General features: G+C 43.5%; 3 protein-coding genes across 3 annotated transcripts; 2 read left to right on the forward strand and 1 right to left on the reverse strand.

Moving 5' to 3' along the window:
* Positions 1-373: 373 nt before the first annotated feature.
* On the reverse strand, positions 374-30,406 carry STYXL2 (serine/threonine/tyrosine interacting like 2). The gene is made up of 6 exons (XM_047784014.1): positions 30,274-30,406; positions 29,475-29,600; positions 14,270-14,364; positions 10,974-11,205; positions 9,117-9,334; positions 374-3,711 (listed from the first exon to the last, which is right to left on the reverse strand). Exons 2-6 carry the CDS (start codon positions 29,582-29,584, stop codon positions 905-907), a joined length of 3,462 nt encoding a protein of 1,153 aa, XP_047639970.1. The 5' UTR covers positions 29,585-29,600; positions 30,274-30,406; the 3' UTR covers positions 374-904.
* A 2,579-nt stretch (positions 30,407-32,985) lies between these two features.
* On the forward strand, positions 32,986-68,228 carry GPA33 (glycoprotein A33). Its single transcript, XM_047784015.1, has 7 exons — positions 32,986-33,123; positions 45,177-45,331; positions 51,041-51,257; positions 59,488-59,643; positions 65,986-66,105; positions 67,062-67,194; positions 67,655-68,228. The coding sequence occupies exons 1-7, from the start codon at positions 33,081-33,083 to the stop codon at positions 67,791-67,793; spliced, it is 963 nt and encodes a 320-aa protein (XP_047639971.1). The 5' UTR covers positions 32,986-33,080; the 3' UTR covers positions 67,794-68,228.
* A 15,700-nt stretch (positions 68,229-83,928) lies between these two features.
* Positions 83,929-86,667, forward strand: LOC125128691 (elongation factor 1-alpha 1-like). The gene is given in 3 exon segments (XM_047782871.1): positions 83,929-83,971; positions 86,044-86,395; positions 86,397-86,667. Coding segments are annotated over 3 exon segments (666 nt in total).
* The last annotated feature ends 31,077 nt before the right edge of the window (positions 86,668-117,744 follow it).

Below are 117,744 nucleotides of genomic sequence, written 5' to 3' on the forward strand. Positions count from 1 at the left end.
ATGATTTCCTAAAAATATATCTCCACCTCCTTGTACTGGGCTTCTTTTCTTCTCTCCCTCATGGCTTGCTTTTTCTGCCATTCCAGAGAGCCTCGCTACCATTATCTCACCACTCTGACCGCAACAAAACCCATTCTCTCTTTCTCCAGTTCCTTCTGTTACTCTCCAGGGTCCCCCTAGTGTCTTCCCACTGCAATGTATCCTAGACTAAGTACTTGGTTATTATTTTTATAATAAGATGATAGTGGTACTCTCTAGAGACACAGCTTTTGTGGAACATGGCAAGGCTGGCTCATGGTAACCCATTTGTACCTCTTAAAGTGGATTTCCCTTAATAACCAAAGAGTTAAAAGTGACCAGAATGAAGAAGAAATGTTTGGCACCATATCAATTTAATGAGATCCAAAACATTATAAAGAAACAACCAGAACTCAGCATTTCTGGGAGTGGTGAGACTTGGCACAGGATAGAGTTCCTGGGTCTCATTACAAAACCTCTACATATAGAACTACATCCTGCATTCACAGCCTTCCTGGATATAAGCTGGAGTCACTGACAAAACATAGTGCCTCTGCAAGCTCATCTCTCTAGTCTATGATGAACATGATCAAATGCATAAGTGAAGCACCAAAGCTTAGAGGACACTGTGTGACAGAAATGGTGTCAATTGGTCCCTCATTCGGACCTCACATTTATGGCTCGTCTCCTCCTATATGCCTCCTCCCTGCCCCACCTCCAATGTCCTTCTTCCTGCAACCTCTCATTTCACCTCCACCCCCCTGTGTCATAATCTCCACATCCTTGTCCCCTGATGGGCTGTTGGCAATGTGTGCCTTGAGCCATGTGCTAAGCTGTATGGCTTCTCCCTGTGTTCTCATTCTCTCCCAGATACATGTGGCTCAGCTTAATCTTCCCTCCTTCTCTGCAGCTTAGTCCTGGTTTCTTCTTGCCGGCGTCTCCAGGCAGCAATGATGGCTTCATCGTCCATTTCCTCCTCCTCCTCCCTGTCAGTGCTTCTCCGATACTGGGACCGCCTTCCTGAAGCAAACCTCCCCTCTTCTCTCTTTTCCATCCTCTCTTTCTCTCCCTCCTCTTCAGACCTCATGAAGCTCTGGGTGAATTTCCTCTTGGCTCCAAATTCAGAAAAGTCCGACTTGGATGACTCTTCCACATCTTCCCAGTCCCTGGGTCTGGCCCAATTCGGACGCCGTGGTTCTGGGGACTCTTCCCCTTCAGAGGGCTCAGGGGTCCGGCGGAAGAAGTAGGGCTCTGGGCTTTCCTCTCGAGAACTTGAGGTCTCACTGAACGTCGACCTGGAGAACGTGTGCATCTCTCTGCCCTCCCTGGTGGAGGAAGCAGAGAACTTCGAAGTGCTTCTTACAGAGTTGCCATTGGCCTCATGGTAGGAGGAGGTGTCCTGTTCCTTTGACTGGGATTTGGAGAACTTGTAACTGGAGGACTTAGACTCTGTCTCCCGGAGCAGGGAAGATCTGGTGCACTTCCCCCTGGAGCTTCCAGACCAATCACTTTGGGGAGGAGATTTTTCCTCTGTCCTGAGGCCACTGAGCCACTTATTAATACTGCTATCCATCTCTTTGCCAGCTCTGCTGCCACTTCCATAGCTATCAGAAACAGCCAGGGAGGAGGCGGTGTCTGTTTCGGGTTTCTGAGAATTACTGCGGGAAGAATAGCGGAAGCTCCCTATGGCACTGTCAGTGTCCTCATCCCAGTCACCCACGTCATCATCTTCATCTCCCTTGCCCTTCTTCTTCTTGAAAAGGGAGCTGCGTTTGTTGTCGGAGGCCAGCTTCTCCATTTTGTACTCAGACATCTTCTCCTTGAGCTCCATTTGCATCTCCTTCTCCTTCCGGCCAAGCTCCCTTAGGTCGACATTGTCAGCAAAGAGGCTATAGATAGGCTTACTGGTCCCCCTCACTTTGCTCCCAGTACCTTCGGCCCTCGAGCTCTGTGTGGTATGGGAGGACAGAACAGACTGTGTGTCAGAGCTGGGTCTTGCCTGACTCTGAGGCAGCAGGGATCCACCCAGGGAGGAGCTGCTCTGTCCACTAAGCATGGAGACTTGGTCATCCCCCAGGCAGCTGGCGGCTGGTGCCACCTTCATGCTTGCAACAGATGGTGAGCGGGACAACAGCAGTATTTCATTTTGTTTCTGGGCCAGGGTTTCACTGACTACATTGGCAATCCAGTTTTGGATGCTGGCGATGGAAATAGTATCTCCAGGCCCCACTGGCAGGTTAGGTAGAGGTGTGGTGGGGGCAGAGGCCAAGCATCCCCCTACGTTTCTTTGGGCCTGAGATGGGTGGGAGCTGTGGCTCTGTGTGCTAAGCACGGATGCTGCGTCCCCATCAGCACTGACTGAGGGGGCCGCTGACCAGAATGCAGACAGAGGGATGCTCCCGCTGGCAGCTGAGCTGTCCGCCTCCCAGCTTCCCATGGACTGGCTCTCCTGCAGCGTCTGCCTGCTCCTCTCCAGCAGCTCCAGCCTCCGTTGCCTCTTCTTGGCCAAGGCCGAGTCCTCTCCCTTGCTGAGCTCCACCACCTCCTCCTTATTCTCACTGCCCACCTTCTTCTGGTGTTTCAGCTTCCAGGCCTGGTAGGCTGACAGGTTGACGTCAGAGGGGTTCTTCTTCTCCCCCTCGACCTCCTCTGCATCCTGCTCACTGCTGCCGTCTCCTGCCTCTGAGTCTTTCTTGTGAAATCCAAATTGAATTCTCTTGATCTTCCACCTTTCCAGGGCAGTGAGTTTGTCCTTGTTCCTGCTGCAGAAGTTATAGAAGGAGCTGGCCTCAGAGGACACACTCTGCTCATCATCCTCCCGCATCCCACTCCCCACCTCGGAGCTGGAGTCCACCTCCTCTCTCTTGCTCCTGGAGTGGTACCTCCGTGAAGCTTCCTTCTCAATCTCCAGAAGCCTCTGGTTCCACATGTCCCAGGTGCTCTCCGTGGACACAGAGTCCGAGCGGTGTCTCCCACCTCGGTTCTGGATGCTCATTTCCAGCTGCTGCTTCAGGACTCGGATGTCCCGGCTGCTAACACTCTCCGAGGTGCTGCTCTCACTCAGCGTGTGCTTCCGTCTTCTCCTCACGAAGGAGCCGGTGTCACTCTCCTCCTCCTCTGCCTCCTCCTCCCTGTCCCACCTCCGGTGCCCTTCTGCCTGGTACCTCTCATTTCGGCTTTGCCATTCCCGGATGATTTGCTCCACATCCTCATCCTCGGCCTCCTCCTCTCCCCTGCCGTCCCTGCCCTGGGGAACCTTGCCTGTGGGGAGGCCCCGCCCCTTCTTCCACGCCTCATAGAGTTTCTCCTCTTCCTCTTCGTCAATGAGGGTGGGGGGCTTGGAGGCCCTGCTGGCCTTCCCTAAGGAGGAGCCACTCAGGTGACTGGTGACATCATCCTCCTCCTCCACGGTGAGGGCGTACACTCTGGCCCCGACTGTGCTCCCGGCGTCCTCACCCTCCTCTGCCTCCTCCGCTCCCCCTGCCCCGCCGAAGTCTTCTTCTCGCTCCTCCATCAGCTTCTCGTTAAGCTCCCGGAGCTGCTTCAGGAAGCCGTCATTGGGGTAGATGGGCCGCTTCTTGCGCACAGTCATCAGGGCCTCCAGGATGGCCATGTTGTGGAAGATCATTAGGTAGGCAACCACCAGCACTGCCGAGCGGCTGATGCCCATTTCACTGCTGACCAGGACTTTCCCTGAGGGGAAAACACAGGAGATAGTGTAATGACGTAAGGGCGGTGGCTTCGTTGAAGTTTATTTTTTTAAGAACTGTTTTGATGTGCTGGATTGATATGTTTTCTGTGCTTCTGCTGTTCATCCATGCTCAGGTCGCATGAGAGACAGATACCATTGTCCCCATATTACAGATGTCAGAGCAGTGGGGCTGCCCTGTACTTACAGAAACATCTTCTGCCTTTTCTGAACACAGGCAAGGAGACGGGAGTGGGGAAAGAAAAAAGGAGCTAATCACTGTCCCCACTTTTGAAACACTGGAGTACATTTCTGCTTTTTCTCCGCCAAACTGAACATCAGATGGAGGAAAAAAATAAATGAATAAGAAGAAAGGGGAAGAAAATAGAAAAGGAAGGAGGCTAAGATGAATGAATTGCAGAGAAATATAATCTCAGTGTTGGAAAGGACCAGAAGTCATAGTTGAAATCTGAGAATTCCCTTTACAACATCCTTTTTTTTTTTTTTTTTTGCAGTCCCAAGGTTTTGTTTTTTTTGCTTTTTAGGGCCGCACTCACAGCATATGGAAGTTCCCAGGCTAAGGGTGGAATCACAGCTGCTGGTCATAACCACAGCCATGCCAGATCCCAGCCACATCTGAGACCTACACCACAGCTCACTACAACACCAGATCCTTAACCCTCTGATCAGGCCAGGGATCAAACCCACACCTTCATGGATACCAGTCAGCTTCCTTTCTGCTGAGCTACAACAGGAACTCCTACAACATCCTTGATACTGGATAATCCATCATCCAGACGCTTCCAGTGGCAGGGAGGTCAGTATCTCAGACTGACGAACACATACACACACCTCTCCATATTTAGATCCTTCTAATTTTTTGAAAATTCCTTCACATATTAGGGCAAAGGATAACTTTCTGTAACAGGCATCCAGTGTTCCTACTCTGACATTCTGGGGTGAATAATTCATGTATCTGTATGAATCAGGTCTTTAACACAAAAATCTTTAAGAAAATCACTGTCATATTCTTTTCTAAGGTTTTTTTTTTTTCTTTTTCTTTTTCTGACTATTCTGGGTCTTTCAATCATTAGTCAGACATGTTTTCATGTTCCATTGCTATACTAGCCACTCTCCTCAGGTTAAACTTGAACTTATCAGTTTTTTTCCGAAGAGATTTGTGTCAAAATGGAGCAATATATTTGAGGTTTGGACTGACCCATACAGAGTAGAGTGGGCCCCTCATCACTCCTGTTCACTGATAACATCTGAGCTTGCAATGTGAGTGGATATATCACACAGCGAACTCAAATTATTTTTTATACCAACCAAACCCTATAAAGCTTTCTAAAAAACTGCTATTGAGTCATATCTCTCTTATCTTATAGCATTCTTAAAACACACAGACAACTTTACAAATGCCTATTAATATTTTGGGTAGATATAGCTTGTTCTTATAGCTTAACAGAAGCTTTTGCAAGTCTTGGCTTTACCATTTAATAGATCAGTTATTCCCTAGCCTCCCTCCTGCTTTTCGTCATTCATAAACATGACAAACATACCTTCTACACCTTCATTCTAACAACCGTTTAAAATGCACACTGGGGAGTTCCCATTGTGGCTCAGCAGGTTAAGAACCCAGCTAGAATCCTTGAGGATGCGGGCTTGATCCCTTGCCTCCCTCAGTGGGTTAAGGATCCAGCATTGCTGTGAGCTGTGGTGTAGACCACAGAGATGGCTCAGATCCTGGGTTGCTATGGCTGTGGTGTAGACTGGCAGCTGCAGCTCCAATTTGACCCCGAGCCTGGGAACTTCCATATGCTCCAATTTGACCCCTAGCCTGGGAACTTCCATATGCTGGGAACTTCCATATTTATTTTAAATAAATAAATAAATAAATAAAATGCACACTGGGACCAGTGGAGATCTTCCTCCAGGCTGTCATCAGTCTATTTGTCAACAGTCTTTGAGGATATTTGTTAAATTAATTAAGAGTCCTATCTTGCAATATGGGATGGGGGTGACTTTTATTATTATATCTTCACACCAGTTAAGACCATAGGTTTTTCACACAAGAGGTCAGAGGCTAAGGCAAGACTTTAGGGCCCTGGAGGTCCAATAATGCTGAAGGGCCTCATTGCCAGGGGCCAGCAGCCACTAGGGGGAGGTAAGCAAGCAGAATTAAAGCCACTAAAAGACCATCTACAGATTTAATTCCCTCCCTCCTCCAGCTCAGGGCTTAGCTGTCCCTCACCAAGGACCCCCTTTACCCAGCTGACCCAGCCACAATTTACTGCTTTTTATACCAAAGTCTCACTTGCTTCCTTTGGAGGATGTTACTAGGCCAGCTCACTTTAGGACACTTCAGGACACAAGCAGCCACACTTCCTAATAAGGACATCAAATACACTTAGACCCAGTCTGGTGGGTTGGGGTGTCATGCTTTTCTGTGCTGTGTTCCTTGCACTTGGGATACCTCCAAGGGCCTCAGGGGCAGCCCAACGGATAGAGGAGAGGCTGGGTGGGTCAGACTTGGGGGCCCCACCCAATTCACCCAGAGCAGCAAAAGGATTTTCTATTTTCTCTGTTAGACACAGGACCACACTAATGTATAGCTTGTGTTTAACACAACTCCAGGGGAGGCTTTTCACATCAAAATCAAAGTAGATTTGTTTGGTCATGATGAAAAACCTCCAGTGGTAAAATGGTTTGAGGAAGGTGGTCTTTTTCTAATTTGCAGTCATCATTTTCAATTAGCAGCAGAGCTAATTTGGACAGGAGGTGCAGGGGTTGGGTCCATCTAGATGTGGTCCCTCTGCTTAAAAATTTGAAAAGTACAGCTAGCGGCCAGAACCCTGGACTTGAGTAAGACGGGTCTCAAGTTCTCTCACAGTCTCAGTTGCCTTTGTATGGCAGGCATTTGTGTTCTGTCCTCCCAGTTCATAATTCTCCTTTCTCCCCGAACTTTCCCCTTCTCAGCACCCCAGGAAAATAAGAAGTTCTTGCCCAGAAGCCACCTCGCTTGCCACTGTGAATAGAATTCAGGGTAGGCAAAGGACCGGAGGGTGACAAAACAATGTTTTTCTCCAGAGAATGTGGAAATAGAACTGAGGCAGGAGTTAGTGCTTATTGTCAGGTCTAGGGAGAGCCATACTCTCCGAGGTAGAAAGAGAGAAAAAGGAACCAAGAGGTTTGAGGTTGTCCAGTCCTTGTTCCAGACCATCCTGGGGCCACATTCCTGTCTTTAGATTTCTCCTTAGATTGCTATAATTAATGCCTTTTCTGCTTGTTAAATAGTTGGAGATAGTTTCTTCTTACTGGCAACCAAGGGGATCTTAATTATTACCTGGTGGCCGTTACTTATCCTTTCTGGAGTGGGGATTTCCCGATTTGCAAAATGTAACTAACACCTTCTCAAGGGGTTGTTGTGATTAGTATGTAAAATGCCCAGCACCAGGTGTACGTGTTGTCTTCCTCCTTGTTAAAAACTGACTCAGAAACATCCTAGGAGTTCCCATTATGGCTCAGTGGTTAATGAACCCAACTAGCAACCTTGAGGACACAGGTTCAATCCCTGGCCTCAGTGGGTTGAGGCTCTGGCGTTGCTGTGGCTGTGGTATAGGCCAGTGGCTGCAGCTCCGAGTCAACCCCTAGCCTGGGAACCTCCATATGCTGCAGGTGCGGCCCTAAAAAGACAAAGACACCAAAAAAAAAAAAAAGGAATTTTGGAGTTCCCATTATGGCACAGTGGAAATCAATCCGACTAGGAACCATGAGGTTGTGGGTTCGATCCCTGGCCTTGCTCAGTGGGTTAGAGATCCGGCATTGCCATGAGCTGTGGTGTAGGTTGCAGATGCGGCTTGGATCTGGTGTTGCTGTGGGGCTCTGGCGTAGGCCGGTGGCTACAGCTCCAATTGGACCCCTAGCCTGGGAACCTCAATATACCGTGGGTGTAGCCCTAAAAAGATAAAAAAAAAAAAAGAAGCATCCTAGAGTGGATAAAAACCACAGAAACTAAGGCTCAGGGGGTTAATACCAGGAGTGGTGACAACTGTTTGCCCTGGGGTAGGAACTATGCATAAAGGCAAAAACCACAGTAAGAATACTGTCCTTTCCCTGCCTCACAGAGGTATGGAGACAAGAAAGGGTGAAATTGAAGAGTGTTGATCACTGCAGAGAGAGAGGAGATGGTCTGTGAGACTTATCGGCCAGGAGATGGGGACCTCCCATCCAACCCAAGGTCTGGGCCCCAGTGAGACTTTATATATTTGTCCTTTTCCACTAGAGGTTACTCTTCCTGGCCATTAATGATGACAGGAAGTGTCCTTCCCAGGAATCATTAATGATATTCATCATTGTAATGGCTATAACTTTTTAAACATTTATTATCTGCCAGGTGCTGTACTAAACTCTTATGGGCATTTTTATAGTTTTAATCCTCACAGCAGTTTTAGGAGGATTAGATCTTTTTATCGCTGTTCTTTAGGTAAGGAAACAGGTTCCCTGGGATAAAGAAAATGGCCCAAGGTCTCATGGTATAGAGAGAGCACAGCAGATATGGACTTCAAGCCTGGGTTTGGGGAACTCGTGAACTCCTATCAGCTCCCACTGCATGACCTACAGTCTCTTGTCATTGAGATGGATGTCCCAGCAACTCTGTAGACAGTCTCCTATCAACCCACTTGGACAACAGCAACAACTTCAGCATAGCTGAGCTCACTCCCATTCTCACCTCCCCAAATGGTCTGTCTCTAAAGCCCAGGGAGTCAATTTTCCATAACGCGGTTCAGACCAAATTACCTTTCAGCTCCCATACCTTGGTCCTCAACTTCCTGCCAATGGGCTCCTGCCACCCTCAGCCGCTGTGCTAAACCACACTCACCTTGTGTTTCCTGAACACACCAAGCTTATTCCATCGTAGGATCTTGGCACCAGTACTTCCCTTGGCCAGGAATGGTCTCCTTCCAATTCTTCCATGGCTAGTACCTTCTCATCACTCACTTTCAATGCCCCTTTCTTAGAAAGGCCTTCTCAACCAGCCTCTTGAAGGAGCTGGCCAGCCATTCCAACACATCATCCCAATTATCATCTCTGATACTATCACCAATCAGTATCTGACATTTCTCTTTCTCTTTTCTTTTAATTTTTTTTTCTTCCTTCACTACAATGTAAGTATCAAAGGCCAGAAGCTTTGTCTGTATCTTTCACCACAATGCCTGGAATAGTACCTGGTCCATGCCCAGCCCATGATAATTGCTTATTGAATGAATGATGATGTTTTCCTTTCCCCTCCTCTTAGAATAAGATAACCTTCAGCCACAGCAGGTAATCCGGAGGTTTTCATAACATTCCTTATGTCACTCCTCCCCCTGTGGAATTCCAGCAGCCAGGAGCAGGCAGACCCCCTCACCTCTGTAGGTCAGCAGGGCTTCGTCCAGGAATTCTGCCGCCTTCCGGAAATGCTGGGAGATGTTCACCTCAGGGAAGTCATCAACTTCCACACCCAGGTACTGGATCTCCAGGCCAGTATAGAATTCAGGCCCAGTGTAGACACCGGCGCCATGAGCAGCATTCAGGATATGGGTAATTCCCAGCCTCTTCAGCCTCCCCTTGTTCACAGCCACACTCCTGAGGGGAAAGAGGCAGGGATGATTTTTTTTTTTCCTCCAGAGTCAGAACCAGGAAGGTGCCTCACCACTTAGATTGGGAGCCTGCCTCAGCTGGGTCAGGAGGCCACACCTGGGTGAATGCCACCTTTTCTGCTTCCTGATACGTCTGGGGCTCACTACAAATATTGCCATGAAAAGGGACAGTGAATTAACCCCGGCAAGAGAGAGAAGGGACAGGGAGCTGGGCACGGGAGGGCAGGAGAAAGAGGAGAACAAGATTGATATGTAAGGAAATCTTTGAATGGTCCAGAGATCTCTAGCCTAAAATCCCATGCCTTAGGGATGGATATTCATTAAGACATAAAAGTGGCAGACAAAAATAATAATAAAAGTAGTGCTTCACATTAATATGTCAATGTGCTTTCACAGGTGTTATTTTATTTTATCCTAATAATAAACTTAAGAGGACGACTATTTTTATTCCCATTTGAAGATTGTAGAAATGGATCAGAGAGCTTTTATGACTAGTTCAGAGAAAAAGATTGAACAAGAACTGGGGCATGGGGTTTCTAGTTCAGAGCTCTTTTCACTGCAATGGAATAACCAGAGTTTAGTTTGAATAGGCTGTAAGGATAAGGTTGCCCAAGAAAGAGCAGAGGCCTTGAGCTGGGGATATCTGGGGACCCCTGTTGATCACAATGTGAATGTTTCTGGGTCTACAGAGATAATTAGAGATCACTCAGGACCTGGTGCTCAGCTCTGGGAATCAGGTTCTGATTATACCACTGTGGAGTACAAGGCCCAATATCTAAAGTTATTTTCCATACTGCCTGCTCTGGGGGCCCCAAATTCCCTCCTTTGCAGCTGCATATATGGGTAAAGGATCTCATTAAGTAGCCAATAGATCAGCAAAAATGAGTTTCACAAACCAGCTTGTTGGTACCAATTATCCACTGGGAAGACCATGACGAGGGAACAGGATATGAATTAGTTGTTTTGTTGTTTTGTTCTGGAAACCACTTTTGAAAAATACTACTTTTTTTCTGATTATAAAAACAATAAATTGTAGGAAATCTGTACAATTCAAAAGATACCCAAAGAAGAAAATGCAAATGACTTAGAGAAGTTCCTCCTAGAGAGAAGTAGTATAAACTTTTGATTACATCTGTATCTAATTTGTTATCTATACAAAAGCACAGACACACACATGTACACTCTACGTTACTCAATTAGCATCATATATTGTTTTGTAACTTATTTATCCTCTTAATATCTTGTGGACATTTTCATAAGTTGGTAAATACATATAAAATCAAAATGGCTCTGAAGGTCCCATATAAGGTTGTTATGGATGTTAGGGGATGATGGTGACAGTAGGGTCTGTGTTGGCAAGGCTCTGGGCAGAAGGGGCAAGGCTATGACAGAGAGCCCTGGCAGGAAGGTGGATTCAGGCTGGCTTTTTTTGACTGGGAATGTCTGCGTGCAGGTGGGTGGATAAAGCCTTTCTCCAAGGTAGGGGCTGGGAGTGTGGTCAGGCAGCATCAATTTGCAGGATGGAGCTCTTGGAGCCTTGGTGAAAGTTGGAGGAGTTTCATCTCTCTCTGGCACTACCCAGGGGGGTAGGACAAAAGGTCATGACTCTCAGCCATCACACTCACTTCTCTGCTATGAAGACGTTGGGCCAGACCTCATCCACCTCATTCCAGGGGGCCTCTTGGCGGTCTTGGACCAAGGCCCGCTGCAGGTCCATGATGCAGGGGGTGTTGTACAGGCTGGTGTCATCCATCTTCTCCCTGACACGGTTGTACAGGTCCTCCACCAGCAGCTGCTCGGCAGACTCCAGCATGCCTGGACACTCTGCCTCGGCTTTGATGCCCCGAGGCTTGAGTTCTAGGGGGACGGCAGCATTCTCATTAGCGTTCGGAACATCATCACCTTCCCTTCTCCTAGGGAGAACCCACCCTTGGGCTGTTTGGGCCTGGGCTGAATGCCAGCAGGATCTGATCTGCCAGGTTGGACTTAATGGGGGCCCAAGGGGAGCCTGCATTGGCATAGACATTTGTGGTCAGGATGGGCAGTAGCACATGTGTACTGGTGTAGGAGAAGGATATCGGTGTCCCTTATTCCCTCCCATATTTCTCTAAAGCTGGCTGGTACTTAGACTGGGGTCCTTAGGTATCTAGTGTAAGTCTGATTCATACTTGTAAATCCCACAGTGAAACACAAAACAGATGTTTAGAACACATGCTATTCTCTCCTAACATAATTCATTCTATTTGACTCCTTTACATATGGAATGCAAATAATTCTTGGAAAAGTAAAACTTTCAGCAGTCATTTATGCTAGGCCCCCTTCTAATACACATTTAATTTACTTATTTCATTTATTGTCTGCTTTCCCCCACCAGAGTGTAGGCGCCTGTGATCTTCAGCCCCCACCTCTCTGACAGGTGACAGAAGTTTGCCAAGAACTCTGATAGCAGTCACAAACCGGCACTCAGGGTCTTTCTGACTCCAGCCCAGAAAAACTCAAATTCCAAATGAATTCAAATTCTATTCACCTGCTTCTCCCATGAACCTTTATCTTCTCCTCCTAATGTATTTGCTTCTAAGTTCTCAAATTTGGAGGAAAGTAAGATCTTTCCTTTCTCTAAGAAGGTAGAGAAGAAAGCCTTTCCCTCCACTTAGTAGCCAAGAAGTACTGATTCGAGAGAAGGAAAAAAGAAGTTAAGTAGGAAGGGAGTGTCCTCTGTTGATGTTGGCCATAACCTCTTGCCGGCACCACCCCTTTCCCTGGCGGGTGAAGAGCACAGCATGTTTGGCAAATAGACCCCGTTCTTTGTGGAATGCCAGATGTCTATAAGCTGGATTTGCTGCTCAAGGTGTGCAGATCCTGGAGTCCTGGGTTCTGCCCAGGCTGGGGGCTTCATTTTCCTAAAGCACCCCTTCTTCTCCTCTCTCCTCCAAACCACCTGATGGGCCCCCACATCCCTGCACAGGTCTCAGCTCTAGATGTTTTTTGATCTCCATTTCAAAAGCAGCAAGAAGAAAACCTCTGCAATCCCAGTCCTCTATTTTGTTTAAAAATAGATGAAGCGTTCCTATTTTCTTTACCAGTCCTGACTCTCCTGGGGTCTTACACGGCAAATGAAGAAGCTCCTCTCTGTCCCTCCCCTACTTAGATATCTTTTCTCTACTACATGGAAAAAATAAAATAAAACTCCCGCTGCCTCATTAAAATGTGCAGACAGCATTGTCTTCCTCAGCTCTTTATATAGCAGGTTGTTCTGATTTCCTCCCCTTCTATTTTAAAAACAAATGTCCCAGCCCCTCATGCCCACTGGGAGCTCCTTACTTTCCCTAGGTCTCTGGTCCACACCTCAGCCACATCAATTCCTTCCATTTATTTCTGCTCCCTGGGGTTTCTTCAGAAGAGAGTGAAGCCCAGTTATTGCTCCCATGCACGTTCTCAGATGTGGGGCACACGCAGACTTTCCTGAAACTGGAGGGTTCTTCAACATCCACTTTTAACCCTCTGATAACAGGGAGTAGTTTTAAAGTATCAGCTGGAACATTTTCCTTTTTCTATAATTTATTGTTTTTCTTCTCTCTCCGCCCCCCCCACCCCGCCCCTTCACCACCTTTCAGCCACTCAGACTGATGAAAATGCCTAGAGACAAGGAGAGTAGATACAACCTAGGTTTAAAAAAGGCATTGCTCAGCTTCAGGTCTGTCTAAATGCTGAATGTCCCTAGCACCCTATAGACCTCAAAGTGAAGCTTTCAAAGAGAGAACATGGTTTTCTCTTAACCCCTAAAGCTTGACTCTTATTTATCAAGAACCAGAGCCTGAAGAGTGGTCCAGAGAGGGAAACACAAAGCAAGGATGATGTAGGATGGAAGGTTAGGGAAATTCCCAACCACACAGGAGGAAAAAGAACTCCCAGAGCTAGGGTGGTACTGGGAGCAGTTTAGAAAGAATTAGATGGGGTCCAGACTCCATGGCTTGGCTTGGAGCAAGGTAACAGAGACCCCAGGTAGGACAGTAAAAGAAAACAGAAAAAAAAAGTTCTTTGAGAATTGAGGCCTCCTAGGGTTTCCAGATCAGATAGAATTTCTGATTCCTCATGAGGTGTACAGGATCCAGATGTCCTCAGGGAGCCCGATGGGCAACCTGGGGTTACATGGAGAAGGAGTAGCACCCACGGTTCTCATCATTAGGGAAGGGATCATGCCCACTAGCAGTGGATGCCAGATTAAGCCCAAAAGCCAGGTAGTCTCTGTGTCATTAGCAGGACTGCATTATCCTGCCCCACCCACCAGAATGAGAGAGACACCCGCGGCAAAGGGAGCAGAAAGGAGAGGAATGAAACCATGAAAGATTATTTGCCCAATATTGATGAGAAAAAAAAAATCTATCCAGTCAGGATGAGTATCCTTTAATGAAATATAGTTATGTTTTCTGCTATAAATTTTTCTGCGTAAATATTAACATCTTTCATCTCACCTTTCCTTACTTCCTTCCCATGAACTTCTGTTTGAAAACCGTCTTTGGGCACTAGCGGAAATGAAGTTTAAATCTAGACATCCCTTTGAACTGAACTCTCTGGATGCTCCTAGCCATTTCTTGGGCTTTCAAGTCTGCATCTCTAGTGTAACCCACATCAGGACCACTGTGATTAACTGAAAAACTGAATGAAGCTTTGGGGCAGATTGGAACTGTCTTCCTGGCTTTTGACTAGAGAATTGTTCACATTGATACATAATTTTCACCTCTGACCCAGGAAGGTTGATGAGGAGTTGGAGGAACTGTCTTCTTTGGATCTAATCCTCTTACTGTGATGGGAAGCACATGAGAAGCACATCAACACCTTCCAATGGGCCACCCACTTTCCAAGGGTCTCCAGATGACCCATGGACTCTCCTTCCTCCCACTTGGCCTCTAATGGGCATTACCTTCATTGATGATCTGTTTAGCTGCAACAGCTGAGGAGAGGTGAATGGGATCCATGAAAATGCTTTCTGTTTCCGCGTCTGAGACAATTGAGTATCTAAAAGAAAAGGATGTTTAGGTGAGATGACTCTGGTCAGCATCTGTTTAGACAAGAAACTTGGATCTCATTGTAGCCAGATATGGAAAACAATGAGGAATAAAGGGAATGCCTTCCTAAATTGAGGGAACCTGAGAATGCAGAGTGCTGGGTATGCTATGGCTTGGTCACCCATCTATTTTTAGACCAGAGTTGGCACCTGTGTGAGTTGCTGTTTAATGACATGGTAGTCATTAAACCATGTAGTCTGGGTTGTGGAGGGAAGAGACAGGGGAGAACTCATGCTGATGTGGTGTCACTTTCTCTGCTGTGTTTCTACCCTTGCATGTACTGCTGCTCCTTTTTTTTCTCTCTCTCTCTCCTTTTTTTAGAGCTGCACCTGTAGCATATGGAAACTCCTGGGCTAGGGATCGAATCAGAGCTGCAGCTGCAGCCACAATCACAGCAACACCAGATCTGAGCCACATCAGTGAGCTACACTGCAGCTTACGGCAAAGCTGGATCCTTAATCCATTGAGCGAGGCCTGAGGTTGAACCCGACCCGCATCCTCATGGACACATGTTGGGTTCTTAATCCACTGAGGCACAACAGGAACTTCTCTTTCCACTCTGTGCTGGGTCGGTGAGGTGGGTAGGCTGCCATCATTCCTTCTGTGCCCCATGTTTTCTTCCTGCTTAATGGGTATGGACTAACAATGACAGGCTGGCACAGCACGGAGGGAAATGTGAAGATGTGCTCAGCTGCAATGGGCCACCCACTTTCCAAGGGTCTCCAGATGACCCATGGACTCTCCTTCCTCCCACTTGGCCTCTAATGGGCCAAGGCTGTTGCTGCCATCACTGTCCCACTGCCTTGAGTCAAGACTAGGTACTTCAGAGGAAAAAAATGATACACACACTGCTGATTGGGTGGTACTTTGGATTGTGTTCCTGATTCTGAACACAAGAAAGCTTGAGCCCAGGGATGCAACAGAGTGGCTGAGGCAAATATCAGTTTCCCAGAAAGAATTCAGCAGAGGTGTCCAGAGGGATCTTGGAGGAACAATGGTGAATCAAGGGCAGCAACAAGGGTTAGGACCATGCTATGGTGGTGAGTGTTCTCTTCTCTAGGGGGTTCTCCTCTTTTCCAAGTGTTGTGGTGAGTTGTTGGGTCTTTTTTGATTAGTCTTTCTTTTATGTCCAGAGAGGATTGAAAAAAAAGGTGAGAGGACTTATGCATATCATTTTTTTCCCCTCATGCCTCATTCCTTTCATAGGCAAAACTTCCCTGAATCTTCCCCCAGCGGTCACTGATCTGTTTTCTGTCCCTAGAGCATGGCTTTCGCCAGAAGTTTGGATAAATGGAATAATACCATAATCTTTTGGATATGGCTTATTTCACTTAGCAAAATGCATCTAAGAGTCATCTATTGTATTGCATGAATCAATAATTTGTTTCTTCTTATTGTTGAGTCATATTTCATTTTTTAGGCACCTTAGGCTATTGCTGCCATCACTGTCCCACTGCCTTGAGTCAAGACTAGGTACTTCAGAGGAAAAAAATGATACACACACTGCTGATTGGGTGGTACTTTGGATTCTGGTTTTCTTCCTCAATCTGCTTGCAGCTCTTTACTCAAACAGCTGCCGTATCCTTCTATCCAGGTTTTATAGGGGCAATCCATGTCTAGGTGGAGGGTGTGTTTGCCACCTTACCCAGAACTGGAAACTTGTCCATTTCTTTTTTGCCTTTAAAATTCTGAAGTTGGTGTATTTCCTTATCTTTATAATAAACTTATTTTATCTCTGTGGAAATCCGTAGAATATTTCTTGGTGTGCAGTGTTTGGAAATTTCCCAGTGACTTTTCTTGGCCTATGTTCATCCACTGTTTTGGGTATGGATACCATTTTTGAGTACCTTCTATGAATTTGGTTGTGACAAAACTTCCACAAAGTAGGTATTATTATTCTTGATTTAAGATAAAGAAACTGGAGTTCCCGTCGTGGCACAGTGGTTAACGATTCTGACTAGGAATCATGAGGTTGCGGCTTCGATCCCTGGTCTTGCTCAGTGGGTTAAGGATCTGGCATTGCCGTGTTGTGGTATAGGTCGCAGACGCCGCTCGGATCCCACATTGCTGTGGCTCTGGCATAGGCCAGCAGCAACAGCTCCGATTAGACCTCTAGCCTGGGAACCTCCATATGCCGCAGGAAGTGGCCCTAGAAAAGGCAAAAAGACAAAAAAAAAAAAAGAGGAAACTATGGCTCAGAAAAGTTAGCAAAATTGCCCAAGGTGGTAAATAAGTGGCAGGGCTAAGTTGCAAACATAGGGCAGTCCTGCTCTGAGGTTAGTCTTCTCTCCACCTCAATACACTGATAACCATTTTGACTGGAAAGGGGAAGTGAGCAGGTTGGTAGAAGCAACCACAGCTGGACCCCCAGGCCCATTAAAGGCTTGGACACAGAAAAGTACTTGAAGAATACTTGTTGAAAGCATGGATGGATGTAAGGAAGGATGGATGGGTGGGTGGGTGTGTGGGTGAATGGGATGAATTGAGCCAAGTCCAGTTGAACTGAATAGAACTAACTTGAGCTAAGATAAGTTTAGTTGAGTTGATTAGCAGAACAATTCCCTTGTAGTCGACATCCACATCAGAGTCTTCCCCTGAGGGACCTGATGGGAATGGACCTAGCAAGGCTATAGAGAAAGAAATGTCTTTGGCAGAAGGAAAGAGCAGCCTATGACTCTACCCAGGACATAGCTAGACCTGTCCATGTAGCAGAAGGGACAGTACAATGTGGCCTCATCACTGGTAGTTCCTGAGGGATTTCCAAGAGCAGTTGTGTCAGATCATTCTCAGTCTAGCACCAAGTACTCCTGTGACCAGAAGATGCATTTTCAAATAAGCATGACTAGGGAGTAGGGGTGAGTTAAGGATGAGGTTTGTGAGCTATTATCCTTGGATGCTAGAACAAGAGAGGTGTTTACAGATCTCATTGCTTGGTAAAGGTAATAAAAAATAGAACACCTGGTGGGAGTGGGCATGAGCTCTGTAAAGGTAAAGGTACAGATTAGGTAGTTTGATTTATCCCTGTACCTCCTGCACATGGAAAGCCAGTGACCAGGCAGGTTTTGATGACTGAGTGGATGTTGGGTGGACAGATGGGCAGAAAGATGAACAAGTGGATGGCCTAGAAGGGATAGAATTCTAGGCACCATATACCACTTTGGGGATAAAACCTGAGAGTACCCAAGACCCTGCAGTCTCTGGCCCCTTTCTCCTCTCCAGCCTCAGCTTGCCCTGGCTTCCCTTGAGCTCATTCCTTTCCAGCACACTGGTCTTCTTTGGCTTCCCATCCTCACCAAGTTTCCTTCTGTCCAGGCACTTTGTAGAAGCCCATTTCTGCTGCATGAATGATCAGTCCTCCCCCTCCTCACCAGTTTCTCAGGTCCTAGTTCAATCATCATTTCTTTGGGGAAGTCTTCCTCAGATCTCTACCTCTCGTTGCACTACATACCTTTCAGTTACGGCACTTCTACTCAATGTAACTTTGCATTTATTTATGAAATCATTTGATAAATTGTCTTCTTATATAACCATACCCTCTATGAGGCAGAGGCCACACCATCTTTGTTAGGCTGAGTAAACTGCATCTGTGTCAAAATAGTCTTAGGACTATTAGGTTATTTTGTGAGATGTTGGGTTCCTAGCTTAACAGATACATTCTGATTCACTGACTGACTGAATTTATCCTCAGTACGGTACCATATTTAAGGGAATGTGGCAGGTACAACAATTACAATGGAAGAGTGTTTATCAAGTATTTGCTACTGGCTCATTATTTTCCTGGGATGCCAGTAGCAAGCCTGGGAGCAAAGCCAGGGTCCTGGCTGTGTTCTGTTTATGCTCACTCTCTGCCCTTCTGAGGCTAAGATGTGTACAATCTCCGAGGTCTATATTGGCAATTAGCAATTTTTCCTTATGGTGGATTAAAAGTGGCTCCAGATCTATGGCACTCCTTGCCAAGAGAGTTGTCTGAGTGGTCTCTGTGACTGCTCTCACAATAGATGTGGTGGGAGGGACACTGTGCTAGTGTCTGAGCCTGAGTCTTGAGGGCAGCTCCCTGCTCTTGGCTCTCAGTGCTATCTCTCTAGAAGCCCTGAGCTGCTGTGTAAGAAGTCAGATGACTCCAACCACCCCAAGATCGTCAAGCTGGAAAGGCTATTTATCAACAGTCCCTGCCAAGCTCCCAGCCAACAGTTAGCCATATGGGTGAGCCTCTTAGAGGGGCATCCTTCATCCCTTGGGTGACAGCATGTGAAACACAGACAAGTTGCCTGGTCCTGTCCAAATTCCCATCCACAAAAACAGGAGAAAAATAAAATAATTATCTTAAGTCATTACATTTTAGAGGAATTTGTTAGGCAGCAGTAGATAACAACAACAGCAACAACTTTATTCCAAGGGCTAAGAGGTGAATTTTAAATAGACGCTAAGGCACTCATTTTCCCTAACAATAGTACAGGACCTAGTAAATATCAGTGACTGACCTCAATTTGTTGCAGTTGGGGGGTAACAACAAAAGAATAGCAATATGAGAGTAACCCCTGACACTATGCCAGGCTCTGGGGACATTCTGGGCCCAGGATTCAGGACAGTCTTAGTTATAAAATATCAATGTTTCATGAAATTAGAGTCAGTGCCTGAAATTTTGTATAAATGTGAGTCACATTTCCATTTCAACAATATTTATTAAGGGAGTTTTATTCTTTTCTTTATTAACAATATTATTCATATATTGTTAACAATTTTTTTTTTGTTTATTAGGGGTCAGTATTATGTAAAAATGAGGAGAGGGAGTGGGAATCAGGACAAAATCCTGACAGTGTAATTAGCCAAGGTGTTACTATAGGGATGACAAGGGCTTGCTCCCGACAGCGCCCCTCAGTTCTCCTAGAGGTCAGTTTTCTTTGTTCCTCTACAGGCCTCTAGGGCTCTGCATTCCAGGGAGATTACAGGTACAAATTAAAAAGAGACACAGGAGGAGTCTTCACCTGTCAGGTGTGTAGAAAGCCTGGGGCCAGGAACTCAGTAGCCGTTTCTTGGGGACCCCCTGTCTGGTACTGTCTATGAGCCTTTGATCATGCCATTTTCCTTTAAATGATGTTGCCTTCAGATTGTGTGGGTTTGGTTTCATGTGACAAATACTGAGAACTGACAACCAGTCCTGAATATACCTAAACTCTGGGGCTATAGGTTTGATAGTAGAGGAATTTGAAATTAAAATTTGAAAATAGAAATGATGGAGAAACATCCTTCCTTCTTGCTGATGCTAAAGAATGATTCATGAGTCAGTAAATCTGAGAAATCACCTTTGAAGACTACTTAGTACACTTTGATGAAGTCGGAGGTTTTATGATGGAGAAGAGAGGAATTAGGGTCAGATTCCCTCCCTGGCCCCACAGGTCATCTGTTTTGGCTGCTGATGCAAAAATGTGAGCAAGAGTAAACTCAGTGCAGTGTATCCTCCAGTGCTGAAGGTAGGATTTAAATTCTGAGCACTTTTATGGGTTAACATGTTATGAGAGAAGGAGATGTAAACTTAATAGTCCTAAGACTGTTTTGCCACAGACACCGTTTAATGAGTATAATAAAGAAGGTGTGGGGGTGGAGTTCCCATTGTGGTGCAGCGGAAATGAATCCAACAAGGAACCATGAGGTTGTGGGTTCGATCCCTGACTTTGCTTAGTGGGTTAAGGATCCGACATTGCCCTGAGCTGTGGTGAAGTTTGCAGACCCGGCTTGGATCCTGTGCTGCTGTGACTGTGGCGTAGGCTGGTGGCTGTAGTTCCAATTCAACCCCCTAGCCTAGGAACCTCCATATGCCATGGGTGCATCCCCAAAATAGTAAAAAAAAAAAAAAAATGTGAGGGTTGGGCCAGAAAGGACCCAAATGGAGAGCAAAGTTCTGATGTTGAGAAGCTGCTCTTGTTTTCCACTGAGAAGCAATATTGCAGAGAAAGATGGGAAGAAGGAGGGTAAGATCTGGACAAGTGGCCCTGTTTATATTTGCAAGGTCAGTGAGACAGCGGCCCTAGAGGTTTTGATTTATGGCTGTGTCTGTGCCTCTACCCGCATGCTTGAGATGGAGTGTGATGACACTCACACCGTGATTGGAAAGCAGCAAGGGCTGGCTGTTCAAAAAAGACCAGCAGGGAAAGAGAGGCTCCAGGATCGATATACACCTCATCATAGGATCAGGAAGCAGCAGCTAAAAAGCCTTGAGGGTGAATTGAAAGAGAAACAATAAAGCAGAGTTTGATGGACTTCCTAACCAAGAGCAGAGACGGAGGCGGCTTTCTTTAAACCTGTGTTTTTCAAAATTGCAGACTGTGACCCATTAGTGTATCATAAAATCAATGGGTCGTGCCTAACATCTGGAAGCAAAAGAAAGAAAAAGAATAGAATGGAGAATATCACCTTGTAAAAATAGGTATAATTTTGTGAAAACTTTTAAAAATGTACACATATCTATACGTGTATACAGTGAGTAAATGGTATGCCCTACTGCAGATTAGAGGTAGCAAAGTTTGAACGCCACTTCTTTAAACCAGTTGCCAGGTTTTCAAGTCCCTGAAAAGAGTGGAACTGTTGGGGTCCTCCTACCTGTACCCCCTGACAGCTGATCTCTTCCTTTCAGTGAGTCCCTTGGAAATGAAGTGGAGGTAGAGGCCCAGGAGGCAGTGTCTTTCTTGGCTTGGCTTTTGCAAAAATGGAACAGGTTTCTGAGCTTCAGTGAAAGTGACCACACAGGCAAAGTTCAAGCTCCAAGGAAGAAAAGAAGGCAATAAATCCAATCGATTTTTAGCAAGCTGCTTGCAGCAGGCTTCGTGAAAGAACCAAGGCAGAAAGTTTTTTTCACAGAAAAAGAAATATAAAAGAGAATGAGTAGACAGGCGGAGCCACTTCCCAAGGACGTGTGATGAGGACACACAGACCTGACACTCCATGCCCCCATCTCCTGCCTCACTGCCACCACCTGACACGCAGACCGCACAGCAGGAAAGGCAAGCAGAGCACAGCTAAGGATCTTTCCTGAGGGTGGAGGGGAAGATGCTGCCCAGGAAGATGGCCTGACCCATCATCAAGGAGTTCGAATATGCTGTGAAGGCTTGAAAAATTCAGATCTGAAGCCAAAGCAAGAAATGGATTTTGACTTGGAAAGAAATAAAAGAAAACAGAAAAACATTCTTCAGATCAGATCAAGAGAAGGATAAAAAGAGGTTTGATTCTTTATTTGGAAAGGAAGAGGAACCTGGTCATAGCTAAGGAGGAACAGAAGAGGCAGAGGTAGGCTCCAGATGACCTGCATGGGAGGGCAGGGCCTGTCTTGAGGTTGGTGCATCACAAGCACACTGATATTTTAGACTGTGCTCATTGGGGTGACTGGGGAGGTCTGATGGAGATTATGGATATAGGCAAAAGCTCTACCATGTTGTCCCACTGGACAGGGGTTTTACATTTTAGCATTTGCCTCGCTGGGAGATGGATGAACCTGTAGCTGCAGGTTTTCCTCCAGAGACAGTAACTCGCAGAGGCTAGGTTTGAATTTAAGGCATTTGAGGTCAGTGCCTAAGTCAGGCAAAAATGAAGACTTTACACCTCTATCCACTGACTACACCCCTTTCTCAGGTCCTTAATTCACCTTAATTCTCTAGGTTGAGATTTACAGATGAGGCTGGAAATGTTAAGACTCCCTTCCAGGGCAGTCCCTTCATCCCTTAACTAACTCTGATTGATTGGCAGTGAATGTTTGCAGCATTTTTTTGTAAGGTCCTATCCCGGTTCTACTAAAAAAAGTACAGTTGTATCGGCCAGGGGCTGGATCTAAAGTTGCAGTGGGTTGAAAGCTGGCCCTGACAAAGATATGTCTCCCAGAACCTGTGAATGAAAGCTTATTTGGGTGAAAGGATCTTTGCAGATGTAATTAAGTCAAGAATCTTGAGAAGAGATGGGAGTGGATTAGGGTAGACCATAAATCCAGTGCAAATGTCACAAAAAGGAGATAGAGAAGAGATGGCCATGTGACTAAAGAGGCAGAGGTTGGAATTATACTGCCACAAGTCAAGAAACTCCTAGAGCCAACGGAAGCTAGAAAGCCACAAGAAAGGAATTTTCTCTGGAGCTTTTGGAAGGAGGATGTCCTTCCTAACACCTGGATTTCAGACTTCTGGCCTGCAAAACTGCAAGAGAATATGTTTGTGTTGTTTGTAAGCCACTCAATTTTTGGTAATTTGTTGCAGCAGCCTTAGGAAACTAGGACTGAGAGTCTGCTGGTGGGATATTTGCTGACTCAGTACATAATTTAATTTTTAGAAGTCTCAAGACTTTAGCTAAAGAGATAAAACAAGAATGGTGGAATTTCAGGCCCTTATTAAGTACAGGGAGGACCGTTCAGACTTGGGTGATGATTGGTGACTTAAAATGCAGTATTTATTTGTAGCAGAATCAGAGAACCATGATGTTTTAATTACATTGTGTGGGAGTCTGGTGAAAGAAAAATTTCTTCATATCACGAGTTACTGAAAAGAATGGGTTGTCTGATATCTTTCTCTGGAAGGAAAATGGAAGAGGACCACCATTTATCAAATACCTAATATGCCTATATATATGTATATGTGTGTATGTGTTAGAGTAATATATGTTATATATTATATGTAATATGTGTTACAAAGAATATATGTTATATTGCTTAATTTCTACCACTGGGTAAAACTGGTATTCCAATTTTATGACTAATTTATGTAAGCTCTCATGACTAGTAAGTGAAGAGCAGAAGCTGACCTTAATTTTGGCCTCAATTACACTAAGGTGTTCCAATATCACCATACTGCCTCCTAGAAGAGAGTTTTATTTCCCTTTTCATAGCTTTAAAAAAAACCCCACAGCTTTATTTGAGGTATATTGTTACACATACAGCACACATTTTAAATGTACAGACTGGTAAGCTTTGACATACATATACACCCTGAAACAATCACCACAGTCAAGACAGGGATACCCATCATTTCCCCAAAGTTTCCTCATGTCCCTTTGTAAGCCCTCCCTCTACCCCTCACTGCCCTGTACTCCCTAAGCAAGCACTGATCTACTTACTGTCACTACAGAGATTCATTTGCATTTTCTAGAATTTTCTGTAAATGGAATCATATGATATGTACTCTTTTTTGTCTGATTGCTTTCCTTGAGCATAATTATATTGAGATACATCCATGTTATTGTATGAATCAATAATTCATCCCTTTTTGCTGCTGAATAGTATTTCCTTGAATAAATATACCACAACATTTTTATCCATTCACTTGTTGATGGACTTTTGGGTTGTTTCTAGGTATTACAAATAAAGCCACTATGAGCATGCATATATAAGTCTTTGTATGGACATAGGCTTTAATTTCTCTTGGGTTAAATACCTAGAAGTAGAATGACTGGATTATATAGAGATATATATTTAGGTAGCTGTATTTTAAGAAATTGACTAACAGTTTATAAAATGGTTGTAACATTTTAAGAAACTGTATTTTAAGAAACTGACTAACAGTTTATAAAATGGTTGTAATATTTTACATTCCAGCTGGCAGTGGGATTGTTATAGATCCTCCATGTTCTCACCAACTTTTGGTATGGTCAGTCTTTTTAATTTTAGATATTGTAATAGGTATGTAATGGTATCTTCTGGTGATTGTAATTTGCATTTCCCTAATGACTGAAGATTTTGAGCATCTTTTCATGTGCTTATTTGCCTTCCACATATCTTCTTTAGTGAAGTATCTATTCAAATCTCTTGTCCATTTTTAAATTGAATTGTTTCTTTTTTATTGGGTTTTGAGAGTTTTTTAAATGTATATATTTGGGTGCAAGTTCTTTATCAGATATGTGTCTTGCAATTTTCTTCTCTCAGTCTGTGCTTTGTCTTTTCATTTTTAAAGGTACTGTAGACTCATTCATCTGGGCTGGTTTAAGCCTGATCCTGTGCAATGCAGTGAGATTGATTGGGTGATGACTCAAAAACCAATACAGCTGTAGCAGTTTATACCTCAGATTTTAGGATGATAATTGCAGGAAGGGATAGCCCATGAAGTGTTACCATGTGTTTGCCTTCCTTGAAATTTTCTGAAAAGGGGTAGCCAATTTGGGACCAGCTTCTAAAAACCAGTTGCTAAGGAGTATAACGTACACAAACCAAGAAGGGCATCAAAACCAACAGGATTCAAGAAGAGTCACTGAGAACACAGAGAATTTGATTTGTATGTGGGGTCATGCTTTTAGGGAGCTCAGCCCATTCCATGTGAAGCTTTCAGGCTAAGCCTGTTTTTGTCTAGGAGGAGGCCTGGCACCTGGCAGGGCCAAGGATTGAATGCTATTGGAACGTCTCTATTAATAAAAGCTTTTGTCCTGTGGTAAACTCACTCCATGTGTAACTCTGAAACCAGCAGAACTGGTCTTCCTTGCAGTGACCCACCTTCCACCTTTGCGGCCAGCTCTCCCTGATTGCCTTTCCCAACCAATAATCTGAGAAGCTCAATCACTCCAAAGTGGTAGGCACTTAATAAAATGCCTATTCGTTAGGGCAATATACACACACAGATGCACACACCACACAGAACTTTAGCCTACTGTCAATTGAACAGTTCATCATGCTGTTTAAACATTCCATGTTCTTAATGACTGTTAGCTGCTAAAATATTCTAGTATTGGTGCTTCTTCTCTGGTGCACGTATGTATTTATATTAAGTATGTATTCGCAGTGAGCCTGCTGGGTCATAGGACAAGCATATGGTTAGAAACTATAAAATAGCTTCCCAAATGGTTATACTGATTTACCCTCTTACCAGAAGTGAGCAGGAGAGTCCTGAGTGTTTTGCATCCTCATTCATATTCGCTATTGTTGATTTTTAATTTTAGGTAGTCTGGTGAGTATGTAGTACTATTGAATTGTGGCTTTAATTTAAATTTTTATTATCCATATATTTCAATATATTCCATCCCACTTGCTCTCTTTATAGTGTGACCTTGATACTCCTTCAACGCAGTGGTGAAGCCTATGCTGCCTCCTATTGAACCTTTGTGGTCCTTTATGTGACTTCTATCCTGTTCCCTTGCTCTCCTGCAGTTGTTGGGTACATGTTCTATAAGTGCTGATTAGCTTATTTTGTTTATTATTTTGTTTATATTTCTTTCATATTTTTTGGCTGTGCCTGTGGCATGTGGAAGTTCCCAAGACCAGGGATTGAACCCATGCCACAGCAGTGACCTGGCCTGCTGCAGTGCCATCACTGGATACTTAACCCCCTGTACCACAAGGAAACTCCCACATTTCCTATACTCTTGATGATTTTTCCTCATTCTATCAGTTGCTGAGGTTGTGTTTTTAAAAATGTACACTTGTCCGAGATTGTGGATTTTCCTTTTTTCTTCAGTTCTGTCAATTTTTTGCTTTATATATTTGAGGCTATGTTATTAGATCATAGAAATTTAAAATGAATCTATCTATTATATGGTGAATCGAATCTTTGCTTATTATGAAACATCCTTCTTTGTCCCCAGTAATGCTTATCTTAAAGTTTTCTTTGTCTGATGTTGATAAATCACTTCACTGGCTTGCTTTCAATTAGCGTTCACGATTGTGGCAATTTGTACTTTCCAAAGATGGTCACACTATAGGCCATCCCACTTGCTCTCTTTGCAGTGTGACCTTGATACTCCTTCAATGGAGTGGTAGAGGCTATGCTGCCTCCTTTTGAACCTTTGTGGTCCTTTATGTGACTTCTGAGGCTAGATCATGAAAATCAATGCACTTCTGTAGTGTGCTCTTGGAATTTAGCTCGCAGGCTATGAGAAAGCCCACACTGGCCCACATGGAGAGATCATACAAAAAGACCATGTTAGGTGTTCAGGCCAGTCGCCCAGCTGATGTCCCAACATGAAGTGCCAAATGTGAAGATGCCTCCATGACAGCAGCCCCCAGCTGTCGAGTCACCCCCAGCCTTAAAGTCATCCCCAGTACTCAAGCTTATCCAGCTGAGGCCCCAGACATCGTGAAGCAAAGACAAGCCACACCACTGTGCCTTGTCCAGGTTCTGGTTTGTGAACATAATAAAAGGGTTGTTTTATGCCACTAAGTTTTGAAGTTATGAACAATAGTAACTGGAACAGTATAATATACATTTTCTATCCTTTGTTAACCTTTGTCCATCTTTATTTTTTGAGTTGTGTCTCTTGTGCAAAGTATGTAGGCTTGTAAAGAAAAGTGAGTGTGACAATTTTTGTCTTTTAATTGGAGTCTCTAGTCTACTTATGTTTAATGTAACTGCTTCTATATTTGGGTTTAAATCTTTCACCCCCTATTTTCTTACTATTCGTTATACTTTTTATATATTCTTTTCTCTTGTCTTTCTTGCCTTATTTTGGATTATGTTTTTATTATTGCATCCTCCCCCATTAGCTTGTTAGTTACACATTCTAAATAACTTTTAATAAGTGCACCATAAATTACAAAATGCACCTGAACTTGCCACTCAAATTTAAAGTTTCAGATAATCTCTTCAGATAACTGTCATTAAGCTGAGGGAGTGAAGCATGTAGACAAGGAGGCAAAGAAATACATTAAGATTGAAAATTCTATCTAAGAAAGAACTTCAGGTATGGTTTCTGACACATGGAATTGTCTGGTCTCTGCAGATCAGAAACCAATTAAGTTTTTGAAGGGATTATATTTTCCAAGAAATCATGAGCCTTAAAAAGGCTTTGGGTGATGTAAGCCTTTAAACAGCCCTTGGACCCCCACGTTTCCATAAACAGGACAAGTCTACAAAAGCTATACGGCCTTCAAGGATGATACCTTCTCCAACCTCACTTAAGATGTAGTTATGGAGGATAACAGACAAGGAAAAAGACCCAGGGGCTGAAGCTAGAGGCCACAGAGAACAATAGATAAAGGAATGCCACCCTGAGAGCCACATCAGGGAGATCTCCCCTCTTCTGGGACAAAGATGCTTAGCAGGTCAGCAGGTGTGCTAATTATATGAATCAAGGACTGCTGTAGCTCCCAACTCCTCTTTTACCAAGTGGGGTTTTTTTGTTTGTTTGTTTTTGTTTTTGTTTTTGCAGTTATCATGGCTAGACCCCGAGGAACTACATTCGGCCTTGAGGGAGAGGATTCATACCCTCCAGAGAACCTAGCTTTTGAACTTTGCAGCAGTTGGTAAATGGGATTTGGGGCTGTCTTCCTTGGGAGGCAGTAAGTAGCTCTATGAGTGGGAGAAAAGGAAACATGAACACTAATTAACTGCTGAGAGGGGTTACTGTGACTGAGACTGCTGTGTGTCAACAAACCCACTTCTTTTTCTCGAGTGCCTGGACCTCATTTTCCATCCTCCCTTGCAAGAAAGCATGGCCTGGCTGAGTTCCAGCTAATGGAGCATGAGTGGAAGCAAAATGGCCATTTTCAGGCCTGGTCCATAAAAACCTTCTGAGAGAGTCTCCATGCTTTTTTAAGGTCACACCCACAGCATATGAAAGTCCCCGGTCCAGGGGATGAATCCGAGCTGCATCTGCCGACCACAGCCACAGCCCCAGCAATGTGGGAACTGAGCCACACCTGCAACCTACACCAAAGCTCACAGCAACGCTGGATCTTTAACCCACTAAGTAAGGCCAGGGATCAAACCCGTGTCCTCACTGTTATCAGTTGGGTTCAAAACCCACTGAGCCACAGTGGGAACTCCCCCATTTTGTCTTGATGCTGATGAACATTGTGACTTTGGAAGCCAGGCCTTAAAATGGGGGACCTCCAACACAGAACAGCCTCAGTTCCTGAATCACAGCTCAGTACCTGTTCTGAAATGTATTTTGAATGAGGAAGAAATGTCCCTTTGCTATAACAGCTGGCATTACCCTATTCCATGAAGCCATCACCTATTGCAGCCATACCGCTTCAATGTCTGGGAGTGTCGAGAGGGTAGGTCTACATTTTAACTCTCAATCCTGACAGTTTTTCTAAGTGGGAAGATGAGACAATTTTACAGGAAAAGTCCCCAAGCTCCCTTTGGACAAAGTGCCCTGGCCTGTGGTGAAGAACACCTGCCCTTGCTCCCATCTCACTGCAGAGGGAAAGCCTGTAAAGCCTTGAGAAGTGGAAGCCTAGACCCCAGGAGAAATAAGGAAAAGAGAAGTCAAGCAGAATCAGAGATACTCAGATGGAAAGTTACCGTGAGGTATCGGAGTTGGGTCTTCCTTTCCCTTTTTGTAGATATGGAGTCAAGAATTAAAGTAATTCTTCGCATAAATTTGGTGACAGAGCCAATATTAGAAGTCAAGTCCCCTACTATTATTTATGGCAGAAGAAAATGGATAGGTACACACACACTACTGCTTTAGCAGACAATTAAGCATTTCTTTGATGTCTCATGGTTTTTCTTAACATTTCATGCAAATCTTTCATTTTATATCATCATATATCCTCAATGATTTTATGTAAAAGAAACTTTAAAATTACTTATCATAAAGTAAGTAAGACCCTCCAGGAAGATGCATGTAGCTGTCAACCCCTAGATACACTGCCACTCTCCCAGTTTGAAAGACATAGCTTGATCACGGATACAGAATTGTCTTAGTACTAGGATCTGGTGTCTTCTGGGCCTCTTCCTATCCTGATGCCTTCTCTTATCTATGACCTATGGTCTACCATCCCCATTTCCAGCCTCAGTCCTAGGAAATCAAGCTCTACCCTCCAGGGAGAACTGCCAGACTCCTACTCATCCTTTGAGGTTCAAGTTCAGCCTCATCTCTTCCAGGAAGCCTCCTATGATCCTTCTAAGCCCAGGTCTTCCTTTCCCTGGCCTACCACGCACTAGATCCTCGGCATGGTAATTCTGGCACTTACCATGTGATATTTTAATGGGTCTGTTTGCATGTTTGCCTCCTCCAGAAAGTAAGACACATAAAAAGTGCTCATCAATGTTTGCTGAATGGGTGAACTTCAAGAGGAGGGTCCCACTTGTCATCATGCTCCTTATTCCACCTCTGCCATGGCTGGAGGGGTTTGGAGCTGAGCAAGTGCACACTTACTGGCTAGGGGAGGGGCTCCGGAGGTACCGAGCCTGCACAGCCCTCACGTCAGCTTCATCCTCTTCACTTGGGACCACCTGTTCCTCTTCTGGGTCCCCACTGGTCGCCATGACAATCTGTCAGCGTCTGTAGGTTTGGCATGAAAAAGACAGGAAATCTAGTTATGGAGGTTTTGTGTGTAGGGGGGTAGGGAAGGGTGTGTTCAGTGATGTCACTTCAGTGGGACAAGGACTGGGAAAGCCGCCACATGTTAGTAGGAAAGTAACCCATGAGGAAAACCCAGTCAGAGTTGGTCCAGCTACCATTATCAGGACACCAAGACTTATGCCCCGGCCATGTAAACAGCCCATCTTGGAGTCACAAGATTTAAGAAGTGACAACTTGGTGGCTTCCATAGGTGCCGGCAAGAAAGCAGCGAGGGGAAACAGAAGTTTGCCTTGAGCATAACTAAAGCTGAAAAACAGTGAATTCCCCAGACCAGAAAGATCTTTTTGTTGAACCTCCTGGGTGTACTCTCTCTTTCTCTCTTAGACACACACACACATACACACACACACACACACACACACACACACCCCTTTTGTCCTTACTGGGGGAGGTGCCTTTTTCAGCCACCTTAACCAAGTCCTGGAGCCACTTCCTGTGGCTCAGGCACCATCTCACATCCCTTTAAGGAACATGATATCCCCAGGAGCTAGTCCCAGACATGGCTGGGCCCTGACACTCAGGGCAGATCTGCTGCCCCTTTGTGTTCAGGTGCTGGGCTCACAGGAAAAAATGAAGGGAGACACACACTCACCACCGCTCTGTTGGTATCTCCACACCGAGGGGCAGTCACCCAGTGACTGAGGGACCCAGACGAAATGGCCAGAAGCTCTCACCTCCCTTCTCTCTCCCAGTGCTCCTTCTCTGAGGGGCAGGACAGCTGTTCACAGGAAACCTTAGCTACCTTCTAAATTTAGCCTCTGGCCCCACAGCCTGGCAGATCTCTGGGAGGAAGGAATGCAGGCTCAGGACCCAGACCCCAAAGCAGGCCCCACTTAACTCTTTCTCTCCAGGCTGATAATCTGGACAATGACACTGAACAGCAGGGTTGGCAAAGTTCATACTTCGTGGATGGAGAGGCCTAAAGAAATCTTCGCTTTGGGCTCACTCTCCATACTTTCCTGCCTGGGGCTGCCTATTCAGAGTGCTTCCAGAAGATAATCTAAAGCCAAGAATCTAGAAGAATGAAATAAAGGGAACTTCAGCCTAGAGGGGGATGGGGTAAAACAGCAGATATATGGAATGAGAGGGTCCTCTGATAGACGTTGGGAGAGCACCCTGGTGCAACTAAAGGGCAGTCATTGCTTGTGACCAGGGCTCCATTTCCTTGAACAGAGATGACTCTGGATAGTGAACGGGGCTGTTGTGCTCCACGACCCCTGCCCCATCCCCCTACCCCATCCCCCTACCCCACAGTGATGGTCAGTTGGCAACCCTGGGTGATATAAGCATTCCAAAAGATTCAAAAACCTCAAATGAGTGCATAACTCACCCTACTCCACCATCTTTATGATGGAAACAAAGCCCAATAACCCATTAGTTCACTCCCTTACTCCGCACATTCTATAAGGACCCCATTCCTCTGCCCATGCATTGATCCATTTGTCTACCCATTTACAAATATCTACTGATATCTACTATGTGTCAGGCTCTTTACTTGACCAAAGTTAGTAAGACACATAATTACATGTGTAAAATAATGTTTCTTCCCAGCTAGGTGGAGAAATGCCTGGCACAGAGTATCATTGATAATTGGCTGAATAAATGAATGAGCTCATAGTTTATTAGGAGGGCTGAGACATGAACCAAAAATAACTCAAGTACAAGGCAGAATGTAGTTAGTGTCCTAAGAGAGATCCAGAGTACTATGTAAGTTCAAAGGAGGGAAAGAGCCCTTTTGACTGAAGAAGTTAGGAAAGGCTTTATCAAAGAACAGATAATATATGTCTTTAAGGTACATGTTGAACTATAAGAGCAGATGTGACTGTAGGGGAAGAAATTCCAGAGGGAATGGCATGGACAAAGTTTTAGTAGCAAAAATTAGTTTTATATAGTGGTTAAATCTTTGAAGAGAGAAAACAGTGTCACGTGCCGAGACCTGGCACAGCCAGGGTAGGTGCTCCTTTGGATAGAGTGAGCCAGGAAGGCATCTCTGGGGAGGCACAGAGCACCACCACTGACCAGTTGTGAAGCCACCATCCTGGGCATCACAATAGGGGCTCAGTGAGTGACTGCTGAAGAATGGACGACTGACAACAACTGAGTAACCATGGGGGATTCAATCTTCAAAGTTCCATGAAGACAAAAGGTGGTATGAGAGAGAGGTGAGATGAAGGAGGGGAGGATGGAGATTGGGGGTGGGAATGGGATAGGAAGGGGTAGGGAAGGACTGAAGGTTGGCATCAGTTGGGCAAAGCTCAAGGTTACAGACCCCTGGCATGGGGAGGCAGAGGGTGGACGGGGGTTGGCAGTGGGAAAGATGGAGTGTCAACACAACTAAGAGAAGCAACAGATAAAGAGGGGACCACTCAGGAGGAGAGAGAACAGAGGGCCTCTGCCTTTTTTTATATCCTTAGTCACCACCCTTTCCTCACAGAGGGCGACATCTGGGTCACTAGCATAGTGGACTAGAAATCAGAAAACCGTGTATTAGCTACGTGACCTTGAAGAACCCATTTAACTTCTTTGAGACTTAGACACTTGCTTATGAGATATAGAGTTAGGATACTAATTTCCCCATTTTGTTCTGATCACCCAGTCTAAGGCAGGACCCCTTCCACTGCCTCAATTTCATTGCCTATGTCATTCCCCAGGTTATGGCCCCCATAGCACTGGCACTCTTTTAGGGGGACCAACCTTCCCAGTTTGCCTGGGATGGAGAGGTTCCTGAAACATAGGACCTTCTGTTTTAAAACTGGGACAGTTCCAAGTAAACTGAAACAAACTAGTCCCAGTATTTCCAAGACCGTCTTGTTTGTTTGTATACTATCTTCCTCTGAGCAATTATTCGCTCTCTGTGGGTAGGGACTCCTGGTTTTCATGACTGTGTCTCTAGCGTGGCGTGGGGTCGGGGGAGTAGGCAAGGAAGAGAAATAGAGGAACAGATCACATTATGCCTTGGAATATGGCAGCAGTTGTGGCCAACACCCTTCTTTTATTGGCTTTGAAACCCTTCCTCTGAGATCATTTCCCTCGACATTATGAGGTGGCAGCTTCCTGTCCCAGAGAGGAGAAGCCCACATTATAATGAGAAGCCCAGGACTTTGTACGCTTGCTAAGTGGAGAGTAAGGAAGGGGAGGTAACTGAGAAGGGAGAGAAGGTTTCTGTTGGGGCCTTTGGTAGAGGGGGTGGAGCAAGAGTCCAGTCCTACAGGTAAGCTCACTTATCAGTCCAGCTGAGGGGTGGGGTGTGGGGCCAGGCTGGTCAGAGGTAGACAGGAAGGGAGCAAAAGGCTGGGTTGGGCCAGATGCTGTTAGAGCTTTAACCAGTCGGTTCAAACTGGTTAAAGTTGCGGGCACACCAGTAGCAGGCTGGACTTGGGGCAGAGAGGAAGCAAGACAATGGAGGGGAAGATGCAACCTGTGCTGTGGATGCTCTGTGCTGGTGAGTAGTGCCCAGGGGTGGGCAAGACAAGGGCTGAATGCTGAGGGTCTTGCACAGTCCCCCCAGGGAGGGCCTGCAATGACACAGTTGCATTCCTGCTAGACAGAATGACACATTCTGTCATTCAGAAAGCAGGTTCCAGGCCAGTACCCAGAATCAGAATGGTTTTTTATTTGCTTATTAGTAAATAAAATTCTAGCCCATTTCTGGAATAAATAACTCATTATATGCTCAAGATGATATTTTTCTGATCTCAGATCAGATCAGACGTAAGATCTGACAATGAGGAACAAAATATTTAAAATCAGTGTTGTTCCAGAAAAACCAGGATGTATGGCTCCAGGACTCTGGGATTTTAATCATTGCCTTAAAACCAGAGAAAGAGGCCAGGGTAAGTGTGATAACATCTGTATCACATATAAGGAAACTGAGGCAGAGAGATGCTGCAACTTACCCAGGGTCATGGACAGAGCAAGAGAAGACTCAACCCTTCAAAAATAAATCAACTAGAAAGGCCCTTTCCAAAGACCAAGGCTCTTCAGCTCTCTTGATACTCTGGTCACTGAAAACTCAAAAGATGAGGAAATCCCACAAAATAAAAACCAGACATTCACTGGTAAAATGGTAGCCTCTAAATCAAGTGCTAAGTAGCAAAGTTGCTATGTGTGGACCCATGAAGTGTCTAAAGGTCAGCATGGAGGTCTTGGTGTTAAGGTTCTGGGCATGGGCAGGAAGCAGAATGAGCCGTGAGTTGAGAGATGAGGGTTGGGGGAATTTTAGGAGTATCACTAATTCAGTGTATTTGATCATGCTGAGAATCTCATCAGCTTGCAATTTGATTTATTTTAAAATTCAGCCATATGTTAAAACTAAAAATATTTATTTTATGAAATAGTCTTTAAATTCTATAGTGCTTTACAATTTTCAAGTTTCACATACATGATTTCATGTAATCCCACAATAACCCTTTTTCCCCCTACTGCTATATTTGCCCCTTTCCTCCTCTCTCTCCCCATGGGTAGCCACTAGTTTGTTCTCCTGAGTCTGCTACTTTTTTTGTTTTATTTTCTGCTTTGTTGTATTTTTCAGATTCCACATATAGGTGCCATTATACAGTATTTGTCTTTCTCTGTGTCACCTTGCAATTTAGAAATTGTTGTGGGCTTCAGAAATCTGGCAAGACTGGGGAGTGTTGTCAAATCTGAACTCATGTGTCCAATGCAGTGAGGCCAAATAAATGGAAATGGAGTTTGGAACAGAGAAAATTTATTGCAAGGGCCATGCAAGGAGAATGGATGGCTTGTGCTCAAAAGACCCAACTCCCCAATGGGTTTCAGAGAAGCATTTTTAAAGGCAAATTGAAGAAGGGGAGTGGCAGGGTGTGTGGTCAGCTTGTGCACGATCCTGTGATTAGTCTATGGGGCAGTTAACAGGGCAGTATGACAGGGGTCAGCATTATTAATCTTCCGGCTCCAATAGATCTAAGAACTACAAGTTCATGGTCATCAAGTACTTAACTTCTTCCATTGGTGGAAGGTTTTAGCATCTGTAAAGCCACTCAGGAAATGTACATCAGATACTATTATTGAAGTACTCCAGGAAGGAACTCAATATTCTATGGTTACCATGCGGCTGATTTACTGTTTAAATTCTCACCATTTCTCTTAGCCCACCTGCTAGTTTTGCATTAATTCTTGAGCCAGGCTTTGTGACTCAGGGGAGGCCTGGGAGACTACATCTTTTCTACAAACAAGAGGCAGGCCGAGGACATGGGGAGAGGAGGTCTGTCCTGGGAAGGATCTATAGAATCCTGCTCCGTTACAGGAGGAGGTGAAGAGTTATACCAGGAAACTTGGGAGCCCCAAGGCCTGGGAAGTAGAATGGAGGAGGGTCTGATTTAGAACTCATTTTTCAGCTCCTTCAGGTAAGCCTCAGGTCCAGCTGGCCTGCCAGTTCAGGGTCATTCTCCCAAGGTCCCAGACTCATCCTCCTCTCCTATCACTTGAAACCCAGCCTTAGGCCTCTTAGGTGGAGGGCATTCCAGTTCTAGGGAAGGGCTAGGTCAAACTCATCCCAGTTCTAGGGAGGCCCTGCCCAGAGGTCCATCTGATTGGGGCAGAGGGGCCCCTGTCTTTAGGCTAGACGGCCTCCTTCATTCATTCCTTTATCCAAACAGCTCTTTACTGAGCACACAGTATGTGCAGGCACCACAGAAGCAAAGGATCTGGAATGATTAGTCATGAGGGAAGCTGTCTCAGCCATGAGATCCAGACGGGAAGGATGTGCTTCAAACCCAGAGGGTAGGAGGCTGAAAGGATGACCACCCTCCCTGGGCTGGCCCAGCGACCTCTGATTGTCTTCTCCAAAGCCTAGAAGTCTCCCCCATGCTCTGCTTCCTCCTCCTCCTCGAGTAGACATCTCTGCATTTGTAGGCTGTCTGCAACCCCAAACGCATGCATGAATAAAAAGAAGGAGGTTGGGCTTAGAGAAAAAACCCAACCCAACGCACACACCCAGCTCAGAATGAAAATTAGCCTTGGAGTTTCACTGTGGCTCGAGGATGCAGGTGTCCACGAGGATGTAGGTTCGATCCCTGGCCTTGCTCAGAGGGTTAAGGATCCTGCATTGCTGTGAGCTATGGTGTAGGGTGCAGACACAGTTGCTGTGGCTGTGGCTGTGATGTAGGCCAGCAGCTGTAACTCCTATTTGAACCCTAGCCTGGGAACTTCCCTATGCTGCAGGTACAGCATTAAAAAAAAAAAAAAAAAAAAGACAAAAGAAAAAATGAAAAGTACCCTTAACTGTGAACTGCCTGGAGCGGTACATTTCACCTCTAACTGTGAGAAGGCATGTGACCCCTGGGTGAACTCATCTAGTAGAACCAGCTCTTGAGTTTGTGTTCAGACACACTGATCAAGTGTGCCCTCTGTCCCCACCCACTTCCCTCCACCTTCCTAGCCTGGCCGCAGGGGCTCATCACTTTCGCCTCCACACTTTACACTGAAGGAGAAGGGGTTGCAGCAGTGGAGTGAGGGAGGTTGGGCTTGGTGGCCAGCTGGGGTGTATGTTTGCCAAGTGGAAATGTTTGGGAGTGAAATAGCCATTGCCATGTGCAAGTGAGCAATGAAGGCCCTCAGAGGCCAAACCAAAAAAACACCAGAGTGGCTCTCCCCACATGGGTTGGGAAAGAACACCAGAGGAAGAGCAGGGAAATTAGGGAGGGCTTCCTGGAGGAGGTGGTAGTTAAGTTGGGTTCTAGAGGACATACTGGCCTTCATCCTTCTTCTGTTTTTCATCTGAACTTGCTCAGTAACAACTTAGATTTTGCTGATGGCCTGGGCAGGGTAACAGAGTAGATGAAACTAGGATCTGTGACTTTGGGAAATCAGAATATAATCCCATAAGGCCAAAAAAAGGGGGCACAAACAGAAGATGGTGTGTTAGAAATTTAAAAACACTACTTAAACCAACTAAAAGGCAACTGGACATTTCTACCCAATGGCAGGAACATAATACTACTCTCTCCCTGGCAGATGCTCCCACCCCCTCCTCTGCCATCACAGGCACTCGAGAGGGACAGGCCCTCTTCCCTAAATGACTTTAGCATAGGGAAAACTACTTGACCTCAATAACTCAATTTTCTCATCTCTGAAATGGAGACGGTAACCTATAATGTGTGAAAATGCACACAGTACCTTTCATAGGGTTATTAGGGATAGTAAATGAGTTTGTCAATGTAAAGATCTTAAAACAGCACCTGACACATAAAAAGCATTCAATAAATGCCTGTTCTTGTTGTGTTATTATTAGTGTGGGCAAGTGTACATTACAGGAAAGTAGCTAGACTTTGGTGATCTGAGTGCTCTGATCTGGCAGACCTCTACCAAGAGAGTAAGAGTCACTGTGGATGAGGGATTGTCACCCCTCCCGAAGGGCTGCTAGAGAAAAGGCTCTGACTTGGGTATAAGACCAAAGCGCTTCCACTCTGGGAATTTTTCAGCCACCAGAATCCATGAAAGACTTGATGTGATGGCAGGTATAGCTGCAGGAAAAGAGATTCAGGAAGAGGAACCTCCCCCCTCCCAGGGAAGGGGAGTCCCTAAAACATTCTGCCCAGAACCACTAAATCTTGGAAGACTTGATAAAAAACAAAAGCAAACAAAAGCTCCACCTTCCTAGAACTAGAAGAAAGCATGGAGTTTAAAATAGAAAAACTTAGGGAAGTACTTCTTTTTACCAAGGAATAAAGAAATCCATCATCACAAACTATACCAGATGCAAAAAAAATATCTTTTCTTTTCTCATCTAAAAAATATCAATAAGCCCATGGATGCTTAATCCATAATGGGTTTTTGAAGGGAACTGAGTTTCTAAGTTCCTGTCCTTTTGAGGCTGATCATACCATTTTTTAAAATTTCTTATTTTTTATTTTTTATTTTTATTTTTCGGCTTTTTTAGGCTCGCACTTGCAGCATACAGAGGTTCCCAGGCTAGAGGTCAAATCTGAGCTACAGCTGCTGGCCTATGCCACAGCCACAGTAACACAGGATCTGAGCCGTGTCTGCAATCTATACCACAGCTCATGGCAACACTGGATCCTTAACCCACTGAGAGAGGGCAGGGATCGAACCTGCATCCTCACGGATGCTAGTCAGATTCTTTTCCGTTGAGCCACGATGGGAACTCCTGATCATGCCATTTTATAATTCTTCCCCAGAAGCCTTTGTTAGAGCCACAATCCCCAGCAGGGATTAATGTTGCCCACTCTGAAGCGCTGTGTTCCTGTTGGCCACACAGGCTTAGAGAGCTCTCAGGGAACTTCCCTGTTGGAACATGGGGTATTCTGAGCCCAATGTCACTTGCATTCCTAAGTCCATGCAGTGACCTGAACCAGGCTGTGACGTTTACCAGGCTCAGCCTCAGATATACACATCTGATGAGAATCAGATAAGAGAGTGCCCTTATGCCTAGTTAATCCTGACCCCAAGAGGGTAGTATTCAGGCCAGAGTCAGGGTGGTGTCAGCCAGCAAGTGCGCTGCAAGATGGGCAGCCCAGCCTTTCATCTGCTCCACAGCTCTGAGCTCTGTTGCTGTTCCAATTCCCAGGGTCTGGCTCTCACCCAGAGGCAGGGCCCTACCTGTCGGTGCCTAAGAGAAGTCAGAAGCCATCACTCACAGGAAGGCTCATGTGCCTGGGGAATTACACTGTCTGCTGTCAGAGATGAAATCAGTTTGAAAACGCCCCAGCCCCAGTTCCAAGCCCAAAGAGGGAAGGATGTAATGAACGGTCAGCCTAAAGGGGTATATGTACAAAGGGGGAGGAGTGATGACTTAGGGCAGTGGCTGGCAACCCTGGATGCCCACCACAGTCACCTGGGGAGTAGAAGTACAGATGCCCAGTCTCCCCCAGACCCTCTGAATCGGAATCCTGAGGAGCGAGAATCTAAGCATTGCTCTGATTTTGAACAAGTTATCCAGGTGATTCTGATGTGAAAGTTTAGGTTCAGAGTTGCTTATTGGAACTTGAGGAAAAATAGGTTTCGTGGCCAACTGTCTCTGTGACGGGGGCTGATAGTCTGCATGTGACTTGCAGCTCAGTTTTGCACCATCTGGCCTCCTCCCTGAGTTAATGCTCAGTCTCGACGCTGGTGTCTTATCTTCTCACACTTTTGTGTGGATGGACGTCACCTGGAGGATCTTGTTCACATGCAGACTGAATCAGTAAGCCCAGGGCAGGGGCCTGAGATTCTGCATTTCTAACAAGCTCCCAACTGATGATGATGCTGCTGGTCCAGGGACTACAGATTGAGAAACAAGGCTCCAGGGAAGAACCACTCATTTCTTTCCCCATTTTCTTGTGGTTCCCTCCTGTTCATCCTCCAGTGTCAGCTCAAAAGGCCCTTCCTCAGGACAGCCTCTCCTCACCCCCAAATCCTCTGTTCAAGTCTGTCATTGAATGTGTACCACTGGTTACTAAGGCAGTTTCACATTTATTGCTGCGGTTTTTTGTTTATTATCGTTTGGCTCCCTCAGAGGATCGGACATGGTGAAAGCAGGAACTGTGTCTGTTTCTGCTTGCCATTCTACCCCCAGAGTCCAGCAGTGTGCCTGGAACATGGGCTTCCAGCAGCCGTTTGCTGGTGGGTGTTAGAATGAGTACCTACCTTTTGAACTTCACTAGGCAGCAAGCTGGTTTGCTCTCAGTATCTCCTATCCTGTCTTCCTTCCCTTCCTTCTGACACTATCCTGCTTCTCCCCAAGCCTCAATTTCCTAATCTCATTAGCTTTTATTAAAATTCATCCGTTCCAGAGTTCCTGCTATGGCTCAGTGTGTTAAGAATCTGACTGCAGTGGCTTGGGTCCCTGTGGAGCCACAGGTTTGATCCCTGCCCTGGCACAGTGGGTTAAAGAATCTGGCATTCCTGAAGCTGTGGTGTAGGTTGCAGCTGAAGCTCATATTCAGTCCATGGCCTGGGAACTTCCATATGCCATGGGTGTGGCCATTAAAAAAAAAAATTGACCCATCCAGAGTCTCCTTCTAGACGGATGGCTGAGAAGGTCTAAATGAGAAATGGATTTGCCCTGTGGGTTAAAAGAAGAGCGTCACTTGCAGTATCTTCTCTGCCTCCCAGACAGCATTGGCATTTTAATAGGTGCTTTAGCATCTTCACTCAACAGTGGGAATTTCAGTACTGAGACAGCCAGTGGAGGACATGTTTGACTTCAAGGTAAAGAGTAGTTGCTCCTCAAACCACTCCACCTTGGCAGCACTCAGTTTGCGTCCCTGTGTCCTTCCTGCCTGCTGAGCTTGTCTCTATTCCCAGATCACCCTGTCACTGGAGCAGTTCTCTCTACCCAGGGCACCAACGATCACACATGGAGCCCACCTCCTTCCTGAGGTGCCTTCCTCCTCTACCACCCAGTGACCTTTGGGCAGCTTCCTTATCCTCTGCCCTGGTGAGTCCAGGATGCCATAAACACCTGGCATGAGCAGAACATGGTGATAGACGGGCACTCCTACTTAGGATTGTCACAAAGTTCACTGGGAGAGAGGCATAAAATGTGGAGGACAGAGCTCACTGCCTCTCACCTGCCCACTGGCTTATCTCTGTCTGCATACATGGGAACAATTGTCACTTGCTGTGGGCAAGGCGAGTCTTCCACTTATGCCCTGACTCCTCTTGACCCCCTAGGCTGGGGTCTTCTCCATCTGGCTCCTCCTCTATTTTCCTTCTCTTCTTTTCTAGGAGCTCCATCCCTATAACCCACAGGCCTGCTCAAGTCTCTCCATCTTCTATCCCAGAAGGGACTCAAAAAACCTTCTCAAGATCTTTCATGGCCCTCTGGTTCCTGTCTTTCCATCTTCCCGTGATAGGTGAGCTTCTTGACAAAAGAAGCTGCCCTCACTGTCTCTATTCCCTCACTTCCTGCCTGACTTATAAAACTATAACAGGGCTTTATGGTTACAAGGGTACTGCATGTCTGTTGCAGAACAGTTGGAAAACAAAAATACACAAAGAAACCCATCATCCCAGAATCCAGAGATAACTGCTATTAATTCTGTGTTTTGCTATATTTTCTTCTAGAACTTGCTTGCTCTCTGTGATTATGTGGAAATGGGGTGCTGTTGTCTGCACAGTTTTTCATCCTGCTTGACTCCTTTACATATACAAGTTCAACATAGTGAACTGAATATCTTGGGGGCTATTTCAAATCCCACCAGTGCAATAAGCCTTTCCATTAAAATCCCTTTTACAGGTCCTAATGCAGCCCCTCCCCCTCACCCCCACTTCACTCTCTTAACACTTGCACTTAACACTTAATTAGGCTCTGTTAGGATGTAGGCTGACAGTGGCCTCTAACTGCATCCTGGGCCACTATAATAAGGTCTTATTAGCACCCAGATCTATGTAGCTACTTCCAGGAGGGAACTGGCAAGCCATGGGTGCAAGAGAAGTCTGAGACACAGACCCTGCTTGGAAGGAGATGCCATCTGATGAGGGGAGGAGGCCCACACACACAGACCCACATCGACATGAGAATGACGTGTGCATGGGATTCATGCTTCCTGAAGTGGTTCAGCCAAGCCAGTATACTATGACTGGGATGGTCCTGTTGGGTTCCCTGAGGAGGTGGGGCATGAACATGCCTCTGACTGTTTTCCCAGGGCCTTACACTAAACTAGGATCTTAGGAAAAATTCATTAAATTGACCGGAATTTATGGATTCCTGTTGAGAAATAAAAGTTCAATAAACAGCCATTGAGATCTAACTCCCCACCCCACCCCTCCATTCCTCTTCCCCCAGCTGCCAATCTGAGAGGCCACAGAGGTCACTCCCACCTGGGGGGTTGGGGACAGGACAAATCAACATGCCCATGCCTGTGTCCCTGCGGGTGGCAACCCTCATCCTAGACATCAGTACTTTCTCAACGTCAGAGCATGCATCTAGTCCTGGGGAGGGATGGGTCCCTTCTGGCCAGCCCCTCCTCCCTAACTAAGAATGTGGTTTCTCTGAGCAAATGGATTTTCCTAAGTGGAGGCATTACTGCCAGTTTCCCAAGGGTTCCCATAATGTGCTGTGGATGCCTCAAGCAGTCAGTTCCATCAAGCATTTCATTATCCTCCGTGGATGTATTGCTTTCTGGTTAGCTCTCAAGAGACCGTTTATTATCTTCTTAACAAACCTTAATTATTTACAAGCAATCCTTCAAGCTGGGTCTTCACATCCCGCCCACTTACAAAGGTTAAATGACCTTTCCTGTTTCCATCTGGGGCAACTTGCGAATTTGTCTTCCCCTTCCCGAGGCTCCTTTGGTTCTTCGTTTGATTTTTTGACATTTTCTAGCACTATGTAGAGTAAGTTCTTCAACCAGGTTTGCCTGGTTGTAAATTCTACCCATTTTTAAGTTTAAATTATTTATAACTCATGCATTTTTCTGTCAAAGAGCACTTATTTGAGTACCTCCTGTATCTTGGGCACTTTGTTGAGCATTGGGGATGTGAAAATGAAGACAACACAGTACAGAGGAGAAAGAGGTGACAATACAGAATGCTGGCATAGGTCTTGCTAATGTGCCAGGGCAAATGTTGTGCATGCTAAATGTGTTGTCATTCAAATCTCACAACAACTTTGAGTTAGATAATATTATTATCCTCAATTTATAATTGAGAAAACTGAGGCACAGAGAAGTTAAGTTGTGCAAGGTGGCACAGCTAGGGACACTAAGAATGAGAATGCCAGATGGGATAATTAAGCTCCAGCATTTGTGCTCTCGGACACTCTGCCGTACTGTAAAGTAAACTTTCATGAGAGAGAAGTTCTAGGATGAAGGTACCCATGAGTACTAGATGGCACAAAGGACAGAGTACTCAACACTCCTTAGGAGCGTTTGGACATTTTCTCTAGGACCATGTATGTGCTCAAAAGTTCTTCCTCAGCAAACTACTATAGTGCTGCAAGATTTTGATTCCTTCCTTGCAGGTAAAAGCACCTGCTCTTCCCATTCGTATACCCTTGAATAGGTTAACACATCACTGAAGTATTAGTTTTTTAACACCGTATGGTGAATTAACTTAGCAGATGGGTGATCTTTGTGAATATCAGAAGAGCTCAGCCTTGAAGAAAAAAAAAAAAAAGGAGAGCCAAGAGCAAAGGAAAGAAAGAATAGTTCTGGAGCATGAGGGACACAGCTGTCAGCAGTAACAGGATGGGAGAGCTGCAGCTGCTAGGGAGAGGGCGGGTTCTGGGCCACCGGAAGGAAGATTCCCAATGTAGACCTGTAAAGCAAGTAGAAAAGGAGGTTGTTGGAAGGCTCTAGAAATTAACTTCTCCACTTCCTAGTTTTCTGATTACGGATTAGCTGTCCCACCAGGTGCTTTTGTCTCGTCCATTGAGTAGGGATGCGAAGATCCCACAGAACAAAAACGCGAGGGCCACAGAGCTAATAAACATCAAGCCTATGGGAAGAAGTGAGAGGGACTGGGTTTATTGCAGATGAGGGTGAGAAAGCTGGTGATTACACATATCAGAAGCCTCTGAGCGTATGATGGGAAATTATTAAGAAGTTAAGCCAGATGTCTTCGTTGCCAGTAATGTCAGAACAAGAGGATATTGACCAAATCAGTGAGGAGGATTTAGATTCGCTACGGAGGATTCCCAGTGATGGCTGTTGGCATGAAGTTCTTAAACATAGGATAAATTCTCATCTAGGATTATGGAAAATGTTAAGTGTGCCTCAGGGCACAGGATCAGCCCTTAAAGATCCTCCTCAGGTTTACAAATAGCATTTAAATAGTGCTCTGTATTTGTTCAAGATTTTTTTTTCCTTTTTGAGTGCTTTCTCAACCATTCATTTCAATCTCTTTTCTCACAAGTTAACAGAAAATGACCTAAACTCACTGTAATAATGATCTCAAAAACCGATCTGTTCTTTAATTATAATCATTAGCAATTATTATTCCTTTATGATAGTTCACCCTTGGTGATTGTGGGTGCTTATCTAGTGTGATTAACTTCTAACCAAGGATGCACCTAAACAAAAGGTGAGAAAGTAGAAATTTTTAATACGAATATATATATATATATACGCACACATATATATAAAATGAAACTATCATATATTCAGCTCTGATTCTGCATCAGGAAACATTCTAAACAAAGAATACATTTCATGTCATTTAATCTTCATACAACCCATTTTTCTTTTTCGCCTATGCCTGCAGCATGGTAGTTCCTGGGCCAGGGATAGGACCCTAAGCCACAGCAGTGACAGTGCTGGGTCTTTAACCCACTGAGCCACAGAGAAACTCCCTTACAACTGATTTTTCACGCAAGGACTCTGGCACAGAGAAGTTAAGTAAACTGCTCCAGGTTATATGTTTTGTAAATAAAGGAACAGTAATTCTAGTGGAGGCATTCTAGCTCCGTAGCCTGTGCATATAAACTAAATGCTATGCTACTTCCTGAAATGACCATGGAGAAGTTGTGTATTAAGCATGGACTGGCACAGGAGCGGTCAAAGATGGCTGCATCAGAAAACCCTGAGCTCACCTCTTCCCACAGACACACGGAATCTACACATACATATAGAGCAATTCTTCCCAAGGAAGATCTGAGGGCTCATTAAACAGCTACTGCACATAGAAGGACAACATGGAACTGGGTAGGAAAGATGGAGATACTGTATCCATGGGAACCCAACCCCCCCAGCATAGCAACCTGGAATAGGAAGCAATATTGCTGATGGGCCTGGATGCAGACTTGCCCAGCCTGGGAAACAGCATGAAAATCAGCAGTTTAAAGGGCACCTAGACTATATAGGAAGGAAATCCATTTACTAGAGCTTCTGCCAAAGGGGCATCATGTACACTGTAGTCACAGACCCACCCGACTTAAAAGAGAGGAGAGTTGGTGTCACGTGGTAAGAGTATATGTGATACTGATGTGGCCACACTCTTTTTCTCACCTTTTTTCTGATAAACTTATATAAAATAAATGCCCCTAGGAGTACCCTCTCTTTACTTGACTTAATCTTATTCATCAAATTTCTTACCACATTTAAAAGCTCCATAAATAAATGTTAAATAAATGAATAAGTAATCATCATAACAAAAAAGATGGTGGGGAATATTTATTGAGAATGTTCTATGTACCAGGAGCTAAGCAAAGCACCTACACATGATATCTCATTCATCTCATTGTCTTTCAACGGCTCCAGTGAGTATTCCTTTTTGTAGATAAGAAAACCTAGGCTGAGAAAAGTTTACACAGTAGGTAAGAGATGGGGCTGACTCTCAAAACCAGGCTTTTACCCACCACAGAACACACTTAAATTTGTTGAGATGCTGCAGGATGAGGACAGGGTCTACCAAGTCCACGTGTTTGTCTTCACAGTCTTTGAGGAGAGCAGCTGGTGTGCCATGGCCAGGACCCCAGTGGTAGTGCATCTAGCTGTGGCTGGAGGAGGAAGGGCCCCACTGGGTATCCCTTCAGAGGTTGAGTGGACCATGAGTGGGTATGCCTATGTCATTTCCTTCCCACTTTCTTTCCAGTCTGGGTGACTGTCCATGCCATCTCTGTGGAAACCCCAAAGGATGTTCTTCGGGCTGCTCGGGGAGAGAGTGTCACCCTTCCGTGTACCTACCAAACTTCCTCCCTCAACCGAGAAGGATTTATCCAGTGGGACAAGCTTCTAAGGAGTCATACGGTAAGGATTTTTAAAAGCTTGGGCGCATCACAGGAAGGAGTATGACCTGATCATGACCTCTTGGAAGATAAGCACTACAAAGTCTTTCAATAAATGTTAGGTAGAATTGGAGTTGCCATTGTGGCATAGCAGAAATGAATCCGACTAGTATCCATGAGGATGCAGTTTCGACCCTGGCCTTGCTCAGTGGGTCAGAGATCTGGCATTGCTGTGGCTGTGGTACAGGCTCCAATTTGACTCCTGGCTTGGGAACTTCCATATGCCATGGGTGTGGGCCCCCGACAAAAAAAGAATAGGGGTTTCCCGTGGCTCAGTGGGTTAAGGATCTGGTGTTGTCACTGCTGTGGTTCAGGTTGCTGCTGTGGCACAGGTTCAATCCTTGGCCAAGGAATGAATATAATACACACACACACACACACATATATATATAGGGAGAGAGAGAGAGAGAGAGAGAGAGAGAATTGACTTAGTATTAACTTAGTTAGCACCCAGGCTGGGCTGGGTGGAGAGGGAGTGGTGAATGTTGTACCCAGGGAGAGCCATATGGTGCCACCTCTATATTGAAAGAGTCACCTTCCCTAAAACATCTTTCTGTTGGCCACTCTCAAAGGACCTAAACTGTATCCTTTGAATCAGTCATTTATTTTGATAAGCATAGAGCTCTCCCTGAGGCCAAATTTTTTTATAGGGTTTTTTTTTTCTCTTCCCTTTTTGGGAGTATGGAGGAGATTTTATTTTATTTTCTATTTTGGAGTAGACAATATAATCCCATGATTCAAGAATTAAAACATCATAAAAAGTATACATTGAAAAGTCTCATTCCCATCCCTGCCCTTCCCATCTGATCCACCATGTTCCCACACTTAACTCTCTACCTCCCCATCCCCCGAATAAGGCTAATTTTCACTGGTACTGATTGTTTGGGACCAGCATTTATACTGATTGATTGGTATCTCTGCTATAATCATTCAGTATCTTGAATATCACTTTGGCTGAGATAACTCATGTGGTTTCCTGTGTATCCTTGCAGAAATTCTTTATGCAATTCAGGAAAATGTATATATATTCACACATACACACATGTGTATGTATGTGTTCCTGTTTCCCCCTCTTTTTATACAAAAGGTAGCATACTGTAGGCACTGTTCTGCCCCTTGCATTTTTTACCTAGTAGTTCCTGAAAAAGCTTTCTATATCAGTTAATAAAGAGTTTCCTCATTTTGTTAGAGCTGAGGAGAAGTCCACCATGTGGATACATGATCATTATTATTATATTATTATGTGGTCTTTTTGTCTTTTAGGGCTGCACCCACGGCATATGGAGGTTCCCAGGCTAGGGTCTAATCGGAGCTGTAGCTGCCAACCTACGCCAGGATGAAGATGAGGCGGGATCTGAGCCTCATCTTCGACATACACCACAGCTCACAGCAACACTGGATCCTTAACCCGCGGGGAAAGGCCAGGGATTGAACCCACATCCTCATGGATCCTAGTTGAGTTCGCGAACTGCTGAGCCACGATGGGAACTCCATACATGGTTATTATTTAACCAGCCCCCTAATGACAGAAATTTGCTTATTTTCAACCCTCTTATACCAAGAATAACCCTTTATACATGGCATTGGGTGTGTGTGTGGATACACCTGTGGCGTATATTCCCACAAAGGGTAAATGCTTACATAATTTCTATAGGGAACACCAAACTTCCCTCCATAGGGAAACACTTTGTGTTCCCACCAGCTGTATATGAGAAGGTCTGCTCCCCTACAGCCTCATTTGTGTGGTATGCATGTGCTAAGAGACATGTGCATGTGCCTAATGATTACACAGTACAAAAGCACACAGAGTGGAAATATGTCTTTGTCCGACCCTAGAATGCCAGTCCCTTACTCCCCTCACCAAAGGCAACCATTACCAGATGCTCTACGAATATATGATGCATTTACAAACACAGACATATATGTGCATATGTTTACATGTACATATATCAATATGTATGTTTATCTAACTACACACGCCCTGTCCTACACTTGGGTTTCTTTCTTCTTAACAATATACCTTGGAGCTCTTTCCATATGCCAGCACATTTATATTTATCTCATTCTTTTTTAAACATTTGCATTAAGTATTCCATTTTATGAATGCTTTACATGTACCAATGACAGACATTTGGTTTGTTCCCTATATTTTTCTGCTACAAATGATGCTGCACTAAAGATCCTTATACGCATGTCTATAGGTATATATTTATAACAATTATAATTATTTATAAATATATACTTATATATAAAAAATATATAGGATAAATTACTTAGAATGGAACTTCTGTGTCAAAGGATATGTGAATTTAAATTTTTGATAAATAATATCAAATCATTCTCATTAGATGTCAGGTCAGTCTTCGCTTTCACCAACAACAATTCAGGTGCCTATTTTTCCAACACAGGGTATTGGAGAAACTATTTATTTGCCAATTTGATGAGTGAAAAAGTATCTCATTGTTGAGCAAATTCACATTTCTTTAACTGTAAGAAGAACATCTATTCATAAATTTAAAAAGTGTGGTCTACTTTAAAAATGCAAACATGCCTGGCATCAGGTCCCCAACCACTTAGAGTGAAAGCAGGTAGCTTTTTCCACGACAGAGAAGAAGGGTGATCCAGGACACACAAGTGCTAGAGCAGCAAGGCTGATAGGAAAGAAGAGTCTATTTTGGCCTGAGGCATCCTGTTGTCTGTTGCCCAAGGGACCCTGAAGGGCCCCGGCACGTGTCCTATCTGTTTCCAGAATTCCAGGAAAAAACCTAGAGAGGGCAGCTGTTGCCTTCAGCTTGCAGAAATTAAAGGATACCATCTTTTGCCATCACAAATATTCAGCAAACCAGATGTTAGGTCTCTGCCAGGCACTTTTCTGAGTGCTGAGATAAATACTAAAGATCTCTTGTTGATGGATGGGTCCCTAAAGGGTTGAGGCAATCCCTTTGAGAGCAAGCAAGGATGCAGAGAAAGGGATTATATCTGTGCCCTCTAGGAGATTACCGTGACAGGGTCTAGCGGGGGTGTGTGACCTGGGGGAGACCCAAGAAGGAGGAAGCCTCAGGGGACCTGTGATTTGGGGCACAAAGAGGCCCTGGCAGAGCCAGTGAGTCAGAAAAGAGCTGAACTGGGAAAGACCAGCATCCACAGACAGGTCCAGAGCCCAAGATGTGTCTTCATCTCCTGCCTTGTTGCTCCTCCCCTTCTCAACCAAGCTTCCCAAGAGTTATCTGCCCCCTACCAGGACAGTAGCATGCTTATACCCTGCACAAGCATACCCAGCCCAGGGGGCCTGCTCTCCATGAGCCTAGCATGGTGTGACTGTCCAAAGACCAGAGCGTCTTCCCTGTTTGCATAAAGAGCCTGCACAGTCATCACACCTGGCTCTGAGTTTTACTCTTTTCCCTGCCGGCATGGTTTGCCTTCCTCTCCTGACACACCACCGACGTCGCCTGCAACTTCTCTTTTGTTCAATTCAACATGCTGATTCAGTCATCTTATTTCATTTCTCCCTGGCTTTTCTGTCAACCACTTTCCCATCTTGGAATCTCCCTCCCTTGGCTTTCGGGTAGTCTTGTTTTGGTTTCCCTCTTATCTCTCTGACCTCTCCCTGACCTTTCTGAATGAAGTAACATGGGGATTTGCCATTTCTCTACCCATTTACCTGAGGTGACTTCATCCAGCCCACAGCTCAGTTAATATCAGCATGACTCCCAAAACTTCCTCCCTGGTGGCACTCAGCTGACCTATCGAGCTCCTATTGAACTCATCCACCTGGGTACCCTGTTCATGCTTCAGGCATCTCATAGGAACAGAATGCATTATTTTTTCATAAAATGTTCTCTTTCTAGGTGTTTCCTCTTTTGGAAATGACATCACCATTCACTCAAACATCCAGGTCAAGAAACTCTTACACTTGAGATTTTCTGCTCCTTAACTTTGTACATTTAATCCCTCCAATCCCATTGGTCCTGCCTCTTTACCACCCCTCAAATTCACTTCTATCTGTTCTTTCTATCTTCATTCCCATAGCCTTGTCTGAAGACCCATCATTTTTCACCTAAGCTGCTAAACTTATTTCTTAACTAGTTCTCCTCTAGTCCAGTTCATGTCCCACCCTGTATTGAGAGCTAATTTCCTAAAATACTAAAATACACAGCTGTCAGGATACAATGTAAACCATTTAGTCTCATATACAATGTCTACCATCTGGCAATGTAGAATCTCCAGAGCTCAGACTCTGAAGCCAGAATGCCCAATTCAAGTCCCAGCCCTGTCATTTACTTAACCATATAACTTGGGGAGAGATATTTAACCTCTTGGTGCCTTGGTTTGCTCATGTGTGAAACAGGTATAATAATCTCCAGGGTGCTGTGAGGATTAAATGAGATAATAAAGAGTGCTTAGCATGGTACCTTGCCCATAGCGTATCCTCAATAAAGAGCTGCTATGATCTTTATTGCTACCTCCCATTTGCTCACTCACACACTCACCTCCATTCATAACAATCACTTAGGGTTGATGAGTTTCTTCCCACTTCTAGGTCTTTCCCCATTGTTTTCCCTTTGCCTGAAATGCCGAATACACTTATCCTATTCCAACACCCACTGCCCCAATACCTCCAGCCCTTTGCCTGACTAATTCCTATTAGTCCTCCAGGATTCAAGACATTACCTTCTGGGAATGCTCCTAGGAAACCTCCCCTGACTTTCCAGTTTAGATGTAATACTTCTCTTCTGAGATCCCATAGCTAATCATAAGATGCTCTGATGTTGGTTTGCCTTCCACCTTGTTCATCTTTGAGGGCAGAAATCATGAATTGCTCATCTTTGACTGTCAGGCACCTAGCAGATGCTCACCAATAATGGCCAGCACTTACAGAAAACTTACCACACTGGGCAGTGCCCCTGTGCATATATTATCTACTGTAAGTCTCACAAAAACCCTATGTATAGGTGTTGTGATTATTTCCATTTTGTAGAAGAGGAAACACAGTCATAGAGAGGACAAGCATTTTGCTCAAGGTCATAAAATTTGTAAGTGGCAGAACTGCGATTTGAACTTAGGCAGTGTTTCAAAAGTAGTGGTCTTAGCTAGTACCAACTTCTCTTTGATAAATGATGAGTATGTCAGTGAATAAATACATTCCAAAGCCAAGAGTCAGGTAAATAAAGGATGGCTACCTAGCACAATGCCTGCACATAGTAGGTCCTCAGTAAGTATTGGTTGACTGGATGTTTGAGAACAGACAATGAGCTAAAATGGAATGGATAAGAGAGGTGCCAGAGGTTACAAGAGGTGAAAGTCTCATGATCTGAGAAAGTCTTCCTTATTCATATGTGCTCCTGTGGTATGAACTGCTACCTGCCCTAGGATTTCAATAGTTTCACTAAAAATTGGAGTTCTTTGGGGGCTTAGTGGTTAAGGAATTGGCATTGTCAGTGCTGTGGCAAGGGCTTGATCCCTGGCCCCGGGAACTTTTGTATGCTGCGGGTGTAGCCAAAGTATATATATTTTCCACAGGTGGGCACATGCACAGAGCTGTTTGTTCTGTGGGGTTGGTGTATCAGAACATCTGAGCCTGGGGTTGGGGGATGAAGGTAGGCAGGAGAGCCTGCAGCACCACACCAGGGCCTTAGGGTGAAGACCAAATGGTATTTCCTCTTCCTCCCAGGAAAGGGTAATCACCTGGATATTTACGACCAAAAACTACATCTACGGTGACCTTTACCTGAACCGTGTCAACCTGTCAGTCCAAGTCGATCGGTCAGATGCCTCCGTCACCATCGATAAGTTGACCATGGATGACAACGGTACCTACGAGTGCTCCGTCTCTCTGATGTCGGATATGGAGGGCACCTCCAAGTCCCGCGTCCGCCTCTTGGTCCTGGGTGAGTGTCTCCTTCTTCTTCCAGGCTGTGGGAAGACGCTGGGGAGAGGATGGGGTGCGAGGAGGAGGACACCCCAGTGGTCAGATAAAGCCAGCCCAGCGAGCAAGCAAACCCTGACCTAGAGCTTAGACTCCTCCCCTTGCCCGTCTGTTGGGGAGGCGGGTACTCCTCCTTCCTCTGGGGCTAAACCCTGTTCTCCCTGGGCAGACAGATCCCAGGGCAGAGGTCAAGGCTGATTTGGAGTGGTCCCTGGGGGTCCACCTTGGAGAACTTGCCCATGCTCTGTCCAGTGCTCTTTCCTTCACATCAGCTCTCCTCTTTTCCATGCTAAATTTACTAAACAGAAGAAAAAAGGAAATCCTAGATCCTCACTGCCTTACTTTGAAGCTGGGGGCCAAATCATGACTCTCTTAAAGGTCAGGCCCCTCTCCTGGCCCTGAATTCAGCTAATCAGCTAAGCCCTTCACGCCACCATCTCCCGCATCTCCTCACCTCTCGGCTCTAACACATCATCGATCAGGTTCTACTGCCTCTGAAATACCTCCCATGATCATGTTCTTTCCATACAAATGGCTTATTATTGGGATTTATAGCTTTGGAATGACTGAAACGGTCATCAACTTTTAGTATCTTCACTCTGCAGATGAGGCGCAGAGGAAGCAGGCACCTGACTCAAAGTCAAATGGTTATTGGAAAAGCTAGTGACCATGTGTGTCCACTGTATGAAATGGCCCCCACCTGGGAGTTAGTGACACTTTAAACCAAAGCAATGGACTCTGTTTGCTTCATTTTTCCTCTCTTTACATTACATAGTGGGCATCTTTTTTTTTTTTTTTCGTCTTTTTAGGGCTGTACCCATGGCATATGGATATTCCTAGGAGAGGGGTCCTATTGGAGCTACAGCTGCCAGCCTACACCACAGCTACAGCAGCACAGGATCTGAGCACACTGGCAGCCTACACCACAGCTCATAGCAACACCAGATCCTTAACCCGATGAGTGAGGCCAGGGATCGAACCTGCAACCTCATGGTTCCTAGTTAGATTATTTCCACTGTGCCACGACGAGAACTCCAGTGGGATCTTATTTTTAGTTGCATAAGGTGGCTTCCTGGGTTTTTGAAGCACTGTGGTGATTCAAATTATAAAGCCTTGTATAAGGGAATAACCATCTCCTCCTTGCACCCTACTACCAAGAAGGTGGCCAAGGGTAGCACTTGTGTGTATTCTTCCATATGCTCTTTCCATACACACAGACACACACTTTCTTTTTCTTTCTTTCTTTTCCTTTAAAAAAGAGGTCATATTATAAAGATTACTGTAACTTTTTTTTTCTTAATGTTTTATGCACATTTCTCCAGATCTATATGTACAAATCTATCTATTAACAGAACACATTCCATCGAATGAATGTACTATGATTTCTCCCAGTGTTCCATCAGTGTTCCATACAGAAAAGCATTCTCAGCCTACTTCCATATTTTTTTTTGTACAAACAACACTGATGTATACATGCATATATATATGGCCATAAATTTGGGGGAAAGTGAAAAAATAAACTCTTGAATTTTATTCTGTATATTGAAACTTATCTTTTAAGGAAGCAATTTGTATAGTACTTGCTTGTATGCCCTTTGACCTTTCTTGAGGTTTTCATAAGCATTTAATTTTTATACTGTCAATGACACATTTACATTATATATTTTAAATAACACACACAGATAGTTATAGGCGTATATATGTCTATGTATGTATATTCTTTCACTGTATTGTCTTTATTTCTATTGGATAGATTCTTAAAAGTAGGGTTTCTAGGGAGTTCCCTTATGGTGCAGCAGGTTAAGGATCCAGCATTGTCACTGCAGTGGCTTGGGTCACTGCTGTGGAGCAGTTTCGATCCCTTGCCCAGGAATTTCCATGTGCCAAGGGCATGGCCGAATAAAAAAGAGGGTTTTGGAGTTCTCCCATGGCATAGCAGGTTAAAGACGTGGTGTTGTCGCTGTAGCGACTTGGTTGACTGCTATGGTGTGGTTTGAACCCTGGCCTGGGAACTTCCACGTGCCACAAGTGTGGCAAAAAAAAAAAAAAAAAAGTAGGATTTCTAGGTCAAGGACTATGCTGTCATTAAATGTTACTCCATACTGGCAAGTAACTTTTTCTGAAGCAACTTATACTGCCTGAGCATTATGTGAGCATTACATTTTCCTATATTCCTACCAGTAGTGAATATCACCAACCTTTTAATTTACTTAAATTTTTTTTTTTTTCTTTTTAGGGCCACACCAGCAGCATATGGAAGTTCCCAGGCTAGGAGTCAAATCAGAGCTGCAGCTGCTGGGTACAGCACAGCCACAGCAACGCTGGATCCTTAACCCCCTGATCGAGGCCAGGGATAGAACCCACGCACTCATTAATACTAGTCAGATTCATTACCACCGCACCATGAGGGGAACTCCGAGAATTCTCTTTAAAGAAATCTCCCTGGAGTTCTGGGTTTTGCAGCAGGTTAAGGATCCAGAGTTGTCACTGCTGTGGCTTCCATTACTGCTGTGGCATGGGTTCAATCCCTGGCTCAGGAACTTCTGCATGGTGTGCATGCAAAGAGGGGGAAAAAAAAACAAAAGAAAAGAAAAAAAATCTCCTGGATGAAGCACTAGCTTTCTGGAGGAGGGGAATTCCTCTAGGATAGAGGCTTTGGAAGGTCACTGAGATGTTCTTCACCTCTCTCCTCAGTGTTGGGGACACTTGCCATTCAGAGCCTCAACCTGAGAATTTTAGTGGACATTCTGAGTCACAGGAGAAGTCTCCTTCCACCTCCTGCTGATGTTTTCTGTCATGGGTTTAGGGTCTCTTGTCCTGCACAGGGTCTCTCACTACTGTCTCTGGAGTTATGACAATGAACTGAATGTTCTTTTCTTATATCTGTAAGTTGTATTTTTTACCCTTAAACCTTTACTTTAGCTAGAATTTACTTAGGGGCATAGGATGCTAAGGGTTTTTGTTTTCTTCCAAATAGATAATCAGTTACATCAGCATCATTTATTAACACCAAAGAAACATTTTCCCACTGGAATGCCAACTTGGTCACATCTTAAGTTCTTACATGGCTGTTTTTTACTCATTTTGTTTATTTTCCTTTTGATTGTTCCTATGCCAATATCATATGGCTTTGATTACAGTACATCTGTAATCAGTGTTGAGATATATATATATATGTTTCGAGTTATCGGTGATTGTGTAGTTGGCTGTTAAGATCTGGCACTGTGTAATAGCTTCTCTTATTAAACTTCCAAAAATTCTTGTCAGTATTTATATATTTATTCTTTCATGTTTACTTAAAAATAACCTTGCTTAGTTAAAAAAAAAGTTGGTTGGAACCACATTCAATTTCTGAATTAATTTGCAGAGAACTGACATTTTAATCATATTATGGAAGATGGTATATCTGATTTTCCGACTTTCAGTATCAGCAAATCTCTAATGAGAGAATTACAGGCTTTCTGTGGCCAAATGAGGAGCTTTTGTGTTATTTAGTGAGGACAGGGAACTCCCTTCCCAACCTGCCACCCAACCTATGTAACCAAATACCTGGTCTCTCTAGGGCTTCCTGCTCAGCCAACCGAGGGATCCCTCTTACATGGAAGGAAAACTGCCATCAACTTGCAATGACCTTTGCCTGTATAGAGTTGTTATAGACAACACCAAATTCATAATCATAACACCTGTCATTTCTGGAGGGCCTGCGATGTGTCAGGCATCTCACTAGGTGCTCTATGGATACGATCTCATTTAATCTTTACAATTCATTCATGAAAGTGAGTGTTAACACTCATATCTAATAGAAGGGAGCACTGAGACCCAAGAGGTTAAATGACAACAAGAAAGTGTCCAAGCTTCGATAGGACCAGGGCTGCCCCAATCCAAAGCCCTTCACTTCTCTACCCTGTAAGCCTGCCATTCCCAACTGGCAATCCCTTCAATTCTGGATGATTCCCAAACTCTTCTGGGTTTACTTTTCAGCATACCCCCTCTTTCATTCTATGGCAGATGTAAGCTTGCCAATTATGTTTTATTGTGTCACAGCACCAATTATATTTCATCCTTCTTGCACCCATGCCAATGAAAGAAAGTTGGAGGGGTAGAGCAGTGCCTGCCCTGGATGTGCCCGTTGCCCTCATTTGGCCCCAGGACATGTGCATCTTGGAAATGCCACTCACTGAAAACTGAGATTCTGTAACTGCTCTTCCACACTGAAAGTCTTAGCTTAGGTCTGGGACAATGCCGCCCCCCCCACTGCCGCCCGCCATGAGTGCATGGATGTTGTTTCTGGGCTTTCCGGGGGCGGGGGGGTGGGTCTGAGTCTTAGAGCATTAGGAACCTTTCCCCTGCTCCCAATCTTATGGACAAAGCTGATACCATCACCATGCTATCCTAGAGCATTTTTAAGGCTGTGCTTTAGTTGCCTCAGACTAGGTAAAGGGCCTGATATGTTTTTCTACCAGCTCCATTGAATCACGGGCCTGCCTGTTTTTGGAAGGCTCCTTACATTAAAATCTCTAACACAGGAAAGTTGTTAGAAATTCTAGAAGCTTATTTCTGCTCTGCTCTCCTGCTCTTGTTCTTTGGCTACAGCAACACAAACACAAACAAATAGCTGTGTTGGGTGGTCCTTTACTTTTATAAAAACACTAGTTTTTTTAAAAAAGAGAGAAAAAATAAACAAACAAAAAAACGAATTCACCTATATCACTAGGTTTTATATTTCTCCACATTTTCTTTTAGCTCATCCTACATACACATGTACATAACTGAATTTGTAGTCTAGCAATTAGTATTTTTCTCCTTTCATTACATATCACGTAACATTTCCTGCTGTCTTACGACTCACTGTTCTTTAAACTTCATGCCACTCCAGCAAGTGGATGCAGAGTCCTCTGTCCCTGGACTGGACACTCAGGCTATCTCCAATTTAAGCTCTTATGATTAAGGTTGCATCAAACAGTTTTGCCTGCATAGCACTTAATTTTTATTTGTATTAGCTCCTGGGAGGGGTGTTACCCAGCCAGGAAAATGAGATTTTTTCTGCTGTTTCTCTTTTGCACACCCCCGCACCCCTCCCCTCGATCGAAGTCCCTCATTTCCCCACCTGATCCTTCTCTGGCTAATTCATGGCTTCCCTTAAACAGCACCTGTTTTCTTCTGGCAACAAGCTAGTTGAGGGAAGGTAGCAGGAGCCCACTCAGGTGTAACTGTCCCGAGTTGCCCCCCTCCCTTCTCAGGGCCAGCTGCCTTTTAGAGAGGAACTCGTTAACTTGAAGGGCAAAGGCTACAAGTTTAATCAGAGATTATGGAACTCAGTGAAAAGAATGTTTTGCTTTTTTAAAAGAAGGGATAATTTGGTACTATATGTTAAGAAATCCAATTAATTTTTTTTTTAAAAAGTTTTCTTTCCAAATGGCTTTGCTGCTAGGATATTTTTAGGCAGAAAAGCTTTAATTGCACGAGGCCACCCACTCAGGTTACATAACCTCACAGTAAACTGAGGCGAACAGCTTCCAGACAGAAAGGCATGCACCAGCCTGGTCACCACTGGAAAGCCACCTGGCTCTGGGACCCGGGACCTGGAGCCATCAGGAAGGACTGGTCGTCTTCACGGCCTCTGGCGCCCTCTGCTGTCTGTAAAGGGAGTCTCACGCTTCGGAGCGGCCTCGGAGCCCAGCGCGTGCCCCGCCCCTCCCATCACTCCGCCCTCAATAAATATTCAGGTAGCATCTACATTCTGTTTGGGAGATGGGACGCGCCAGTTGAGATCTAGATCCGCGAGAGTGCGCACAGGTCTCCAGCCCCCGCAGCAGGCGGAAGGGCAATTTGAGCTAGTTCTGTCTGATTGAAGGTTCTGTCTGCTCTTGATGGTGGGGGCTGAGGAGGGGAGCTTCAGGGAGGGATCTGGAGGGAGTGAGGGCTGGGGGTGCCTAGGATGAGGTGAGGCGAGAAGACAGTTTGGGGGCTGAGAATAAGGACCTGGGAAAAGAACCCAACACCTTTCTCCATAAGACCTGTCTACTAGGGGTGGTTGTTTCCTTATTTGCTCTTCTGAGGCCTCCAGAATGGATTAAAGATTTGCTGTCAGCAATCTTCCCTCAGCAAATGGTGGTGTAAGAAAGCTGGTCTTCGCGTTCTCTGGCTGTTCATTTGCCCCAGTCCCTCCCCTCTCCCTTTTGGCTTGTATCTCAAAGAAACTCAGTCATGGAAAGGCTGGGCTTCCAGTCATGCACACTCAGCATGACTCTGAGTCCATGTGAGACTCCGCAGGTGGTACTATATTTATGGTCAGGTCTCTTTGTGGAATAAAGGCTCAGCCTCCTGGTAAAGGCTTATCTCCAAAACAAGGGTGACAGTTTTGATTGCTGGAGAGGGATGTTCCTGGACCTCTGGACAGCTCAAGAGATAAAGCTCGGCTCAGCAACCCTGACATGGAGCCGGGCTCCTCCGAGGCAATATTCACTTTCTCTGGCCCCCAGCTACCTGCTTGCTGGGCCATCAGGGAGGACAGGAGGGCTACTTGTGAGGGTGGCCAGTGGGCAGCAGCCTCTCCCTCCCCAGGCTGCTTCAGTCCCCGGAGGTCTGGGCATGGATCCCTAAGGGCTGTCCTTGAACCTGGGGTCTTTTAGGTTTAGGGATTGTCTTACTGGGGGTGGCAGTAGGGAATGCCTCTGATTTGCCCCACACTCGCCCCATGCTTGGCTGGCTCTCACTAAGACAGCAGGATACATGGACACACAGAGCAACCACCCACCTTGTCAGAGAGGAAATACCACGGGCTAGAGGCTAGAGTGAGAGGTAGGTCCTAGCAGCTTCTCCCAGTAGCTCTGAACAGAACAGAGAATGGAATCATCCTCCATGCTCAGTGACCATGCACTTGTGCAGTCTGGATTGCAGAGTGAGCAGCATGATTTATTGGGGCAAGTAAACCATCCAAGGAAGCACATAAAGAAAGAAGCAGATGAGACAGGCCTGCTACCAGGGGCTTCTAGTAATAGCCCTCTCCTCTGGGTGTCATCCCCTTTCCACTCCCCAAACACTGCCAGCGGTCCCAGGCATACTTTATACCTCTTGCCTCAGGGCCTTTGCACATGCTGTTTCCCCTCTGTTTAGAGTGCCCTCCCCTCTCTTTCTCTGATCCCCTCCCCCTACTACTTCCGCCATTGGCTTCCTGATTGCGTCAGTGTCCCTTGTCAGGCCTTCCCTGTCCCAGCATCCTTGCCTCTTGCCTGGTTTTTGTTTGGCTGTGTGTCTTTTGCCCCCACTGGACTCCATGAATAGGAGGACTCACTTGCTGTGTCATCTCATGGCCAGAGGTGTCAAGCAAACAGTAGGTGCCCAATGAGATTTGTAGAACAAACCACTCTACACACTGGTATGTTAACAGTGCTGACGAGAGTGAAAGGGACTAACAAGGTTTTCAGGAATTCAGGGAGATCAGGTTAGGCTTGTGAGTTGATGAGGGCAGCCTGTTGATTTTTATAACCTTCTTTCTATGGACTTCCCTTTCCTTGTTCCTATCCCACCCCCATCCCCAGTCCTCACCATCGCCTTCAGTCCTCATTCTCCACCCTGCACAACCCCTGCTGCTGCCAGAGTTCTTTCTCATCACTGTGGCAATTGCATTTTTTTTTTTTTGTCTTTTTAGAGCCGCACCTGCAGCACATGGAGGTTCCCAGGCTAGGGGTTGAATCAGAGCCGCAGCTGCCGGCCTACGCCACAGCCACAGCAACACCAAATTCCGAGCTGCATCTGCGACCTTCACCACAGCTCACGGTAATGCTGGATCCCTAACCCACTGTGCGAGGCCAGGGATCAAACCCCCATATCCACGGACACTAATTGGGTCTGTTAACCACTGAGCCACGATGGGAACTCTGGCAATTGCATTTTATCAGTAAAGCACAGGAAGAGGATAATGTTTTACTGAAGGGAACATTCCTAAGAAGTTACCATGAAGGGCTTCAGAGAAAAAGGCTTTCACTGAATCCAAGGGCAGGCACATTACAAACAGCCAAATCCAGCCTGAAGACTGATTTTATATGACCTGTGAGCGAAAAATGGTTTTAACCTTTCTCTGCCCGTGAACAAACAAGGCAGTATGTATATATGTGCATGTGTTTGGGGTGAAGGGATGGCTGTCACCAAGCCCCAATTCATGGCTTCTCTTTGGCCCCTCCCCTACGTAGTGCCACCCTCCAAGCCAGACTGCGGCATCCAGGGAGAGACTGTGATTGGGAACGACATCCAGCTGACCTGCGAATCCAAGGAGGGCTCCCCAGCCCCTCAGTACAGCTGGAAGAGCTATGACGTGCTGAACCAGGAGCGTCATCAGGTCACACCAGGTAAGATCAGCGGGGAGGCGGAGTCCCCACATCATTGGTTAGTGTTGCCAGGGGAGACCTGGGGCTGACCAATCAGATTCCACTGAAAGCTGCCCCTTTCCCCAACCCCACGGTTGTCACCATGCGATATCTTGGTCCATCTCTCTAAATAGCATTTTTTTCATGAGTACCTACCTCATAGGTTGTTGTGAGAAATAATAACATAATAAACATTAACTTCTTTTCTTTATTCCCCATAACTGAATTATCTTGAGTGAGCATGCATGGATAACCACTCTGTGCTAAAAGCACAGGGTGGGATTTTAAGGCCCCAAGTCTACCTTTATGGCTCCACTTAAGGGTAGGGAATTTCCTATTCTCATCCTCATCCAGGCACGTCCATCTCAGTCTCCTCTGTCCCCCCGCCAAACACACCCCCGTTTTATGGCCCCACCAAACTGCACAACTAGGTCTGCTGTAAGAGTCCCACGTTCTCAGGGAAGGAGATGGTAGATTCTGCTCTGGTTGCCAGGAGACTGGTTTTGCACTGGGCAGCTTGGTAGTTGACCTTTTGGTCGGGAAACAAAGGCGGGGGGGGGGGGGGGCAGGAGGAAGAGCTGCATGAACATCTCACAGTCATTATCTTGGAGCCCGCTGGGGTGGGAAAACCCTGGTTAAATCCTTCCGCCCTGGTGCTCCCTGACTGCCCAGCCAGCTGCACCCACTACTCCTGAAGATCAAGGAAGACAAAGCCTGGAAGGTCCCACTGGATTAACTTCTGGGAGGACTTTCTGTCCAGTGTGGGTGGAAAGGAACCTGGAGGTGGAGAGTGGAGCAGTGAGTGTAGACTATGGTTCTGAGGAGGTGGAGTGGGAGGGGAGCCCCGAGGGGTAAATGCCCCAATCCAGGCTCTGGTCAAACCAGGGAGAACCTCATCAACATACCTTTTGTTCGTTTGGGGGTAAAACAAGAACTTCTTAAAAGCAAACAACAACAACAACAACAACAAAAAAAAAAAACAACAAAAAAGAATGAGTAGAATCCACCATATCAAATGTAAAATAGAGGTATTGTGGATTTCAACAACCTTTCAGTTTTGTTTACATATTTCTGGTTGGCAAGTTTTTGTTGTTGTTGTTGTTGTTGTTGTTGTTTTTTCTTTTTAGGGCCTCAGCCGTGGCATATGGAGGTTCCCAGGCTAGGGGTCTAGTTGGCAAATTTTTATCAAGTGTCTCTGGAATTTCTGTCAAAACTAGTTCTGAGCTGGCCTCCCCTCTCTGGCTTATAATCAACTTAGGGACTCTAGCAATGGGCTCAGTAGGCTGGCCATGGATGCTGGTTGTCTGACCTTCTACCAAAGTGTGTACAAGTGGGTCCAAAGATGGCAGTTACCAAGGTGGGAAATGCCACAATAGTTTATATCCAGTGGTGCTGGAACCCAGAGGATGTGTAATGGGTGTCAAAGAGGGTTTCTCCCAGGAGGGGGGCACTCGAGTTGGCATGGTGGTTAGGAGCACATCATGAACTTGAATGCTGGCTTTGCCACTTGTTAGCCGTGTGATCTTGGCACATTACTCAGCCTCTCTGTGCCTTCATTTATACATCTATAATATGGGCATAGCCACGGGTGTGGCCCTAAAAAGCAAAAAATTAAAAAAAAATAAAATGGGCATAATATTAGTATTTACTTTGTAGGTATGTTGTGAAGATTAAGTAAAGGCACATGTAAAGCACTGAGACCAGTGCCCAGTAGACAGCAAGCACTCAGTTAAGGCTAGGAATTATTAGCCATTATCTGAGCTGGGTCCTTAAGGATGAGTCGGCTGGTCATGAGAGCAGTGCAGGAACCACGCATACAGGAATGGCGGGAGGTACTGCTGTTAAGAAATGCAGCAATGAGAGCTGGTGCAGAGAGCATGCATGGGCTAGGGAGGCTGGCCTTTACCCTCCTTACAGCTCTCCTGACTCCATCAGGAAAGACTCTTCTGCTTTTTAGAAGTGAAAACATAGTTTTTTAGTGCTCCCAAAGGAGAGAAACCCGAGGGTGTGAAAAGACCTTAGTTACTTTGGAAAAGCTTTATCCTGCCTCAAGATTTGCCCAGTCACGGAGTTTCCGTCGCAGCTCAGTGGAAACAATCTAACTTGCATCCGTGAGGACTCAGGTTTGATCCCTGGCCTTGTTCAGTGGGTTAAGGATCCGGTGTTGCCATGAGCTGTGATGTAGGTCCCAGACTCAGCTCCAATCTGGCATTGCTGTGGCTGTGGTATAGGCCAGCGGCTACAGCTCCAATTAGACCCCTAGCCTGGGAATCTCCATATGCCACAAGTGCAGCCCTAAAAAGACATAAATAAATAAATGATTTGCTCAGTCAGTCAGAACGGGGACCTGAGAGTGACAGAAAAGAGCATTAATGGTAATAACAACATAAGCTCGCATCTGGATAGTGGGGTGGAGTGGCTCTGCTCTGCTCTGCCTCTCGGAGCTCTGTTGTGTCTTCTCCCTCTGTGGGTCAGTCCAAACCCATTTTTGAATTTTACAACAGTCCACAATGGACAATTTGGGGAGAAGTTTTCCTCCACCCTCCTACATCTGAAGACAGAACTCACACCATTAGAGATTGTTTCCTTTGTCTTAGAACAGTGGCCGCTAGCCAGCAGTAAAAATAGGGACTCTGGAATTAGCAAACAAAGGATTTGAGTCCTGGCTTTTCCACTTTGAAGCTTAAGTCACTCACAGTCTCCTTGACCCTTAGTACCTCTATCTGCAAAACTAGGATATTATACAACCTTCCCTGAAAGCTGTGAAGAGATCATAAATGTGGTAACTCCAAGCATCCTCTGTTAACCCCATCCCAGTCACCTGAGCTCCATGTGCTGAAAAAGTAGGAATCTGTTTATCAAGGAAGGAGGGAAGGGTAATTCTTGGGCTGGAGCACCTTAGGGGAGAAAGTTCTGAATCTTGTCTGTTTGGCATCAGTGTCTTTGGCAGACTAGGGCTTTTCTGGAAGAAACCTCTTCCCCTTGGAGCAGAGGGAATGTGGGAGCCCTACTGTCCTCTGCATTCCCCACTCTGACCACAAGGTGCCGCCACTGGAGTGGGATTGGGTCCTTTCCAAGAGGAAAAGGGGCTTGGAAGCACCAAATCAGAATCAAAGCTGGTCTTGTGGCAATGGGTGTGCACTGAGTAATCCAGAGTAGCTTCTAATGTCCACTTTTTGTTTGTTTGTTTGTTTGCGTTTTTGCTTTTTAGGGCCAAATTCGTGGCACCTGGAAGTTCCCAGGCTAGGAGTCAAATTGGAGCTACAGCTGCCGGCCTACACCACAGCCACAGCAACACAGGATCCGAGCTGTCTGCTACCTACACCACAGCTCAAGGAAATGCTGGATCCTTAACCCACTGAGTGAGGCCAGGGATCGAACCTGAGTCCTCATGGATACCAGTCGGGTTCCTTAACCACGGAGCCACAAAGGAAACTCCTAATGTCCACTGTTTTTGAGGAGCTGTAGAAAGATAGTGCTGACTCCCGCCTAGGATGCCACATGTTCTCCCACCTTAAACAGGGCCAGGAGCTCAAAGTTAAGCTCTGATCAGTGGGAAAGAGAGAGTCTGAGGTCTTTGGCCATCAATTTATCTGCAATGTGCTATGTATACTTAACATGTAGATGAGTTTCAGAAGCTAAAACAGTAGGATTCTGATAAGAGCTATACACCCCTGAAATGTGCCCAGGGTCGTAGAGCAGTTCTTAGAGTGTGTTCCTTCAAGAAGCCTCTTAAAAATGTAAAAATCCAGGAGTTCCCATTGTAGCTTAGCAGATTAAGAACACAACTAGTATCCATGAGGAAGTGGGTTTGTTCAATGGGTTAAGGATCCGGCATTGCCTTGAGCTGCAGTGTAGGTTGAAGATACAGTTCGAATCTGGCGTTGCTGTGGCTGTGGAAGTGGCCTGCAGCTGCAGCTCCAATTTAACCCCTAGCCTGGGAACTTCCATATGCTGTGGGTGTGGACCTTAAAAAAAAATGCACACATGCACACACACACACATCCATCCAATTGGTTTAGAAAATGAGACCATTAATACTGTAACCTCCTGTCCAGTGCCCATTAGCTCTAAACTTGGTTTGGCCATGGGCTCCTTTCTCACTTCCATGTATGAATCTCACATGTAAGCAATATTCCAGAAAAGTCACCAAGGAATTCTAGGATAGAAGGGGTAGCATTTCATAGAGAATGCGCATCCAGAGACTAGCATGCTAGGTTTTAAGGGAAGAATCTGAGAAAACTGTATACAAAAAGAGTGGAAGAAAATAACCCCAAATCAAAGTGTTATTATTTCCAACTGATGAGATCTTTATCTTACTCTCTGCTCTTCAGAGAGGCTTCCCCTGACCCTTCAGAGGAGATTAAGCTCAAATAATGCTTCCAGGTTGAACTCTAATCACCCTGAATCACCATTTTTCATGTCTATCTCCCCTTATATACTGGAAATGCCTCTTCATCTTGTTTTGAGCTATTGCCATGAGTATCTAAAGATTTTCTGGACTGGACTGAATTGAAGTAATAGTTTTATGTCATGACACAAATGTTTGTTGGAAAATCTAAGGACGTATATTTTAGGAAGTGTACTGAGTAGCATGTTCAGACAAGGAAAATCCACACTGAGCTACAGTCCTGCAACAGAGTGCAGGTGGGTCAGATCTGTAACTTCACATCCATATTAAGAAGTCTAGGAGTTCCCGTCGTGGCGCAGTGGTTGACGAATCTGACTAGGAACCATGAGGTTGTGGATTCGATCCCTGGCCTTGCTCAGTGGATTAAAGATCCGGTGTTGCTGTTAGCTGTGGTGTAGATCGAAGATGTGGCTTGGATCCCGTGTTGCCGTGGCTCTGGCATAGGCCGGTGGCTACAGCTCTGATTAGACTCCCAGCTTGGGAACCTCCATATGCCGTGGGAGCGGCCCTAGAAAAGACAAAAAAAAAAAAGAAGAAGAAGAAGTCTAGGAGCACCCATTGTGGCTCAGTGGTTAATGAACCTGACTAGGATCCATGAGGACGCGGGTTCGATCCCTGGTCTTTCTCAGTGGGTTAAGGATCCGACATTGCCATGAGCTGTGTAGGTGGCAGACATAGCTCAGATCCAGCATTGCTGTGGCTCTGGTGTAGGCTGGCAGCTACAGCTCCAATTCACCCCCTAGCCAGGGAACCTCCATATGCCTTGGCTGTGGCCCTAAAAAGACAAAAAAAAAAAAAAAGCAGGTCTGGACTTGTTATTGAACATGATGGGCTGCCTCTGAAACGTGAACAGGGCTGTGGCTGGATCCTATTTTCAATTTAGAACATCTCCTCTAGGTGGAGCATAGCTACCTAAGTGACAGCAGGGGAGGCTGGCTCTGCAGTAAATTAGGGGACAAAGCTCTCTAACTCCGCTCTGAAAATAGCAGGTATGACAGAGCTTCTCTGAGGACAGAACATATAAATATGTCTGAGCTCTCCCTTTCAAGGTGGAAAAATTCATAGGACCACAGATTTAGCAGGAAGGTTTGGCATGAAGACATTTGAACCATGGCCCTGAATTCAGGAAGATCAGGTGCTTTCCTTCCCACTTCCAGTTAAGGTTTAAGATAAACTATAGCTCACAGAAGTTAAACGGCTTACTTCAGTGGTGGAAGAAGAAGAGGAAGAGGAAACGACTAGTCTGACAGCCTGCCACCTTCCTGCCCACATTCACACACACCATGTACGTCCCCACACCCACACACTTACCGCCCCCCTCAACACATACTACACATGGCAGAGAAATGCAGAAGTCAGAGTTCTTAAATTTCTAAAGCCTCTTTCACATGAGTCCAAGTGAAGGGATTTTGTTTTTGAAGATCAAAAAAAAAAAAAAGGTTATAATCATATCATCTAACTATAAAGTGTTTCCATGTAATATATATTGTATATTATGTTTCCTGAGCATTTATACATCTGGCCTTTGGTTGTGGGCTTATACTTATTCATACCTCATTTTATGTTCACAATTACTCTGCAAAGCAGGCGCTGTTACCATGTTATTTAAATGAACAGATTCAGCGAAGCTAAGTTCTATGCCCAACGTCACAAAATTAATAAGTAGTAGAACCAGGCTTCAAACCCAGAGGGCCTGCTTGAATTCTAAGCACTTCAGAATTGTGCAGCCTGCTTGGTGTAATCATTCTGCAGTCTTAGAGGTGGATATTTTCTCCATGTCGCAGATAAGGCTCAGACAAGTTCAGTGGCAGTGCTTGCATCTACCAGGAATTCAGGCGACCACGCTCCTTCCCAGCTGTCTCTCCTCTACTGTGGTGACCTGTCTCCTCACCCTGCCTCTTCTTCCTTCCCAGTCACAGGACAGATCTTCTCTCTGAAGAACATCTCCACAGAAATGTCAGGTTACTATGTCTGCACCAGCTCCAATGAGGTGGGGATACGGTCCTGCAACATCACTCTGGCCGTCAGACCACGTAAGAGCATTGGGGATGGAGGGAGGGAGGGGGGACAAAGGCCAGAAGATGATTGGCTGGGGGTCCAAAGAGCCAGCTGAGAGGGACCACCATGGAGGTAAATTGGGCAGCTTCTTTAAGGTCTTGCCCTGGCAGGGTGGGGGAAGTGATGGCCAGATGCTCTTGTCCCAGGGTATCCTCCTCTGCAGGCCAGTCCAGTTCCCTTGGTTCTTTGGAAATAGTGCCTATGGCTGGCTTCTGGAGACCTGCTTAGTCCTGCCTGCTCTTAGGGTCACTTAGTAGGCAGGGGGAAGTGCCCAGACTTGGCTGCTGTGGTGTTTGGACCCCATCCTTTAGGGTGAGCTAGAGTAGGAGTTGGTGAGACTGATCCCGAGGACTTTTTTGTCTTTTTTTGGGTGGCACCCACAGCATATGGAGGTTTCTGGGCTAGGAGTCTAATCAGAGCTGTTGCTGCTGGCCTACACCAGAGCCACAGCAACACCAGATCCGAGCCACGTCTGCAACCTACACCTCAGCTCACTGCAATGCCAGATCCTTAACCCACTGAGTGAGGCCAGGGATCGAATCCACAATCTCATGAGTCCCAGTCAGATTCGTTTATGCTGCACCAAGACAGGAACGCCCACCGAGGACGTTTTTGGAGTCTGGGTGCCCAAATCTGTTGCCCCATCTGTCTTTGTCTACCCCTCCACCCTGAAGCATATCTCCCAGTTTTGTCTGGTTGCTTTCCCAAGAGAGGGCGCCTTTCAGGAAGTGCTACCCAAGGTCGGCAGCGCCCCCTGCCCCCGGGGGTTGGGAGGAGGACTGGGGCCCCCGGAGCCTGGGAGAGACCACCTCCCACATCCCAGACACAGACTGATGTGGTTCCTATCCACGGCGAGCTGGCCACCCAGAGCCTCGGCCTGTCCTGGGTTCTGGGATTGCGGCTCAGGACGTGTGGCGGCTGTCTCTCGCAGCCTCCATGAACGTGGCCCTGTACGCGGGCATCGCGGGGGGCGTGGCGGCGGCCCTCATCATCATCGGCGTCATCGTCTACTGCTGCTGCTGCCGGGAGACCAGCAAGGCCGAGGAGGCTGAGGTGGCGCGGCCGTGAGTGTCGGGGGAAGCCTGCTGGCAAGGGTCTGAGCCCACTGGGATGGTGCGCCCTGGCTCACTCACAACACCCCAGGGGAGAGCTGTTGTTTTTATGAGCCGCGTTTTATAGCTGACAGGAGAGTGAATGATCCTCAAGCGGCTTGACCCTAAGGTCCGAGTTCTCCAAGACTCTGATCTCAGGGTGGGGCTTCCTGTAGATTCCGGGGGCTGGATGTGGGGAGAGCCTCTGTCCCGCTCCTCCCCTGGGGAACCAGCCTGTTCCCCTAAGGCCCTCAGCTCATGAGCAAAACAAGTCTGTGCCACCCTACTTCGCTCTGAGCCCAGCCCTGCAGCCCAGGGCGCCTTTGCAGCTGATGGGTGGGGACCCCGGATCTCATGGCTGCTCCTCCCTCCCGGAGCACTCAGGCCTGACTGAACGAGGCAAACCCTTCTCCTCTGCCCTCACCGCCTGCAGGAATCGGGCAGCTTACCAGGAGCCGCCAGAGCAGATGACAGAGCTTTCCAGAGAGCGGCAAGAGGAGGGAGAGGACGGCTACAGGGATGAAGATCCGAGTGGCCCTGACCAGGAGTCCCCTGACCAAGCTGGCCAATGACCAGGGCCTGCTACAGTCTGGGGGAAGGGAGGATGGGATCATCACCCTACCTCTCCTTTCCAAACTGCGCTGTTCTGACCCTTCATCCCCATCATTGATGGGCTGCTTCTTCCCCATGATGGCTGCTGGAGGACTTGGCTTGGCCTGGCCGGGGGCATTTCAATTGTGACTGACACTGCCAGGGGCCCTCACCTGCATGGTGGCCCTCCCATTGCCACATCTGGCTCAGGACCCACCCTCACCCTGGACCAGGCCTCGGCCTCCACCTCCCCATGGTGCTACCACCCGTGAATGTTCTATAAAGGCTCCGCAGGTGGATGAGAGCTGCCCTTGGCCACCTGTATGCCCAGCACCCAAGGGAACAAACCTGGCAGAGGGTCTGCATGCAATACATTTTTGTTGAAGGAATGAAAGAATAAATGAGTACATAAAGGAGTCCCTTTCTTTATCCAACTTCAGTACAGACTCCTTGCTTTGGACCCATGCTGGCCTGGCCTCAAGCTCCCTTTCCAGCTGCATCTCCTACAACTTTCCTGAACATTCCAGAGGCTCCCTGCAAGGGCCACCCCAGCTCCCACTGCCCACTCCTTTATGGGGCTTTGCTTTCTGTTTGGCTGGGAGAGCCCACGCAGCTCTCATTTCCGCCTGTCAAATCATGCTTGGCCCTCTAGGCCCCTCTCAAATCCCAGCAGACTCTAACCCTCTCCTGAATGGCCACATGTCTAAGGACAGTCTTGTTGCTTTGTCCCACATCACAGGCTATCTGGCACAGTTAACTGAGCATGTCTCTCCCCCATGTTACAGTGTGAGTTCTGAGGGCAGGGCCTGGGCCTCACTCCTCCCCCAGAGGCCTTGTAGCCCACAGCCCTCCTAGCAGGTGCTCAGTCCAGCTTCATTTGGGAAACTACTTTGATAGGTTGGGCCTTCCCCTCTCTGGTCTCCCTGATAGGATTGTAGACCCAGAGATGACTCTCACCCAAACCCACTTGCTAGTTTTGTGAACTAAGCAGGAGACAATTTAAATGAATGCGCACCCATAGGAGCACACACAAGGGAGCTAGTTTGCAGCTGGTCCTGGGTTCTAAGGTTGTAGTGATTCCTCTCAAGCCCAGAGCAACTGACATGCCCACCTTTGCTTCCCGAAGCTTAACGCCTGTCCTGCCCTGCCTGTTCCTGGCTCTGCTTTGCTGCCTGGGCCGTCTTGCTGCCTCTCCCACAGCCTCTCCCCTGTTGGCGGATTATTTCTTGTGCTCCCAGGAGCTCAGCAAAGTCCTGGCTGTTTGGGTCTTGTGGCCTAGTGCTAGTCTCACCCAAAAGCAATTTACTAGGAAGTAAACATTGTCATTTTTTTTTTTCTGGATGATCAGAAAAGCAATTCTGTATATCTGTTGTCCATTTGTGATTTTTTAAAATATATATTTTATATCTTTTGTTAAAATTTTTTGCTTCATTCAGAATGTTGTCAGTAATAATAAAATTGTCAGTGGGAATTATTATTCCTTTTTTAGTGTGGGTTTTGTTCACACCAAGGTAGAGATTGTGTTTCATGGGTTTGTGTTGACCTACTGTGGGCCTCTTGGGCTTCCTGGGAGAGGTGAGGTGAGGTGATGGAGTGGAGTGAGGAGAGCAGAGGGTCTGATGGTGTGGGTCCCATTGCTTGTGGCCACCATAGGGTCAGGCAGTGTTGCTAATGGTGGCTGGGGACAGGACATAGTCTTGCCTAGTTGTAGAAGAATATTCTAGACACCTGCAGGGACAGGAAGACCGCACAGACTTGGGAGTCTGTGCACATGTTTCAAGAAAGATGGTGGAGAGGCTCCTGCCAGTTTTACCCTAAACGGCGCCTCTCCTGAAAGAAGAGGAGCAACCCCAGCAGCTTGCTCTGCCAACTTGCTCTGTGACTGTCTCCTGCCACACATTGCAGGTCCTCTCCTCCACGTCCTTTCCCATGGTGCCCTTTGCTCCCATCCCCCATCCCCCCCCCCAGCACCTGTCCCATGGTACTGTCATTACCATGGTCTGTTTCCACCTAGGCCTGTAAGATTCATGAGGATAGGAGCTGAATCTTACCCATGGCCTGGATGTGTTGACACAAACTCGATAAATGTTCATGGAATGAATGATGTCTGGTATCACCATATCCTGCCCAAGGCCACCTCCTAATTCTCTAAATACTCTGGGTGCCTTCCAGTCATCCTGGTGCCAGGTTCTCCAGGCACATTCTTGAGGGAGCTGTGGAAGGGAAGTGACCCCTTCCCCTAGTCCTGGCCTGGCTCACCTCTCTGCCTCTAGAAGGGCTCTGAAAGTTCATCCACCTTAGCTCCAGTCTTGGGTAAGAAAATGAAGGGGTTCTTATTGTGGCTCAATGGTAACAAACCCAACTAGGAACCACAAGGTTTTGGGTTTGATCCCTGGCCTCACTCAGTGGGTGAAGGATCCGGCATTGCGGTGAGCTGTGATGTAGGTCGCAGACGTGGCTTGGATCTGGTGTTGCTGTGGTGTAGACCGGCAGCTGCAGCTCTAATTTCACCCCTAGCCTGAGAACTTCCATATGCCATGGGTGTGGCCCTAAAAAGACAGACAGACAGAAAGAAGGGAAGAAAGAAGGGAAGAAAGGAAAAAAGAAAGAAAATGAGCGCAATCAGGATCCATGGCATTAATTCAGCAACAGATATTTTGTGAGCTTCAAAGAAGAGGTGATATAAGGGCTGCATCTTGAAGGAAAATGAGGACCTTTATGAGTGGAAAGGGGGTGCTGCTGACCCTTCTGCCCTCCCTTTCAGGGCTTTATTACTTGGGTCCCAAATCACCTCATCAGTTGATGAGACTGCACTCTCCTGTTAAATTTATTTCAATTGAGCATCCTTTCTATAGACACCTACTTATCAAAATAAACAAATGGTCCAGGCAGTTCATCTGACTGTAGAGTTGGAGAGGAGGTCTCTTAAAAATTTGACTTTCATCACATGTGTTGGTTTTTAGGTGTGGTGCTTATCTTTGTATTTGAGTTTTATTGTTAATACAGCTGACTTTGAAGAACACAGGTTTGAACTACATGGGTCCACTTCTATGAAGAGTTTTTTCAACAAATACATTGGAAAATTTGGGGGAGATTTATGATAACTTGAAAAACTTGCAGACAAACTACATAGCCTCGAAATAGCAAAAAAAAAAAAAAAAAGAAAGAAAGAAAGAAAGAAAAAGATAGGTATATCATGAATGCATAAAATATATGTAGGTACTAGTCTATTGTATTATTTACTGTCATAAAATATACACAAATAGGGAGTTCCCGTTGTGGCTCAGTGATTATGGTTAACGAACTTGACCAGTATCCATGAGGATGCAGGTCGATTCCTGGCCTTGCTCAGAGGGTCAAGGATCTGGCATTGCCATGAGCTGTGGTATAGGTCACAGACATGGCTTGGATCCCGTGTTGCTGTGGCTGTGGCTGTGTCATAGGCCAGCAGCTGCAGCTCCGATTGGACCCCTAGCCTGGGAACTTCCATATGTTTCAGGTGCAGCCCTAAAAAAGACAAAAGACAAAAAAATAGATAAATTTTAAAAAATATATACACAACTACATTATAAAAAGATTAAAATTTATCAAAACTTACACATACAAATACAGACCAAACGTGCACCACACCCAGTTGAGGGAAATATAAACAAGTGAAAAGATACAGTATTAAAGCATAACTGCATAAAGTTAACTATGGGACATACTATACTAATCATGCCATAGCCACTTCCTGTTGCTCTTGCGATGAGCTCAAGTGTTGTGAGTGTCCACTTCAAATGCTGTGTATGCTGACCAGCTAATCATCGTGTGGGCACAGCATCTCCAATAAATTTTATACCGCAGTAAAAAGTCATCTTGTGGTCCTCACATATTTTTCATTGTGTTTAGTGCACTGCCCTAGCCCTTGAATAACACCAGGGGACCCATTCAAAGTGGCACTAGTGATGCTGGAAGTGCTCCCAAGACGCAGAGAAAAGTCATGACATTACAAGGAAAAGCTGAATGGCTTGATGTGTACCATAGATTGATGTCTGCAGCTGTGGTTGCCCCACCATCTCAGGATAAATGAATCCAGCGTAAGAACTATTGTAAAAAAAGAAAAGGAAATTCGTGAAGCCATTGCTGCAGCTACTCCAGCAGGCTCTGAAAACCTTGCACTTTTTGCGAAATACCTCTTTATCTAGTGTTGAGAAGTGCAGCTTTTATGTCAGTGCAGGTTTGCTATAAGAAAGGCATACCTGTAGACTCTAATAATGATTTGAGAAAAAGTGAAGTCATTCTAGATGATAACACGGCAAAAGAAAAGTGAAGGACCTAAAGCTGGAGAATTTAATACCAGTAAAGAATGGTTTGATAAGTTTAGAAAGAGGCTTAGCTTTCAAAATGTCAAGATTACAGGGGAAGCAGCTTCTTCTGACCAAATGGCAGCAGACGGGTTCCCAGACGCCATTAAGATAATCACTGAGGAAAAAGGATATCGGCCTGAACAGGCGTTTATTATAGACGAAGTGCCTTATTCTGGAAAAAAAATTCCACAAAGGACATTCATTAGTAAGGAAGAGAAACTGTCTAACAGCCTATCATCACAGGTAAACGGTTTTTTTTTTTTTAAAGTAACAATGTTTCCAATACTCTACTATGGATTTGACTGTAATACTGTATGCCACAAATATTATATAATAATTCATTCATTACTGTATAAGCTAGGCTATCATGAAGCAATCATATTACATTAGGCTACAGAAAAGCGATCATATTGCTGCCTCATTATCAATGCATGATTCATTATACTTGTAAATAAACATGAATTTCTTTTTCACGTTATCTTTTCATTTTGGATGTCTGGTGTTAGTAACACGTACAACATCTACGGTGTTTTATATCATATGAGACTATATTGATGTAGGTACTGACAGATGATTCATCTTGTAAACAGGCAACATATAAACTTATGGTGTCAATACAGGTCAATTCTGTAAATGCATTGTCTCTTCCTTATGATTTTCCTAATAATATTTTATTTTTTCCAGCTTCCTGTATTGTAAGAATATAGGATAGAAAACGTATAACATACGAAATATGTGTTGACAGTTTATGTTATCAGTAAGGTTTCCAATTAAGAGTAAGCTATTAGTAGTTAATTTTTAGGGAGTTAAAAGTTATATGCAGACTTTTGACAGCACAGGAGTTGGACTCCTACCCCATATGGTTTAAGGGTTAACTGTTTATGGATCTATCTGCCTTTGCCAGCTGTGGGAAAGGGCCAGACTGTGTTGCAGGGTGGTATGTACCATTAGCCCATCTTTAAAGATCCTTTTTCTGGAGTTCCCATTGTGGTGCAGCGGAAATAAATCCTAGTATCCATGAGGATGTGGGTTTGATCCCTGGCCTTGCTCAGTGGGTTAGGGATAGGGTGTTGCTGGGAGCTGTGGTGTAGGTTGCAGACGCGGCTCGGATCCCACATTTCTGTGACTGTGACGTAGGCCAGCAGCTGCAGCTTTGATTAGAACCCTAGCCTGGGACCCCCCATATGCCACAGGTGTGGCCCTAAAAAGCACACACACACAAACCTCCCTTTTTTTTGTTAAATAACACAAGGAAAGCATCTTTTGTATCAGCAAACTTAAACCAAGTTATGCGTGGTAAAAACATAAAATCTCAGTGGTTCACAATAACAAAGGGTTACTTCTTGCTCATACAACAGGTTAGCTCAGCTTTGTTCCACATCTTCCCCATTCTGGGTTCCAAGCTGAAGACCAACCTGTATTCTATTACAAGTTAATCACTAAAGGGATGTTTCCAATGAGCTTTGATTATACATAACAGCCCATCTCTGGGCACCCCACCTCCCAGATAATAAGCGTTAATCTAAAATACCTTTGTTTAGCTCACAGGAAACATCCAGACCAGGTCCACCTGTCATGACTGTAGGGAGGAGGAAATTAACTTCCCCTCTGGAGGCTGAAAGGAAGCAGGAAATGTTTGACATTACCCTCTCCCCTTTTAGAATAAAGGAAACCCGGTTCTCACTCAGGCAAGATGGTTCCTTGGGATATAGGTCCACCATGTTCTTGGCCTGCTGACTTTCCAAATAAAGTCGCTGCTCCTGCCCTGACAATTTGTTTCTTCATTTACTGGCCTGTTGTGTGGTGAGCAGTACCAGCTTGGACTCAGTAAAAAACTTCAGCTCTCCAGCCAGAAGCCTTGCTACTAGTGGCTAGCTGGCCCTGGTTGGGAAATTTTTGGATAAAGCCCTAGTCGGGAGCACTAGTTTTGAGGATCTTCCCTTCAAAGTTCCTGGAAGTGGCACTGGCTGCCCCAGTGCTTGGCTGCTGAAGAAGACAATGTGGGAGCCAGTGGGCTGCACACAGTAGGGTAAGTCACTCGGTGTATACAGGCGAAAATTTTCCTCTTTGCTTGGGTTTTTTTCCTCCAGAATAAGCCAGTTTGTTTGGGGTACCCTGTTGGAGTGAGGAAATAGTTGTATTCCCTCTCTGTTTCAGGCTTTTCTCTGGAATAAGCCATTTTGTTTTGCATTTGCATATGGTACCCTGTTGGAGAGAGGAAAGAGTGGTCGGATTTTACCTGATTTGTGAGCTGATTCGTTTGTTTCTTTGGATCCTAGAGCTTGTGCGCAGTTTGTGTCTGCTTGTCTTGAATTTCTATCTTTAAAGATGGAGGGAGTTCTTGTTGTGGCTCAGCGGTAACAAACCCAACTAGCAGCCCTGAGGATGTGGGTTTGATTCCTGGCCTCGCTGAGCGGGTTAAACGATTTGGCCTTGCTGTGGCTGTGGTGTAGGTGGGCAGCTGCAGGTCTGATTCAGTGCCTAGCCTGGAACGTCCATATGCCTCCGATGTGGCCCTAAAAAGAAAATAAATAAATAAATAAAGATGGTGAATGTTTCAACTATCCCTAAGGAAAGTCCTCTGTGGCACATTTTAGAAAAGTGATCTGATTACAGCTAGGAACCCATGGGTGAAAAAAAAATATTTTATTGTAATAATTGCAGGCTATAGTACCTGATTGGATCCCCACAAGGGGAGGGACTAGTCAGGGGACCCTGTGCACCATATACTGCTCCCCTTACCTGTGCAATTATGTTCTTTATGGTCTCCTGTGTTGTTGGTATATGTAAAACCCCAAGACTAAACTTGAGCATTTGTTTAGGATTTTCTGATGGTCCTTTGGGGTTTTTGCTTGTTTGGGACTGTTACTCCATTTACAGCAAAATCAGTTTCATGATATTTAAAACTTTTACTGTATGTCAAAGGGAGAAAAGGAAAAGAAAAAAAAAAAAAGAGCTGTCTGTCCGCTCTGTTTGTATCCGAGAGCAGGACATTTCCAGGAAGAGGAGAAAAATTCCACTTGGTTCCTAAAATCAGCAAAAGCTACAAATAGTGTCTTTTCCATAAATATTGGTAAAAAGGATTTAGTGACCTAGACAGGTGACATATGCTTGTCCCAGCTGCCAGAAATGCAATTTGTATCCAACCTCTTTTGTAGCTGATGTACCTGTTGCACCTGATTCATGGATGAAATTCTGGAAAAGAGCTGAGTTCTCTGTGTTAGTTTTGGCAATGCCACACATCTATAACAATACAAACTTGTGAAAGAGCTCGATTTAATTGACTGAAAGGAAATTAAGTGCTTATCTAAATGCTAAATATAAAAGAAACTTGCCAGAATGAATTTTGAGTTCGCATGATCTAGGAAATATTCAGCTGATATTAAAGTTAGATAAGCTTGTTGGCTTGATTAACATGTCTAGAATCATCAATATTAAGTATAATACTGTTATCATACATAGGTTTACTAGAAATTAAATAAGAGCTTATTCCTGTTACAAAGTTTTGTCAGCAGGAAAAATAACAATGTGACAAATCTTTTAAGTAAATAAAATAGAGCTGAATGAGGTAAGGGTTTTAGGCAAACTCTATAGAAATAATTATGCTTTGGGAGTGTCTATATAAAATAGTATCTCCAGATTTGTGTTAACTTGAAACTAAAGTTAAATGAAGAGAATTCATTGACTATTTGGGTCATTTCAAATAGGATAAAATATTAGAACACCAATTGTGGGGCGGGTCTAAGTTATTTACTTTTGTCTTCTTAGAAAGGAAGACTAAAGCGTAAGTTGTCAATCAGGAAATGCTGGTGTGACAAGCATTTTATGGTTGCTTCTTGATTTTCACTAGAGATCAAGTTTTTAAGGTTAAGAATGGAAAGAGATCTCAAGCAATGAGATCCTGCTGTGTAGCACTGGGAACTATGTCTGGTCACTTATGATGGAGCTCAGTGTTGCCATGAGCTATGGTGTAGGTCACAGCATGCCTCAGATCCCATGTTGCTGTGGCTGTGGTTGTAGGCTGGTAGTTGCACCTCCCATTCGACCCCTAGCCTGGGAACTTCCATATGCCCTGTGTGCAGCCCTAAAAAGACAAAAATAAATAAGTAAATAAAGGTAAAGTGGTGCAAAACCTGAAATCTGGTTCTCTAAGGGGACAAAGTTTTCTTAAAATATGAACTGCTTTTGGTAATTGGAGTTTCTTTGTTTAAGTGATCTGTATTTGCCATTGATCTTTTTTTTTTTTTAATCATTGGTTAAAACTTTTTGATACTTTGACAAACTTGCTCAAAATCAAATTCTGGGTGAGATTCATTTGACCTTTAGCTAACTCTGAGGTTTTCCAAAGGATCCCTGGAGCACCTCAATTTGATTTCTCTCCATCTCAGAGAGAGGAATACTAATTGGGCTTATTCTATATGTCGAATTTGGTGGGAGGCATTGTCAAATAAGGGGTGATAAAACTTCTTGGATTGTATCATATGGGTAAACAGTGTTAATGTACACATTTTGGAAATTAAATGGAACTCCTAAAATTCTGGTATATTCTGCTAAAAGATATCAGTCCTAGTTTTAGTAATTATCTTTTTGTTTTTGTTTTTTAATTAATTTATTTTTCTGCTGTTCAGCATGGGGGCCAAGATGCACTTACATGTATGCGTTTTTTTTTTTTTTCCACCCTTCGTTCTGTTACAATATAAGTATCTAGACATAGTTCTCAATGCAACTCAGCAGGATCTCATTGTAAATCCATTCCAAGTTGTATCCGATAACCCCAAGCTCCCAATCCCTCCTACTCCCTCCCTCTTCCCCCAGGCATCCACAAGTCTATTCTCCAGGTCCATGATTTTCTTTTCTGTGGAAATGTTCATTTGTGCTGGATATTAGATTCCAGTTATAAGTGATATCATATGGCATTTGTCTTTCTCTTTCTGACTTACTTCACTCAGTATGAGAGTCTCTAGTTCCACCCATGTTGCTATAAATGGTATTATGTCGTTCTTTTTTAATGGCTGAGTAGTATTCCATTGTGTATATATACTACATCTTCTTAGTCCAATCATCTGCTGATGGACATTTAGGTTGTTTCCATGTCTTGGCTATTGTGAATAGTGCTGCAGTGAACATGAGGGTGCATGTGTCTCTTTTAAGTAGAGTTTTGTCCGGATAGATGCCTAAGAGTGGGATTGCGGGGTCATATGAAAGTTCTATGTATAGATTTCTAAGGTATCTCCAAACTGTTCTCCATAGTGGCTGTACCAGTTTACATTCCCACCAACAGTGCAAGAGGGTTCCCTTTTCTCCACACCCCCTCTAGCACTTGTTATTAGTGGACTTATTAATGATGGTCATTCTGACTGGTGTGAGATGGAATCTCATGGTAGTTTTGATTTGCATTTCTCTTATAATCAGTGATGTTGAGCATTTTTTCATGTGTTTGCTGGCCATCTGTACATCTTCCTTGGAGAAATGTCTATTCAGGTCTTTTGCCCATTTTTCCATTGGGTGATTGGCTTTTTTGCTGTTGAGTTGTATAAGTTGTTTATATATTCTAGAGGTTAAGCCCTTGTCTGTTGCATCATTTGACCCTATTTTCTCCCATTCTGAAAGTTGTCTTTTTGTTTTCTTTTGGGTTTCCTTTGCTGTGCAAAAACTTTTCAGTTGATTAGGTCCCATTGGTTTATTTTTGCTCTTATTTCTGTTGCTTTGGGAGACTGACCTGAGAAAATATTCATGAGGTTGATGTCAGAGAGTGTTTTGTCTATATTCTCTTCTAGGAGTTTGATGGTGTCTTATCTTATATTTAAGTCTTTCAGCCATTTTGAGTTTATTTTTGTGCATGGTGTGAGGGTGTGTTCTAGTTTCATTGCTTTGCGTGCAGCTGTCCAGGTTTCCCAGCAATGCTTGCTGAATAGACTTTCTTTTTCCCATTTGATGTTCTTGCCTCCCTTGTCAAAGATTAATTGACCATAGCTGTCAGGGTTTATTTCTGGATTCTCTATTCTGTTCCATTGGTCTGTCTGTCTGTTTTGATACCAGTACCACACTGTTTTGATGACTGTGGCTTTGTAGTATTTCTTGACGTCTGGGAGAGTTATGCCTCCTGCTTGTTTTTTGTTTCTCAGGATTGCTTTGGCGATTCTGGGTCTTTTGTGGTTCCATATAAATGTTTGGATTGTTTGTTCTAGTTCTGTGAAAAATGTCATGGGTAATTTGATAGGGATTGCATTGAATCTGTAGATTGCTTTGGGTAGTATGGCCGTTTTTACAATATTGTTTTTTCCAATCCATGAACATGGAATATCTTTCCATTTCTTTACATCTTCTTTAATTTCTTTGATTAAAGTTTTATAGTTCTCGGCATATAGGTCCTTTACCTCCTTGGTCAGGTGTATCCAAGGTATTTGATTTTTTGAGGTGAAATTTTATTTATTTTTATTTATTTATTTATTTTTGTCTTTTGTCTTTTTGTTGTTGTTGTTGCTATTTCTTGGGCCGCTCCCGCGGCATATGGAGGTTCCCAGGCTAGGGGTCCAATCGGAGCTGTAGCCACCGGCCTACCCCAGAGCCACAGCAACGCGGGATCCGAGCCGCGTCTGCAACCTCCACCACAGCTCACGGCAATGCCAGATCGTTAACCCACTGAGCAAGGGCAGGGACCGAACCCGCAACCTCATGGTTCCTAGTCGGATTCGTTAACCACTGCACCACGACGGGAACTCCTGAGGTGCAATTTTAAAAGGTATTATATTTTTGTATTTCTTTTCCAATATTTCATTGTTGGTATATAGAAATGCGACTGATTTCTGAATGTTAATCTTATAGCCTGCTACTTTGCTGAATTTATGAATCGGTTCAAGTAGTTTTTGGGTTGAGTCCTTAGGGTTTTCTATGTATAGTATCATGTCATCTGCATACAGTGACAGTTTTATCTCTTCTCTTCCTATATGGATGCCTTTTATTTCTTTTGTTTGTCTAATTGCTGTGGCTAGGACTTCCAAAACTATGTTGAAGAGCAGTGGTGAGAGTGGGCATCCCTGTCTTGTTCCAAATTTGAGTGAGAAGGCTTTCATTTTTTCCCCACTGAGTATTATATTTGCTGTGGGTTTGTCATAAATGGCTTTGATTATATTCAGGAATGTTCCCTCTATACCCACTGGTGAGAGTCTTGATCATGAATGGATGTTGGACTTTGTCAAATACTTTTTCTGCGTCTATTGAGATGATCATATGGTTTTTGACTTTTCTTTTGTTAATGTGGTATATGACGTTGATAGATTTGCGTATGTTGAACCATCCTTGTGAACCCGGGATGAACCCTACCTGGTCATGGTGTATGATCTTTTTGATTTGTTGGATTCGGTTGGCTAAAATTTTGTTGAGAACTTTTGTGTCTATATTCATCAAAGAAATTGGCCGATAGTTTTCTTTTTTGGTGGTATCTCTATCTGGTTTTGGAATTAGGGTGATGGTGGCATCATAGAATGTCTTGGGAGTGTTCCTTCTTCTTCAACCTTTTGAAAGAGTTTAAGGAGGATGGGCACCAGTTCCTTTTTATATGGTTGGTAGAATTCGCCTGTGAAGCCATCTGGTCCTGGACTTTTATTTGTAGGGAGTGTTTTTATGACCTCTTCAATTTCATTTCTAGTGATCGGTCTGTTCAGTTGGTCTGTTTCTTCTTGATTCAGCTTTGGCAGGCTGTAAGATTCTAGGAAACTGTCCATTTCTTCCAGATTGTCAAATTTGTTGGCATATAGTTGTTCATAGTATTCTCTTATGGTTTTTTTATTTCTGCAGTATCCATTGTGATTTCTCCTTTTTCATTTGTAATTTTGTTTATTTGGGTTCTTTCTCTCCTCTTCTTGGTGAGTCGAGCCAGGGGTTTGTCAATTTTGTATACCTTTTCAAAGAACCAGCTCTTGGTTTTATTTTCTCTATTGTTTTTTGAATCTCTATTTTATTGATTTCCTCTTTGATCTTTATAATTTCCTTCCTTCTGCTGACTTTAGGTCTTTTTTGTTCTTCTTTTTCTAATTTGTTTAGGTGGAGGGTTAAGTTATCAATTTGAGATCTTTCTTCTTTTTTGAGAAAGGCCTGCATCACTATGAATTTCCCTCTGAGCACTGCTTTCGCAGCATCCCATAGATTTTGAGAGGTTGTGTCTTCATTATCATTTGTCTCCAGGTATTTTTTAATTTCCTTCTTGATTTCCTCATTGACCCATTGGTTTCTTAGTAGCATGTTGTTTAGTCTCCATGTAGTAGGTTTTTTCTCATTTCTTTTCCTGTGGTTGATTTCTAATTTCATGGCATTGTGGTCAGAGAAGATACTTGAAATAACTTCTATGCTTCTAAATTTGTTGAGGTTAGCTTTGTGTCCCAATATGTGGTTGATTCTTGAGAATGTTCCATGTGAACTTGAGAAGAATGTGTGTTCTGATTTTTTTGGATGTAGTGTCCTGAAGATATCAATTAAGTCTAACTTTTCTATTGTTTCCTTTAGGATCTCTGTTGCTTTATTGGTTTTCTGTCTAGAGGATCTGTCCATTGATGTGAGGGGGGTATTAAAGTCTCCTACTATGATTGTATTCCCATCAATTTCTCCCTTTATGTCTGTTAATATTTGTTGTATGTATCTGGGTGCTCCTGTATTTGGGGCATATATGTTGATAGTAATATCCTCTTCTTGGATGGATCCCTTAATCATTAAATAGTGTTCTTCTTTGTCTTTCTTTATGTTTTTTGTTTTAAAGTCAATTTTGTCTGATATGAGTATTGCAACTCCTGCTTTTCTGTCATGTCTATTGGCATGAAATATTTTTTCTCACCCCTTCACTTTCAATCTATATGTGTCCTTTGTCCTTAGGTGGGTTTCTTGTAGGCAGCAGATTGAAGGTTTTTGCTTTTTTATCCACTCAGCCACTCTGTGTCTTTTGATTGGAGCATTCAGTCCATTGACATTTAAGGTGATAATTGATAGATGATTATTTATTGCCATTTTAAACTTTGTGTTCCAGTTGATTCTATGATTCTCCATTCTTCCTTTCTTTTTTTGGTTGGATGGTCTCCAAATATTTTCTGCTTTGAGTGTTCTTTTTTTTTTCATTTTTTGCAAATGCAATGTTTGGTTTTGATTTGTGGTTGCCCTGTTTTTAAAGAATGCTAACCCCTTCCTATAATTATATGTTTTAGCCTGATGGTCCTAAAGGTTCAAACACTTCATTATTATACTAAAATTAAGAAGAGAAACAAAGAAAAAAAAAGAAAGAAATAAAAGAAAAAAATTTTAAAAAGAGAATTTATTTCCTCACATCCCTTTCCCACATTTTATGATTTTGATGACTCTTTTTAATTTTATTTTGTTTTAAACATGTTCATGATTAAATCTGTATGCTGGCTTATCTGAGTGACTGCTCCCTGATTGTGGCTTCCTTAATCCTTTCTTTTTGGTTTAGAGAAGCCCTTTCAATATTTCTTTTAGCCTGGATTTTGTATTGCTGTATTCTTTTAGCTTTTGTTTATTGAAAGAAATTTTTATTTCCCCTTCTATTTTAAATGATATTCTTGCTGGATAGAGTATTCTAGGTTGCATATTTTTTTTCCTTTTAGCACTTTAAATATCTCTTGTCATTCCCTCCTGGCCTGTAGAGTTTCTGAAGAGAAATCAGCTGATAACCTTATGGGGGTTCCCTTATAGGTAACATTTTGCTTTTCCCTTGCTGCCTTTAGGATCCTCTCTTTATCATTAACTTTTGCCATTTTTATTATAATGTGTCTTGGTGTGGGTCTATTTGGGTTCAACTTGTTTGGGGCCCTCTGTGATTCCCGTATCTTGAAATCAGTATCCTTTAGATTTGAGAAGTTTCCAGTGATAATTTCTTCAAATATATTTTCCATCCCCTTATCTTTTTCTGCTCCTTCTGGAATTCCTATTATGTGTAGATTGGCCCACTTTATTTTATTCCATAGGTCTCTTATATTGCTTTCATGTTTTTTCCTTTGGTTTTCTGTCTGCTGTCCTGTTTGGGTAATTTCCATTATTCTATCTTCCACATCACTAATTTGTTCTTCTGCATTATTCATTCTGGTTTTTACTGCCCTTAGCTCAGTTTGTATCTCTGCAAGTGAATTTTCTAGTTTTTGTTGGCTCCTCCTTATATTTTCTAGTTCCTTTCTGAGGGCATCTGCATTACTGTTCATATCTTCTCTTAATTCCTTCATATCTTCTCAATTCCTTCAGTATTTTCACTATTTCCCTTTTGAACTCCAAGTCTGTCAGATTGCAGAGGTCTGTTTCATTGTTGACTGCTTTAGGTGAGATCTCCTGTTGGTTTAACTAGGGGTGGTTTCTCAGCTTCTTCATCTTGCTTGTTTTTTTTTTTTCTTGGTGGAGTTGTACTCCCCGTGGCCAGGCAGGGTTTGCCTTGGCACTGCTGTGGAATGTTTCCTGGGGGCTGGGTGTTGTTGGTTGTCTTCTTTGAGGCAGCGTGAGTTTTCTTGGGGGTGGGCGGGGCTGACAGGGTCTCTCTGAAGCAAAGGAGGACTTCCTGAGGGCAGACAGGACTGGGAGGTCCGCAATGCGATGGAAGCAGATTTCACGTGGCTGAGCAGAGCTTGCTCTGGTGTTACTGGGTGGTGGGGCTCTTCTAGGGGGCTGGCCGTGCTGGTCAGCTGTTCCATGGGAGTGCAGCACCCCCAAGGGCGGGAGCAGCCAGCTGGGCCACTGAGAATCCAAGGGGCTCTTCCCAAGGGCAGCAGGGATTGGCAGGATCACACCGCAATGGAGGCAGATTTGCACAGCCAGGCCAAGCTTGTACTAGCTTTTCTGGGCTGCGGGCTGTTTCCCCGGGGGCTGGTGGTGCTGGGTGCTTCTCTGCGGGGGTGTAGCCCCTCCAGAGGGCAGACAGGCCAGGGCAGGGAAAGCCCCTGCAGTGGTGGGCTTCCTGCAAATGGTGAGGCCAGCCCTCCAGGGTGGCAGGCAGCCTCAGGTCCAGCATGCACAGCAGGGGGAGGCAGGATGCACTGGGAAGCACAGCTTTCTGATAGCTGGTGGGCAAGTGAGCTCGCTGTGATGTGGGGAGTATTCTATGGTGGCCCATCCCTCCTCCTCTCCCCTCCCCAACACTGGTGCCTTGTCTCTCCTGCAGATCCAGGTCTTCTCCCAGGTTCCCTCTGATGTGGCTTTCCACCCCCTAGCCCTTAGCATATTGCTCCCCGCACCCGCAATGCTCAGCTTCCTAGTCTCCCAGGCAGTCTCTGCCCTGACAACTGGACAGACTGGTTCCTGGTCCCCCAAGCAGTCTCAGCACCGCCCACCGCAGCCCGTTTCCAGGGACTAAACTCCGGAGCCGAGGTCTCGGTTCCCAGCCCCCACCCAAGCGTCTTGGTTTTCGGTGACTGTGACAGTAAGTAGTTCGGATGATCTGTTCAGTTCTCACTCTGCTCTTCAGAACTCAGACTTACTTCTGTGCTCTTCTCTGCTTCTGGAGATTCCTCTGATTCGGCTGATCTTTCCGTTGAGTAGGTGACTTTCTAGGGTGTGGGATCCCTTTCTCCTCCACAGTTCTCTTTCGGGAGCACTCGTTCAACCCCAATTCCCCTTCTCTCACTCTCCTCTTTTCTCTTGTTTTACCCAGTTATGTCACGAGATTCTTGCTGTTATTGCAGTTTAGGTTCTTCTGCCAGTGATTAATTGCTGTTCTGTGCAAGTCGTTTAACCTGTAGATGTGTTTTTGTTGTTATTGTTGTGTTTGTGGGAGAGGGCGAGCATGTCCCCCTACTTTTCTACCATCTTGCCTTTCCGTCTCACCAGTAATTATCTTAAATTGTTGTATGTCACAGCAGTAACCAAGTTTCTTTTCAATTGCATTGTAATCCCAGTTGGTTGATGCCAAGCAAAATGGTTAGTGATGATCAATTGCTATTTAGTTTTAGAGTGGCTTTTGAATGACTGTATAGCTATTTTGTGAAGAAGTGGGGAAGAATGATGAATCCTTCATGTTTAAGCACTATTTTTTTTTTTTTTTTGCTTTTGGCCTTTTCTAGGGCCGCTCCCATGGCATATGGAGATTCCCAGGCCAGGGGTCTAATCGGAGCTGTAGCCGCCAGCCCACACCAGAGCCACAGCAACGCAGGATCCGAGCCTCGTCTGCAACCTGCACCACAGCTCACGGCAACACAGGATCCTTAACCCACTGAGCAAGACCTCATGGTTCCTAGTCAGATTCGTTAACCACTGTGCCACAACAGGAACTCCTGTATAAGCACTATTACATCAAGAAAAGTAAGAAAAGGAAGGAATGAAATTGAGAATATGTTGCTTCAAACTCTAACTTCTCCACCAAGCTGGCTGTCCCAGCTGCTCCAGCCGTTGTGCCAATATAATCACCCTTTCTACCACCTTCCATTCTTTTCTAGCCCTAATTGCTGACACCGGGGCTCAGGACTGCCTCTCCTTCTAGGGATCAATTAGAAAATCCTGTGGTAGGGAGTTCCCATCATGGCTCAGTGGTTAATGAACCTAAATAGCATTCATGATGACGCAGGTTCGATCCCTGGCCTTGCTCAGTGGGTTAAGGATCCAGCATTGCCATGAGCTTTGGTGTAGGTTGCAGATGTGGCTCCTATCCAGCGTTGCTGTGGCTGTGGCATATGCCGGCGGCTATAGCTCCTATAGGACCCTAGCCCGGGAACCTCCACATGCTGTGGGTGCAGCCTTAAAAAGACATAAAAGAAAAAGAAAATCCTGTGTTAGTTTCCAGGGCACAGGGGACTTGGTCTGATACTACCATCTAAGACCCAATAGGGCACCCAGTTTGGGCAGGAGCCACTCTGAGGGCAGGGCAATTTCCATTGTTATTATCTCATATAGGGGCTGAATGAAAATGGCCAGCCGGGCTTCTCAGACTTCTTAATTGGAAAGCTCACAGCCCTCCTTTATAGGGAAGATCCCCAATACCTAAAGCCCATGTGGAAGCACCTATAACTGAACCAAACTGGGACCCCAATAAGGGAGGGAGGCCAGTGTTAGAGCACTACTAATTAGTGCATCTTGGCAGGGCTTTGAAAAGGGGAACTGAAGCAAAAGAGTTTTGAACAAAATTCAAGAAATTTGGCAAAAAACAAACAAAAAACCCAAAACAAAAACAAACCCACCTGAAAACCCCAGGAAAGGAGACAGTGCTCTTTCCCTCCAACCCCTGAGGGCTATGAAAAGGTAAGACCATAGTGTGTGGTCATAGCACTTCAAGGAAGGCCAAAAACACATGGCCAATACCAGTCCCATTAAAAAGGAAATTTGGGAAGGGGAGGAAGTGGATGGACTGGGAATTTGGCATTAATAGATGCAAAAAATTGCCTTTGGAATGGAGAAGCAATGAGATCCTGCTGTGTAGCACTGGGAACTATATCTAGTCACTTATGATGGAGCATGAGAATGTGAGAAAAACAATGTACATATGCGTGACCAAGTTGCTGTACAGTAGAAAATTGACAGAACGCTGTAAACCAGCTATAATGGGAAAAAAAACTTAAAAAAAAAGGGACTTTGGGGAGTTCCCATCATGGCGCAATGGTTAATGAATCTGACTAGGAACCATGAGGTTGCGGGTTCGATCCCTGGCCTTGCTCAGTGGGCTAAGGATCTGACGTTGCCGGAGCTGTGGTGTAGGTTGTAGACGTGGCTCTGGTGTAGGCTGGCGGCTACAGCTCCAATTATACCCCTAGCCTGGGAACCTCCATATGCCACGGGAGCAGCCCTAGAAAAGGCAAAAAGACAAAAAAAAAGGGGGTGGGTGGAGACTTCGGGACATCTAATCTAGAACAATCTTCTGAGGCAAGAGGATCACTTCTCCCACAAATTGACGTGTCGAAATACCAGCCAGTGTATTCCTTGTGTCTGCCCCTCCAGGACATGTATAAAATGAGTGGTACCAGTACTGTCCCTATGGGTCAAGTGGCAAGGTGGTCACCTTTGCTCCAGTCAGATGTTACAACTGAAGTAAAGTCTGTTGAAATGTACCATGAAGCTTTGAGAAAAGCTCTTCCTGGGGAAAATGTGGGCTTCATTGTCAAGAATGTGTCTGTCAAAGATGTTCATCCTGGCAATGTGGCTGGCAACAGTAAAAATGACTCACTGTTGAAAGCAGCTGTCTTCACAGGTCAAGTGATTATATTGAACCATCCAGGTCAAATCAGTGCTGGATATGCACCTGTGCTGGATTATCACAGAGCTCATTATTTGCAGGTCTCTTGGGCTGAAGGAGAAGATTGATCATTATTCTAGGGAAAAGATGCAAGTCCCCAAATTCTTGGAATCTGGTTATGGTGCCGGGGTTGGTATGGTTCCTGGCAAGTCCATGTATGTTGAGAGCTTCTCTGACTATCCTCTTCTGAGCCATTTTGCTGTTTGTGACATTAGATTGATGGTTGCCATGGGTCTCATCAAAGCAGTGGACAAGGAGGCAGCTGGAGCTGGCAAGGTCATCAAGTCTGCCCAGAAAGCTTAGAAGGTTAAATGAATATTACCCCAATACCCCCCAATACCACCCCCCTTTTTTTTTTGGCTTCATGGTTTTCTTGTTTCTAGTTGTGATTTTTTTTTCACCTAGAGAATTTCCTTTAGCATTTGTTGTAAAGCTGGTTTTGTGGTGCTGAATTCTCTTTGCTTTTGTTTGTCTATAAAGCTCTTGATTTCTCCATCAAAGCTGAACAAGAGCCTGGCTGGCTGGAATAGTCTTATTTGTAGGTTTTTCACTTTCATCATTTTAAACTTATCATGCCATTCCCTTCTGGCCTGCAGACTCTCTATGAGAATTCCTTTGTATTGTTATTTGTTGCTTTTCCCTTGTTGCTTTTAATATTTTCTCATAATTTTCTTATATTGTCTTTAATTTTGTTCAACTTGATTCATACATGTCAGCATGTTCCTCTTTGGGTTTGTCTGGTAGGGGAATCACTGTGATTCCTGGACTTGAGTGTTTCCTTTCCCATGTTAGGGAAGTTTTTGGCCATTATCTCTTCAAATATTTTCTCTGGTCCTTTCTCTCTCATCATGCAAATGTTGGTGGGTTTAATATTGTCCCAGAGGACTTTTAGACTGTTCTAATTTATTTTATTTCTTTTTTCTTTATTCTGTTTCATGGCAGTGAATTTCCACCAATCTGTTTTCCAGCTAGCTTATTTGCTCTTCTGCCTCATTTATTTTTCTATTGATTCCTTTCAGTGTATTTTTCATTTCAGTTATGGGGCCTGATATATTAATCCCACACTAGGAGTCTGGGCAAAATTTGACTGAAAATGCAGCCCTTGTAATTCATATAAAAGTCTGTGAGATCTGTTGGCACCTTTTGTACCTCTGTATGGAGGCTCCTGATAGGAGTGTGGAAACTCATGGGTCAGAAATCTTTCTCTTTCCAGACTGAGAGAAGTTGAAGACAATTTACCATAGCAAATTAAGGGAAAGTAGCATGAAAATCCATCTAGACCTTCAGAAGAGCAATAAGATCGATGGGAAGAAGAGAAAAGAGGGAGAAGAAAGTGATATTGGGGTAGGCTATGGAGCCACCAAAGTGAATGTTACAATTTCTAAACACATTTTGATTGTTCTGACCTTGATTAGTATGCCATGGCTGGTAGACAACCAGCATTGTCCTCTCTTATCTTGCCAGGGGCCACCCAGCAAGAGAAACAGAACTCCACAGTTTTTCTTCTTTCCTTCATGAAGGGAGAAGTATCCATCCAGACTTGCACCCTTGTTCTCTTGGAAAGGCATTCCTCATGATGTCTAGAAGCTGTTGTAGAGTAGGTACAAGTGCAGGTCTTGTACAAGTGCAGGTCTTGTACAAGTGTCTTGGCAAATAGGCCAATGAGTTGAGGCAACTAAAGGCCACCAGCTATGGTGTCTCAGTTCTAGAACAGAAAGGTGACCAGCTTGAACTGAGTTCTAAGTGGCTCTGATCACCAGATGCCAATGGAAATGACCCAAGGGCAAACTACCTGACCCATTGAGTTCATTTCTTCTCTATGTCCTTTGTTGGAAGGCAGGAAAAAACTAAGTGGTTGTGAGAAGGTGATAGATCTACTCAATAAAATTAATCAGAGATAATCTAACATGAATAATTACAATCAATAATTTGTCTCCTCCTGGAATTCCTACTGTATGAATAATGACACATCCATTTCTAGCATCCAGATCTCTTAACACATATTTTTTTCATTACTTTACTCCCTCCATGCCTTCTGGAGGTTTCCTTAACCCACCCTTCTAGCTCACTAATTCTGGGAAAGGGCCTGACTTAGTCCACTTTCCCCTGAGAGCAAAGCCTGAGTTCAAGGTGCCAGTCTTATGAAGTGATTATCAAGAAGCTGAAGTGATGAATAAACAGAAAGGGATAGTGAAAAGGTCAGTAAATCTGTTATTGAGTTAGTTGCTGCTGTGGAACACCAGGGCTCAATCCCACTGGGGACTCTCTGAGAAACTATGTAGAATGTGCCTCAGAATTGTCTCATTGAAGGGATAAACAACCAGGGCATTTATTTACCAGCTTATATCCCATACATGTTCTACTGGTTAATGGTTGTTTCTGGGGGTGTAAACTCCCCCATACTTACCAGCTGCCCACACATAGGTGGTCAGGCATCATCCCGAGGCAAAAAAGGAGACTGTAGCATTCATTCAAGTGGGAGCAGATGCACCTACATGGACCTGTCAATCATAGCGGCACTGAAATCAGGTGACCAAAAGAAAGAGATGGTAGGGACCACAAGTGTTTGCCCAACCTTAGTCCCCAAGGTTGAGAGCCTACAAGGCTGCTCTACCACAAGGAGTTCCTGAACTCCAAGCAGTCTCTTTATACCTCAGCCTCAAGTTCTGCCCCTCTTCTGTCTTCTTTCCTGATTGTACTCACTCAGCCTCAAGGGTGTGCAGAGAGGAGGGTTCAGCTAGGGTCCCTCTCATTATTTCCTCTGGCTAGGTACTTTACTGCTTGGAGCTTATTCCTGTAGTATTGAGCATCTTCTTTTCTCTTTATCAATAGCAATTTTCCCAAGGAAATACAATGAAGAGAAAAGAACACAAATGAAAGTCTTTTCCCAACCTGAGGGTCCTTCCAGAATCCACTCTTTTCCTTCAAATCATCCAGTGGCCAGTTCTGAAGATTCTATTCATTTAGCATTTCTCAACCTGTCCTCCTCCTCTGCATTCTCCTTGCTATTTTGGTATTGTTCTATGGCATAGAGACCTGAGGCCTCAACTGCCAACCCCAGTTTGGAGTGAAACTAGGGTTGTTTTCTGTCCACTGGTAGCTCCTGAGGCCATCTCCATGCAGAAATAGGTGCAGTGGCTTCTGCTAGGTAACTGTGTACATTAGGCATTAAAACCTTCATGAAAGTTTGTCACTTTTACCCTCACCCCCATTGGCTGGCTTTCCAAGCAAATATGTCTGCACTGAACTGCCAAGAAAAAAATATTTTGCACTCCAGAAACATCTCTGCCAGTTAATAAATTTCAAAACCTCTCCTAAAATAAAAAAAATAAAATAAAATTTACAAAGTAATAATATTCTTCACCTTTGACTCAAGCCAAACCATTAGATCTACACTTGCTTTGTACCATCTTGCTTTCTTCTGGAATTCTTTTGCAAATTATGTTATTCCACTGAACACTGTTGTAGGAAATTATTAGAAACAGTATTGGGTCTCATTTTTGCACTCACTCGTAGGATGTTGTGATCATTACATCATAAATTTCTTATTGATTAGAATCCACTACAGAATTTTCTCTCAACTCTTCTTACTCAGAGGTTTTTGCTACTCATGCACAACAAATTTGCTATAGATGGACAATGAACTTGTGCTCCCCTCTTTGCAATGGTTAGTAGCAAGCTGAAAGTCAAACTCATGATGCAGGTCAAGCAACCATATAAAACTGTTCTAAGGAGATTTGTGAAATATTTTTTTCCCCGTTATTTATTTTTTTGCCTTCATTTTTATCGTCACATTGATTTCACCTTATTCATTACCTTTATTTAGCTTTTACTTTTTATGTATTTTTATAATTTACCCTAAGTCCTTTTTTTTTTTCCAAAAAAAGATAAGTTTGATTAGCAATAAATAACAATAATGAAAACAGCTATGGAGTGTTAGGTCTAAGTGCTTGGAGATCTGGAAGAGAGTTTTGGCTGGTTTAGTGCTTCAGTGGTCATAGGCATCCAGGAGGGGCCCGTGGACATGGAGAGGATGAGGGTGTGTGGTGAGAAAGGAGCCAATAGGAGTCCTCGGGACATCTTTAATGGCACTTGGTAGAAGAGAACTCACAAAGGAGATGAAAGTGAAAAGCCTTCAGCTAGGATGTTGGAAAGCCTTACAGAGGATGGTCCGCACAGCAGTAGAATAGATTCTTCTTTAAAGTTTTTTTTTAAAACAAATCCACATGTTTCTGTTTCACCTTTTCCTCATAAAAGCAACATGAAATATTCCACAATTGAAAGTGTTAACTAAGCATGGCTTACTCAGCAAGACAATGTTCTCTGATTTCTTCCTTCTTTTTAAATTTTTTTCCCTGAATCAAAACAAGGCTACCCATGGAAAGATAAGCCATTCTGTTTCCACCAAAATTCACAGCCCAGGTTCCCAGGGGCCCTGACAGACACCTCTCAGCCTGGTCTACTGCCAGGTTAAGGAACTTTTCAATCTTTCAGGCAGGGAGCATTAGCCCCGACTACACCATGTGGACCTCCCAGGGAGCCAGAACTGGGAACTCAGGTAGCATGGGGTTCGGGGTGGGGGTGACATCAGCATCGCACAGAGGCGTAAATGGCTTCCTGCAGAGAGACACCTGGACCCATAATTTAGGCTACTTTCATTCCCTCCCCCAGTTGGCAATCAAAACTGGAGATGCTTTTGAGCTTTCTTTTGTGCTGCCTAGAGAAGAGATGGGCTCACTGTGCCAACGGGCAATTATTTCATATCACTCTGAAAAGAGTACACACTGCAGCTGCCTTGGAGCAGCAGTTTTGTGAGGTGGATTCAAAGTGTCTCTTCTAAATCAGCATCCAGACATGGGCTTCAAAGACTGTACTAAAGTGCTCATTAAGGCATTTTCTAGAAAAATTGGCCTTGGTAGATCAAAACTTCTATCTCCCTATTCAAATATCTTGCGGTATGGGGAGTTCTATGGCTCAGCAATAATGAAGCTTACTAGGATCCATGGGGACGAGGGTTCAATCCCTGGCCCAGCTCAGTAAGTTAAGGATCTGGCATTGCCGAGAGCTGTGGTGTAGGTTGCAGATGCAGCTCCATCCAGCGTTGCTGGTGGCTGTGGCCTAAGTTGGCAGCTACTGCTCCAATTTGACCCCAAGCCTGGGAACTTCCATATGCTGCACATGCAGCCCTAAAAAACAACAACAACAACCCCCCCACCCCGCCCCAAAATAAATATCTTGCAGTATGGATACATATGCCCAGGGTGTAAGGGAAGGGCTTTCTAGAAAAATCAGCCTTGGTGGATCACAACGTCCAAATATCTTGTGATATGGGTACACATGCCCAGGGTGCTGGGGAGGGGACTGGTTTGTCAGAGTTCATGAATAGCCAGATCAGGAATGGTAGAAGCATTGAACTTTACAAAGCACATTAAAACACATGACCCATTTTCATCCTTACATCCACGCTTAGTCAGACAGCCACGCTCTCCATTTATAGATGAAGAAACCAAGGCTCAGAAGATCGATGTGGCTTGAGGATGATTCAGGCAGCTGATGAGTGACAGAGCTGGGACCCAAAGAGTCTAACTAACTTCTGGGCTTTATTACACAACTTCCTCTTTCAGAGAGTGATCCAGAACCCCTAAATAAAATACAGTTATTTGCTTAAGCACAAGTCTACATATCATGAGCTTTAGTCCTTTCCTTCAGGAAAAATCTATGTGGTCTATCAGTTCAGAGCAGCCTTCCTCCTCTCTCAGCATGTTGCTTTTATCTTCCTGCTCCCATTTTTCTCTAACTGGCTTTTATTGTCACCCTCATGAAACTAAAAACATCCTGCAGTCCCTTTGAACCAGTTCCATGACCCAGGACAGCTCTGTAACTTGGTGCATAAGCGTGACGCCAGGGAACAGCCTGACCAAATATTGTCCAGGACCCCAGTGATAGGAGTTACTCTCTAGACCAGATGGGGACCAGAGGCAAGGGTTGCATTTGTATTCTTTTTGCTCCTTTAACTTCTCTACAAGGTTGATACTGTAAAAATAACCTAGTAAGAGCTAAAAACGAGGGGCCTGGTTCTGGATGACTTTGAGCAGTGTTGAGATCTCTGGATCTTTTCTCCATCAACAGAAGAAGCAAATGAGACAAGATGAGGCCAATGGTCCTCCTCTAGCCCTGAAAGTCATCTCTATGGCAGAAACCAGAGTTTTTACCATTGCTTTTGATCCACTAGTGGGGCTGATCCCCAATTTCTGCATACTGCAAATGGAAACATGGGGAAAATCACATGAAATAAGAGTATATTTTTTAGGGAATAATGAATCAAGAGAATAATGTCATTTCCGTCTCCATTAGCTCCCTGAGGTAGGAGAATAAGTTCATCATTGTGTCTCCAGTGCCTGAAACAGTGTTTTGACATGGCATGTGCTCAAGAAATATTAGTTGAGTTAATGAGTTAATGAAATTAATTATCCAGGAAATCCAATATTTCTTATCTCATAATTCAAAACCTTAATATTTGAAAATATCTGTACTGTTGTCCAGGTGATTCCACATCGTCTGTGATCCTCCATGGTCCCTATACCACCCTTCAACTGCAGTCACAGCAGGACCTGAGGATTCTTTGGTATATACCATCCTTGCTGGAATTTGAGGCTGTTAGCAGAAAGATAATTTGAAATATAAGAAAACACCTGATGAGAACATAATCAGAGATATGAATGGACAATGTATAGAAAAAGCATGAAAATTATAGTTAGCCAAGTGAAAAGATGTCCAAAATCACTCATAATGAGATAAATGTGGGAGTTCCCATCATGGCTCAGCAGAAATGATTCTGACTAGTAACCATGAGGACGCAGGTTCAATCCCTGGCCTTTCTCAGCGGGTTAAGGATCTGACATTGCCATGAACTGTGGTGTAGGTCACAGACATGGCTCTGGCATTGCTGTGGCTTTGGCGCAGGCTGGCAGCTACAGCTCTATTTCGACCCCTCACCCTGGAACCTCCATATGGTGGGTGGGGCCCTAAAATAAAGACCAAAAAAAAAGAGATAAATATAAGTTAAAACTACACTGAGATATAGTTTCCCTCCTGTAAGATCAGCAAAAATCCAAAATTTGGATGATATATTCTATTAGCAAGGGTATGATGAAACAAGCACTTTTGAAAGCATAGCTGCTAGGAATGGAGTTCCTGTTATGGCACAGCAGAAACCAATCTGACTAGTAACCATGTGGGTTCAGTCCCTGGCCCTGCTCAGCAAGTTAAGGATCCTACATCGCCGTGAGCTGTGGTATAAGTCGCAGACTCGGCTCGGATCCCACGTGGCTGTGGCTGTGGCTGTGGCTGTGGCTGTGGTGTAGGCTGACAGCTGTAGCTTAGGTTTGACCCCTAGCCTGGGAACTTCCATATGTCATGGGTGTGGGCCAAAAGCAGGAAGGAAGGAAGGAAGAAAGGAAGAAAGGATAGCTGCTGGGCATGCTAGGCATGCACAACAGTATAGTAGAAGAACTCTGATGAAGGGGAAATTGGTAATATTTAGCAAAGTTATATGTGCATTTGTCATTTCACCCAGAAATCACACTGGAAGTTTATATTTTAAGAATCTAGATTTTGGAACACTCTTAAAAACATAACTAAAACTTTGACAAGATATATGAACAAGGTACTATTGTAGCATTATTTATAACAACAAAAGATGGGCAACAACCTGAACCAACAGGAAAACAGTTGAATAAATAACTTCAGCTGCACAATACAATAGAGTGTAAAAGGGTACACGACATGCAGTGATCTCTAGGGTATACTGTGTTTTGTTGCTATTGTTGTTGCCAAGCAAATTTTTTGTTGATGTATAATGGATATACAAAGTTGTGTTAGTTTCAGCTTTACAGCAAACTGATTCAGCTATACATATGTGTACATTCTTTTTTTATATTCATTTTCATTACGGCTTATTACAGGATATAAAATATAGTTCCCCGTGCTATACAATAAAACCTTGTTGTTTATCCATTCTATATACAATAGCTTGCATCTACTAACCTCAAATGCCCAATTCATCCCTCCCCTGCCCCCCCTTGGCAACTACAGGTCTGTTCTCTGTGAGTCTGTTTCTGTTTTGTAAATAGGTTCATTTGTGTCATATTTTAGATTCCACATATAGGTGATATCATGTGGTATTTTTCTTTCTCTTTCTTACATCACTTAGTATAATAATCTCTAAGTCCATCCATGTTGCTGAAAATGGCATTATTTCATTCTTTTTTATGGCTGAGTTCTATATTCCATTGTATATATGTACTGTATCTTCTTTATTCATTCATCTGTCGATGGACATTTGTTTCCATGTCTTCTCTATTGGGAATACTGCTGTTATGAACTAGGGGTGCATTACCTTTTTATTTTAAGTGAGAATTGCAACATTTATTTATTTATTTATTTATTTATTAGCATTTTAGGGCCGCACCCATGGCATATGGAGGTTCCCAGGCTAGGGGTAGAATTGGAGCTACAGCTGCCAGTCTATGCCACAGCCACAGCAACACCAGATCTGAGTCACATCTGTGACCTATACCACAGCTCACAGCAATGCCGGATCCTTAACCCACTGAGTGAGGCCAGGGATTGAACCCGCAACCTCATCGTTTCTAGTTGGATTTGTTTCTGCTATGCCATGACGGGAACGCCTGCATTGTCTTTTTGAATTATAATTTTGTCTGGATATGTGCCCAGGAGTGGGACTGCTGGATCATATGGCAGCTCTGTATTTAGTGTTTTGAGGAACTTCCATACTGTTTTCCACAGTGGCTGCACCAACTTACATTCCCTCCAACAGTGTAGGAAGGTTCTCTAGGGTATGTTGTTAAGTGGAAAAAGCAAAGTGAAGAAAAACGCTTATCATAGTTTTAGTATAGTATGCTACCATTTAAACAAGAAAGGGAAGATGTGAATGTATTTATATACCTATATTATCCAAATATGCATATAGATAATATATAGATATACATATATGCATCTGCTCATATTATAAAAACCAATAAAATAATAAATTTTAAATGGTTATATATAAAGGAGGAGAGGGAGGAGGTTTTTGAACATTCCTAAGATTTGTCTTTAGAAACACAAATATTTTTTAATTTTTTAAAAATTAAATAAACAATCCCTAAAAAGCAAAAATAAAACAAGAGATTATATCTATGCATACAGTTAATGGCATAATAACACAGAAAGGAGCTTTTCTGTTGTTGTTTTTTAGGGCCACACCTGCAGCACACGGAGGTTCCTAGGCTAGGGATCGAATCAGAGCTACAGCTGCTGACCTGCGCGAGAGCCACAGCAACACCAGCTCTGAGTCGTGTCTGTGACCTACACCACAGCTCACGGCAACACCGGACCCTTAACCCACTGAGCAAGGCCAGGGATCAAACCTGCAACCTCATGGTTCCTAGTCAGATTCGTTTCTGCTGTGCCATACAGGAACTCCAGAAAGGAACTATTTAAAATGACTGTAAAAGCACTAATTTGATCATATATTTCCACTGGGATCAACCCTGAGGACAGAAGTAACCAAAACAAAAAACCTTAAATTGGTCTCAGTAATCACACTGTTGGTAGTAGATTTAGTATTGCTATTTTGAGATTGTTGTATGATAGGATTAAAGAAGAGTGATTATTTGTTATCATTAAGAACCAAATATTTTTGGAGTGGTTGAAAGGACATACAAATGCAAGGTTAGTAAGTTTGAGTCTGTAGACCTGAATTCATTTAGAATATAAATATGAAATCATGATGTACTTAGATCTTAAAAATATATATTTTACAGTTCTATCTACTGAAGAGGCCCAGACACAGTTCCCAGTTTTAGTCAGAGGGTCCCCCAAAGCAATCTCTCAGGTTCAATGATTCTCTAAAAGGATTCACAGACCTCAGCAAAACTGTTGTACTCATGATTGTAGTTTATTACAATGAAAGGATACAGACTAAAATCAGCAATAGAAAAAGGCACATCGGGTAGACCAGGGATAAGCTTCCAGTTGTCCCCTTCCAGGGAAGTCTTATAGACAAAACTTAATTTTCCCAGCAGTGACGTGTAGCAATTTGCACCAAGTATTGCCAACCACAGAGGTTTACTCAAACCTCGATGTCAGGATCTTTATTAGAGGTCAGTCCGGTAGGGATGTCCTCCAGAGGTCAACTGATAGCTATTTTGTGATCCAAGGCCCCCACCATAAGTCACACTGTTAGCACAGGGTACCTGATATGGCTCAAGGTCCTTCATAAACAGATGCTCTTAGGCAGGATATTCCAAGGGCTTAGTTAGAGGTTATATCTCAGGAGTCAGTCAAGAGCCAAACCTTTCTTTGGAATATGCAGGATTTGGGTAATCTAGTCCTGCTTAGTTCTTTACTGCACACTGTTCTTACAAGTGAGGCACCACTGGTACTCAGATCGTGGTCTTTAAATACTATTTCCCACAAAAGAAAACAGGGCTCTTTGGAGAAAAGGCTGAATCTAGGTCCGGGGAAAGAGAGGTACAAGTAGGACATAGAGTCATAACGGAGAGTAAAGAAGTTTATCCTAGACCATTGGAATCATGTTAATAGGTTTTAGAAGTCAATCCAAATAAGTGGCCACTGGCCAAAAATAGGGCAATTTGAGCAACAATAAAGATTATTATAATAGGTTAAAGCACACAAAAATACTTATATCTGTTGTTCACAATGATGCTAAAATAACCACAGCCACTCATCAGTCACCTCTGGAAGATGATAAGAAAAACTCACATCATTACTTTGAAAAAAGGTAAATGAAGCATTTCAGGGAAACAAGAGAGCTGATGCAGGGTGAAGGTGGAGGGGCTTCTCTTTGTAGAACTTTTTTCAGCTAAGAAATGGGGGAGGGAATGATAAACTGGTGTACTTGGGCGATGATCATCACCCCTAAAAAGGAGGAAACACCAGTAAAGCAGGCTTGAGAAAAACCAAAGAATCAAAGTACGACCAAGTGTCTAACTACCCGTTTATAGGTGATACAGGGAACAGAGAAACATGTTAAATGACACCCAGGAATGCAGCCATGCAGTAAGCAAAATCCAGACTAGGAGAAACTATAGGACAATTATGGTAGGTGAACTATGGGAAATTAGAGCTGGCTTTTTCAACTGAAAATTTACCAAAAAATAGAGAATTCCCAGAATAAAAGGGACATATCGGAAGATCAGAAGGTCTGATATTTATTTGTATCCCAATTCAAATTATCAAAGTGAAAAACAAAAAGCAAAACCAAAAACATTTATAAGGAGGGAAGTATGAACAATGATTATATGATAATTGAGAAATTTTAATTTTAGGTATGAGGATATGTGTATTTTTAAAAGACTCCTTATCTTTCAGAGGTACATTTTAAACACAAATTAACGATATGATGGTTGAGATTTGCTTCAAAATAATCTCTTGGGAGGTACATGGAATGAGTGAGGATATGGATGAAACAAAACATCACTTTTTTTTTTTTTTTGTCTTTTTAGGACTGTACCCGAGGCATATGGAGGTTCCCAGGCTAGGGGTCTAATTGGAGCTGTAACCACTGGCCTACACCACAGCCACAGCAACTCGGGATCTGAGCTGCATCTGCAAACTACACCACAGCTCACAGCAATGCCAGAGCCTTAACCCACTGAGTGAGGCCAGGGCTCGAACCTGTGTCCTTATGGATGCTAGTCAGATTCGTTTCCAAGGAGCCACAAGAAGAACTCCCTAAATTGGTCACATTTATGTTGACAATTGTTCTGCCAGGGTGACAGATACATTTATATTCTTTCCTTTTATATGTTTGACATTTTCTATCATTAAAAGTAAAAAAACAAAGGACAGTAAGAAAAGCCCTGAATTAAATAGTAAGATGGCCCCATTGTTTTGACTGAAAAAAATGAATAAATTCATTCATTTGTTCATTCAGTAAACATTTATGGATCATCTATTCCGTGTCAGGCAACATGAAAACAGAGGTGAACAAAGAGAAAGAAAAGTCCTTGCTCCCTTGGAGCTTACATTCTAGCGATGGGAAAAGGTAATCACAAAAAAATGAACAAGTGCAACAAGTGTGTTCTAACTGCAGTAGTGAATAGTAAATAAGGCTAGGGAGATAGAAAATGTGGGGGAACAGTTATCTTGAAGAGGTCACTGGGAAGATGACATTTGAGCAAATACTTAAAGTAGGTAAGGAGAGGGCTACACAGATGCCTGGAAGAGCACTGCAGGCAGATGGACCAGCCAGCACATAGGCCTCGTGTGCTAGCGTGTCTGCAGTGCTTACAGGACAGCAAGGCGGGAGTGAGGCTGGAGCAAAGGAGAGGGTAGGAAGCCAGTCAAAGAAGTAGTTCTAGGTCTTAGTAGCTAGAGAAAGGACTTGGACTTTTTTTTTTTTTTTTCTTTTTTAGGGCCACACCTTTGCCATATGGACGTTCCCAGGCGAGGGGTCAAATCAGAGCTGCAGCCACCACCACAGCCACAGCAACAGCAGATCCGAGATGCATCTGTGATCTACACCACCACAGCTCATGACAATGCCAGATCCTTAACCCATTGAGGCAGGCCAGGGATCAAACCTGCATCCTCATGGATACTAGTCGGGTTTGTAACCTGCTAAACCACAACAGGGACTCCCAGGATTTGGACTTTTATATGACTTGAGATTGAAAGCTATCAAAGGTTTGTTTGCTTGTTTTTAAGTAGCTTTACTGAAATATGTATTCATTTCCTAGGGCTGCCATGCAAATGACCACAAACTGGGTGGCTTAAAACAAGAGAAATGTATTCCCTCACAGTTCCAGAACTCAGAAGTTTGAAATCAGGATGTCCAGGGGGTCGATCCTTTGAGGGCTGAGCCCTGAAGAACTACAAAATTTTAGCAGACAGGATAATAGAGCTAAGACTGATGAGTAATCAGTAAGATGAGAGAACCAAGAGTGTGGTGTCCTGGGAGCCAAGTGTGTCTAAGGAATGTTGCTGGTTAAGAGGAGGAGGACTGAGACTTTGACCTTCAGTTTATTCATTTATTTTTTAAATTTATTTTTAAATGATTTTTATTTTTTCCATTATAGTTGGTTTACAGTGTTCTGTCAATTTCTACTGTACAGCAAAGTGACCCAGTCACACATAACATTCTTTGTCTCACATTATCCTCCATCATGTGCCATCATCAGTGACTAGATATAGTTCCCTGTGCTATACAGCAAGATCTCATTGCTTATACATTCCAGATGCCATAGTTTGCATCTATTAACCCCGGACTCCCAGTCCATCCCACTCCCTCCCCCTCCCCTTTGGCAACCACAAGTCTGTTCTCCAAATCCGTGGACAGTCGGTTTAGGAATATGAAAGTCGCTGGTGTTCTTGATAAGGAACAATTACAGTTGAAGGACAGGGACAAGTTTCTATGTGGGTTCAAGAAACATGAGAGAAGAGGAATTGAGGCAAGGCAGGAAAGACAACTCTTTTGAGAAACTTTGCTCTAAAAAGGAGCAGTAGAGGAGCACGAGGATTGCTTGTTTTTATTTTTTTGTCTTTCATCTTCCTAGGGCCGTACCCAAGGCATATGGAGGTTCCCAGGCTAGGGGCTGAAGCAGAGCTACAGCTGCCGGCCTACACCACAGCCACAGCAATGCCAGATCTGAGTTGCGTCTGCAGCCTACACTACAGCCACAGAAATGCCAGATCCTTAACCCACTGAGCGAGGCCAGGGATCGAACCCACAACCTCATGGTTCCTAGTTAGATTCATTTCTGCTGTGCCATGACGGGAACTCCCTATTTTTAAATGGCAGAAATAATCTCAAGTTTGAACAGTAATAGGAATGACTGAATTGGGGGAAGGATTAAGAGTACCAGAGGAAAAAGGGTAATTGCAAGTGCAACACCCTGAGAGAGAGGGATGAGATGCAGCCTGGAGGAGTGGTGCTGGCTTTAAGGAGGAGCATGAGCAAGCTGTCTGTTCTAATGGGCTGGGATGGCGAGGACACAGGTATGGAACAGGTGCCAGTGACTGGGTAGATATGGTAGAGGGAGCTTGTTGAAGTTCTTTCTTAGTGAAGTATGAAGCTAGAAGTGAGCATGGGGAAGGGGGTATTGGAGTTTTAAGGAAAGAAGAACAGGTCTGAATTATCTAGAGGAGTAGGAGAATGAGGGACTGTGGAAAGACAGCAGCATTAAGAGCCCCCTGGAGGTGAGGGTCATGAATTTATAGTGAGACTGGGCAGCATGGCTGTGTGTCTTTCTCCAGCTGTATTCAGATGTGTGCGCGTTGATACAAAGTAGGCAGAGTTGGGTTTAGCAAAGATTTGGATTGTGCCAACCAAAGAAAAGGAAAGATGAGCAAAAGAGGTAAGAATGATGCAAGGGAGGGCTTATAACACTTGATTGTGGACTTCTGGTAAAAAGCAAAGCGAAGACAAAGCAGGGTGAGAGATGAGGGAAAAGGTGATTCAATCAACAGGTTTTAGGTCCCATGTGCAACAGAGGAATTGTTGAACCTGGGGTGCCAGAAGGTATGAGCATAAAGCACCACCTGAATTGGAACGTATGGTGGGGTTGTGTTTTTGGTAGTGAAAAGGACCAGGCTATGACTAGGAGGATGGGTAGCTGAAGAGGGATAAAGGACAAGTTCACTGGGGAGAAGATGTCAAAGAACTGAGACATCAGGATTTGAAAAGATCATCTCCATGGAGACCGAAGTCACCATGAACTGTGGCAGAACAGCACTGGAGTGTGTGACAGTGAGCCCAGGGCTGAAATCGTCAAAGAATGAGTAGGAGTGCTGGAGTGGGGGCAGATGACAGCAACAAGAAGGGGGGTGGTTGGTGACAGTCTATCAGTGGGACCCTCAAGCCTGCAGGTTTTTTTTTAGGTGTAGGTTTTAGAGGGTTGGAGGAAGAGGGTGGGAAAACAGTGTTTAAAGAGCAACAGGAGCCTGGGGGAAGGTGGAAGGTGAGAGAGAAGCAGCCAGCAGTGGAGGGGCCTAAAGCACATGAAGGGGGAGGGCGTGTTCTGACAGGAGGTGGTGTACAGAGGAGGCTGTTCCCACAATTGCCCTGTGCTCCAAAGGGCCCAGCCAAGGGTTTTATGACATGAGGAGGGCTGGGAGATGGGGCAGGAAAGAAGCGCATGGAGCTGTATGGGGATCCCAATGTGGGGGAAGAGGGATGACCTAAGAGTCAGATGTTTGGGGACAGGGCTGTTGGGGAAGGTGGATGATGCAAACAGGAATAAACAGCACAGTGAGGCTGGCCCAATAGTTTCAAGGCAGATGGCAGTGCAGCCACCATAGGTATGAGAGAATGGTGGGGCCTTGGGCCATGGTACCATCCCACCAACCAGGGATGTGGATGCTGGGAAGACAGCCTGCTATCAGCATTCAGAGAGGCTCGAAGGCCTGGGGTCAGGGTGAGGTTGTCTTACCTAGAATTTATACAGTGCCGAGAATTTTCTAAGTACATTAAATCTTTTCATTTTCATTATAACCCCATGAGGTAGGTGTTGTTATCACCACTTTTAGATAAGAACCACAGAGAGTTAAATAATTTGCCCAAGGCCATATAGCCAGCAAGTGGTAGAGCCCAGATATGAATGGAGACTATCTGCCTGGGGCCCATACTCTTAACCAAGAACACTGCAGATGTCGGACATTCATTGAACATTGTGGGGTACCAGCTATATGCCCCACTGCTCTGTGAACTCACTAAAAGGAGAGACTGCTGTCCAGCTTTTCCTCTCCTGCACCTGGCATAATGCCAGGTATTTAGGAGGTGTGTGTTTGTTTTGTCTTTTTAGGACCGCATATGGAGGTTTCCAGGCTAGGGGTCAAATTGGAGCTGTAGCCACCGGCCTATGCCACAGCCACACCAGAAGGGAGCTGCGTATGTGACCTGCACCACAGCTCACGGCAACACTGAATCCTTAACCCACTGAGCAAGGCCAGGGATTGAACCTGAATAATCCTCATGGATGCTGGTCAGATTCGTTTCTGCTGAGCCATGATGGGAACTTCCTAGGAGGCTTTTCATATATGTTTCAATAGAAAATGAATGAATAAGCAGAAAAATGAACAAATTTGACCTGGTAGAAAGGTAGATGTTGGGTTAAAAATGAATGAAACTGTTCTTTGCCATACCAGGTGTGAAAAACTTGTTGTAAAGCTATACTAAGTTAAAATGGAGCATAAGGACACAGAATAGAACAGAAAATCAGGCATTAGACCTAAATATACATAGGAATTGATGATATGAAAAAAATCTGCATTTTGAAATTAGTGTGGAACTACGGCTTATTTAATAAATGATATGGGGAAACTATCTGGAAAAAATACAGTCTGAATCTATATCTCACACTGTCATCAGGATACAAGGATTAAAAATTAAAATATAAAACAAATTCTAAAAGTCTGAGAAGTATGGCAAATATACATTATTTTGCACCTCAATGTGGGGAAGGCATTTCTAAATGTAACATAAAGCTACAAAATTAAAAGATAAATCTGACCAATATAAAAATAAAAAATTCAACATGTCAAAAATAATTAGTAAAGATAAAAATATACAATAAGCTGTGATCGGAGTTCCCTTCGTGGCTCAGCAGTTAACGAACCTGACTAGGATCCATGAGGATGCGGGTTTGATCCCTGACCTCGATCAGTGGGTTAAGGATCCCACATTGCTGTAAGCTGTGGGGTAGGCTGCAGATGTGACTCAGATACCGCATTGCTGTGGTTGTGGCTATGGCCGGTAGCTGCAGCTCTGATTCAACCCCTCGCCTGGGAACTTCCATATGCTGTGGGTGTGGCCCTAAAAAGAAAAAGAAAAAAAAAGCTGTGATAAAATATTTGCAACTCATGTCATAAAGAGCTTCTTAAAATTATAATAAAAATAAACAACTCAATAGCATAATGGACAAAGGACAGGAATGCTTAGTTACCAGAAAACAAAATATAAGTTGCTCTTAAGGATATAAAATATCCTCAGCCTCACTCTCATTAAAAGAAATGGAATTTAAATCACACAGCAATACCATGTTTAACTATCACACTGGAAAAGGTCCAAATTTGGTAACATACTGAGTGGTGAGAGTGTGGAGAAACAGGCACATGTATGCACAATCTCATGGGTACACACAAGGATAGTCACTGCAGCTTTTATAAACAGCAAAAGGTAAGAAGCAACTTGGGAGTTCCCTGGTGGGGCTTAGGATTCAGCATTGTCACTGCTGTGGCTCTGGTTACTGCTGTGGTTTGGGTTCGATCCCTGGCCCAGGAATTTCCAAATGCCACAGATACAGCCAAAAGGAAAAAAAAAAGAAGCAACTTAACTGTATATGAACAAGAATAAGCCACACCACACAGTAGTATGCTGCTGCTACACACACGTGTAAATACAAGCACTGTTAAAAAGCAGGAGGAAACTCTGTAGAATGATATGGAATGAGTTCCAAGATACATTAAGTGGAAAAAAAAACAAGATGCAGGAGAGTATACTACCATTTTCTATTTTTTGAAAATGAGGAAAAAGAATATGTGAACGCATGCATGTTTGGGTTGTTTCTGTAGGTGTACTCTGGAAGGACGCCCAAGAAACTGGTGATACTGGTTGCCCCTGGGGTACATGGGGAACAGTGGTGTCATGAATGTCATGCACAGGATAACCATGTATCCTTTGTATCTCCTGAATTTATATGCAAATATAGTACCTATTCTAATTAACAGTAGTGATGATAACTAAAAAGAATCTTTTTGTCCTCAGTTGGGGAGACAAAATACACATATACTGCTTTCTTAGATGATGGAAAGTGTTAGTTGTCCTAAGGCAGCAATGAGATTACGTTCTGGCTTGGCTAGAAAGACAGGGCTTGTAGAAATTTAGACAGGAGTATGCTTGTATTTTATTTATTTTGTCTTTTTAGGGCTGAACTCTCGTCAAACGGAGGTTCCCAGGCTAGGGGTCGAATCAGAGCTGTAGCCTCTGGCCTACACCAGAGCCACAGCAATGCCAGATCCCAGCCACGTCTTCGACCTACACCACAGCTCACAGCAACGCCAGATCCTTAACCCACTAAGCGAGGCCAGGGATCAAACCCGAAACCTCATGGTTCCTAGTTGGATTTGTTTCCGCTGCGCCACAATGGGAACTCCTGCTTGTATTTTATTTAAATATAGTTAAATAGAACTGGAATGAGTGCACTAATTTCCAAGTTCAAGTCATGTTCAGCAGCACTTTGGCCTCCAACAAGTTTTTTTTCTGGTTAATTACCAACAGGTGCCTGAAAACACAAAGTTCCGAAGAGCCCTAATAGTATCTGGTACAAGTCAAGGGTCTAATGTTAAAGCCTTTTTAAGCACTCATCACCCTCCTTTGTGACCTGCTTCGGTGTTAAAGCAGCTGTGCTTAACACTATTGTGTGTCAGCAGGAGACAGAAAATGTACATTATTTTTAGCAAGTTCTAGTACAAATGGTAGATGCTTTTTGGACTCTGCTGGCAGACTTGACTCTCAGCTCCTGGGAAGCCAAATTTTATTTAAATTGCCATGCTTGTCTGTCATCTCAAATGGAGAAATAGGCTTTATAGATTCCTCAAACTGTGATGTGGTGGATGAATAAATTCCCAAGGGGGCATCCAAGGGTGACTGGACTGAAAGTTGGGGGATGTTTTTCCTCCAAGGACAGCGTTTCAGCTCTGCAGCCAACACAGACACCTGATTTATTAAGCTTGCACACAGAGCTCTCCTGCCTTTATTTTCTAAAAAAAAAGAAGAAAAGTCTCAGGTAGCTCATAAACTCTAGCCCTTTCCATGTCAACTAGTATAAACTGTCTTAAAGATTAAGATATCATAAGCTGAGAGAAAGAATGGGGCTATTTCACTCTTTGTTGCTTTAGGCACTAAAACACCTCTATCCAGATTTGCTCTTTATTATCCCTTTATTTATTTGGCCACACCAAGGGCATAAGGAAGTTCCCAGGCCAAGGATCAAACCTGCGCCACAGCAGTGACCTAAGCCACTGCAGTGACAATGCTGGATCCTTAATCTGCTGAGCCATATGAGAACTCCTATTGTCCCTTTAAATGTAGTATTTGACACATACATTCCTCTGCCTTTTCACCACCATTCCCCACAGGTAACTGCTATCCTGATTCTGTGGTTATAACTTCCAGTTTGCGGCTTGTTTTTACATTCTCTGCAGTTTTTTTTAAAAAACACAATTTCTTAATGTAGTCACATCTATCAATAGGGTTTTTTTTAATAGTCAAAAAACTTTCTATATCGTTCAAAAAATCATTATGCTCTCAAAGATATTACATATTTTTTCTAAAATTTAAAAGGTTTCCTTTTCATATTTAAATCCTTAGACCAAGTGTAATTGCTTTTTATGAAAAAGGTGGGGATGGAGTCTACTTCAACTTTTCCCCTTCATGCATTTATAAATTATTCTTGGACAATTTTCTAAATAGTCCCATTGGTCTGAAATGTTACCTTGGTACTATGTCACATATATATCAGTTTCATAAGTGCACAGGTCTTCTGATTCTGCACCATTATTTTGGCTATTCTTACTCTAGTATCTTATAATCTTAACTATCATTATAATAAGCTTTGTAATAAAAAAAGATCGGGCAGAGCAAGTCCCATCCCTCTTACCATATTGTTCTTCTAGAGGTGTATCCTGGCTTTTCTTAGTCACTATCGTCCAGAGATAGCTTGTGAAGTCCCACAAAAATAAGATTGGGATTTTAATTGAAATGGCATTAATCTACAGTTCAGGGAGAATGAAAATCTTTATAACATTGATTTTCTATAGATAGAAAAACTAGGTCTCTTCTAAGTTTTTTGGTCAGATTTATTTTTAAGTACTTCAGTTTTTTTGCTATTGCAAATGCTGTCTCCCATCTCCCCCTCTTTTCTTTTGCCTTTTAGGGTCGCACCCACGGCATATGGAGGTTCCCAGGCTAGAGGTCTAATTGGACCTACAGCTGCCAGCAATACACCACACCAATGCCAGATCCGAGCTGCATATGTGACTACACCACAGCTCATGGTAATGCCAGATCCTTAACCCACCGTGTGAGGTCAGGGATCGAACTCCCAACCTCATGGTTTCCACTGTGCCACGATGGGAATTCCCTTTTCCCCCGCTCTTAAAAAATGTTTTCCAAATTATTTGTTGGTGATGTATAGGAATTTGATTTTTTAATATTGACCTTACAGCCATCTAAGCCCTTTTATTTTTTTCTACTTTTTAATCTACAGATTCGTTTACATGGATGACCATATGTGCAAAAGACAATTTTACTTATTCCTTTCCAATCTTCTGCTTTTCTTTAAGTTGTGCTTGCTAAAAACTTTAGTACAATGTTGAATAGAAGCAGTAACACAGGATTTTTTTTTTTTTTGTCTTGTTCCTGATTTTAAAGGAAATGCTTTCTAGATGATTTTCATCAGGCTAAGGAAGTTCTAATTCTATTCCTGGTTTGGTTGGAGTTTTTAATTATGAATGGGTGTTGAATTTTATCAAATGCTTCTTTATTTACTCTAATGATAACATGCTTTTTCTTCCTTGAACCTATTAATGTGATGAATGACATCTATAAATTTTTGTAATGCTAAGTCACTCTTGCTCTCCTGAATTAACTTGGACACAGACTATGTATTTTTTTAAAAATATATTTGGAATGATAGATTACTTGAAAGAAATCACCCATTAAACCATTTATATTTATTGTAATTATTGATATACTGCACTTACTTCTACCATTTTACTTTGTGCTATTTTTCCTATCCCTCAATTCCATTCTTTTTCTTTCTTTTCTCTCTTCTGCTACCCTCAGTGGGGGGGTGGGGGGAGGTGAGTTTATTTCCTTATTACAATTGTTTTCTCTTTATAAACTTAGAAATCTTTTACTCTTTCTATTCTCTTAATGGTTACCTTAGACATTTTGCCATACCTATTTGATGAGATCTAGTTTAATAACCATTTAAAGAACAATTCTAGAAACTTAGAACACTTTAACAAAACTCCATTTGAATTATATGCCTAGTATGTTAGCACTGTCCTTTTATAATCCCCCCAAATTAAAATATAATTTAAAAAATTTATCAAAATATAGTTGCTTTACAATGTGCTAATTTCTGCTGTACAGCAAAGTTTTACATATATTCATTATTATAGTTTATATAAGTGGTATGTGTCCGGGCTTAGATAAATGTCTGCTACTTTATAACTTCGCCACTCTTTGTTACATCTTAGACCGCCTAGGATAATTTTCCTTCATTAAATCCTTTATTGTAGTTCTCCTGATATTTTCTTTTTTAATCTACAAAGGTCAATCTTCTTTCTTCAAAGATAATTTTACTGGGTTAAACCATTATAATTTCTTTTCTCTCAACATTTTGAAGATATTTCACATCTTCTGTCACTGCTGTTACATATTTGCTGTCACTGCCTTTCTGAAGGCAGTATTTTTCTCTGCCAGCTTTTGAAGTCTACTTTGGTGTTCATTAGTTTCCCTTCAATAGTTTTAGGACACTTTTTTTTTTAAAATACTATCTTGGGGATTCATGTTTTTCATCATTTCTGAAAAATTTTAGCCATTATCTAAATACCACCTCTCCCTTATTCTATTCCTTCTTCCATGGAAATTCCAATTAGATGTTAAACCTTCTCATTTTTTCCTCCCAACCCTATCTTCCATCCATTGTTTCTATCTGCTGCATTCTAGATAACTTCTTCAGAACTATCCTCCAGCTTGCTAATTTTCTTTTCAGCTGCAGTTAGTCTTCCACTGTTTTTTTCACTTCAACAATGTTTTTTCATTTCTAGAACCTCCTTTTGTTCTTCAAATATACCTGTTAATTCAAACTACCACTACTTGTTCTTCTTTGTGAATGAGTCTTTATAAACATTTCATGCATAGCTGTCCTATATACCATATACAACAATTCTATTATCTGCAGTCCCTGAGTGAGCAGTTCTGTTATTTGTTGTCTCTGCTGTCATAATGTTTCACCTTTTCATAGGCTTCAGGCACTTGATCGGCATACTGCTTGATCTTAATCTGAGGGAATCTTGAAGGAATAAATTGGACAAACATTTCTTAAGAAAGGATTGCTGTTTCTGTGTCCAGAGGGTTTCACCAACTTGGTATATTTCAGTCCCCTGACAGGTAAAAGGCCCAGGCTCAGACAAATGTTAAGAGTCCTGCTACCTGCACTAAGTCTTGTTCCTATCTCCCCAGGCCTTCCATAGCCACCTTCTCAACCTGCTTAGAATTCCTGTCATGCATCAGTGGGAGTCAAGATGAAGCAGACGGGTTTAAGAGTAATCACTCCTATCACCATCAGTGAAAACTCATAGAAACTCACTCATCCTCATCTGCTAACAATGATAGTCTTAGCATCACTATCTGCTTTGAATCCACCAAGACCAACTTTCTCATGCCTTTTATCCCTGTTTCTGTCAATTATCACAAGAACCACCAGATTCCTAGGTCAAATTCCACACTCAGGTATCTCTAAGTTTCTGTACATCCCTTATTCTGCTCCTTCTATCACTCTTCTCTAATTCCTCCCATAATGGCCCCTAAAATCAAGGTTCAGCAAAACTGATTTAATTTCAGTCTTTTTTTCTGAATGTTCCCTTCAACTTCTTGCTATAATTGAAACACAGATCTCCCCTGAAAGCACTGTTTTTTCCATGCAGTGTTCTCAAATGCTGGCTGTTTTTCTCTCTCACACCCATTGCCTCTGAGCCTAGAGGATGGGATAGTGTCTCCTTCTCCCTCACTGCTGCTTTCAGACCTTTCTATCTTCCTTCTCTCTAAAACCTCCAGCTTTCACACTCATGTGTTCAGATTAGATCACTTATTACCTCTTAATGCAATGTCATCTACCAGCTCCTGAATTAAACCCCCACCTCCATTTTCACAACTTTGGCTCCTGGCTCACTACCCTCTCTCCAACACTCCCTATATCTTAATTACTGGCAGTTTAAATATATGGAGATAATTCTCTCAACACCTTAACTTCTCGGTTCCTTCAAGTCTTCTTGAATCATCTTGTTCTCCACCTTCTTCAGCGACTCATTCCCATGCAATATCTAGATTCTGTCATTATTAGTAACTATAAACTTCTACGACCTTAATTGCATAATTTCCATTCTCTGATAACCATTTCCTATCTTTCTAGCTTACTCCTTCTGGTATCACAGAAATTCATCTGTCTGTCCTTCAACCCTACTTCCAATCCACTGATTTAATCACTAACTGTCCTATCCAGGTAGACTTCATTAAAAATCACTATTCTCCCTTACATATACATTTGACTCCCTTTGCAGTAAAACCACATCTTGGAGCAACTGTCTCTCTTCCAACTCTGCACATGCAGCTATGTAGCTTTATACAACTGAAGAAAAAGGTGCAACTATGTTGGTATCATTTTAAATTCCTGACCACAAATCCTAAGCATTCTACCAGGTAATAACACTACATGTATCCAGTCCATTTACCCTCCTACTCTTCTAAGCTATGACTTTATTATACCTTTTTCTGAGTCTGCAATCCTTGAATACCTCCTTTCTTTCTCATCCTCAATTTCAGATGACATACTCCAGTTCATCTTGCCAACAACTGTCTCTCTGCTAATAACAATATTTTTTTCTAGGAACCATTTTCAGAAGTATAAAATACTCACAACTACACTTCCCTTGCTATTGCTATCACTGCTCTATTTTTTGTTCGTCTTACAGAAAAATTCTTCTAAGTTGTTCCTTACACTCTGTGGTTAATAAATGTACTCCATTCAGGTTCTTACCCCATCACTCCAGAGGCTGCCTTTGTCAAAATCAGTCCTCATCTTATTTGACCAAAGAGCAGCATTTTATGCAAATGGTCAGACTCTTTCCTTTGATACACTTTCACTTGATTTCCAGGACTGCAGTTATGCTATGTATAAATGAAATGAATGATAGCAATGATATATACACATGAGATACATCATGCCAACACTAATCAAAAGAAAGTGGGAGTAGGTATTATCAATTTTTGACAGAGCAGACTTCGAAGTAAGGAAAATTATCAAGGATGAAGAAGAAAATTTCACAATAATAAAGGGATCAGTACTCCAAGAAGACACAACAATCCTTAATGTGTAAGCACCTAACAACAGAGTTATCAAAATACGGGAGGCACAAATGACTGATAGAAAAGTAAAAAGAAAGGTGTGAATCTACTGTTAAAAGTTGGAGACTTTAACACCCCTCTTTCAAAAAGGACAGATCTGGCAAACAAAATCAGGACAAAATCAACAGCACCATCAATTGACTGGATACAGCTAACATCTATTGATTACTTCACCCAACAGCAGAAGACACATTCTTCTCAAGTTTACCTTGAACACTAAGGCTATACATTCTGTGCCATAAATTCTGACCCTAACAGACTTTAAATATTAGAAGTAATACAATGTCTGCTCTCAGACAATGGAATTAAACTAGAAATTAATAACAGAATGACAGCTGGAAAATCCCCAAATATTTGGAGATGAAACAACATACTTGAAAATAACACATGGGTCAAAGATGAAGTCTCAAAATTTAAAATTTTTTGAACAAAATGAAAATGAAATTACAATATCAAAATCTGCAGTGCAGGAGCAGTGCTTCAAAGGGAAGTCTTTTAGCACTGAATGTATATATTAGGGGAAAATATATGCACTCTATCAATAATCTAAGCTTCTACTTTTAAGAAACTAGAAAAAGAAGAGCAAAACATCCAAAGTGAGCAGAAAAGTAACAAAACTAGAGCAGGAATTGATAAAATTGAAAACAGGAAATCAATAGAAAAATCAATACCAAAAGCTAGTTCTTTGAAAAAGAGCAATGAAACTGATAAGCTTCTTCAGCCATACTAAGAAAAAAGACAATTAATAATATCAGAAGTGAAAGAAGGGACATCACTACAGATTCCACTAACATTAAAAGGATAATAAAGGAATATTATGAACAACTCTATGCCCATAAATTTGATAACCTAAATGAAATGGACCAATTCTCTGAAAGACACAATCTGCCAAAACTCACACCGGAAGTAATAAACAATCTGAACGAGCCTGTACCTAGTGAACAAATCAAAACAGAGTGACCTTCCAAAAGAGAAAAGCACCAGGCCCAGATGGGTTCACTGGGAAATTTAACAAACACTTAAGAAACTGTATAAAATCTCTACAATCTCCTCCAGAAAAAAGAATCCAAGTGAATACTTCTTAACTCATGCTTTGAGTCAAGCATTAACCCAATACCCAAACCGGATAAAGAAAGGAAGACTACCAAGGGAGACTACCAAGCAATCTTTCTCATGGACATAGATGCAAAAGAATCCACAAAATATTAACAGAAGAAATCAAAGACTGTATGAAAAGAATTATACACCACAACCAAGTGGGATTTATTTCACATATGCAAGATTAATTCAATATTAAAAAATCAATGTGGAGTTCCCATCTTGATGCAGCAGAAACAAATCTGACTAGGAACCATGAGGTTGCGGGTTTGATCCCTGGCCTCACTCAGTGGGTTAAGACTATGGTTTTGCTGTGAGCTGTGGTGTAGGTCGCAGACACGGCTCAGATCCCGCATTGCTGTAGCTCTGGTGTAGGCCAGCAGCAACAGCTCTGATTATACCCCTAGCCTGGGAACCTCCATATGCCGTGGGTGTGGCCCTAAAAAGACAAAAAAAAAAGTTAAAAAAAAATTAATGTAATCTATCACATCAATAGGATAATGCAGTAAAATCACATGATCATATCAATAGATACATAAACAGCTTTTGACAATATGCAGCATCCATTCATGATTTAAAAAAAACTTCCTAGCAAACTAAAGATAGAGGGGGACTTCCTCAACTTGATAAAGACTATCTGCCCAAAACTCTACAGCTAACATCATACTTAATGGTGAGAAATTTGAAGCTTTTCTGCTAAGATCAGGAACAAGGCAAGGCTGTCCCCCTCATCATTGCTTTTCAACACTGTACTGGAAGTCCTAGCTAGTACAATAAGATATGAAAAGGAAATAAAAGGTACATAGACCAAAAAGAAAAAAATAAAACAGATGACAAAATCTATGCAGAAAACCCAAGAGAACTGACCAAAAAACTCATGGAATAAGTGATCATAACAAAGTCACAGGATACAAAATTAATATACATAGTCAGTCACTTACCTATATACTAGTAATGAGTAGAATTTTAAATTAAAAACGCATTACCAGCAGAGTGCAGATAATTTTTAGGGAAGTGAAAATACTCTGTATTATATTATAATGATGGATATATAATGTATGATGTCATTATATATTCATCCAAACCCACAGATTATACAAGACCAAGAGTGAACTCTCAAGTAACTACAAATTTTGGGTGAATGGCTAATTATAATCAATGTACCACTCTGGTGAGGGATGTTGACTATGGGGGATAAACTATGCATGTGTTGGAGCACAGTCTATATGGGAAATATCTGTAGCTTCCTCTAAACTTTGCCATTAATCTAAGACACCTCAAAAAATTGTCTAAAAATTAAAAACTTTATTTCCATTAGCACCTCCTAAAAATGAAATACTAAGTCTACCAAAGTATACATAAGACATATACAAGAAAACTGTAAAATTCTGATGGAAAATATCAAAGAACTAAATGTAGAGATATTCCATGTTCATGGACAGGAAGACTCAATATTGTTAAGAGGTTGGTTCTTATCAACATTGATCTATAAATTCAGTGTGATCCCAATCAAAATCCCAGTTATTCTGTGGATGTCAACAAACTGATTTTAAAGTATATATGGAAAGGCAAAAGATCCAGAACAGGCAACTCAATACTGAAGGAGAACAAAGTTGAAAGACACACTACCCTACTTTAAGACTTACTATAAAGCTACAGTAATCAGGAGAGTGTGGTATTGAAATAATAGACAATTAGATCAGAGGACCAGAATAGAGCCTCATAAATAGACCCAAATAAATACAGTGAACCAATCTTCAACAAAGAAGCAAAGGAAACAGAGAGAAAAGATGGTCTTTTTTAGCAAATGGTGCTGGAACAACTGGCCATCCACAAGCAAAAAAAAAAAAAAAATGAAATCTAGTCACAAACCTTACGCCTTTCACGAAAATTAACTCAAGATGGATCATGGATCTAGATGCAAAACATAAAACTCCTAGAAGATAACAGAGGAGAAAGGGTACGGTGTCCTTGAGTATGGTGATGAACTTTTAGATACAACACTAAAGGCACAATACATGAAATAATCATTAAGCCAGACTTCATTAAAATTAACAAATGAAAAAAAATAAACGGTGCTGGGAAAACTGGACAGGTACATTTAAAAGAATGGAAGTAGAATACTCTCTAGCACCATACACAAAAATAAACTCAAAATGGAGTAAAGGCTTAAATATAAGGCCAGATACTATAAAACTCCTGAAGGAAAACATAGGCAGAACGTTCTTTTACATAAACCACAGCAACATCTTGTTTGATCCACCTCCTACAATAAGGTCAATACAAACAAAAATAAACCAGTGGGACCTAATCAAACTCAAAAGCTTTTGCACAGCCAAGAAAACCATTAAAAAGAGAAAAGACAAACCACGGAGTGGGAGAAAAATCTTTGCAAACAATGAAACAGATAAGGGCCTGATCTCCAAAATACACAAGCAACTTAGCAACAAAACAAACAACCCAAATGAAAAATGGTCAGAAGACCTAAAAAGACATTTCTCTTAAGACATATGGCCAACAGGCACATGAAAAAATGCTCAACATCAATAATTATTAGAGAAATACAAATCAAAACTACAATGAGGTACCACCTCACCCTAATCAGAATGGCCATCACTAACAAGTCAACAAATAACAAATTCTGGAGAGGGTGTGGAGAAAAGGGTACCTTCCTTCACTGTTGGTGGGAATGTAAACTGGTATAACCACTATGGAAAACAGAATGGAGGTACCTCAGAAAACTAAACACAGAACTACCACATGATCCAGTAATCCCACTCCTGGGCATATATCCAAACAAAACATTCATTCAAAAATATACATGCACACCTATGTTCACTGCAGCACTATTCACAACAGCCAAGACATGGAGACAACCTAAATGTCCATCGAGAGATGAATGAATAAAGAAGATGTGGTACATATATACAGTGGAATACTACTTAGCCATAAAAAGGACAAAACAATGCCATTTGCAGCAACATGGATGGAACTAGAGGCTCTCATATTAAGTCAGTCAGAAAGAGAAAGTCAAATACCATATGATATCATTTTTTTGTCAGAATCAAAAATATGGCACAAATGATCCTACCTGCAAAACAGAAAGAGATTATAGCCAAGGAGAGCAGACTTGTGGTTGCCAGAGGGGAGGGAGTGGGATGGACGCAAAGTTTGGGGTTGGTGGATGCAAACTGTTATATTTGGAATGGGTGGGCTATGGGGTCCAACTGTACAGTACATGGAACTGTGTATGATAGGGCCACTTTGCTGTACAACAGAAATTGAAGAATCATTGTAAACCAACTATATACCTTAATAAAAATTTTAAAAATTCTGCTCTGCAAGACAATATAAAAGCATAATAAGCCACAAACTGAGAAAATATTTGCAAAAGACACATGATAAAGGACTGTTATTTAAATTGTACAAAGAACACTTAAAACTCAGAAAATGAATCCAATTTAAAAATGGGCAAGAGACCTTAACAGACATCTAATGCATTTTAAAATTAGATTGTTCCCTTATTGTTGAGTTATAAGAGTTCTTTATATATTTTGGATGCTGGACTCCTATCAGATAAATGATTTACAAATATTTTCTCCCATTCTGTGGCTTTTTTTTTTAAACACCTTTTTTTCCCCCTCTTTTTATGGCTACACCTGCAGCATATGGAAGTTCCCAGGCCAGGGGTAGAATTGGAGCTATGGCTACAGTCTTCAGCACACCCATGGTAACGCTGGGCCCAAGCTGCATCTGTGACCCATGCCATAGCTCGTAACAATGCCAGACTCTTAACCCGTTAAGTGAGGCCAGGGATTGAACCCACAACCTAACAGACAATGTAAGGTCCTTAACACTGAGCCACAAAACTCTTTTGACTTTAATAGTGTACTTTAACATACAAGGACACTTTTTCTGGACTTTCATTTTGATGAAGTCCAATTTATCTTTATCTTTTTGACTGTGCTTTTGGTATACCATTAAGAAACCATCACCTTAAAAACCAATAAGATGCTTCTAAGCCATAAAAAAAGAAACCATCACCCTGCTCTCTCTAAAAAAGAAGAAACCATCACCTCATCCCAGGTCATAAAGATTTACTTACACTTCATTCTAGGAGTTTGTATATAGTTTTAGCTCTTATTTGGTCTTTCATCCATTTTGAGCTAATTTTTGTCAATGGAGAGATCCAAGTTCACTGTTCCAAATACAGATTCCTAGCTGTCCCATCACTATTGTTGAAAAAACTATTGTTTCCCCCACTGAATGGTCTTGGCACAATTGTCCAAAATCAACTGACATAAGTTTATTTCTGGATTTTTTTTTTTTTTTTTTGGCTTTTAGGGCCACACCCATGGCATATGGAAGTTTCCAAGCTAGGATTCAAATCGGAGCTATAGCTGTGGACCTACACCACAGCCACAGAAATGTGGGATCCAAGCTGTGCCTGTGACCTACACTACAGCTCATGGAATTGCAGACCCCTAACCCACTTAACGAGGCCCAGGATCAAACCTGCATCCTCATGGATATTAGTCGGATTCATTACCACTGAGCCATGACAGGTACTCCTGCTTCTGGATTTTCAATTCTGTTCCATTGATCTATGTGTCTTAGCACTTTTAATAATGCATTAATTGTTTACTATCCCTATGAAACTGACTTTCTTGAGGGCAGGGGCAACATCTTTATCTTAGTATTTTTAACCCAGCACTTAAAAAAATCCTCAAAACATATTCAGTAAGTAAAAATCAATCATTTAGTTTTGAGGAAAAGGAATGGGAGTGGAGTCCATAAGAAAGGTGGGCTCCTGTACCCATGAAATACTTTGCCATTTGACGTGGATTTTAAATTCTGGCATCCCTTTTCCTTGACTTGCAATGGCAATTATTCATTCTAACATGTACTGAGAACACCTTGCTCATACAAAAATATGGGCACCTCAGAGTTCCCATTGTGGCTTGGTTAGTATCCATTAGGATGCGGATTCGATCCCTGGCCCCACTCACCACCCCCCTCCCCCCCCCCCCCGCTCAGTGGGTTAAAGGATCTGGCATTGCCATGAGCTGTGGTGTAGGTTGCAGATGTGGCTCAGATCCCACGTTGCTGTGGCTGTAGTGTAGGCCTGCAAACTTCTGGAAACTTCTGTATGCTGCATGAGCGGCTCTAAACAAACAAAAAAAACCACAACGGCCCCCGCACATTTTGTAAGGGGGGGGGGGAGAAGATATGACATGAACTCAAACAACAGTAATTAAAGCTGTAAATATTACCAGATAACACAAGGAAAATGCTACCGGAGTGGGAGCAGAAATCATTTTCAACGTGGATATCTAATCACTTAACACTCTGCATTTACTGCCAAAAGAATTTTGAAATAGGAGACAGGAGTCTGATGTTTACTAGTAATACGGTTTGGAGTTTTAATTACCTGTGAAGGGAGAGATCAATTATTCTCCTAAAATAAAGACCTGGGGCCTACTGAATTGTTTTGGTTTATTTGACATATAATATATACTTCAGAAGTACAATACAACCACCAAAAATTTTTAAATATAAGTTGAATGATTAACATAGAATGATTAACACAGAATTTAAGTCCTATGGCACAGAGAGGTCTTAGGAACCTGAAACCATAAGTCTGAATTATAATTTTAGGATTTCCCTCCACTTTTAAAGCCAACCCAATTACTGTCATACTGATTTTGAAGAAAGATAAAATGGCCTCAAAGCTTATATATAAGATTTTAAAATAAATCTGCTAGAAGAAAATGCAATATATAAACTTAAATTCAATAAGCTTTTTCTGGTTTAAAGATCTGATATCAGAAATAGATAAAAAGGAGGTAAAATACAGTGTGGTATTTGAGTAACATGGTCTTTGGAGCCAGACCTGGTTAATAGTTCCTCCACAATGTAGCTGTACAACTTGAATCTCCAAGTTATGTCTGTAAAATGGAGGTAATCTCCTTCCTCAGAGTAGATTATTAAGGATTTCACAAGATGCTGTGTGTATATATGCACACACACATACATATATCCACAATGTAGGTACTCAAATA

The sequence above is a fragment of the Phacochoerus africanus genome, chromosome 6 (assembly GCF_016906955.1).
Source record: "Phacochoerus africanus isolate WHEZ1 chromosome 6, ROS_Pafr_v1, whole genome shotgun sequence".
Lineage (NCBI taxonomy): Eukaryota > Metazoa > Chordata > Mammalia > Artiodactyla > Suidae > Phacochoerus > Phacochoerus africanus.

Excerpts from the sequence above, each read along its gene's own strand:
- STYXL2 (XM_047784014.1), bottom strand. The coding sequence starts at position 29,584 with ATGGCGACCAGTGGGGACCCAGAAGAGGAACAGGTGGTCCCAAGTGAA. Across the intron at positions 9,335-10,973 it reads AACGTCTTCATAGCAGAGAA|GAGTGTGGCTGTGAACAAGG; the intron begins GTGAGTGTGATG and ends CTTTCCCCTCAG. Across the intron at positions 3,712-9,116 it reads AGCCCTGCTGACCTACAGAG|GGAAAGTCCTGGTCAGCAGT; the intron begins GTGAGGGGGTCT and ends TTTTCCCCTCAG.
- GPA33 (XM_047784015.1), top strand. The coding sequence starts at position 33,081 with ATGGAGGGGAAGATGCAACCTGTGCTGTGGATGCTCTGTGCTG. Across the intron at positions 33,124-45,176 it reads GCTGTGGATGCTCTGTGCTG|TCTGGGTGACTGTCCATGCC; the intron begins GTGAGTAGTGCC and ends CTTTCTTTCCAG. Across the intron at positions 66,106-67,061 it reads CACTCTGGCCGTCAGACCAC|CCTCCATGAACGTGGCCCTG; the intron begins GTAAGAGCATTG and ends TGTCTCTCGCAG.